At 34.4% G+C, this 129,936-nt stretch overlaps 3 protein-coding genes and 3 non-coding genes across 6 annotated transcripts; all 6 read right to left on the reverse strand.

The window, feature by feature from the left end:
- Positions 1–4,292: 4,292 nt before the first annotated feature.
- Positions 4,293–9,117, reverse strand: LOC137396487 (heat shock protein HSP 90-alpha-like). Its single transcript, XM_068082782.1, has 15 exons — positions 8,990–9,117; positions 8,641–8,855; positions 8,408–8,559; positions 8,143–8,302; positions 7,922–8,055; positions 7,641–7,727; positions 7,242–7,460; positions 6,867–7,116; positions 6,569–6,675; positions 6,310–6,457; positions 5,838–5,963; positions 5,510–5,652; positions 5,132–5,323; positions 4,896–5,037; positions 4,293–4,667 (listed from the first exon to the last, which is right to left on the reverse strand). Exons 2-15 carry the CDS (start codon positions 8,825–8,827, stop codon positions 4,564–4,566), a joined length of 2,151 nt encoding a protein of 716 aa, XP_067938883.1. The 5' UTR covers positions 8,828–8,855; positions 8,990–9,117; the 3' UTR covers positions 4,293–4,563.
- A 5,680-nt stretch (positions 9,118–14,797) lies between these two features.
- On the reverse strand, positions 14,798–35,819 carry LOC137397631 (nuclear RNA export factor 1-like). Its single transcript, XM_068083927.1, has 15 exons — positions 35,692–35,819; positions 32,937–33,083; positions 32,536–32,711; positions 30,700–30,891; positions 26,963–27,107; positions 26,206–26,396; positions 25,331–25,440; positions 20,810–20,846; positions 20,023–20,159; positions 19,509–19,613; positions 18,307–18,481; positions 17,816–17,930; positions 17,026–17,236; positions 15,495–15,555; positions 14,798–15,060 (listed from the first exon to the last, which is right to left on the reverse strand). The coding sequence occupies exons 1-15, from the start codon at positions 35,777–35,779 to the stop codon at positions 15,022–15,024; spliced, it is 1,929 nt and encodes a 642-aa protein (XP_067940028.1). The 5' UTR covers positions 35,780–35,819; the 3' UTR covers positions 14,798–15,021.
- A 7,062-nt stretch (positions 35,820–42,881) lies between these two features.
- On the reverse strand, positions 42,882–91,155 carry LOC137397430 (ubiquitin carboxyl-terminal hydrolase 7-like). Its single transcript, XM_068083719.1, has 22 exons — positions 90,989–91,155; positions 89,512–89,665; positions 86,614–86,712; positions 79,113–79,216; positions 78,157–78,289; positions 72,481–72,571; positions 67,931–68,001; positions 67,006–67,115; positions 61,681–61,807; positions 60,534–60,666; positions 59,830–59,893; positions 58,278–58,512; positions 56,745–56,872; positions 55,084–55,256; positions 53,830–53,900; positions 52,656–52,981; positions 51,657–51,839; positions 50,353–50,488; positions 48,925–49,127; positions 47,696–47,987; positions 45,890–45,992; positions 42,882–43,301 (listed from the first exon to the last, which is right to left on the reverse strand). Exons 1-22 carry the CDS (start codon positions 91,153–91,155, stop codon positions 43,246–43,248), a joined length of 3,159 nt encoding a protein of 1,052 aa, XP_067939820.1. The 3' UTR covers positions 42,882–43,245.
- LOC137397692 (U1 spliceosomal RNA) lies at positions 63,283–63,446 on the reverse strand. Its single transcript, XR_010978745.1, has one exon. It is a non-coding gene; the product is annotated as a U1 spliceosomal RNA (small nuclear RNA).
- LOC137397693 (U1 spliceosomal RNA) lies at positions 80,885–81,048 on the reverse strand. The gene has a single exon (XR_010978746.1). It is a non-coding gene; the product is annotated as a U1 spliceosomal RNA (small nuclear RNA).
- Positions 88,716–88,879, reverse strand: LOC137397694 (U1 spliceosomal RNA). Its single transcript, XR_010978747.1, has one exon. It is a non-coding gene; the product is annotated as a U1 spliceosomal RNA (small nuclear RNA).
- Positions 91,156–129,936: the final 38,781 nt, after the last annotated feature.

The raw sequence follows: 129,936 nt of genomic DNA on the forward strand, positions 1-129,936 counted from the left end.
ACAAGTCGATCACTGTTGCCATTGTGACAAGGAATTTCACAGACTGTGATTGGATAATTGAAATAAAACGTCATAGTCCGCCAGAATGCTTAGTAATCGCGGCCCAAACTAGTAGCATGAGCTGCGTGCCTGAGCTACTAACCTCAGTTATTTAGTAGTTTTATCACCTCAACAAATAAAAACGGTAACTGAACGTGTTGACCATTATAAGTTCACTATTTGGAATCATTTACAACCATTGCTAGATAAGCAGAACTAATTATTTTCATGATCAAACCGAAGACCTCGTTCATTCACCGTGATCGCCATTATTTCATTGTAATTGAATATCAAGAACGATGTCCATATTAACATGATGATTCAATCACTCTTGACTGATAATAAATTCTAAGCAACTAACAGATGTCATCACGGACCAGATTTCACATGTGATGTGGTTAAATATTCCATTGTATCTTGTTGTTTTGTTCGTGTGAATTTGATGATCCGGTCTCCTACTAATCATGCCGTCTGATCCCACAAATCATGGCTGGAGTAAAAACGATGATGAGATTTATGTGCAGTGATTTCTTGATGGACACAGAGCTATTCCCAGGCAGTTTGTCCATTGGACTAGTTGCTCATGCAAAAAGAGTAGATGTGAAAGCCGATGATGATGCTAAACTGCATCTTCAGGTTGCGCAAGTGTCTGTGTAGACTGCAGCAATGAAATGAACGATGAGGTTGAAGATGGTAATCATATAGACAATGATGATGAGCTTTAAGATTCTATTTAATAGTTTTATTAAATACTTTACAATATGCTTTCTAAAATCAATTGAGTGTTTTCGATGTATAATGATAAACAGACTGTGTACCTTGGTAAACATGCTATATAATATAATAGTCATACGATGTATCAAAATACACATACAACGTCCTATGATATTAATTATTCATCCATAAAGTTAGTTGTCATCGAACATACTGCACCAATATTGTTTTAGCACGCTACCTGTACAATAAATCTAAAAGTAAGCAAGAAATTTCGCATATAAATGTCAGTTAAATAAAAAAATATAACATGTACCGACGGAAAGTACTAAGAGAAGCATAATAAATACTTTATGCTTGTCATCAGTCGCCCAGCAATATAATAATTTAATTTAAAATATTAAACATTAAATTCGTTAGTTAGTCTTCATCACAACCAGTGTACCCAATGAGGTATACAGCATAGCTTGTCAATCAGTAGTTGTACAGGTCCTATTGTCAAGAGTATGAAGAGCGTTTCTGGGAGACCAGTGGGTAAAATGATGACGAGAAATGTCTGTCATACTGAGTCCCTGGCGGCTGACTACAAAGTAAAGAATCACATCCATTACATACAATGAGTTCAAAATACAAAATTATCATAAAGACATATAAGAGCTTACGTTAATGGTGCACTATTTATCCATCATAACCTATCAGAAAGAACGATCTAGCAAATCATGTAGGTATAAATTTAAAACTTAAAATTAGGAAGAAATACAGGACTGATTTTGATGTGTAGGCAATGTGCATAGCCCTACATGAAAAGAATAGAAGTACACCCTTCAGCTCTTGCCACAACAATATTTAGTTAACTCATACATCGCACACTTCTGTAAGGTAATAATTGATATGTGAGCACTATAATAATAATACAATATAACTCGATAGATTAAAATTCAATGAAATATGTATTACTATATAATATCGCACAACATAATGCCACACAAATCCTATAAAACAATTTAATGCAACGCAGTTCAATACAATATATAAAATAAGTATACAATAAACCGGATCATCAAATGGACACGAACAAAACAACAAGATACAATGGAATATTTAACCACATCACATGTAAAATCTGGTCCGTGATGACATCTGTTAGTTGCTTGATGGTTGACTAGCTAAAAATGATTGCATTGTATAAAGCTTACTAACTCTGGTTGATCACAATTGGCAATGGTACCATCATATGTAATTAAACATATTAGTTTAGCCTTGTTTCAGTTATTTGTTTTCTCAAATCTTACACGTGCATGTTTAATGTTTTTACAATGCTTTAACAACAGACTTTTTACCTAAATTCTTATTAATATTGTTCTTGATGCATTTTAAATGTTGGACCGTGTCTTGTCTATTAGCTTTTATCACTGAAAATCATGCTTGCATAGTGGTTTTTAACAAATCTAATCGGAGTATATGTAAGGGATTGTTGTGTACTGTCGAACTTGAAACTTTTGACATTGGAGTTCTAGGTGTGTGATTCTTTTCTTAGTATTTTTGTTAACTGTTAACAGTCATATAGGCTTGCTTCCCTTGCAATGTTGTCATTATACAGATAACATATGATCAACGTAAGCTAAGGAGCCATCTGTATCAATGTCTAACCTATGGAGAGTTTTCTCCATTTCCACGAAGTGTTGAAGGGAAAAGAAGAATTAAATCTAGGTATATTACTTTGAAGGTAAGCAAATTTCATTATTAATAATATCAAATTGGTCATTTTATGTATTCGTAGCAGGAGCATCTCTAGCAATACATGTCATACATAGAGTATACATAGAGTTATACATAGAGCGTATTGCTTAGGTATTTTATTTTTGCACCATATTGTCTATTTCGAATACACACTCATTTTTGCGGAATATATGGATAGCTTCATAAAACTAATTATGTGTAAATGTTCATCTAGGTGTACTGTCACTGTCGACTTAATTGGAGGAATGAAGGAGAAGAAGGCATAGAATGTGATGCGTGTAAGGAATACTATCATTTGGCTTGCATTGGCTTGCCAAAGGGACATTATGCAGGCAAGAAAACAGCCAAGTATTTGTGTGATGATTGTAATCATTGAGTTAAATTTCTTCATCTTATCAAAGTTTTGGTTTGTCCAATTGTTTGCATTTTTAACTTTTATATGGTCTATTTTATTTGAAAATATATTTAGTTGTATAAACTGTGCATAAATCTGTACATATACCTGTATATAAATATATAATCAATTTCTTGTAATAATTAAAGTGGTTCCTTCCTTGTCAAATTATTTAGCTTGTTATCATATATACATAACAAAGTGACTCCTTCAGCTGTTGAGCCTTTAGAGATAGTTATACCAAAGAGAAGGACTCTTTTCTTGGTTGAACTTCCTCTAAATTTGAATATAAAAGCTACTAAACATCTCTGCTATAAAAAAATTGACATGCATCTCTGTGCATTCCAAGGAGTTATATTTACTAAATAGTAGAGCCTTGGGTTAAATACAACAGAACTTATTAGTGGTGAATACTAAAACATATATATCTTTGGTTGAGGGACAGTGCATCAAGGTATTCACTCCTTGAGTGCTTGTTATGTCATGCTGCTTTCATTACAAGCAAAGTTACTGCGTGAGTTAGTTACTTGAAGAGGTAGTAGTGAGCAGTTGTATTGTTGCTTAGCAACCGCCGAAGCCATATAGGCTTTGGTCACGCACGTGAACTTCAATGATTATAAACAAAGCAATTAACCAATCCAAAAACTATATTTAGTTGACCAATGAAGAGCTCAGCGAACTTGCCTTTCGATAGAAAAATCCTAGTAGCTCAGGCACGCAGCTCATGCTACTAGTTGGAGCCGCTATTACTAAGCTTTCTGGCGGACAATGGCGTTTTATTTCAATTACCCAATCACAGTCTGTGAAATTCCTTGTCACGATGGCAACAGTTATCGACTTGTTCATTACGCCTCCGCCATTTTATGAGTATGTAACTAACGACATTACATAGTGCAACGTTCAAACAGGCAATACATAAATATTGAAGAATCTTTTGCACAAATCATATTGCATAAGTTGAGAAAAGTATTAGAAATTATTTTTATGACAGATAGGGTTGTCCTGCTCTGACTATGAGGTGAAGTCTTGTTGCATAGTTGAAAATTCAGAATATGAAGTTTTTTATCTGCAGCTGATCATGTAATGACCTGTCGAGTCAGCTTGGTGTATTTGGCAGTGCTTTTTTATCAAGTCGTTTTTCCAACTGGTATTAGTGAAAGACGTGTAACACCATGCAACTTGGCTCATGTCAAATTGCTGCAGAACTATTTATATCAAATACCTATTAACTAATACTCTAACAATAGTGTTGTAGTACAAGGCTCATTGCCAACTGCTGGGCACACCATAGATGATTCTGTAGTTGTGTAGGGCCTTTGGTTGCACCAAAAAACTATTGGACACTAGCTATAGAGAGCACTTAGTATTTTGTTTACGATTAAATCTCATAAGAATGAAATGTAAATGAGATGTAAATAGGACTTTATTGCTTTATGTACAAAGATTTTACAACTGCGGCACAACGACACAGGACAAAAACAGCAATATTTCACATATTACTTGCAACAAATTTCATAACGAACTTTTTCGTGTTTACAATTTTTTTGGGTTTGTTCGGCTTCGCAATAATTAACAGAATTCTCAAGACACAGAACACTGCACTAGCAGTGTTTCAAAATAGCAATCAAGGGAAAAAATGGACAGAATAGATACAGGTTGGAATAACAAAGAAAAAGTTAGTCAACTTCCTCCATCTTGGCAGCATCATCATCTTCTTCAAGAGCAGGCATATCTTCATCAGCACCAGCCTCTTCAGCTGCAGCCTCATCTTCGTCGATGCCTATTAAGGAAACATTTGTATATCAATACAACCTATGCGACAACAAGTAGAAACAAGTCAATACTGTAACACAAATGTAGTGAGCTTTTGAAACCAAGCCACTAAACAGTAACCCGGGGATTAAGAAGTCACATTTTTCTCTAGCCGGATTGATTAGAGTTACCCATAATAAAATGGAACTCATGCCCAAATCCTGCAAGGCAACAAACTTGAGTTACCAAATCTTACCTAGGCCCAGGCAAACCATCCTATGAATTCTGCTGGCATGCAACTGAGGATCCTCCAAAGTGAATCCTGAGGCCATCATTGAAGTCTCAAACAGCAACATTACCAGGTCTTTAACAGATTTGTCATTTTTGTCAGCTTCAACCTAAAAGATAAGATTATTTTCATTACCTTATAAAAATGCCAGATGTTTAGATGAACCATAAAATAATAATATATAGCAACATGTGTTCACATACCTTTTCACGCAATGTCTTTATTATTGCGTGGTCAGGATTGATTTCCATATGCTTTTTTGCTGCCATATACCCCATGGTAGAGGTGTCACGGAGAGCCTGCGCCTTCATTATCCTCTCCATGTTTGCTGACCAACCATACTGGCTGGTAACGACACAGCACGGAGAACTCACTAGTCGAGTAGAAACCACCACCTAAAAATATTTCAAGTGTTATAATACTAGTCTAACAGCTAGGAAAATCAACTAACAATGGGAACTGCTTTCAGATTTGGTTTAGCTTGAATAGTCTAGACTTTCTTCTTATATCGATCTGTTGGGGAAAGAGCTCATCACTAAGCCATTTTTATCCTTCCAATACTAGACAAACTTGACACGTACCTTTTCAACCTTCTTGTCCAAAATGTCACCCATTGCTTTGCAGAGACCCTCATACTTCGCCTTGTCTTCTTCAAATTTCTTTTTCTCATCCTCATCTTCTGGAAGCTCAAGGCCTTCTTTGGTGACACACACTAAAGTTTTGCCTACAACAACATATGTACATTTGCACACCACAAATAACAACATGAATCAAATATTTCGTAATTGTGGACATCAGCCATGTGTACAGTATCTGCATAGTCGATAAGACGGCATTTCCTATCTTTGTAGCAATCATCATATGTCCACTAAGGCATTATTATATGAATAACTGCTATCATTAACCTACCTTCATACTCTTTGAGCTGCTGGGTAGCATATTCATCAATCGGGTCAGTCATGTACAGAACCTCCATCCCCCTTTTCTTTACTCGCTCAACAAACGAGGAATTGCTCACCACATCCTTGCTTTCACCTAAAAATTAACTTTCGTTTTATTGAAAACCACAACGGCTTCCATTATTGAATTTGTTGACAGGGAGCAGCTGTACTTGATGTCTAACCATACACTCAGATCAAAATCTAGTAGGCAATTGCTGTGGCCGAGATATAGGTACAATAATTTCATAAGTTTGCGAGATTGAATTGAATGCTCACAATAATCAAGTCACAACAGTGACTAAATGTATCAAGAATTTCTGTGCTAGCAAAATTGTACAGAAATGCTTGAGTGTAATCTTAGCAAACCAACGAATCGGGATGGAATAAACCACCACAATAGATACTGGATGCTTAGGCAACACTTGAAAATTGCAGCATACCAGTGATGTAGTATATGTCTTTCTGGTTATCTTTCATTCGTGAGACATAGTCTTTGAGAGATGTCATCTCATCTCCAGATTGGCTTGAGTGGTATCTCAGTAAGTTGGCCAGTTTCTTCCTGTTTGTTGTATCTTCATGGATACCCAGCTACAAACAGTTGGTCGTATAGCCACTTTGAAAACGCGCTACTACAATTGGTGATACAAACCAATAACCAACGTATCAATTGACAGTGGCTTGCAAGACAGACAAACAAACCTTCATGTTCTTTGAAAACTGTTCATAAAACTTCTTGTAATCATCAGCATTGTCAGCAAGCTCCTCAAACAGCTCCATACACTTCTTCACCAGATTTTTTCGGATAACTACAAATAAACAGAACGACAAATTAAAAGACTGGAGAATTATAACACCTAATTGAAAAAAATTAATAATCAAGCCTTCAGTTTTGGTTTAGCTTTGTGTTTAGTTATATTCTTCCTATGCGATCTGTTGGGGAAAGAATGTCATCATCAGCCAATTTAATCGATGAAAATGAAGTCATCATTTGACTGACCTTTCAAGATCTTGCTTTGCTGAAGCATTTCTCTGGAAATGTTGAGAGGCAAGTCCTCACTGTCAACAACACCTTTGACAAAGTTTAGATACTCTGGGATAAGATCTTCGCAATTATCCATAATGAAGACTCTTCTGACATACAACTTGATGTTGTTTTTCTTTTTTTTGTTTTCAAACATGTCAAATGGAGCTCGTTTTGGCAAAAACAGCAGTGCTCTAAATTCAAGCTGTCCTTCAACCGAGAAATGCTGAAAAAAATTTATCAACTTGTCAGTAGAAGTTGAGAAATGTCACTATGCAATGGACAACAGGTTGGCATCCTTGGCGATATCAATATTAACTATAATGAACAGACAAATACATCTTAAATAACCTTGACAGCAAGATGATCCTCCCAATCATTGGTCAGAGATTTGTAGAACTCTCCATATTCTTCATTTGTGATGTCATCTGGATTCCGAGTCCATAGTGGCTTGGTCTTGTTTAGCTCCTCATCTTCTGTATACTTCTCTTTGATAGTTTTTTTCTTTTTCTTGTCACCTTTACTGTCTTCCTCATCGTCTTCATCAACATCTTCTACTTTTGGCTTATCCTAATAGGTACAAGATCTCTACTTCATCATTGGGTTTATATGAGTCAAAATAAAACAGCAGATTTCTCATTTTCCCCAATTAAAAATTATGATATCAATTGTCCGCCTACTCAACTTCACTTCGAAATCACTTTTAGAGCTATTTTGTGTCAAATGCATAAACAATGCCAAGTGGCTTACCTCAGTATCGCCACTCTCCTCTTTTTTATCCTCAGTCTCCGCTTCAGCTTCATCATCACTCACTTCCTTGTCTCTTTCTTTCTGACACTACAAATGCATTATTAACACAACTGTTATCAACAACACTAATAGTGACCTGAATATGATTATCAACATCAACTGCATCAATACAGACAACAAATATGATTTAAACCAATTCAACATCTTTCGACAAGACAAAAGGAGTAAGAGGAGAGAACACCTCTGAATTAGAAACATGATTTGAACAGTTTACAACTTACTAGAAGATGGATTGGATAGCCGATGAACTGTGAATGTTTCTTTACAACCTCCTTTATTCTCTTCTCCTCACAATACTCTGTCTGGTCTTCCTTCAGGTACATCACAATCTTGGTGCCTCGCGTTACTTCTCCATCTAACAAAACCAAACGCATTTTAATATCGGCAGGCAATGTTAACCAGTTAACACTTACTTGATACATTTCTAACTACTTTTACTCACCAGTATCTGGTCTTATTGTGAAGGAGCCTCCAGCAGAACTTTCCCATACATATGCTTCATCATCATTATGCTTGGAAGTAACGGTGACTCTATCTGCCACCAGGTAGACCGAGTAGAAACCCACACCAAATTGTCCAATCATAGATATGTCTGCACCTGCCTATTCACATGAATATTTATCAGTGTTTTACAATGCATATCATAAGAGACTGAAAGAGAGCTTGGGACTACTTTTAACAAATTCGCTATATTTGCAGATTTATACCTGAAGTGCCTCCATGAAAGCTTTAGTTCCTGATCGAGCAATCGTGCCAAGGTTGTTCACTAAATCAGCTTTGGTCATACCAACTCCCGTGTCCAAGATTGTCAGAGTCTTGTTCTCAGCATCAGGGATTAGGCGGATGTGCATTTCCTTCCCTACAAAAGAACCCATGAATATTGTCCAATTTTCTAATGCACAGTGAAAAAAATTCATAAGAATTAGTTTGACAAACTTACCAGAATCCAATTTTGAGGGATCTGTGAGCGATTCGTAACGGATTTTGTCCAGGGCATCGCTGGCATTAGATATGAGCTCACGAAGAAAGATTTCCTTGTTTGAATAAAATGTGTTGATGATCAGACTCATCAACTGTGCTATTTCCGCTTGAAATGCAAAAGTCTCGACACCTTCGCTATCTGCCATTTTCCAGTTGAATTGTCCTGCTTGTTATCTAAAGAAATTCGATATAGTTAAGTGGTATTTCAAAGATCCTACATATGTGCTACTACAATATAGGTTAACGCAGTGTGTAAACGTAAATGGTTTCGTATAACTTTAGTGAGCATAGGCTTGAGCGATACTCACATTCTGTACGTTATTCGCCGAGCTGTTAGCAACAATATGATTTGTGCTACTCCCTCGTGCCGTTTTTGAATGGGAAAGAAAGAACTAGAAACCACGCCGACCTTATATCTATCTTAAAATTAATGCGCAGTAAGAATACTACGCAGAATATTATAGACTAAACTTAATAATTAATTTTTTTTACTAATAACTGTTTAAAATTCAATTTGATATTACTTTTAAAAGACGTTAAGTTTTAAAACATGCAGGGTTTCCTGAATTATGACTTTTGCAAACGCGTTAGCACTTCTGCCATTAGTTAGTCTAGAATCTTCCAAGATATCTTATTGGCTTGCAATTGTTGCCGCTAAAAAGTAGTTCAGAGCGGAACTTGACATGCCCTTGAAGGTTCTAGAATACACTGGGTGTATTTCGAAAACATCGATTTGCTTCATTGCACGGAGTTATCTTACCTATTATAACTCGGCTTTTCTCGAACATGCTAGAATTCAGTCGGCAAACTGCAGTGGTTAGAGTGGGGTTAGAGTGAGTTACTAATATTTTATTTTGCTGATAACAAAATACAAAAATACCCTATTTGCAGGCATATTATCAAATAAAAAAGAAACTGTGAAAGTATCCTGACTGCAATATAGTAGTTTTACAACAATACTAATGCTAAGATCAGCTATTTAAGTACCACCAGCAAAATTCTAACCACCGATTCAAGTAAAGCAGAACTCTTCTATGACAACATCTTCAAAGGCAAACACCTTAACATCAACTCTACATCAGACTCAGTCATCCAGGACTCGTTAGGGGCGCATGTGAACAAAAGAGTTGCAGAAGAATTACAAAACGAACCTAGATTTCCACACTTGACCACACCAGTCACAATAGAAGAAATAATCAAGTCTACACAACAAATTAAAACCAGAGGAAAAGGATCCAACTACGACGGCATACACTCTTCAAGGATAAAAATTGGAAGTTTCCAGTTTCAAATTACACTCAAAATACTGTTTGACAGTATCCTTACCTCAAGCAAGTGGCCATTTTCCAACAATGTAGTAATTTTCTTGAGAAAGCCTGGGAAAAAAGATTACACCACAGCAAACAACTATCGCCCAATCACAATAACATCTATATGTGGCGAAATTCTAGAAAGGATAATTGAGCACAGACTTTGAATTCTAACAGAGTCAGAAGGCTGGATACCAGAATACCAACACGGATTTCGTATAAACAGATCTACCTCTACTTACCTACGTGCAATGATGATAGAAATTCAACACAATCAATCATCTAAACAAAAAGTCGCAGGCCTTTTTATCGGCGTACAAAAAGCTTTTGACAGTGTGTGGCACCAAGGAATGCTGTTCAGACTCGCTGAATTAGTGATAAATAGATCTTTCCTTCAATTAATATCTAATTTTCTCACACGACAAACAATCAGAATTAAAGTTAACAACCATCTATCACAGCCAAAACAATGCAAAATAGGACTGCCACAAGGAAGCATCTTATTCCCTATACTTTTTCTACTATACACAAGAGACATGCTAAACTCATGGAATGGAACCCCGCTTCAATGTGCAGATGATTGTTCAGTTATCTGCTCAAGACCAAATGAAAAACTACTATATGAGACAATGGAAAGCAACTGCATGAAGCTCACACACTGGCTAGAACAATGGCGCATGAAAGCAAACTGTTTCAAGAGAGATACTATTTTGTTCAACTGCAACCCAAAACAACTTCAAGTCATCGGAGAAAACATAAACATTACCAATTCTACTAAAGTTTTAGGTTTAACCCTAGACTCTAAGTTATCATTCAACACACAAAGAGAAGAATCAAAAGCGATATTGGCCAAAAAATGGAGACTACTTCTATCGTTTATCAATGCAGGGTTATAGCCATACTATTCTAAAAAGATACTAGAATCAGCCATAATACCGAAAGTGTTTTACAATAGTTTTATATGGGATCAAAAAGCTGACATCTCTCTTCATAGTTGTTTGAAAGACATACTAGGAGCAAAGACTAATCTCTCAACGGAAGCACTCCACCATATCACAAACATACCTACAGCTGAGTCTTTAAGCTCCAGAGACATATACACATACTGTAGAATGGCAATAGGACAAAGTTATTTCACAAAAACGTTGTTATCTACAAAAAGCAAACTTCAGAAAAAAATACATTCTCACATTGTAAGTCGAAATGGAAGAAACACAACTATAGCAGATATGTCAGCAAGTCATTTTAGAAGATCTACTATTCGAAAGCAACTAATTAATGATCGACAACGCCGATGGAAAACTCATCTCATAACAGGACACTGTTCCAGTAGTTTATTAAAGGACCTAGAAACAGATCATCTGGAGAAAAACCCTATTCCACTTATATTACCAAGGAGACAAATATCCATTTTAACTGGGCTCTTCACAGGTCCGCGCAACCTTACAGTATCACTTATACAAACTCAATTTACTATTTACACCAACATGCACATGCCTAGATGAAGACGAAACAGTAGACCATTACCTATACAGATGCAGCAATTACACCAATCTAAGAAAGAAAATATTCCCTAACCCTCGCAACTATCAACACCTGCTAGAATTTGTACATGAAAATGGTGATTCAATTGAAAACATAATTAATCCACTGCAGATAAACCATAGAAGTAAACATCAACGATACTTACACAGACAGATGGTACAGACCATATTATAGTCATCCAATTAATAATAACAATCAATCTTGCCACAATCAATACTCAGAGAGGATCTATTCTTCAGACCTGAACCCTTGTATATAGTATCAATCAATTTATTTTGTATAAGTTATCCTGCACTACTTATTTGAAGTCATCCTCTCATGTAAATTTTCTTTTAATTTTCACACAAATAATCTTAAACTAAACATGAATTGTTCACTACTATCTTGCATTCAGGATACTTTTACAGTTTCCATTTTATTGGATAATATGCCTGCAAATAGAGGCTTTTTGCTATTTCATCAGCAAAATAAAAGATTACTAACTAACTGAGATAGTAGTGAACAATTTATGTTTAGTTTGAGATTATTTGTGTAAAAATTGAAAGACAAATTACATGAGAAGATGACTTCAAATGAGTAATGCAGGCTAACTTATACAAATATAAATTGATTGATACTATATACAAGGGTTCAGGTCTGAAGACTAGATTCTCTATGAATATTGATTGTGGCAAGATCGGTCGTTAAAGTTAAAGAATTTGATGCCATCTTTTTAAAACTGTGAATCATTACGAAGTGTCATTTTCTTTTAAAAATTTAAGTTCAGCACAAAAATAATAATTAGAGGTTAGGCTAAAATGACTTGTTAAACTCACAAGGCCCAAAATTACATTCTCTACCATTTGTTTCCTCCACAAAGAACTTCATAATGCTAACTTTACAACATATGAAAGCCATAGTTACATTGCGTCATATATTGCTTCCTTTTCATTTGGCTTTTTCTAAACTGCCCATGTGCATTGGACTTTCAAATTTAATCCAGCAGACCTTGCTTCATTATATCTATGTTGCGTTTTTTTTTCAATGTTCGAATAAACCATGTGTAATGCTAAAGTTTGTCAACAAAAAGTGAATTTATAACTATGCCGAACAATTAGTGGAACGCTAGTGTGCCTGATGCATTAGCGGCTGAAATCGCTTAGCAGTATTCTTGCATTTGTTTATTTTTTACTAGTTGTTGATCTCTAAATGATATTGAACAGTTGATTTGTTTTTGCACAGACTGAATCAAGCAAGCGTTTTTCCAATACAAATCTGTGGGCTCAACACTATGTTTATGTTCATTATTAGAACTTTACTGGTATCTTCATCGAAAAGATATTTGTGAGGTTTGCACGTTAAAATTACAACATTAGTCTAAAAATAATATTCTGAATCGATAGTTTGAATTAGTGACCAAGAGTTTGTCAGATTTCTCATCAGATGTTGAAATTTTTCTATTAATATTATATTATTTTTAAATATTTAGATACCGCAATATCAAGCTCATTTCACTGCTTGGTACAGTTTGAGTTTTGTGAAAACCTGTAACAAATTGGTGGGCACATGTCCAATCTGTTTTATTGTTAAAAGTCATGTACGGTACAAATCATGCTCAGTGTAAGTTATTATCAGGCCATTGGCTGCAGTGCATAAATAGTGGAGGGAAAGAAACCTTAGTGTACATAGCTGCATTCAAGGTTCATGTGGAACTCATTTCGAGTTTCTGGTTTATTCTGGTTGACGTTCACTTATCAAAGATGCCTGGTACAGACAGAAAAGTTTAGGTTTGACCACATTCAAAAAACCTTAGAGATTTAGATCTAGTAGGATAAGTCGATGTGTGTGCTTGTATTTTTGCGAAAAAGCAAACAAAATATTTTTCCGATTCTCCAACTTTATCGACTTATATTTGATTTAATTTTTGCAAAAATCAAACAAGCTAAAGAAACTCAAAAATGAATGTACTTTTTATCACATACTAATAGATGAAGTTGCATTTTGCAAGTCTTGTAAATAGAAGAGGTCAAGGTTAATTAATGTGAGAACTGAAATGATTTTATGTTTTGCGATCTTTTCTTAAAGCTTCCGTGGCTCTTTCAACCTTTCTCCTTGAACACCGGCTATTCTTACTACCTAAAGCCTAAAAGTTGTCACTTCCAATACGAGTCTTTTGAAGCAGAAGGATGAAGGGCTATATTTTTTCTACATGTATGCATTTGGTAGTTTCATGAATGTCTTACTCACAACTGGTAGAGCCATTGCTGAGGGAAGGGTGTGCCACAACTTCTACTCAAAGGGAAAACATAATTCATCCATAGCTTGTGATGACAAAGAAAAAAGCTTTTTACTCTGCTTTTATCCAGCTTAAAGCAGCTAGTTAGCTTTTTCAATAATATTACCACTTGCTAGCTTGTGTCTTAGCATTTTCATCGATATGAAAGTGTTGTCTGGTTATTATGAAACCACGAAGCAAAACGCTAAGTTGATGAGTAAGTAAGCTCGAAGTTGATGAAAAAAGGAATAAAAAATGTTCTGTACATCCTAAAATCATTGGTCAGTCAACACAAAATAATCGCGGATAATGTTAACATACAGGGCAGGTGCTTTGAGGATATCACAATAGCTTAAAGTTTGAGCTTGTTGCCTGTCAAAATATAAGTAATAAAATTGATATAGATTTTTGAGTATGTTGCAATGCATAACATACGATGTTAGATCTGTCTAGCATTACTTCTCACCTCTTCAATCAAATAGTGCCATAAGACAATTGATAACAACACAACATTAGTCTTTCATCCAGTGTCTAACCACATATTTTTTGCCTATCGCTCTTAGCTTGGCGACAGACAGAACTCTTTTATTATAGTAAATATTATTAACGGCATCAAAAAATGACAACACCACCGGCAATATTTATCACGTTGTATCGTGCTATCGTAACGCATAGCATTTATGGGTCACGGATAATCTTTTTTCTATCACTTAGCGTGGCAACAGATGGACACTACTTTTATTATAGAAGTATAATATTATTATCATAGAATGACTACATCACTGGCAATATCTAGCACGTTGTATCGTGTTATTGTAATGCATATCATTTATGGATCATCTCAGAACACAATTACATCATATTGAGGTTCTGTCAATGTATTTCCTGTAATCTAAAATTACTAGCTACTGGACATTTCAGTTGAAAATCTCAAACCGTAATCCAATTCAAGCACATCTCCTGAGCTTATAACCTAAAAGCATCTAATGCAACAAAGCATTAGAAGTTTGGTATATTGAAACTGATATGTATTTATATAAATGGTTGCCATTTGAACAACTCCAACATCATTATCATGTAAAATATTGCATCATGCAATGAAACCTTTAATTCTAGAAGGCAGCTTGGAATACTGTGTAAACAATGGTGAATATATACAGTGTCAGCGTAGGTGTCAGGGATAGCATGAGTTCATTCATTCTAGTATATACATATTAACACTCGGCACAGGTCAGGTTTGAAAGGCCTCCGGTGGTATTTTCCCCTCAGCCTGCAATAATCATGGATGTCTATTAGTGATAGGAGAGGGTTTCCTGATGGCAGAGCTTACAATCTATTAAAAATATATTTACAGATATATATCCTATACAACAGAATACCGCTGAGCATATTGATACTGACATTTCTAAGCGACTAGTTTCCATATCAATAATAATAATAGCCTCCTCAAACTGATCTTCCTAGAGCTAATTTTACGAAATGAACAAGCATCACGAATCGGCCCAGCATCACAAAATGGACAAGCGTCATGAAATGGTGCATTGTAGGCTGTAAATATTCAAAGAGATGTAATTCTAATGTAAAAGATGCAAAGTAAATTCCGAATTTACAACTTTAAAAGAAAAGCAATTTCAAATTGAGCAACTCCTAGTTGTCTTTTCTTTCTTGTAGAATGCACAACTTTTAGATGTTCATGATACTCACTTTTAGCCTGGCATACATGGCAGCTCCGGCCTCATAACTCCAAGAGTTTGCAACAAGACATCTGTTAAACATAACACGCAGGGTATTAAGTAATCTCATAATATTTGTATGTATATAATACTATTATCATTACTATTACACACATGCGCATTCTTACTACTTATGTGCCTTTTAAGTGTAGTGATCATGTATCAAGTGTCAGAAAGGTGTACCATACCCTGAAATAGTATTTATGTAATAGTTTACAATAATAACAATTAAAATGTCTTAAATAAGATTAATAAAGAGTAATCACGCACTAAAGGCCCATGTATACTATTGCTCAAATCAGCGTTTAGCTGTTTGAGTGTACGATTAGCTATTTGAGGTCAACAGCAACAATAAGGTGTACACACTACGAGCTGTCGGTGGCCGCCAACCTAGCCTGTCTTGACAAACTGTTGTTTTTATTAAAGTTTTAATAAAAGCTTTCATAAAAAACTTTGTTTTTTTGTTAAAGTTTACAACAGAGACTGGTCGCTGGTTAACAGTTGTAATCTTGTTTTTCTACATACATTTTTGCGCGAAATTCGTTATGATTACCAATGGAGCGACCGCCATAACATTGCAACCAAGCCGCATAGACGGAAGAGAACAACTCCCTATAAGTGCAGCTGATGCATCAGGTGCAGTACGTCTTGTGACAAGCTGTTGTGTTGCTCGCCCGCTCAACGGGGACAACTCCGCAAAACAGCAGTTTGTCAAGACAGGCTACCGCCAACCAACAACCAATAGAATTTACGAAATAGCATTCTTGATATCGCGAGTTTTTGTTACCTTTTAATTATCTGATATGTATTTCATTTAGTTCTTCGCCGTACTTGCCGAATGATATTAACATAGATCTTCACAACTGTTGAAACTGGATCCAATGTTGTCAACGAACAACCAATAATAAAAAGCTAACAGTTGCGATCATCAGAGCCAAAGTTCAACATGTTAAAAGGCCACCGCATCATCGCTAGCAACGATTACGTTGGTCGCTCATCGCAAAATGATGTCATTGCAGTTCATCGTAGCGGTCCATCGCACAGCTAATCATTGATTTGAACACGATTAGATAGTGTATATGGGCCTCAACAACGATTAGATAGTGTATACGGGCCTCAACAACGATTAGATAGTGTGACAGGCCTTAACAACGATTAGATAGTGTATACGGGCCTCAACAACGATTAGATAGTGTGACAGGCCTTAACAACGATTAGATAGTGTATACGGGCCTCAACAACGATTATTTTTTCCATTTTCAATTTTTTCCTATTCAATTTTCCTTTTTCCTTCCAACGTTCTTTTTTTAAATAAACTGGTTAGCTTTGCTAAGACGAGTAAAGGAAGGGTCATACGTTGGCCTTTTCCTTAACCATTATAAACAACTATAAGGCATATGAAAATATGAATAACTGATGAAGCCTCCAGGCAGTAAGGTGAGAAGGTTGCTGCTTATACTTGGTGAAGATGCACTCTTTGGGCATAAGGGAAAGCCACTTACTCAGAGCTCCAGTGTTCATTCATGCCTGACTCCTTCATGAACTGTTGTAGCATTGCCTTCTGAGAAGAATCAATTGTTGTGGATGAAGAACTGGTTGAAGTACTCGGAGCAGCAGCAGCCTGTTCTCTTTGTTTGGCAGCAGCCAGCATCTGACCCCGCCGGTCGGACGAAGCATTTGTGAATGACAGCTGCTCACTGACTATCACTATACCTGTCACGAAGTCACAATAAATTTTTAAAAATGTGTAAATTCTCAAAGAATTTGCTTATAATTCACACCAAGTGAAATTTTAACAACAGTAAATCGCGCTCATCATTCTCGACAAGTCTGCACTACAATATCCTAATTTCACCAGTAATCACACTTCATGTTCAGTGTCATAATACCACCGCGTTAATCACAACTACCCAAAATACAAGCAGATCAACAGCTGGTTAGCATCTTCACAAAAGCACAAATTAACTGGAGCCTCGCGGCCAATCATAGCAGTTGTACACTTATCATGGGTTTTTGTTGACAGCTTAGTTTGGCATCTTGCAATGGTAAAGGGGTATGCTATGGTAGGATTAATGCTATTAGTGCAACAGAATGAATTAATAGAGCTTGCAAACGTTCTAATTTCATTGCAATAGAAACTTGCTGATCAGTATAACTATTAGCAAAGGTAGTTGGAACCAATGCATTATTATAATATTAACAACATTTTGGTTTTACTTTGGCACAGATGGGCTCCAATTGAATAGCATTAAAAAAACACCAAAACGTTGAAGATCTGTCAAGTCAACATACCCTCTCCCCGAGGCACAGTCGTGAAGTTCCTTGAAAACATTCGAGTTATTTTGTGAGCCTTCGTGCTGTTAGGTTCCTCAAACAATCCGCTCAAAGTAAAGCTCAGCATGGCTGTCTAAAGTAATAAATAGGTAACGATTATTATTTCTCGATATGAATAATGAATAGGACTTAACACAGATAAGAATACCCGTTATTTTATGACTTTGCTGCCAATTTAAGAGCAAACACTAAGTCATTTATCTATTACATGTTTTTTCGCAATATGACAAAATATAACATAGGCTCACAAACAAACGGGAGAATGCCTTTAATAAAAAGACCCCAAAAAGCTTTAGCCCTAAAATTGTTTTCGTGCTCTACGCTACCCGGAAGAGAGCTAAGATGGCCAAGCTGAGACAAAGAGGGGTAACAACAGATGGCAATAATAATACATTAAGATCTTGTAGTAAACTAATTTAATTGCATATGACAAGATAACTAAAACATACATTTTGAAAAACGACATCGACATTAAGCGTTTCCAGCAAATGCTTAGTCCTGGGAAACTCCCCTGTGAAAAAGTCTATGACTGACTGTTTCCCATAGTGAATTCGTTTGCCGTTTCTCTCATTTGACGGTATCTTCAGAAGATTCCGACTGCTCGAGATATCAAATCTGTGTTGTCTACAAAGGGAACGACAAATTCAAAATATCATACAGACATGGCACTGGCTGATTCGTGACGCTAGCCGACGCATGACGCGGCGAGGCCTAGAATAAACAGTAATAGATTTATTTGCAAGATGTATCCTGCATATTATGACCACATGCTCATTTGCAAAGGCATACAAGAGGAGGTCTTAGCAACCGACAGACCAATACACAGAGCTGAAATAGTGGGTTAATGTGAAGGGGACAAGAATGCCAAATGGTAAACCCCAATGAGGAAATTATACCAGAGAACAGGGCAGGCCTGACTGGCTCTACGCTGATTAAACACACACATCAAGGCTACTGAATAATGCATCAGCATAGAAAATAGATTGACCAGTGAGAATAGAGATCAGTCATGTGAAGGCTGATGACCTAGCTGGAGTTTCCGTCACTGTTAATGTCTTATCACCTTCTTATTTATTCTCTAATATTGATCATCAATGACTTATGGCAGCAATATTGTTTGTGCAGCTAGTTACAACACTATAGTTTTGCTCAAGGAAAATATGCTACAACGTTTGGGGTTCATAACATTAACCAAACTAGAAAAAAATTAGGTTTCAACGAGTTTAATTATCTGAAGAATAATTTGAAGTTTCATAAAAAGCTTTAATCCACACCAGAGACCTTTTCATGTATCTATTACAAGTGAGAACATCTTTGTTCATATATAAATAGTTGTTCGTGTGAAGCCCTCTTGTAGTCATCATTGGAAAGGAAATCTTACAATGAAACCAGCTAGCGCAGGAAATGATTATGATTGAATCAAAATGATGATGGGCGAAACAGACATTTCAGACAATCCTAGATGCAGAAGTTTTGTCTCTGCCAACATGCTCATTTGGACACGGTGCTTCGACAACACACTGCTGGCATGCTGGCTCCGCAAACTAAACATTTTGACAGTACGTGTAGTCAAATTTTTAGAATGGCAGAAACAAGTTTTAGCCACAACTTTCAACTAAACATAAATGTGATAAATTCATTGCCAACTTACTTTCCCTCCATTGGGTAAAACCAGAAGCTCGTGGAGAAGGTTGCATCATCATCATATGCAGCAATCAGATGATCTCGGTTGTCCGAGTCAAACAGCTCTATATATCTACAATTAAAAGCGAGACTAGATCAGCTTGCATTGCTTGTTACGAGCAACCCGGCGATATGTTGCTATATGGCAGAGTATTACTACTAAAAGAATACAATATCAAGTTCCTCGACCACCACCAGCTAGCACTACATTTTGACATATCCATTCGCATGCAAAGATTTTAGGCATAGACATGTATATATCATATATTACTTTATTGGCAATATATTAAATTATGAACTTGGTTGGCAGAAAATAGGGCTAACAGATGTCACAGCCGCCTGCTGCACATACTACTTTGAATGCAACATAAAAAACATTAACATTCACACCGGTTAATAACAGGTGAAAAAGCATGTAAAATGCATATGTAAATTAAAGCCATCAAGTACTTGAGACCCAAAAATTTCATGTTTGATCTTACTGGTTTATAAACTGGGTAACCAGCTGAGAGCAGGCGGGATCACATTCTTCCATGAAGTTGCCTTTTCTTAGTGGCAGACCCTGAGCGGTAACCGCATCTATCTCAAACACTATTGGGGCTGGCGCCTCCTTACCATCCTGCAAAAGAAATGGCTTCTTAGAAAAATGATAAGCCAAAGGGTTTCTACAACAAGAAGGTTTCTACAACAACCGTTCAGAAAGCTAAAATGGTGGCCTGCTGCTGAGTACATGAGACCGAACAACTTAGAAGTTGATTCACAATTACATTATCACTGAAAAATTTAAGAATTATTGAATTTAGCATTTATCTCACAGATGAGTTATAAACTTACAAGCATTAAGACCACACCTGAATGACCACAGTATAATTACTTCCCAGACAATGCGCTACTTTCATGGAACAATTCAACGATGCAAAACATAAAACAAAGAGTTGCTTCATTGTTACAAGATCGTTGCTACAGCTTATCCGAGTAAATATATGCGTATGCACAAGACATAATGACCACTGATGAAATCAGGTAGTTGGATGTGATGACGCTAAAGAAGTGGTAAAGGAAGCAGGGGTTGGTGAAGTCATCAGCCATCGGCCAAACTAGACTACAACTTCCTCATAAGAACTTCATACCAATAATAGAAATCCGCCGCATGTAGACTCTGGCAATCATAAAATGATGGCAACAAATAAGGATAGACACACCGGTCTGACACTTCCCTCGCAAACAAAACATCCAGGTTAGGAAAATGACGAGTCCAACTAGACTTACCAAGGTTAACAACTTTGGAAATCGTTTTCTGACAAATCTACAAAATATCAAGCATGAAAGAAGCGATAATAGGAAAAAAGTAATATCATATAATAACAAAAGTTGACACAAAGATTAATCTATTCGTCTGCTTACCTCTCGGGTGTCCTAAAAGATACTTAACCTAGTCTTAATCTCATAGGTGACAAGATATCGCAGGTGTCACAACTCGAATGGTCTACCTAACAGTTAATTAGAGCTCCTACTTACCCAGGTCAATGACAGTCGTCCCTGATAACCCTACAATCACATCTCTACTCGGCAGTAGTGACGCTTAAGTTGTTGCATAGTGGCCCAGCACATCTTTCACACAAAAATTAAAAAACGTTTTCATGGTATTTTTGTAGTCATGTTTTTGCAGTTTTTTCCAATATGTTCAGGATATTATGTAAAATTAAATATAACACACACATAAGGGATCAACTTTGGTTGAGCCGCAAAATTTGTTAATAATGTAAACTGAGCCTTCGACAAAAATTTGAGTGCATAAGCTTGAAAATTTTCCAATGTAAACATAATTTTAGTACACCATTTCCAGACTTGTTAAGATCGAATAATAGATGCACAATAATTTTTTAGCTTCATGCTATAATATAAAAATAGAATAAAAATATAAATATAACATGAGAGCAATGCATATACGAAGAACCCTACAAAAACATTAAACAACAAATGACTAAAACTGTCACAAAAATGATAGTAACACAATCACAACTATAACATTTCTTGTTAAGGTATTGATTAAAATCGATGAGCATATTTATGTCTAGCAAATACATAGTAATGAATATGGCTTTTTATGGACGACATGTGGCTAAAAAAAACTTATATAAGCCAAATGTTATTCAAGAAATAAAAAAATCTTGCAATCTATAAAAGTGAATTGCATGCCAAGTCAAAAAAATACTCAATTCACTACAATATATAATTTCTTCTGAAGATATTATGATAAACTGCTTTTAAACAATATAAAAATATATATATGTAAAACTGTATACGTGAAAACCTTGTAATATAAAAACTTTTTAAAAAATGCTTTAAAGTTTAGACAGCTGAACAAATACAACGAAAAAACCCATAATCCATATTTTGAAAAAGAAAAAGCTGTCTGAATAAGAACAGCCATGCATGAGCACAGAAAAACTCAAACTTATCGTATCAAGAGGTGACCAAGCTATCTAGGCTGGTTGATACCACAGCTGTCAGAATGTAAGAGATTCTAACAGGTTTTTGACATGATAAACATCACTAAAATTATAGCAATGAGCGAAGCACCAAGCTGAAGGGGGCAAACTTTAATGTTTCATTGGCTGAGTCGGTACAATCACCCACAGAGGTTCAGAGCGCAGCGAAAATTGCTGCAGATAAATCCAGTCAACACTATACTAGTGGTAGAGACATAAGTCATAAGCAGGGTCACCTTAAAAGACTTCAAACCTAGGAACATGAATAAGTACTGCCCAACAGAATAGTTCAAGCAGGAATGACAAGGTAGGCCACCAGTTGATGTCAACGAAGTGACAATCCAGATAGGCTACCTTGAAACTCCAGCATGCACCTCTGTGGTCCAGTGACTCTTCAATATCTCATCAGCAAAAGAGGTGATCAATGAACAAAGGATATAACAAAATATTAAATTCCAAAATCATGTGAACTAAAAAATTGTCCTTTTAAGGAACATGTTGTAGCCTCAATACTTCAATAGACCAACTTCGAGGCAACAACAAAAAGAGGCTATGGAACTCTTCAGTTAATAATTAAAAAAACGCTGAACAATCTTCCTCCATCATAAAAACAAAAGAGACAATATCTAACCACTAAGTTATAAAACAGGACTTGAATAATAATCCTGCTAAAACACAGTTAAACGATTATTTCAGCACAGCAAAAAGAAATGTGCAATATTCCTCCATAATTAAAAAAACAAACTGTAAAATACTAACTATTCACGAATTTAAAAATGCAGATCAACATTTCTCGGCCACCAAAACCCTGACAGTACCATATATTTTGGTTATAAAATAAGACTATAGCAATAACTCTGCTACAAAAAGTTAAAAAGCACCTCCTATATTACAAAAGAAGGAAGTACACGAGATATATATCTCAATTAGCAAAAAGACAGACTGGAACAAACTACAAAAAACTCTGGAACAATTCCCTACCATTACAAAAAAAAGTGACTGTAGAACAATAATTTTTGGTTAAAATAAAAAAAGGCTAGCCCAATATATTTTGATTACAAAAGTTGTGCAAAAGAGTATATCTACGTTACAAAGTAGCGACTGAGTAAAACTTAATATTAACTATTATAATACAAGTGATAGGTTATCACTCAGGGAAACACATTGCAAATCATATACATATGGAGAAAAATTCAACCAGCGAAATACTGCAAACCCTTACCAAAATATGCCACACCTAAAAATATTTAATTAGGGAAAAGTCAAAAATCCAACAAAAAAAACGAAAAAAGACTTCATGCTTAGATGTGTCAATGACACTGGTTGGAGAAAAACTTATTGGCGGAATCAAAAATATAAAACTGTGTATGCTCAGAGGGTGGCAAATGTTTCGAGTGGCTTCACCATAAAAACACCACAAAAAATTTTTTTAAAAACTTTTTTCATTAATGCTAATAAAAAATCACAAACTTATATATAAATGCATATATTGCTAAGACAGGATATTTAGAACATTATCTAAACAATCATTGGCACGAAAGAGTAACCAGCGGCTATAACACAGTATAACAGTATAACACAACATAATTTACTCGCGGATGGACAAAGTGCATGTTAGCATTGGTTGCTATAGAGACGATATAATTTGAGAAGCTTCGCACAAGCCTACACTTATACGTAACTAACATATTTATTAAAAATCCAAGACTCGATGCAGCTTCACCATCAAAACTAAACTTCTGTAAGTCACATGTTACTGCTTTAAAAATAGTAGTTTTGATAGCATTATCCATTATATAAAAAAGAAATATTGCAATGATTAAAAAAATCAAATAATAGAAAAACATGAAAAATGCAGTCATTTTTGGAAAAACCTAACCAATCTTAAAAAGTGCCAGCACCGACAAATAATGGCTTGGAAGAGCTGTTGTGGTTAGCAATCGTGACATAAAATTAGTTTTGTCAACATCTTCAGGTGCTTCCGGCTTGGCAATAATTTTGAGCCATAAAAATAAATCTTATTAGCTGTATCTAGAAATTTGCTAACTAAAAACTATATATACATATAAAAAATGTTGAAAAGAAAGAGGAGTTTGAGGAACAACACAAAAATAAGTAAATATCTCCTAAACATACCAAGTAAAAATATAATATTTATAAAAATAAAATATTTATATGAAATATAAATGTATGGTAAAGATGAAGGCAAGACAAGCCTATCTACCTACCTATATGTCTAATTCAAGAAGGAATGGGCATACATACAAAGAATAATAGAAAAATTATTTATCTCTAAAACATTATTAAACAGAATGAGAACACAGAAAATGCATAATGTGCCACGTACCCTAAAAACATTCATCTAGATATGAAGCAATTGAAACATCAATACTGGTATAAGATTAAAGTGAAAACCTAAGATAAACCAGTAAAACAAATTTCCATAATTAAAAAACTAAAGTAAAAGACAATAATCTTGTAACGACATGTAACTTGGTTTGATATGAAAAAAGTAAAACATAATTATTAAAGAAACAAATTAGTAGAATAAAAAAAGAGCTTTAAAAATGTCCTAATATTATAAAAATGTCCTAATATTAAAACACACTATTATAGCCAGCAATAGTACTGATATACGCGTGGCTACTTAAACCAAAAATGATTTTTATAGATTTTGGATAAGCAATGAGTTGTGAATAAGATCACATTGACAACAAACACTCTTTCCTTACAAAATAACTTTAAGAACTGTAACTGCACATTATGTTTTCATAGATTTGTACAAATACTTGAGATATCTGGAAATGGCTACTAATTGCGAAGATAGCTATTAAAAAATTATGCAAACATGTTACTCGTCACAAAATTTTTGATCAATAAAAAACTGATAAAAACTTTCATAAAATGCTTTTTAGTACTCATTTTGAAGGGATGAAGAAACCCGTGAAGCGTATATTAACAACTCGTTTATAATACGTTGATGTACATGTAAGTCAATGGTACGGGCTTCAGATACTCACCCAGTTAGTCTAAAATGAATTTGCTGCAACAATAAACAGGAAATAGCGTGAAACATATAAGTAGTCACCAATAAATTACACCAGATATTCCTAAGACATCACAATACAACTCATCACATCTCAACAAGTAATCTCAAACAGTCCTGTAAATTAATTTCAAGAGGTTATACCAAATAATTTCAATCACTCATGGTCTATACACAAACATTCCCAAAAAGTGGCATGAATTTCTGTGGAGAGATAACGCTAGGTATGAAAGGATTATGGAAGGAACTTACGAGAGATAGCTGTTGAAGTTGTCTGCGTATCTTTTGGCTACAGGCGTTGAAGCCATGTTCAGCTCTTGCAGTTGCCATCCTTTAAGCCTGTCCAACTCGGTATCTCTAACCTGTAAAGTAACGAAGGCTGTTGGCTGATTACATCCTAGAAATATGTACAATTACCCAAATGTGTATGGAGTTCAACAACCGACTATCTCTGACATTCTCTGTATTGTTAATCAACTTGTAATACATACAGTCGCATGGCTTGGTGATATCCAAATCAATAGACGATTCAATAGTCAATATTGATTGATAACTCATTCCGAATGTTTTTATCAATTTAAATCAAGCCTCAATTTTTAAATGCCAATTTTTAATACTGACTGGCTTTTACAAGCTCATACTAAAAGATAACACATATATCGCAAGGTAATCATGTAGTTAAGCAGAACTATAGATGTACATGAAATAATAAGTAATATAAAAGCAGTCATGACATAGTTCTTCAATTTTCTAATGTAGTTCTAGAATTAAATTTCAAGGCTGCGCAGTATTTGCAAATGAGTAGCAGTCTTTGACTGATATCACTGATAGGCAATGATGAAAACGATCTAGTTATTGACGTTTGACAGCTGTTATTATACTTTTTTTCACTCCGCTGCTTATAACAGTAACATACTGCATTTGGAAAGATCAGGATTGGGCTGCCAGAAAAGGTAGAAATTACAGAAAAATGAAAATGCCTAATTTTCAATCTAAATGCACTATGCCATGAGGGCTTGTGAATGTCTGCAGGCCACTCAATTGATGTTACTCATGATACTTGTTCCAAGCAAACAACTCTCTTATCAAGATCATCTAGTACTTGACAGAATTGTTGCCATACATACCTCATTGTGAGAGAGATCGAGGCCGAGCAGAGATGGTGTGTTTGGCACGAGTTTCTCCAGTATCTCAAGGGATGTGAGGCGGTTATGGCTGAGGTTGAGGGCAACGAGCTCTGGTATGTGTTCGGCTATGATGCTGACAACTGCAGTCATCACAGATCTCCTATTCAGCGGGAGACATTCTGGCTTCAGACCTGAACATCAGGAACAGTGACAAACTGATTGGTATTATTTCCAAAGAGCTCCTATTTCAACCAGCGTAACCATAGGTTGCTATATTAATACCACTAAGCACCACATTCACTGAAACTTGAGACTATTCCGTGACTCACTCTCTATCGGACAAGCCTGACAGTTAATCAATCAACAAACCAGGATATCAATGTTTGTAGATTCATTTTCTGATTTGACTGAATGAAGTGATGCATAAAAGTCTTACGAAATTGAAAATCTTTCTTTAGTCACCTGTTGAGACTCGCATTTTTTCAGTCCGCCAATAACAACTTTCTCGCAGTCATCAAGTCTTCACTGCCAGCAAAGTAGAGATGTCGAGTTTTGAAAAAGCTTATTTTCTTTTCAAAACTATTAGATCAATTTCTCGAACAACCTTCAAGCATTGAGCCATTTCGTTCTACTAAATTATATTGATAGGTGATACGAAAGTAAGAAGATGCAAAGTAGAAATTTGACTATTTTCCACGGACAGTCAGTCACAGTCTAGAATCTTCAAGTAAATCCAGTCGCATCGGATTCAATTTACCTTCATTCTTGTGAAGAGAAGAGAGGTCAAGGACCTTACTCTCAGTGTCATATAGATTGCTCATCGTCGTCAAGAGCTTCTCAAGAAGTTCCCCTTCCAATACTTTAGGCACAGGCGGATCTTGCTGTTTGACCAATAGGGTCATCTAGAATTATAGCAAAGTTCCTAAGGAGCCCTCCAACATGACCAACGTTCCTAAGAAGCCCCCAACACGACCAAAGTTCCTAAGGAGCCCCCAACATGACCAAAGTTCCTAAGGAGTCCCCAACATGACCAAAGTTCTTAAAGGTTGACTTGCAACAAAATTCACATTACAGTCATTTGGTATCAAAAGATTCACCATGTCTTACTCTGTTGTAGGTGTCAATTTTGTGGAAATGTGATTACCAGCTCTTAAAAGCTCAAAAACGAAAAGCCGCCGTAGATTGGAATCTCTTTATTTATCTGACGTAGTCATTACAGTTTGATTATCGTCTTGTCACGTATGTTCTCACGTGAATTGAAAGGCCAATAAAAAGCTTAATGTAAAACTTATCGTAGCACTAGTTTATGACAAACACTTCGGGTTTTACCGAAGACCCCTTATCAAATATAGATGCTCGCTACTTTACAGTTTTCTTTCGGCATTATTCAATCGTCAAGTCGTAATCTGATCACGTGACCCAATACTTCGCAAATAATTTTTGCAGCTCTTTTCCATTATCACAGGTAACCAACAGGCTCGTCATGATTATCAGACAATGATGTATACTTCTTCGAGGTAAGGTTAAAAAGTTTAACGATTTTTTTACGGTAAGTTATAAGATATCACTGCTAAAAGTGACAGCATTACAATGACGATAAAACAGACGCGTAAAAACAATAGACATGGTTATATCGAATGCGTGAAGTATATTTGTGAAAATATTTCGACGAATGAGGTTGCATAAAAGTGTAAACGGAAACCATCCTGTAACAACTACGTCCCATTTGAGCCGTTTTGGAAACCGAATCCAAACTACGGCTGTCTCGTGTGGCTGCGATTAACTGTTCTCTTTTGAGCTTTTAAGAGCTGGTAATCACATTTCCACGTATTTGACACCTACAACACAACAGAGTAAGACATGGTGAATCTTTTGATACCAAATAACTGTAATGTGAATTTTGTTGCAAGTCAACCTTTAAAGATGTAGTTGCGTCAAAATTTAAGTTGATCTTAAAAGAAAGCATTTTTTTTCTCTATCAGTTGATATGTTGTTTGTTGTGTTACGCGATCGCATTGCCAAGATATTTGAAGATTAAAACCGAAAAAATCTGATCACCGTAAAACCGCTCAGGCCACAAAAACGTGCCCAGCCTCGCCAAAAATGATGTCACGAGTTTGGCAAAAAGTCTTTATCTCTCGTATTCACATCGGCTATTTGCGATAAAAGTCTAATCTTACGCGGCTCTATTGGCATATATCTTATTTTGTATTTGCTCATGTTGGCTAGAATAAAATTTTAAATCCTGCTACAGATGCATTATTATGAATGTTTAAAAGGCCTCAAATAACGAAAATTGAAAATTTGTTCTACTCACTTTCTCCAAATCTTGTGTAAACATTTGGGTACCGACTACCAATTCTACCGGTCTACGGTAATTCTGTCAAGTCACTTTTGTAGAACACGGTCTTTGTATCAGCACAGTTCTGCATCTACCCATACAAACGATATACAGCCTCCCATAAGCCCCGCCCACATTATGTCGCCTATTACCTACGTACTCGTTTCTTGCTAGTAATATTCTTACCGAATACTAGATAAGTGAAATAAGCAAGCCACCTCTTTGAAAAGAATATAGACAGGGATAGAGTTTTAAGAATGAGAAGTATGCTGCAAACTGGATTTGAACTCACATTCTCCAGTTCTGCGGACACCCATATACCATATCCGATACACTACAATATTCTGCAAATCATGTTTTGCATTATCTTCAACAATATTATTTTATTATATAATTTTTACAAGCAAAAATATTTTCATCTCGGCATAAAACTTTTATTAAAAATATTCATCAAGTCGTGGCCACTCAGATAGTATTAGCTGATACAATAAGACAAATTCATCTACTGCAACAAACTCAAACAAAACATCATGGCTTATGCAGCACGCATTCAAGTCTCTCTTTCCACTTTATGGCAGTTTCCACACTGACAAAGCTTCTTCGGCTGGTGGGACGACATAAACATTCTGTAATCAGTAAAGAAAATGCAATAAATATATGTCATTCTAAAGCGTATCTATTGACAGCTTCCAAATTGGGAGTTAAATAGATTGCGAGTGTAATTTTAAAAACGAATAAACATTTAATAAAGACACAAGTACGCCAAGCCAACGATTCGAAGCTTTGGTTCTGGAAATTAAAGATTTGCAATGATCAATCGATTTTACCCACTTCCTACGAGTGAAAATAATTTGTAATCATGACTCTAATTTACCAAAGAAAATTCGAAAAAAATATTACAGCTAGGTAAAACGGCAGATAAGCTATGAAACGATGATTGGAGATAGCAAAGAATTATCATTTTATTAATTGGTATATGTATTTATGACTATAAAAAATATTACATTTACTAAAGTATAGAAGACTCTAAGTTAATTTACCTCCATTCTGTCTTCTTCTGCAGCAAAACGCTGCTGACGCCTGTCAGCTTTGGCCATAGGCTGTCTACTCTAATCTTTTACTAAAAGTTGCTGAGATAACTCTGAGTAGCGGTCGCTCGAACTTGAAGCCATTTTAAAACTATGTATAACTTAGTAATTGTTGAAACGCGTTGAATCAGTAACGAGTAATGAGATCTATTTAGGAGAATCTTCGAGATCACAGACAACGCGTTTTACGAGTGATAACATTTATTACGGCCTATATAAAAATTTCGCACGCATGATTGGCTAACGAATCGACCTCATATTTATCGCTTGTGGTTTCGTTTCAGATAACAAGCTTGTGACGTCACGAAATTGCCACCCGCTGGAACGTGAGCTTTTTAAAAGAGGGCCTCATTCAAACGCATATATCTCTGGACAGGGTTGGTCTACAAAGACAAAAATGGCATCAAATTGTAGCTGATGTTTTAGCCTTTTATGGGTCCTAATTTCATTTTTGACGCAACTACACCTTTAAGGAGCCTTCAACATGACCAATGTCATTATGAACTTCATATCATATAGTAGTGACAGCCGAAAACTGAGATGCAGAAAGTTTTGTCATGTTGTCATGATCTACTCGCTAAAAAGCTAAAATTTCGACCAAAAATTGAATCGACCAAATCACACAAATGAGATACTGAAATACTGAATGCTGAGAATACTTAAGCTACAAACCGTTGACCAGACTTTGGTCATTACTCTATACAGATTATAATGTGATAAATGAGCAACAAGTTGAAAATAAAGTCTGGTATGTATATATGCATACATATATATAAAACGACAGCCCAACAAAGCAACATCAATACAGTAAAATATTTTGCAATCTTTTAAAGTTGAAGGATTTTTTATGGGATGACTAAAATTCTTGCAATAAGTTCTATTCAGTTGAGCATCTGGAAGCACTGTCATGGTGGTTGACCTGGAGATCAATGTCTTAATACAGACGATATGCATTTCTAGACCTTAAATATCCATCTGTCATAACGGGAGCCCTCCCACCATATGCATAAAATAATAAGGGAGACCATAACAGCCTCAATGCTTGCAGTAAGATCTACAGCTGACCTTGAAACCATTCGGCAAAGTAATTCTTTTGTTTATGGCCTTCAAAGCCTCGACTGAGGAGAAAGAGAGTTCAATGAAGAAAATGGCAGCTTTCCCATCTTCACGATACGAAGTAGGTGAGAATTTTATGTCAAGGAGATCATTAATTTCTCTGTAAATGAAGTCTTTTCCAGCCTCGGCGCCATATGGAATCTGTAACATGACAATATCCACGCAGTCGCTCTCATTCGTATCACAGGATTGCTGTGCTCATCCACTTGAGACATTTTTTTTATCCGAAATCAAGTCATTTTACATGAGTTATAATACTTTTTTCTAGAACTGAGTCGCAGTCAGTTCAAACATCAGCGATAAACCAGTCTAACAATTTTAACAATTTAGCAGACTAGGTGACACAGTTGAATTGAAGTTAAAGTTTACAAAACATAAAAAGCAATATTTTATGCAAATTGAAAAGCAGAAAACCTTTAAAAAAATCATTTTAAGACTACATGCATTCTTAGCTGTTCGTGGGCCGGACCATCCTGTTATCAGGACTAAAATCCAAGGGACTACGAATGAATGAAAATATTTACGAATAAACATTTGATAACATAACTATAGCAAGCAACTGGTCATGCATGTCAATTGTTTGAGACCCATGACATGTGTCTAAATCTAAATGTCATGTAAAATCTAAATCGATGACAAATAATTTTACCAATGATGATGACAAAAATTCAGTTGAGTTTCAAATTGTTAATGCAGTGATAATCCAGTAATAAAACATAACTATCATTCTTACAAAAAAATTATTATTCCCGACATTGAATTTTACTATTTTAATTGGAAGTAGTCTTCGAATCAAATCATTCGTCCATCTAGTTATTCATGGTGATTTTTCAGCAAACTTCTGTGTAAAACATGGGGAACAATTAAAAGAATCTTCTAATGACCTCACTCTGAGAATCTAGCTCACAGTAATGATGCAGTAGCTGCATAGATAGCTCGACACTAAACAGCATACAGTGGCTTAATTCGAGTCACGATTTTTGCAAATAACTCAAGCTAGTAACAAGAAGATTTAGCAAGAAAAGACTTGTACTTGATGATGTTTGTAAAACAGTAACTTCCATTCTTAATGCTAATAACTAAAAACAACAGTGCTTTCAGCTGTTTGGAAGATAAATTGTTCTTCTACGACTTGTGTTTGTACGACGAGGTTTGCAAATAACCCTCGGCATATATTCTAACAATTCATAAGAATTGAACCGCCAACTATAATTGAGTCGAGTTCCAACCATAAACATGCTATGAACCACTGAAGTTAGTGGTGCTATCTTTGAAAGCTGGGTCACACTATATCGCTGTATGTCGGTGGTAATCCTGTGATAACATCATCGCAGCATAAGGTTCTCGTTATACAAGGCGACGCAGAAATGATGAAATACTTACTAGTCCCGCAGCAAAAGAAAATATAGATCAGCCAATCACCATCACCAAAGTGGTGCACATTGCACGTACTGTCGCGGATGCACAGTAAATTATCAAGAAAGTTTGACGGCTGCAATTTTTCCCCGACATATCCACGCTGCCTCGATGATGTGATCGCTTTACGGTGCACATAGTCGACGAATGATCACTGATAGGACAACCCCGAACATACTTTGACATGTGTGAATCCGTCTTTAGCAACTGGTCCTTACATTAGTAAACGAATTAAAGCTCGAAACAAAGCTTCAATGGCCTGCTGACATGATGACTGATACAAACTTATATAAAATAGGAGAACAAATGAACTACAGGCATCCAGATCTACATGTAGAAAGCAGATAAATATGATGAATGTAATCTCACAGTGACTTGGTACCACTGAGGTGCATTAGTTGGTGCGTGATGGTCTCTGGACGGTCTTGAATCATAGCCATGGCCCCTACTCCGAGAGTTAGCTGCACCTCGACGACCTCTACTGTCACGACCTCGACCTCTGTATCCCAATCTATCTGCCATCCGCTCTGTCACTGAATGTGAGCCTATGAAGACAACATGATAACAAGTAACAGATAGTGGAAGGAGAAGTGGTCTAAAATGAGATTAAATACATGAGTTTTACATTTATTATAACACACAAAAAATTGTGTTTAAAAAATGGTCGACAACCACCAAAATTTGATAAAATAAATGTATGCAGGGCCTGCAAAACTACAAGATGTTATAAAAAACAAGTGTAACACCGATAGTACAATACCAGCACAAACCTCTTGACCTATCATCATGCTGATTATAGGATTGATATTTGTTCCCACGGTTTTTCCCACGTCCTCGACTTTGACCTCTATAACTACCAGTTCTGGGGCCTTGTCCTCCAAACGACCGCCTTTCATATTCATCATCCATCGAACCATCTGATAATATGGACATCAATACCGTTGTAATATTTCAATCAAAGAATTTCAAGGACACAAGCAGACTTTTAGTACAACTAGCTATCTTTTTCATTTTCAGCTTGCTAGGTTATTGGCACAGCTTAAAAAATATTATTTTGGTGTTATTAGCCTTATGAATGAATTACAGTATAGTGGCAAATATTTTTGACAAGGCTCAACCCCAAACAGCAGCTTGGAGCTGATATAGGAATTGCTTCATCTTGTTGATGAGTGGATAATTCCTTTAATATTTTATCACCTTGGTGTTTTGGTTACTCACAGCATTGAGCTACAGTGCCCTAGATGCTATGCATATGTACTACACTGACTAGGGACTATTGTTTAGGCATGACTACACATGTGTGCACGCGCTTACATACAAAAATAGCGTCGAGATACCTAGCGGAGAAAACAATCATTGACAAAGATGAGCATTGGCCTGAATGTGTAAGCCATGATGAGTTTATGGGATTTTCTATTACTGTCATTGAACTATCGTCAGCATATTTACTACGACTACTTCTGCTACATCAACTATTTGTGGTAGCAATGTTTATAAATGCAGATATTTGATTCGCTAAATCTTTGTTCAAGGAAAAATGTTACAAACCAAAAGTGAAAACAGTCTAGTACAGCAATGTATATGGTTTGCAACAAGAATAAACCTATAGAAAAACCTGGGCTTCTACAAAGTTATGTAAAATGTCTCATGAGCAGATTTAATTTGCAACAGTGGAATTTATATATTTATTACAAGTGAGAATATCTTTGTCTATATGAACATAGCTGTTTGTTTGAAAACTTGTTGTCCTTGTCTGTTAAAATAGAATATTAAATGAGTCACTTGTGTTAGAAATTAATACCGTACAAACTCTATTCGAACACCATGGCGCTTTCGCTTTCAACCCTTCCCTTATAATTGATGTTTTATTAGAGGTAACGTTTAAATAAAGGGTGGCAGGCATTGTATTTTTCGAATAGCTTGTCAGAATTTCTGGAAGATAAATTTAACCGTTTTATAGGTGAAGTTAATGTCGCCTATACAGTAGACGGTCCTATAACGTATACCTAATATTACGCGAATTCCGGATAATGTAAAAGATTTATGCAAGTTTTTGTTTCCTACTACATAAAAATTTCCATATAATATAAAGCGCCAAGTCGGACGAGTTCAGAAATTCGACTTGAATGTTAATATATCTCACAGCACGTGCGAAAGAAAAACAACATGTGTTAGCGTTATAGCCTACCTATTGTACCTACTTTTGCAACAATTTAGTTCGTCGTGATAGATCGCCAGGTGTGTCGACAAAACAGAGAATAAGGCAGCTGTATAGTTTTCATAAATACAAAGGTGATCGATTGGTGTAGGTGTTACAATGTCGGTCCACCAATCCGAATGTCATGAAATGAAGTATGGTCGAAAGCTCTCTTTTATCCTACCCTTGACCGCTGGATACTGATAGACGACGAACAGGTAGTACCGCTTTTTGTGAAATATTTTGTTGTTTTCTTTCGTGTAGACAAATAAAATAATTGTTATCAGTTTTACTTCGCAGAGTACACTTTGCTATTTAGAAAAATAAGCAAATCGTTGTAAATTAACGTTAATGATGTGAGCTTCTCATCAAGTTATTGTAGAATTACCACAATAATGGTCTATAAAATCAGTGAGATTAATCATAAAAAGGGGAAAGTTGTCTATGCGAACTAATATTGCTGCAGTTATGGTAGAGGCCTCGATGTAAAAAGTTAAGTCAAGTTTTTCCTGCTTGTATGCCCCAAAGGGTGAGTTTGAAAAGACCTTGAAGGATTAGGGAATTTACATGTATTTTACAGTTTCTATAACGTAAATGGAACAGATTATTTACGTTGTAGGAGCGCATACTGTATTTTGAACTCTCTTGTAGGCGGAGCGACATTAACCCTTCTAGATGTAAGAAGTATGATATAACTTACACCCACCTTGTCATAGATCTCTAAAAGAATACGCATTGGGAAACTGAGAAATCGCTCTACCAGTTAATATATATTGCTTGCAGCTAACCTACAATGATCTTAAAGATTGCGTTGCAATTTGTTGGTACTTTCAATTTTTCATTTCACTATTTTAAATTTAAGGCGTATTTTTATTATATAACTGTATTTAACAATGCTACATAAAAGCTCATTGCACTGGCTTTTTATATGTAATAGTAGAGGAGTTACGAGCGTCGATCAATCGTAAGATGAGATTACCGCACTGATGCTATCTAATAATATGCTATAAATCAGCAAATTTGTAAATTATATAATAATCTATCAAATGTTACAAATATACATGCATATTCAAGAACAAATGACCCAAACAAGTTTTAACAAGCTAAGCAAAAGTGCACAAACTGAACATAATCAAAATAGAATAAAATGACAAAGCAAATTCAACACTGATGTTGTGTGTCAATTCGGATTAGTTATGCATAACATAATTTCTCTATATCTATCCGGGATCCATTCATGACAGGCTCCCAAGAAAAAAAACAACGAAAACTAGCAACAGCACTATTCACAATTTATAGTAGCCCAGTTTATGTGATGTCGGTCTTACTTTCGTCAAAGACGGATCTACCGCCGCTGTGTGTTGAAATCCTGATGTTTGATGAAGCTAGAGATTTCTTAAAAAAGCTGGAGCTCATAATTCATGAGTAAACACCACGTTTAGCGAGACAAATACATAAATCATTCAGCGATAAGGCGCGCAGGCGCATCAATGACGACGATAACCATAGAGTTATCTCCCTCCTAAAGTGATAACAACACGAGCGTTTCCGGTGCAAATAAGGAGCGTTTAGGCCGCGCCCTTTTTTTGTGCTAATCAATCGTAGTGATTAACATCAGCCATGAGAATGGTTAAACAAGGATCACGAATTTCCACAATTAAGATAGTAATTAATGCTCATATTAAAAATGATGATTATAGTTTATTACTCTAATATATGCTTATTATTTAAAGGTTGACTTTCAACAAAATTCACATTACAGTTATTTGATATCAAAAGATTCACCATGTCTTACTCTGTTGTGTTGTAGGTGTCAAATACAGTATGTGGGAATGTGAATACAAGCTCTTAAAGGCTAAAAACGAAAAGCCGCCGTAGATTGCAATCTATTTATTTTTTGACGTAGCCATGATAGCAATTCCATACCTACATGACTTGCAAAGGCAGTCAATTAGCTTCCCATCACACCAATGTAATACAACCCCAGAATGACTATCTATCTTATCTATGAGTAACTGATTGCATTAACTCGCTTAACACTAGATATTCAGTACCTTTGCAAGTCATGTAGGTACAGTTTTGAATTGCTTTAAATAATAAGCATATATTAGAGTAATAAACTATAATCATCACTTCTTTAATATGAGCAATAATTACTATCTTAACTGTGGAAATTCATGATCATTGTTTAACCATTCTCATGGCTGATGTTATTGATCTAGTCAATCACTACGATTGACTAGCACAAAAAAGGGGCGTGACCTGAACGCTCCTCGTAGGCACCGGAAACGCTCGTGTTGTTGAAGGCACTGTTATCACTCTAGGGGGAAATAACTCTATGAAAATTACTTATTCAGCGTTCAACGTTGATTATGTGAACCGTGAATTAATGACAGCGACGAAGCATCGCGCGAGAAAGTTTGCGGCTGTCAAACTTTCCCGATACTTCGCCGAGCATCGATGACCGCCTTTCAAATGTGAACCATTTTGGCGATGGTGATTCGCGCTCCGCATGATTTACTGTATTCAAATACTATCTGTGCCTTCCGGCGTTGCCCGGGTATTAAAAATCAGCTTATAAACAATGAAAAGTGATGAGACTTGCCTACCACTTGCTCACTTGCTCACCTACCGCTATTAACCTGGCACATTGCCAATGGAAAATTCCAGTAAGCTAGTGAATAAGCGCTAGGCTTCTAATGACCTACGCCATGACTTTGCTTACGCAATGCCCAGCTACGCTATTCTAATACATGTAATAGCTATAGCTGGAGGGACACACTGTCACACACACATACATATACACACATCCACATACTTTGAGAAATAGTGTATGTATATAGGCATTCAGGATAGTCGCTGCGGGACTAGTTTTTGATTCCTGCATGCAAAAACAAAGAATGTTTCTTTGCAAAATTTAAAAAAGATAAATGTCACGGGAGTATTTCCTGATGCCAACGCGGATGGGTTTGTGATAGTGTGAAAATGGTTATCATCGATGATCACCGAAGTATAGTGGCATCAGCGCCGAAATACGGCGATATAGGTAGTGCTAACCAGCCTTGAAGCAACTTCTCACAAATTATCGTATATGCTAACATACAAAGTTTTGTCCCAAATCAGCTGGTCTTTGGTGATCGAAGCTGATCTAAAGGATCACCGAGGTGTTTGTCTGTAAACTTAGGTTTTCGCCTTTTAGGTCAAACAATGGCATTAATCATTGTTTTAACAAATTGTCTCATTAATTAAACGATGTAGGTCTCTAATTAAAGATTGGTCATATGCATACCGCCAATACTCACTTTTGGTACAAGGTAATTTTCAAATGTAAGGAATACCATAACGAGCTTCAAATTGATGTCAGCTTTGACATCTGTTATCATTTCTTAATGCACATAATCATCTTTGTAAGACTGTTTCAGTAACAGGTTTCATCAAAAACAAATTTCATAACACTCGCCTTGGCATCTTTTACTAATTTTTTAGACTGTTATATATAAAATGACAAACTGCCTTCAAAGCAGTTTCAATGCTGCCATAGTGCATAGTAAGAATAAAATATAAAACCTGTTCTTGAGCTAGATTCAGATACAGGCAAACCTGTCAGTAGATAAAGCTAATGAATATACTTTGAGAGTAAGATCAATTCCCAAAGTGAACAAAGCGCAGTACGTGATCAGGACATATCAGCAATTAGAACTTTTTGATTCACAAACGTGTCCCATTATTATAGACAAACTGTAAGGTTGCAATTGGCATTAAAAAACTGAAATTAAACAAATAATTTTGACATGATCTATATACAATCATGTATGGTTAGTTAAAGGTAATAATTTTTGTTATTAAAGCATTTTTGTAACCTATTAGATTCCATGGTAATTATACTATACTTATATGATTTAATATATTTTAGTATATATTATACATTTGTATACTTTTTTCTTCTTTTTCTTCTTTGTTTATCCTCTAAACACTTTTGATAGAAAAAGGGAGAATTTCTTTGATGGCCTTTAGTAAGATATCTCACAATAAAGCATAGTAAATTAGTTCAGTCTAGTAGGAACATAAAAGCCATGAAAAAGCTGTATGCAGAATTTCAAAATATGGTCTTAATTTAGTCTAAGTTCTTTAGTTGTTTGTGGTAAGTAACTGAAAAAGTAATGACCAGTGGCTCAAAGGCTTTTGTGCCAGATCTTGTTTGTGTATTGGTAACGGTCTCAATAACTTGGTCATATGAATTACTTAGACTTGGGGAACTTATCATGATCTTTAAGAATTTGGAAAAGCGTGTCTCTGCGGGCACTAGCTCTCCTGTCTTTTAGCAAATTTAGGTTTAAACCTTCTTTTGCTACTGTTGCTGAGTAATCTCTCCCATTTGCATTTTTAATAAACCTGATAGCCTGTGACTGAATTCTGTCAAGCACATCTATCCCTGTATGGTTTCAAACTTCCGTTGAATATTCCAGAAACGGTCTACATAAGGAGAGGTTTGCTACATACTTTGCCTTGGGAGAACACAGGGTACACAAGTTTTACACAATGTTTCAATATGTACATCCCAGATAATATCCCTAATGATATTGTGGTGGATGGCGTCCCCTTACATGTAGCCAAGCCAATCCGATGTACAGCCGAATCAAGCATAGCCAAGCCAGAGCCGTACCGACTGAAGACCGAGCGGAGCTGGACCGAGCCGAGCCGTGCTGGGTCTAACCAAGCAAAACAGAGGCGGAGTTTAGCAGCTATATAAGCCCAAACATTTGTCTAGTAGAGCAGAACTGTTCTGGGCCTGTTCATTGCTTGTCACTTGATTCATTTCTTGTACACCTTGATGAACTAAGCAGAAATATATGTATTGTACTCATGCACGAGTCTTGTACTAATGGAAGAAAGTGAAGGTCGCACAAAACCTTTACAATATTCACATCAAAATATTTTATAGTATTCACATAGCTCAAAGGTTGACTGCACAGGTGGGAATTTTTAAGCATACTTTGTCGAAACACTGTAAAATTTGATTATACCGGAATGAACTGCGTTTTCCATTTATCTGCCCATTTATCTTTAAGTCTATTAATTTCATCCTGAAATTCTATGCAGTCTTGTTTTGATTCAGTATTATGGTAAAGCAAGACATCATCGGTGAAAAGCCTGTTTTTTGAATGTTTAATCATAGTAACTATGTCATTTATGAATAGAATAAACAATGCTGGACCTAGAACAGAGCTTTGATTAACTCCCGACGTAACTGGCAACATTTCTGAAAGTTTACCATTCACCACAACCAGTTGATACCTTTTTGACAAAAAATCGTGGATTCACACCAAAAGCTTAGGATTTCTGTTGTATTGAGATTGTAACTTAAGTATTAATTTGTTATGATCTATTTTATGAAACGTATTTGAAAATTTTAAAAAGGCAGTATGTACAGTTGTTTGTTGTCTCGGAACTTTTGCTGGTCATTTAGGATAGTCAAAAGTTGAGTGCTACAAGAAAGATTTTGTAGTCGTGTTTCTAAAGCTGTGTTGGTTTTCGACTATTATGCTATCAACTTCTTAAAACACCTGAGGTAAAACAATATGTTCAAATAACTTGCAGGGTATGCTTGTAAATTAAAATGAATTTATAATTTTTTAGATCATGTTTATCCCCCACCTTTTAGTATGAGACAAACATTCGCTATTTTAGCTATTTGGCAGCTTATATTTTTGTATGGAATAATTGACAATTTGTTGTAGAATTGTTGTCTAAGTCTTCCTTCTTAAACCATCAGGTTCAAGAGCGTTTCTATTTTTTAATTCTTTAATTAATTTTACTACTCCATCTTTACGTATTCACATTTGGTGATTGAATGTATCAGTTTTAATATCGGTGTCGTTTTCTGTTTCAGCTCTTTTTGAGTACATTTGACATCTCACGAAGATCATTTGTCAAGTTGTTGCGTTTCTATCTTATTAATTGTAGATTCACAGCCTTTACCTTTTTTATTTAGCTAAATAATGGTTTGCATATTCTTTCTGACATTCTTATTCGTTCTGATTGGTATAATTTTCTGAGCATATACTCTTTAACCGTAATTTAAAATCCTTTTTCATTACTTCTGCATATACTTTTATACTTGAAAAGCTTGTTTTCATTTTTACTACACTAATAGCCATTAAATAATTTTCACCGTTTCTTGACAAATCTTTCTGCTTGTTTGTTAAACCATGTGTTTGTTGTTTCCTTGTGGTATTCTAGGTTTTATTTATTAATCTATATTTAATGTGTAAGTTTATGAAATGGTATTATATTATCTAAAGCTGATGAAAAATATTATAGTCAATGGTCTCATCTCGTCTTGTGTACTTTGTACCGTTGTTTGCACTCGCAGATATTTCTGATTTTAATCAACTCATTACATGGAGATCTGAATAAAACTCTTTTGTTGATCGATCTGGGGCTTTTACAAACCTTAGCACGCTAACTCTGTCAACACCCACCAAGTTCCTGCTTAATGTTAAGTTACTATTCGTAGAGTTAAATGATCCTTGTCATTCTGCTGCGGTGACTGTGATTGGCTGATTTGCTAGCTATATCTTTCGTAGCTCTGAACCAAAAATTTATCTCAAATTCTTACTTAAAATCTTTTTGTTACAACTAGAAACAGATCAAATTCAAGGAGGCACATTTGGACTCTACTACAGCCTGCCAAACTTGAGATACCTGAACTTGAATATCATTTAGCAGATCTGTATATCCTTTTAATCATATCTTTTGCGCTTGCTACCTAAAGACTTTTCAGCATCGGCTGTCTGTAAGTGGCCCACATACTTTATGGAAATGTTCAACATGAATAACCGTGACTAATGCTGTCCCAAACAGAATTGATTTGAGAAACCATGTTTCTACACTTTCAAGCAAGATCTGACTGAGCAAACTTTTTATACCCAAAGCTGGTCTTTTTGATACCGCATAAAATAAATATATCTTTGTTTTAATGAGTGAGGGCTACAATGTTTTTGTATTGCGGAACAGCAGTGAACTCAGCAAGGGAGACGAAGCATCAGTTCTAAGGCTAAGATTTGCTATCAAGTTGATTATGTGCCTATATCTAAGGCTTCCTCTCTTGATTTTCTGAGGTTTTAGTGAAGCAAGCTACATCTGCAGGTAAAACTGCATCTCCTGTTCTCAACGAGAATGAAGCTCACCGGGTATCCATAATCTACCCTAGTGTGAATAGTCGCTTATCTGTGCACATACCTTTAGCTCAATGTCTATTGACGGGAGCACAATGGAGCAAGGCAGAACCAATACATACATGCTCAAGTTGTTTGTCTGCATACACAACCAGTTGTTAGCTTTAGAACTTTAGGAAAGTGTAAGGGAGGAGATAGGTCGACTCGTAAACTAGAAGCTACTAAACTAACGAGACGCTGCTAAGGATGATGATTAGTGAGCCTACAGTGAACTTGATTCTTATTTCTGGAAATAAGTCTAAGAAACACTGCATACTTATTATGGTGTAAACAGTTACTTGTAGTTTTTATATTATGTAAAATTTACTAGGTGTATGTTCATTCATGAGTGCAAGTAATATAGGCAAGCAACTTATATGAACTGAAGTCAGTGATTGAAGTTTATTAGCAAGCCTCATAGCTGACACATATGTAATAAGTCCATTTGGGTTTTATGAAAAGTGGAAAATCTGTGAAAGAGTACTTGACATATTGGCGCATATACTCCAACTGAAACCTTTACATACAGTACGAGTACACATGGCACGATTACAACCCTGGGCGTAGTATGAATACAGGAACATATGCCTCCCCAATTGACTCCCTTGGATGCAGTGTATGTAGACATATGACAGCCTTATCAACACCCTTCAATGCAGTATGAATGCGCAGACACATAGCACCTCCTCATGACACCCCCTAGATGTAGTATGCATGTGTGCACACATAGCACGCCCCTGATGCCCCTAGATGTAGTATGCATGGTGCACACATAGCACGCCCCTGATACCCCTAGATGTAGTATGCATGTGCGCACACATAGCACTCCCCTGATACCCCTAGATGTAGTACGCCTGTGTGCACACATAGCACCCCTGATGCCCCTAAATGTAGTACGCATGTGTGTACACATAGTGCCCACTGACACCCCTAGATGTAGTACGCATGTGTGCACACATAGCACTCCCCTGATGCCCCTAGATGTAGTACGCATGTGTGTACACATAGTGCCCACTGACACCCCTAAATGTAGTACGCATGTGTGGACACAGCACCCACTGGCAGCCCCAGATTCAGTTAGAACGTGTGCCCACCTAGCGCCCTTCCACCGACACTCCTGGATTAGTTAAAATGTGTGCACACATAGCACCCCTCCATTGACACCCCTGGATTCACTATGAATGCGTGGACATATGGCCCACGGTGAAGCATAAGATTAGGTAACATTAGGCACTGAACATTTATTGCAGTTGTAATATAACATTCGATAAAAACTAAAAATTGAGATATTAGAATATACATGATATGGCCTGCTACAAAGAATGCCCCAAGGACACCTGACATGATGTGTTCAGTATATACATACATATGTACTCGGAAAAAAATGACATGAGAATAAATAACTAGGACAAGCTGGTGATGAAAAACAGGTGACTAGGAGAGGATCTTTATAAGGAGTGATACAGTGGACTGCTTGTTTCACCCCATCAAGTGTTGACAATATGGCAGCTCACAGACAACAAGAATATGCAGCCATATTCAGTGAGAGTGAAGAAATTGTAAAGTTTGTATTTATTCTGACATCCAAACGTTCTCTGTTGACTGGTTAGTACACAGCCATAACCCTTAGCAAGGCTTGAATGCATCCATACACAGCCATAACCCTTAGCAAGGCTTGAATGCATCCATCAATTTAATGTAATTGCACCCTTCGAAAGAGCCTGAAATAAAAATGTTATATTTGTACATAGATATCTACATGTATATATAAATCTCAGTTTGTTTGTTGGTCTTTTGCTTTCTGTCGTCACTGTGTCCAGTTACAGAGATTAAAATCTAGCGATGAAAGACCTGTACCGGTATTTGAACTCGGCAACCCTGTTCGTTTAGAACACGAAACACACGTTCAACTCAACACTCTACGCGGTTATCTTGCTACACTACAGCATAACACTCATAATTATTGCACCTCCCAATCAAAGTGTGCTTGACTTCAAATGCAACTGGTTCGATTGGTCGGATGTGCAATATTTTGCCAAACGTTTTATCGATGCGATAGTCTAAGATGAGTTTTTCTGTGAGCTGCATCCGGTTTAAAAAAGGCTGTTTTAAAACGTATGTGGCTAATAACTGGCTTACATGCTGAACAGCTTAGCTGCCATATCAATGAAAATAAACAAACACAAAAAATACTTGCAGGGTTGGCCGATTAAAATCAAATGATTTAAATCATCCTAAAAAAATAATGTTTGATGATTTTTTTAATTCTTTGATTATTTACGGGTAAAAAGGCTGTGATTTAAATCATCCTAAAATATCATGTTTGATTTATTTTCTTCAGAACTTTCCCAGCTCAAAGGCTGACCACCAAAAAATGGGACTTATAGAGGGTCTACTGTGAATATGAACTGCACAACTTGGACAAAGTTAAAATAAAAACAAATTTTAATAAATTAAAGTGATGCAAAGCTGTTTTGTTATGTTGCTCATGTTTTCATGTGGCACACTTCAACAAAATAAAATAATATTATGTTAGCGGTTATGAAAAAAAGAGCTGGTAATTGATGTTTTCAAAAAATCCGAATTAAATAAAAAAATCTGATTTAAATAAAAAAAAATTAGATTTTTTGAGTTAAAAAAAATCATGATCCTTTCCAACCCTGAATACATATGAGTTTGTGAAAATAGTTTAATTAGCAAGAATTCCAAGCAAACAAATAAATTTGAGGTGGCCGCCATACATGTATATAGTAAGTATATAGAGTAGTATATAGTAAGTACCAAGGTACTTCTCGGTATATCTACAGTGTATATAGTATGTACTCAAGTCCTTAGCAAACATAATGCGAAGCTACTCAAAAATGAGGGTTCATACCCTACTAATAAGCTGAGAGTTATCTTACCAATGAATGTGTTTTCAGTTAGCATCACCACCCTCTATTGTTGACACAGTTACTTGAGTGATATCACTTACAAACTAGTATTGAAGGAGACATGTCAGAGCCTAATTGAGCTGGAGTTAGTCTAAGCGCTAATCACCAAATACAATGCACAGATACTTGAGACTATGTGCTAGACATTGCTACACTGTATAAACAATATAACAATTTCACAATCTATTTTATAATGCCAGGTTAAAACCTGTATAAAAATACTACTACAGCTTACCACTTTTTAAAATGTAAGTGCTATGGAAGTCCTAAATTATAACATCTTCTTCACATGTAATCAGCATGTACACACATACACTATATACACACATACACTATATATACACATACACTATATATACACATACACTATATACACACATACACTATATACACACATACACTATATATACACATACACTATATACACACATACACACATACACTATATATACACATACACTATATATACACATACACTATATACACACATACACTATATACACACATACACTATATACACACATACACTATATATACACATACACTATATACACACATACACTATATACACACATACACTATATATACACATACACTATATACACACATACACTATATACACACATACACTATATATACACATACACTATATACACACATACACTATATATACACATACACTATATATACACATACACTATATACACTATATACACACATACACTATATATACACATACACTATATACACACATACACTATATACACACATACACTATATACACACATACACTATATATACACATACACTATATACACACATACACTATATACACATACACTATATATACACATACACTATATACACACATACACTATATATACACATACACTATATATACACATACACTATATATACACATACACTATATACACACATACACTATATACACACATACACTATACACACACATACACTATATATACACACATACACACGTACACTATACATGTATATCCACACATACACTATGTACACACATACACTATATATACACACATACACTATATATACACACATACACTATATATACACATACACTATATACACACATACACTATATACACACATACACTATATATACACTATATACACAGATGGGATAAGTGTAAATTTATGCAGAGTCAGAAGGGAAGCTATCAATGGTCCAAAATCTTGTGTTCGCATTTCTAAATCTCTCTAGTATGAAACCCAGGTTCGATCGCTTCCACCTCTACTACTGTCAGTGATTAACTTCTGGCTTACAGACAGACAGATATAGCGACAAATGAACAGTGAGAAGAATGAAAGGAATAAAAAATAGTTATTGCACCGACCTGTGTCATCATCACAAGCTAGATTCCCCCAGTCCTTGACTGAAAGTCTGCAGTCAGGCAAGGCATAACCAATCTCACCAGGAATGACCAATCTGTAATCCAACTGCAGAAAGACATTCAGCTATGAGTAATACTACGTTTAGGATTTGTTTGATAACAGCGACAGCTAGACATATGACTGGTAGGGATATTTGAAGCGGCGTTGTCTGTTTTTAATTAAATTATCTAAAATTAAACAAATAAAAAAAAAATTCTTGTGTTTTAATAAATTATTTAAAATTGAACAAATTAAAAAATATTCTTCTTCTGTTTTTAATTAAATTATTTCAAACTAAACTAATAAAAATTTTTATTAATTTGTTTAAAACTAGGCAAATTTAAAGAAAATTTTATTGTTTCCTTATTAAACTGTTTTAAATTAAACAAATTGAAATCATTTTGATTGGTTGAAACAGATGTTAGGTTAGTCACTAGCAGACGACTAGCCAGCTGCCCAATAATCAAGACTGTCAGTTCACATAATTAGAAACAAAGAGTCACTCATGTTGATTGGGCTATTTCAGGATTCCTGATTAGGGGTGTGAGCCGTTGTTCGCGCAAGTGCAGGAATCAATTTTCATCTCTTCTATACATAAAAAATAAATATTATGATATCATCAATCCTGATAATGAATTACTCATCGAAAAGGAAAAACGTTTCAATAACATGAGAGCAGAGATGAGGCAAGAAAACAGTCAAAGAACATACAGTGAGACGTTTTATTCATGTTGCTGTTGTGTGAAAACGTTAAACTCTTCTTAGAATGACCTTCCAATAACATATTGTTTACATATATTCTGAATATGTCTGATTTTCAATGTTTTGAAAATTTTACATTTCATTCAAAACAATGATTGTTCTCATGAGTCACAGAGGGGGTTCAGCAATGAAAACGAATAGGAAAGTACTGAGCTATTTGAATAAAACTAAAAATCAAATTGTAAAGACGAAGTTTTGCCAAAAATAAATTCATATAACAAAATAAATTTTTTGGAATAAAACCTTCCAAGTAGGACATAAGCAGAGAGTAGACTATTATGGAATCTTTTGCGCGTTCTGATAGAATTAATCCATACGGAAAAATTTTGCTGATGTACACTCGGTATTTTTGCTATAAAAGCTAGAGTTTCCGTCATCAGATTTCAACCTAAAGTTTTTGGGATCAGCAAAAAAATCTGCACAAAAATCAAAACTATATATTTAAAAACCTTTTTTATAGTTTAGTGAAACTAACTACAAAAGAAAAACATTCTCACTTTTTGTAGTTTCTCAAAATGTAGAGTCCACTCTCTGATATAGTTATCATAATAATATAATTAATATAGTTATCAGAAATATTAGAAGCCAAAAGTTGAAGAATTCAATTAGCCCAAATACGTTCAGGTCATTTGTGTACAATTTTTCTTTTCATCCACCCTAAACCAAAAATATAAACATTTGTTAACTGCGATACTACGCTGTGAATTTTGAGGAAAAAATAATGAGCTGGTTCATTTTTTGGACGAAATGATAACCCGATATCCTAAAATTATTGCGGGAAAATTTTGGGTTGGTATATTAACTCCGATATCCGCCATCAATGTTTTTGTGTAGGTACTAAGGCATTATGTAGGTACTAAGATAAGGCATTATAAAAGCTTTCCATCGCGAAAGAGTTAAGCAACTAGGAACTGGAATGATTGAGAAGAAGTCAAGCTGAATGTCATGCTCACGGTTAAATATAAACTACAATTTCACTCCAGCTAGAGAAACCCTTATAATGGTACCTTGTCTGTCCATTCCTTCTGGATCTTCAACCGAGTATTTATATTCTCAGCAATTTGTATACCGGTATCACTCCTGTCTATAACAATCAAGAAGGGCTCTGTATGCACCCCCCTTCTTGACAGATATGCACTGTCAATAGACACTGAGGCTAGTATCTCTGAAAACTCAGTCTCCGATTCTTCTTCTTCTTCAGTTATATACTCGAGTCTGAGTTCATCGAGGAGCAAAGAGGATATATGATGGTCTGGTGGTAGGACAGCCGCTATCCTTTTGTTATATAGAATGAGCACCCTGAAATGACACACGTTCATACCATGACAAGAAATAATTTATTTATAGAGAAACGGGCTTCCATAATCAGTGCCTACAGGTCATTAGTTACGTGTGAACCATCACGTCTTTTTCTAGTGCATTAAATCATAAGTGTTAACACTAATATAATTATATTGTATATACAAAAGAAGACAACTTCCCAGTGAATGATTGTTCTATCAAAAGATAGACAGCAAACGATTTCAGATGAGTAACTTTGACCAACCAGAAAATACAATAATGCAAATCTGTCTGAAAATTGGTAAAGTTTACTGTCAAACTATTGCTTAATGCAGCAGATAAAACAATATAAATATGGGCTGACAGGCAACGGAACTTTTATTTTACAATTCTACTTTTTATGATTTATTTTTACTTTGGAGTGATTCTATAAGTTAACTGACACCGTTTTAAATTGACTTCTATTAATAACATACAATCCACCTGCATTAAAACGGGCTAATAGGGGTGGTAAATAATCTGGTTTAACTGATTGTCCGGCTTAACAAATGTGCCTATATATAGGTTAGGTCTACATATACAGGAAAAATTACATAATAGGCTTAGATACATTGCACAATATAATGTGAACTAAGCTATACTGTATATAATTTAAACATGCCTAAACATAAAAATATTCACTCAAAACACAGAGCACTAACATGTGAATTTGCAGTTGTAATACGTAACCTGGACAGAAACTTTCACAAAATTACTAAGCTGCTGAATTTTCTAAACAAGCAACAAAAGTTAGACAACTCCAGTAATTTTTGCTACTGAACTAAATGATGCTTTATAAAGCTGCATGAACCAAAATTTTAATGAAACGGAAGCAAAACGTGCAACTGATTCTCAAGTAACAGAACGAATAAGGAAACTTGACCAATCTCTCCAATTTAGCTGTGATCTTCGCTACCTGAGAGGACGGGTTGACCTTCCTGGAAGAGCATCCATCTCCTTCCTAGCCAGCTCAAGTAGCTCTTTCACAGTTGCTGGCTCTTCGCAGTCTTCCTTGAACTTATGTGGATATAGGGTCAGCACATGAGTCACCATGTCAGCGGATACGTAGCTGCAGGTAAGTGTATGTCTGACTGACATCTCTTCTATGCTCATCGCTAGCTAAAATGCACAGAAGGCCACAAGATACCGCAAATGGTACCTAGAGCAATTAGTCGTCAAAGTTTATAAAGGAGAAATAGTGGCAATGGGTGAATGTCGCAAATTATAATCGAAACATAATATAAAATTAAGATGACAAATGTAGAGTCAAGTTCAATAAAGAATTCAAACTTAGCTTTAATTATTTCACTACCGCATTAAATTCTGAACGAACGATTATTCTGCCCGAATTAATTCAAATGGATAATCGAAAAACTGATAGTATTTCAGCAATATCTCGAGAATCTAAACAGATATTGTTTTATGGTGAAATGCATCTTATTCAGAACAAAACTCTCTACAAGATAGGAATAAAATTGTTTAGTGAATCCTACTTTCGCAAAATTTCTGACGCTTTCTTTGAGTTGAACTAACACGGAGTGTTTTTTATTACCATGACTGACGATAACGATCTGGTTTACCCATTTCGAAAAATATTTAGAAATGGAATTGTTGAGCCAAAGGATTTTTATTAATTGCATGTGATTGGCAACAAAGTTGTTTCGTTGGAGACCAAATTTGATTGGTCTAGCCAATGTGGGCTTCGTAATGAAAAGAAAAGTGAAACCCTATTGATAAGCTGATACAACGGCTTACGGTAGCGAAAGAGTTGAGTGTGTGTTTAGTAAGCTAAATTAATTTAAGTTTCATAGTTTATGTTGTTATGTTCACCAGTCTAGTCTACCAAATGCGTTGATGTCAAGTCTCTCTGAAGCTGCCGCTAGCCACTAGGTCTGCCTTGAAGGTCAAAACTTACAGTAGTGTACATAGTAATGTTACATTTGATTGCAGATTTATCAACTAAATAAGTACTTGTTACTTTGTTAGCGTAGGTACTGAATTTCAACAATTAAAAACACATTTTTCACTGTAATATCTTGTTTTATGTGTTTTTTTTCATATTTTGGTAACAGATTAATTTGTATTTAGTTATTTTATATAGGAAATAGTGCCTTGAGACTAGAATAAATTGACATACGAACTCACTCCCAAAATGCATTAAGATTCTGCTTGTATTCTGGTATGGCAGTACCAAGTGGAGGTATTACTACTAAAGATATGCTAGGGCTTACTTGCGCTGGTATTTTAGAATTGGAGTTGACTTCTCTTTCACACCTATACAAAACATTGTCTACAAGCACAAGTCAATTGTTCACTCAAGCTTTTTGACTATCACAGAAGTTACCTTCTCATAGAATAGCACAGCTGAGTGCCTCCATAGTATAGAGTGCTGCACCTGCCTGTACACCAGCTTCATCAATGATACATCACTCTCACTGTCATATGCAGGTTTATCCTGTAACTGAGGGTAGCCCTGATCTCTATACAGAAAGTACAGGATTGTGACAAGATAAAACCAGAAAGCTTGTAGGCGCATGTAAAAGATCTATCAAAGATAATCTAGAACACATACTCATTCATTGAAGGACAACTTTAAAGCCATCTTGCAGATATCAGTCAAATATATACAGCGAAACCTCTACTTACAAATTAATTCGTTTCAGAAGCCGTTTTGTAAGTAGAAAATTTTGTAAGTAGAAACCTATTTTACTATATAAATGCCTTAATTCATTCCAAGCCCCAACAAAACATGAACATATTATTTGTATAAATAAAAAAAGTTGTATTTCCTAAACCCACGGAAAGCAAACAGACAAATATACGAAACTAACAACAGTCCAAATACAAAAGGACTTTAAACTTCTTATTTAGAAACATTTTTTGCACAGTCAGAGCAAAATTTCTACCAGAAGACATCTCATTCCTTGAGAATTTTGTATGTCTAGTCTTTTGTAAGTAGAGGTTCTACTGTATTTGTATTTCAACAAATATGTACAGTACGAGTATATCCAACTGCCTTCCAGTAAGTTGACATTATTAATGACCTTATGCAAATTTGCATGAATCTTTTAAACAGATACGAGTGAAAGCAACACTTGTACGTGTTATTTTTAACAGCATAAAAATGATTACTACATTTCTACAATGTTTTTTGAGACTAAAGAATTTGGTCTGTTCACTGCCCCATAACCAATTTTTTAGGGTTCACATCACTAACAATTTTATATAAATGCTTAAGAACTTTCTGAAAGCTCTACAATGACACTTCAGCGCTTACAATTAAATCTATAAAAAAATCATGCAAATGATAGCTTGGCAATCAAGATTAACTCTATGGAGAAAAGCAAGCTAGTGATACCTTAGCAATTACGGCTAACTCTATGGAGAAAAGCATTTTAGGGATACCTTGGCAATTACGGCTAACTCTATGGAGAAAAGCATGTTAGCGATACCTTGGCAATCAGAGTATCGCAACATTGGCAATCAAGCAACATTGTCTACTTCATAACTCTATGAAGTAGACAATGTTGAAGCAGATGAATTTTACATTTGATTAATGAAATTTTTGCTCTCCGCACTTAAGTCATGTGTTCTTCTTGTAAAGAACTAAGAGCGGCCTTAGCTCTTGTCACATAACGAACCACTCACCTTTTAGCCTCATACAGAAGGAGATTCCTTAGCCCACAGTCTAAATGTTTTGATAACCGCTCAGCGACATCACGCATGCTCATGTCTGAGTAGAGCTCCAATGAAAAGTCTCCATCAGTGTGTGAGGGAAGATAACTCTGAGACTTGTTGTACCAGGTCACCTGCACTCTAGTGCCCAGCTTTCTAAACAGCAAATAAAAAAATAAACTGATTATTTCCATTGTAACAATCTGGTTTGTTGTGTTAAATGCAGATGCATTTGATTTTCTAGCGTGTCTATCTCAACAACCAGCCTTGTCATTACAACGTAGTAGTAACTAGGAAATTATTTTCCTTGTCATTACAACGTAGTAGTAATTAGGCAATTATTTTAATGTGGCACTAACCTTAACAACATCACACCACCATTCAACACTCATATCACTCTCCAACAATTTTACACATTCGTTCCTCACATTTGCTAGTAAAATACCTTTTCAAAATAAGACATTAAAATAACTTACAAGCATCTCAATTTTCAGCAGGGTATTGAGTACTAGTTACTGACATGTTTCAGACTTTTGATCAATGGGACATCACTACACAATTCAACACATTTTCAAATATGGTCGCTAATTACTGGACAGGAATATATAGGATAATTTAAATAGGATTTCCAAACAAATGATTGTCATGGACCCCTTCAAGGATCCAAAGTCAAAAAACTATAAAAAGAAACTGCTAAATTTTTTACAATTATAAACATGTTTTTTCATGTTTTTTATAATTTGCTGCTAAGACTAATTGATTTAATTGCCAATAAATTGTGATTCATAATATTTCATCTCTGAAGAACTTTGTTAAGAAAAGTTTCGATGCAAATGATTTTACTTGGCGGAGAAGGCAGCGTCAATGATCGCTTCCTCTATTAGTTTCATTACCATCCCGCACTGCTAATGTCCATCTATCGATGTGAGAATCGTTTACACATGTTACATGGATGATTCATCATTCACTCACCTCATATGATCAATAAGAACACTGCCGACAGCTGCACTTCCTTCTATAGACTCTTCATCTTTTTTGCTTAAATTTGAAACTAAATCATTTCCTATAGGATTGCTAACTGAAATGTTTTGACTATTTGGAGTTGTCTGCCCTGTAGAATCACAGCCGTCAGTGACTGATATACGAGAGCTGGTTGGTGCCGTAGCGCCTGTGGCAGAAAGATTAAAAATTTCTAATATGAGTATGCAGGCGTGTCTGATGACCTGTGCGCTCAGAGCATCGCATAGAGGGCTATCACCATCGCAGTCGAGCTTCTCAGTCATCATAGATGAGTGCTCCTACAATAAGTAGAATTAATCGACTTTATTAGGTCTGACAAACAAGGGTAAATCAGAAACCTTCTTGTGTCATACCCGCTCTCTCCGAGTTATAACAATGAATAGAACATCTACATCTTAAATAAACACATTTCAGGCCTGATTCTATCATTCAGAACATATGTACTTCCAAATTGGAAGGGTATATCGAGGAATTTTGCACGCCCAAACAGGATCAATAAAAAATCTAAACAAACAACAATTCTATAATTAGCATTTTCGATTTTCGCTAATTACAACTTCTAATATTTGGACAGTTCAGCCTGAGGCAATTCAAAAGTCACTTTTATCAAAAAGAACTAGTTCATGAATCTCATAGCCCAATGTGAATGCTGCCATTCATATAAAACAATCAAAACACACTGAATGTATATCACTTGTTAATGGAGACAGTGTAATGGTTCCGTGAATTCATGACATGATAGATTTCACTCAATTCTTTCTCATTTACAAAGTTTGCAATAAAAGTGCCTTATTCTCTAACTACCTACATTTAGATCGGAGAGACCCATATGGTTAAGGCTCGCCGCCGTGCCGTGTACATAGCAAATCTAGAGACATGCTTGTGATAACAAAATGGAAGCACAAACTGAAACACGAGATCTCATTTAACCAAGCAATTGACAGCAAAACAAGCTGTGTCACATGGCGACAATCCAAAATGTGAATTTGTGCTCAAAACCACAAGAAACTAAAATACTATTTTAAAAGCAATAAGACTATTTTTATTTATGACATAAATGATAAGAACACAGAAGAGAACAGCTCATACATACTAAAATATGTAAAAAGTATAATAATCAAGTCACCTGGTATATGTTTGCGCTGTATTTATCTGGGTCTATATTAGACAACTGAAATACTGTAGATCGTATTGAATCTACAAAAAAAACAGAACAAGAGTGTTAATAATGAGTGCCACCAGTAGATGTCACTCGTAAATGACTAACACCAGCAAGTGTCTATAATGAGTGCCATCAGCAGAAGTCACCCGTAACTACCTGTCACTAGCAAGTGCCAATAATGTATCATTAACACTTGTCAATAATGAGTACCACCAGCAGATGTTACCCGAACGACTATCATTAGCAAGTGTCTATAATCAGTGTCTCCAGTTGATGCTTCTCTTATATTATACATTCATAAAACCAAAAACAGTTCACAAGTTGTTAGCCAGTTTATGTGAAAATGTTTGATCTATAGGTAGATAATTAAAATATTTGGTTCACCGAGTTGTTTTACTCGAAAACAATAGTCTAAACTGGCTTGTCTGCTCCCTTTTCCATGAAAAGGAATGTGCTGCAGCGACATCGGGCAACAAGAAACCATTCTTGTGAATACATGTAGAACATTTGAGAAACAACACGCTTGTCCGACAAAGCTTGTTCGCTAAAATTAGTTGATAACTGAAGAGACTGGTTCACATTGTATTGACATAATTATGTTGGAGTTGCCCTCTCATCGATTATTCGTTGACTGCACCGTAAACCCGGATACGTCGAGAAATATTGCAGCTGTCAAACTTTCCCAATACTTCACTATACATCCACGACAGTCTGTGCAAAAGGTGATTGGCTGATTGTGATCGTGATTGGCTGATAGCTCAATCTATATTCCCCTCCATGACTAATGTTTCTCCATTTCAGCGATTGCATTGTGTAATGAGAACACTGTCTCGAAATATTCGCTGATGTAAACGCAGATGGGTTTGTGATAGTCTGAACATTGTTATCACAAAAACGATCACCGAAATGTTAGGAATTAATACCGACACACTGCGATACAGTGTGCACCTCCTGCCTTAGAGGCTTATAGACTGATATCTCACCTTTACACTTTACAGAATTTATGTTGACCCTCCTGACCTTGGGTTAACCGAGAGAGGATGGAGGAGAAAAAAGGAAACATATGTGATGCAATATGAAAAGAAAAGACGAGGCACGAAGTAGGGAAAGATGACTGCATACGGACCCTCGAGTGTGCACTCATACAACGGCACACATACTGAAGCCCACAGCATATCATATTATATCATACAGAACCAGAGCAGTCCGTAAACGCACCTATGGTTGCATCAATGGATACTATTATATGATGCTCCAGACGAAGACTCTTGTCCTTAGCTCCTAAGGTATTGTGGAAGACTTTGATAAACACACTGAGCATACCATCATAGAGCGTACAAGGGTGCAGTTCTGAGTCTAACCACTCTACGTAGATATAGAATGGGCACCTTCTACAAAATAATTACAACATTAAGCAAGCCTTTTGACATTTCAATTAAAAAGAGCCTCAAACTAAACGTTAAGAGCAAGATAACTAAACTTTTGTTGATGCTTGTCAGGATTTGTCTTATTTTTCAGAATAAATATGAATTTAGTAGATCTCAATGAAGCAGTTTGTATCAATTTAGGCATTAATTACACTGAGAAGACAACTTCACACCAGTTTCCCACTTCCTTAGCGGTATGGAATGCAACAGCTAGAGCAATACCTGATGTTATGACCAGACAATGATTAGAAGCTGACGGACGCCTAGATCACATGATCAAAGACACTTCTAGCACTGACAGCATTAACTCAGCCTCTCAGGATTGAATGCAATGTAAAAAAAGCATCTATTAATGAGCTGCAGACATCAAATAGTAATCATGTTCTATGTGAAGTAATGGATGAATAATCAATGGCTTAGGTGATATTAGGTATATAGATCAATGACTCAAGTAGTAATCATGTTCAATGTGAAGTAATGGATGAATAATCAATGGCTTAGGTGATATTAGATATATAGATCAATGACTCAAGTAGGTAATCATGTTCTGTGTGAAGTAATAGATGAATAATCAATGGCTTAGGTGATATTAGGTATATAGATCAATGACTCAAGTAGTAATCATGTTCTGTGTGAAGTAATGGATGAATAATCAATAGCTTAGGTGATATTAGGTATATAGATCAATGGCTCAAGTAGGCAATACTTCTGTTGAAAGACAACCTATCAGAAAGACAAGAATTTAATCTATATTAATAAATCCCGCGTTTTCATTGTGTGCATGTCTGTCTGTTAGTCCGCGTAAATGTTGCCTTTCAATATTTTTGGCTGATTTCATCTAAACTTACAAGTGTATGCTTCCGCTTATAAAAATAGTCAGTTTAAAAATTCTTATCTGGTTCATGAAAACTAGCCTCTTAAACACCTTATTGAAAATGGAAAACACCCTTTACAGCACTGGGCTTACAGCAACGGGCTTACAACACCGGGCTTACAGCACCGGGCTTACAGCACCGGGCTTACAGCACCGGGCTTACAGCACCGGGCTTACAGCACCGGGCTTACCGCACCGGGCTTACAGCAACGGGATTACCGTTGGTTTTAACAAATGGTAAACATGATGAGACTGTGATTGCAAACTCATCACACACTAATAATAATAATAACAATATAGAAAAGATGACTGACAACAATGTTTACTTTTGGTTTGAGTATGGCTATTTCAGTTAACTAGAGTAACAAGGAAAACCTCCACAATTATTTTGCAAAATACATCTTTTTTAAAAGTTGATCTGTTGCAAGGGGTTGCTTTGAGCAAATATTTTGAAATTTTATTTAAAAAAATACAATTTAAAAATATTTTAAATTTTACTTTTAAGCGGATACACCTATCTGAACAAACTTATTTTATTAAAAGTTGGACATATTCCAGCACTGACAATGTCAACTTACAGCTTAGAAACCATGGCTACAGTTAAATTCCAGTCCTTAATGAGTTTGCTGGGTCGATGGGTACCCCACCCATCATTCGTCTCTTTGTCGGTGAATGCCCACAATCTCACATTGTCTTGCGTTATGCCCTGATAAAGTAAACATATCTTTTTCTAAGAAGCCATGAAGTACCATATATAGCGTATAGAAACTGAGTACTGAAATTGTCTCCCCATCACAGCCCTTTTATCGGCCTATTGGTCGAAGAACAAATTTATAAAAAATTCCATTGCATCGTAATTTGGTATTTCCTGTAACAAAAGACTTGGCCAGCTGTTAGCTGAACTAGTTTCTAAGAACAGTCAATACAATAGATGCTACCACAATGTAAACCTCCTTTTACTTAAATTCTACATAACATAAATAATTTATGTTATGTAGAATAATAAACATTTTTTTCTAACAAGTCATGAAGTACCATATATAGTGTATAAAAACTGAGTACTGAAATTGTCTCCCCATCACAACCCTTTTATAAACCTTGTATACAGGACTATATAAGTACAGTGTACATATTATACTCCATACCATTATCAATATGAGCTTTTTCTTACGGATGATCTCTCTACAGATGATTGTCTCCCCATCACAACCCTTTTATAAACCTTGTATACAGGACTATATAAGTACAGTGTACATATTATACTCCATACCATTATCAATATGAGCTTTTTCTTACGGATGATCTCTCTACAGATGATTGTCTCCCCATCACAACCCTTTTATAAACCTTGTATACAGGACTATATAAGTACAGTGTACATATTATACTCCATACCATTATCAATATAAGCTTTTTCTTACAGATGATTTTATAGAAAATTTTAGTAGATTCTATCAGAAAGCACCAACATTTTTTTTGTTATTTGCGATTGTTTTTAGTGTTTAAGGTGATCTGACTACCAGAATGGTTTATGATTAAAATTGACAAAACTTGATCGAAGTTAAAACACTGTTAGTTAAAACGCTCTAGTTGATGTCAGCTATTGCGTTGAAGTTGCAGCATTACGAGTCTTTGTTCTGCCGGTCTCTTTGAAACTATAGAAGTTATAATCGCACTTTTGTGTGATTGGAGCATTTAAACCGTGATCAAGTCTTGTTGATTTTAATCTTGAAACATCCCGGCAGTCAGATCACCTCAAACATCAAAAACAATCATAAATAACAGAAAAATGTCGGTGCTTTCTGATAAATAAAGTCTACTAAAATTTTGTGTAAGTTTATCTTTAAGTGCAAAGAGGTCATCAGTGCTGTCTGTATAGGTTAGAGTACAAGAAAAGTCAGTAGTTCTGTTTGAAAATTACTTATACTGAAAAGCGTGTTAAAAATGAACTATAGCAGTTGTGGCAACACTACTGTAAATCCATGATGGTCTAATCAATTGCAATACCAATAGAACTTCAGCCTTTAGCATAGCTAAAGGCTGAAGTTCTATTGGAACAATCAGTTCTATTGGTCTAACTAATCAAATCTTGATATCAAACTTCCACATACCGGGTGATGGAGCACAGCTAGCTCTCTCACAGCGCTACTCTTGAGCACCTTGTGTGTGGTCACACCATGGGTGGTCACCTCAGAACTCTCCCCTTCCTTGTGAATCTGGTCAAGCTTGTATCTATCGCACAGATCGTAGCCCATGTGTTCTTTCATCATAGCCCAAGGTACCAGCGATACAGTCGTGTATAGATGGGCTGTCTGTATTCGCTCCAATCTTGCTCTCTCCATCTGACTACAATGTTTATCTTGAGTCTACATGAAGTATCAAGTTGCACACCACAAGATGTTTAAATAAAGGTTTTCATAGATTTATCTTCCCTTTAAAAAGTCATTCGATGGAGTTTATATTGATTTTGTGGTAAAGAAAACTTTGAATCCTTTTAGATCAGTGTGAAGTAACAGAGCACAAAACATAAAGGTTGACTTGCAACAAAATTCACATTACCGTTATTTGATATGAAAAGATTTACCATGTCTCACTCTGTTGTGTTGTAAGTGCAAAATATGTGGAAAGGTGATTACAAGCTCTTAAAAGCTCAAAAACGAACAGAAAATTACAGCCACACGAGACCGCCGTAGTTTGGATTCCCTTTCCAAAACGGCTCAAATGTGATGTAGTTGTGAGATATGGTTTTTGTTTACACTTTCATGCAATCTTATTCGTCAAAATATTTTCACAAATATACTTCACGCATTCAATAAAACTATGTCTATTGTTCTTACGCGTCTGTTTTATCGTCATCGTAATGCTGTCACTTTTAGCAGTGATATTTTAAGTTATAACTTACCGTAAAAATTCGTTTAATTTTTTAGCCTTAGCTTGAAGGAGTACATATCATTGTCTGATAATCATGACGAGCCTAATAGTAATAACCATAACAACCATAATAATCGACAAGTGCTGCAGAAATTATTTGCGAAGTATTGGGCCACATGATCAGATTACGACTTGCCGATTAGACCAGGCCGAAGCAAAACTGTAAAGTAGCGAACATCTATATTTGATACAGGGTCTTTGGTAAAACCCGTAGTGTTTGTCATAAACTTTTGCTACGATAAGTTTTATATTGAGCTTTTTATTGGCCTTTCAATTCATGTGAGAGCATACGTGACAAGACGATAACCAAATTCGTGGTTACGTCATCAAAATAAAGAGATTTCGATCTACGGCGGCTTTTCGTTTTTGAGCTTTTAAGAGCTTGTAATCACATTTCCACATATTTTGCACCTACAACACAACAGAGTACGACATGGTGAATCTTTTGATACCAAATAACTGTAATGTGAATTTTGTTGCAAGTCAACCTTTAAGGATTTTAACAAAGATAGTTGAGAATTTGTCTTAGCTAATACAATATCAATGAACGACCAACAATAAAATAAACAGCTAGAAACTCTACATAGTTCCCCGAAGAATAATATAGAAAGAGCACTCAGTAAACTAAATGTTGAATAAACTTTACAATAATATAAAAGATACTTAAGCTGTTAGTCAATTCACTACAAAGATCGAACACAAAGAATAGAATGTTTACATCGAATCGCTTACCGTATATCAGCTATGCGAGCTCTCAATGAATCTGGAATTCTGGGTACATTCGGCTTAAAGAACTCTAAAAACATACATTTCTACAGTAGAATATATGACCAATCAGTGAGCTGAATGCATGCTCAACAGTGATGGAAGGGTTTTTCTTAAAATATGAAATACAGATGATGGAAACCATGGAGCTACCGTTCTGAAGTACCAATGCTCAAAAGTATTTCATAAGAGTAATGTTTATAAATACGCGTCCACCATTCATTTACAGTACAAGCTTAGTTAGTACTAGTGGTTAAAATGATACTTTTAAATAATCATGATTGAAGATTTTTGTCTGAACTTTGAATGAATTGAAACAATTAAATTTATCTTAAATTGAATTAATCTTAAAAAAATCTAAAATCTTATCTTAAACGCATTTTTTCCTTTTGCAACTTTTAAAAGGCTACTCTTACAATTTTTACAATAATAAGAGCCGTGTCTGTCTGAAGCCACGCTTGGAAATTAGGAAAAATATTGCTTTGAACAAGATTTGAACTCGTGACTTTCGTCTTGGTAAACCAACACTACCACCTTTGCCATATTTCAGAATAATTGTAGTCTTTACACCCGACGATCTCGAACAGCTCAATGCCAGGGTACTAATATTCATAAAAATGCATGCCAGTCTTCTACAAAAATGACAAGTGTCAACAGGTTACTGCACTCACCAGTGCAGTCCTCTCGGATGTATGTGAGCAGGTACGCTGTAGGGCCAGCAGGGTCAGATTTTTTACCGTAATTCTCTCGTATGGCAGCGCTAATACTGGAGCGACATACCTTGTCATCATTGAACATGTACCACTGAAACAACAGCAAAGGCAGGTTGTTAGTAATATCTGAAACTTCGGCAGCATGTGTCTAGTGTTAAGAAGACCTTAAACCGAATTTTAATAAATTTTTTCAGAAAGTACATATATCAGTATTGTTTTATCATTTGCAATTGTTTTTGATATTTGAGGTGATTTGAGCCAGGATGTTTCAAGATTAAAATCGACACAACTTGATCGCAATTAGAACCCTTAGATTGAAGCGATACTGCGATTATGACATCTGTAGCTGCAAAAAGACCAACAGAATATAAACACAATGCTTTACTTTGAAGGCAATAGCCGATATCATTGAAGCCGGTATCAATAATGAAAGAAACAGGCAGCCGAACAACTAGTGACGTCATTTTGGCAAGTATTTTTCCTCTGAAGGTTTTAACCCGACCAAGTTTTATCAATTTTAATCTTGAAACATCCTGGCAGTCAAATCACTTCAAACATAAAAAACGATCACAAATAATAGAAAAATATTGATACTTTCTGATAAAATCAACTCAAACATTGTGGAAGTTCACTTTTAAGATAAACTTACAGCCTTCAATCCAATATGAAGCCCTACATGTCTAATCAGAACAAAACAAAATTTGCTCTCAAGCTGTATGATAAAAGGTTAATCACAAAATAAATACAAATTTAATTTGTTGAGATTCAAAATATTTTTATAAGTTTAAGCACAGACTTAGCAGGAAGAAAGTTGTATAAAACCAAATGAGCCATATATATGATAGTATTTACATAAAAAAATATATAAATATATCCGAAACCCTTGCCTTTGGTAGGTACCAATTACATGTACAACTACAGTAAAAGTAATATTTAACCTAAATGCAATTATTGGAAGTTGAAAGAAAAAACTGTTTTTAACTAAAAAAGACCAATAAATGACATCATCTATTATTAAGGAAAGATGTAACATTCTCATCACTCTTTGTTAAATAACTTCAGACAACTCAACACAGACTGCATGCAAGGTTGTCATGGCAACTACCTTGTTGTCACACGTAGGACTAATATAGCAGTAATAGTGGCCGGAATCTGCTGTGCCCTCGTGTATAACTGCAGAGTGCAGCCTGTATGTGTGTCCAGACAACTCGAGTCTCCTCTTGTATTCAAAGCTGTAACAAGTTAGCATGCTGTCACACTTATGCTATAATTTTGGGAGTCATGCGCACCTTAAAATGCATCATCTGTCCAAATATGTCTAAACAGCTGAGCTGTCACAACTGCTCCTACTTGCTCTTACATGTCAGAGAAACAGACTGGAGGATGACCTTTTTAACAACTAAGAAGCTAAAGATGGTATTATTTTAAATAGCAAACAATAGGATTATTGTAGATATTCTCGCAGATAACAGATATTTTGTAACTAACAAATATTCTCCCAGATAACAAATATACTTGCAGATAACAGATAATGTCGCAGATAATAGGATAGCAGTCACTCAGAGATTGGAGACATGTGGCAGAAAGCAGACAATTTAGCAGATGGCAACCATTCGTATAGATCACAAGCATTTTTGCAGATAACAGACATTCTCACAAATGAGGACATTTTGACAAATAGCAGACAATCTGGCAGATAGTATAAAAGAAATTCTTGCAGACTTCAGGCAATTTGGCAGATAGCAAACATTCCAACAGATAGCAGTTTTTGGGCAAATTATTCTTACGCAATCATAAAGCTCCAGTTTCTGGTACATTCTGGTACAGTAAATGTTTCTATAATGTATACCTCCTATAACGTAAAATCCAGATAACGCAAAAGATTTTTGCTTCGTACTAGGAGAAAAATTCCATGTAACGTACAGTGTCAAGTCAGGGCAAGTTCCCAAATTCGATTTGAAAGGTAACCCGTCTCGCCGCACTTGTGAGAGAAAAACGGCGTTAGTACAGCGTTACATCTATTATATATACTACTTCCATGACATTTTAGTTCGTCGTGATAGATCGTCAGATGTGTTGACAAAACAGACAATAGGTAGCTGTGCAATTGTTGATAAATACATAAAGGCGATCATTTGGTGCAGGTGTTACAATGTCAGTCTACCAATCTGAGTGTCACGAATTGTAGTATCGTTGAAAGTTCTTTTAACCTAACCTTGACACCTGGATACAGATAGACGAACAGGTAGACACTGCCCTTTTTGTAGTAAAAATATATTTTTGTTCTGCTCTATTGTAGACGCATAAACTATTTGTTACTAGTTTGACTTTACAGAATAAACTTAACTGTCTCAAAAAATAAACAAATTGTTGTAAATGGATGTCAAAGATGGGCGCGCTGCATCAACTTGTTGTAAAAATACTGCAATCATAGTCCATAAAACCAGCAAACTTGATAAGAGAAATGTGACCTATCAATACCTCAGCCTGACAATGTGAGCCATTGATAGCTCACATTGTCAGGCTGTATGCTGGCAGCCAGGAGAAAACTTAGAATGTCAAGTTGCAAGCGAAAGTTTTATATTGAGAAATACGAGCACCTCTCAGTAAGCCGTCTCACCTCATTGAGCAATTACTATTAGGAATATCATAGATAGTTGATTCACGCTACAGAGATTTATGGGATAACAGTATTTCTTTGAAATTTCGGGGGATAGCGCGAACGCAGTCCCCCACTACCAAAAATTACGCACCCGAGTTATCCACATTTGGGATAATCGCAGGCGTCAACCAAACCGAAGTGCAATGGTAAGGCCTCTTCCTGGGGAATCCACCTTCTTGATCATGGATGTCCCTGTGCCAGGTAAGTATGAGTTGCCCGCCGATCGGCTATCGACTACACCTAACCGTGCAAAAGTATATTCAAGTGCCGTTTTTGAATATTTTAGTCAAACGATAATTATTTTATGTAGTTAATGCTTGCTATTAAATAGAAATGACGTAAGTTTATTTAAAAGCCCAAAAATAATAAAATAATCGTAACAATTCCTTAAAAACCTTCTAAAATATAACAAATAATTAACGTTTAGTAGACAGGTGGAGACAATTACCAAAATGTTCAACAGCGTCTATATAGACTGCGTGAAGATACCGTGAGAGAAATTGTTAATGCAATTCATAATACTGCAGTTACGGTACAGCCAACAAATTAAAAAGTTAAGTCTAGTTTTCCTTTTTGTACAGCCAAAGGAATGACTTTGGAAAGATCTTGGAACGAATTAGACAATTTACATGTATTTTACTGTTCGTATACTGTAATATCTTTATAACCAGGCCTGTATTCACTGGTTGCAAGTTGGGGCGGCTAATGTTAGGCGACTAGTTATGAACACCTGGGGGTATGGAGGGGGGCGGTGTAAGCCCCCAACAGGTTTCTCTTATGTAGGGTCTCAGCCGGGCCTCTCATGTGAAGTATTAAAAAATTTTATTGGAAAGTATCAACATTTTTATATTTTTTGAGATTTGTTTTGTTTTAGGTGATGTGACTGACAAGACGTTTTTTAATTAAAATAGAAAAAACTTAACCGCAGTTAAAATGCTCAGAAAAAAGACATCTTTTTCTTTTTGAGCGTTTTAACAAAGATCAATTTTGCCGATTTTATTTTAAGTTCATACGGAGGTTTCCACGCTTTCGATGGGACATGGCCAAGCGGATGTTTGGTAAAACTTGATATTTTGCAAACCTTTATAAAAGTCGTTAATAAGAATATTTTGCCGCTGATGATGATAATAATGACGCCTAAAAACTACTAAAAGTTTGATGTTTGTCTCTATGGCTTGGAATAAAGTGATATTCTACAGCGATAAAAACTGTCTCCATAGCCGTTGGGCAAATAACCTTTCGAATAAATGATGTTGAGGTCGAGTTATCTGAAGCAATTTATCATTGCGTGGGAACGGACCAAACAAATCCGTTCGAGTTAACCTTGTGTTTGAGATGAAATGTTACCTACATTTTATCCGAGGGTGAGTTATCCGAGTTTGACTGTACTTAGCCGCGAAAAGTTCCTAAAAAGTTGGGGTGGCTCAGCCGGCTCAAGCCCGTATTTCCTGGGGCGGCTGGCCGGCTGAGCCGCCCCAACTTTTTAGGAATTTTCCACGGCTAAGTAGTCAAACTTGGATAACTCGCCCTCGGATAAAATGTAACATTACATGTTACATTTTATCCGAGGGCGAGTTATACGAGTTAGCCTCATGTTCGAGATGAAATTCTCATCTCGAACACGAGGTTAACTCTAACGGATTTGTTTGGTCCGTTCACACGCAATGATAAATTGCTTCAGATAACTCGACCTCAACATCATTTACTCGAACAGTTATTTTGCCCAACGGCTATGAAGACGGTTTTTATCGCTGTAGAATATCCCTTTATTCCAAGCCATAGAGACAAACATCAACTTTTAGCAGTTCTTAGGCGTCATTATTATCATCAGCGGCAAAATATTCTTGTTAAAGAATAGAGAAAGCATAATATTATTATGCTTTATTATTCATCTTGAGGTGTTGACTGATGTTCTAAAAAAAGAATCAAGGAGATTGACCAACCAGAAGCTGAGATATAGCCAGCCAAACACAGGTCTACCAAAAAACAAAAGTGTTTTGGTAATCATCAATATATGACGTATGAAATCGACTTGTGTGCCATTGGTCAATTAAGCCAACTAATGCGCTCTCCTATAACAATCACGGCGTTTTAATTGGTTTAATCCCTGGAAGTATAGAACAATCAAATTGGGCCTAACAATCATCGCTCCTAGAATTCCGAACCAGTCCCTCTGACGTGTAGATTAGTTTTAGCATAAAATAATTACTCGCATCTATTATTTCGCAACATTTTGCTATCTTGCTAGTTCAGCTCAGTTTTGTTGTTCTCCTACTTAGCTTCCATATTCAGACTCATCTTTAGCGTTGTTCAGATTTTTTAACTATAGCTATAGCTAATAAATAGAATCAATCATCAATCTCGGTTATCATTTGGAATTTTCTACAAATTATATTAGTTACATCATTTATTCTATACGCAGTTATTTTATTATTTTGTATAATATGCATTATGAATATTATATAAATCATAAAAAATAATCATAGATAAGATAATAGATCAATAGAAAAATCAAAGCAAAAGTTATCGTTTTCTTTTCTTATAGCAAGAGCAGCACGGTCAAGTTAGTCTTTTTAAGATTATGGCTGTAGTGAACTTCCAGTCTGTTAATAGTGACGATAATCATGAAAATCAACTGAATGCTGCAGTAGATACACAGTAGAAAAATGATGAAGGAACAAAAAGTCCCATTCCTATTTCTTATTCTAAACAAACTGCAATCGCGGATATCGCATATAGACTATACACGCGCCGTTCGTTGAACAGATGATCTTCGGAGCATATCCGTGGAGATCGAGTTAAAATTTGAAGCACAATAGTCAAAATCTGCTCTTCTGCTTTAAAAAATCATGGCGAGGGGTTGTGGGCAAATGCCTTTACCACACAATGTTTGGATGATTTTCCTGAGAAACCAGAGCTAGTATGTAAATTATTTACTATCGCGAGAAGCGTTTCACATCTCGTAGCCAAAACAATCATTATACATAACGGCGGTAAGGGTGCGCAACTCCGGCACATGACCATTAAGTCGATTTTATACGTCACAGTTTTCGGGATTTTCGAAGGGTTTTCCTCTGATTCTTTATTAGGTAGACCTGTGTTTGGCTGTCTATATCTCAGCTTCTAGGGGGTCAATCTCCTTGATTCTTTTTTTAGAACATCAGTCAACACCTCAAGATAACTAATAAAGCATAATAATATTATGCTTTCTCTATTCTTTAACATCTTTTATAAAGGTTTGCAAAAGGTCAAGTTTTACCAAACATCCACTTGGCCATGTCCCATTGAAAGCGTAGAAACCTCCGGATGAACTTAAAATAAAATCGGCAAAATTGATCTTTGTTGAAACGCTCAAAAGAAAAAGATGTTTTTTTCAGAGCGTTTTAACTGCGGTCAAGTTTTGCCTATTTTAATTTAAAAACGTTTCGTCAGTCACATCACCTAAAACAAAACAAATATCAATAAAATAGAAAAATGTTGATACTTTCCGATAAAAATTTTTAAAACCTCAAATGAGCGGCCCGGCCAAGGCCCTACATGAGAGAAACCTGTTGGGGGCTTACACCGCCCCCTCCACACCCCCAGGTGTTCATAACTAGTCGTCTAACATTAGCCGCCCCAACTTGCAACCAGTGAATACAGGCCTGCGTAAACTTACCCGGAATTATTTACGTTGTCGGAGTGCCTACTGTATACAAAATGACACTTGACATCTCAGGGCATGATGCTATGTAGGTTCGTGGCCAAAAATAGAATTAGTTTACTCACAAGTCTGTGACTTTAACAACTGCTTGCTCCACAGGATCATACTTCAGTCTGTTGAGGTTGAGAAGGAGAATTTTAGGGGTGTCCACCAGCTCCACCTGCATTTCTGCTGTCTAAACAGAGAGACCACAGAGAGACTTACATGTAGTTCATACTACGTATACCAATAAAGATAGTGAGGGCCGTAAGTTAGTTGCCCGAGTTTCAGTTGTTATAAATCTCTGCTTCTGAAAAAATGGTGGAAGAGAGCGAGAATGATAGAACCAAAGTGCAAGTAGAACTAGTAATTATTTCATGGGATTAATTATTATTTGGAGTTGTCTGTCCTATAGCAGGATCAAATTATAAATGCTTTTATCTACATTGTACGATTCACTCCGGGTAAGTTAGACATTAGGATTGCAAATTATATAATTCCTTCAGTTGAATAAAGTTCAAAAGGTGGTACAACCTAGCCCGCTCTCCCCCTATTTGCAGTGCATATATTGTATACATCTCAATTAATGTAAACGGTACGTGACTGATCAAAGAAGTGCTCTATATTTTCAGTACTTTTAATATATATTACTGTCAGCACTTTTTGAATTTTAAATCTTACACATGCTTTCATTATTGAAACACTTAAAAAGCAGGAAGTCGTCTACTTAATTGTAAACAACTAAACAAACTTTCAATCGTTTCCTTACTGTACTTGCTGAAGTAACCTTTGATACTAAGACATTACGTATAATACTAAATAGAAAATATTAATAATTTTGTATATACCGTAAAACGTCTTATTGAACATCACCTCTAATAAAACGCCACTATAGGGGAAGGATTGAAAAATACAGCGACATGGCGCTCAAATAGAGGTTTTACGGTATGTCCCAAATCAGTGACACCCACAACCAGATGTTGCCAGCATCACACACACAACACTTCGTACCTGTTTGCCATGACCTTCTATGGTCATCTGGAGTTGCTCACTCTTGAACATATCTTCAAGTGATCTCTCAACTGCCACGGAGAGAGAATTCATATATTTACTGTGTCAATTCAAGCAAACACTACAACTATTACAATGTTTGTAAATACAGTCAAACATGGATAACTCGAACTCACGGGACCGAGCGAAAGTGTTCGAATTATCATAGCGTTCAAGTTATCAGAGCAGTGCCACAAGTCCATGTATTTATTTATTTATTAGTAGATAGATGTAGGCCTTACATATACAAACTATAATATAATCCAAAAGCATAAATGGCTTGTTTCAAATTAATTGCTTTTAATGTAAAGTTTAAAACTTTTTTATCAAAAAGTATAGAGACTTTTCTATCACTTGAGATTGGTTTGTTGTTTGAGGTGATGTTATTGCCATGACGTTTTTATATTAAAATTGGCAAAACTCGATCGTTGTTGAAATGCTCAGAAGAAAATACATCCTTTTCTTTTGAGCGTTTTAACCAAGATCAATTTTGCCGATTTTTCTTGAAGTTTATGTGAAAGTTACCTCACTTTTCCTTGCTTCCGAAGGGCCATCGCTAAGCGGATGTTTGGTCAAATCAAATTTCAACAAACCTTTAGAAAAGTCGTTGATGAAAATATTTTGCCGATGGTAGTAATAACGACGCCTATGAATCACGAAAAGTTGAGGTTTACCTCTATGGGTTGGGATAAAGTGATTTTTTAAAGCGATAACACCCGTCTCGGTAGGTGTTGGGCAAAAAACTGTTCGAGTTAACAGAGTTGAGGTAGAGTTATCTAAAGCAATTTATCATTACGTGGAAACGGACCGAAGAAACCGTTCGAGTTAACCATGTGTTCGAGCTATCCGTGGGCGAGTTATCCATGTTTGACTGTATTTATAAAAATTCTTTAGCGAAAAATGACAAATGAATACGATTGGACGAAGAGCAAACAAACATATGATCAACCCATGACAATGGCAGATTGCTTCAGCAAAGATACAAGTATCTGTCAACTCTACGAACACGATTGGGTTTTTAACAGCATTGCAAGACTATTATGGATTACCTCCACCGAGAATTGCAAAATGCTAAATATCTTCATGTAAATTTACCCAAGTTCGGAGTAAAAAAAGCATATAATACTCGAACAAAAACAGCTATTCAATGAACCCTATTTCTACAGTACCCCAGTGACATATATGTAATGACACTTTTGAGGTGTTGCCCTAAACTAAATAGCATTTAAGTGGAAAACTTGTACTTAGACCATAAAAGTAACACTTCAGTTACACAATAATAACATATTTGATTGGTTTAAAGCAAGTCATGTGATGCGGGGGACATTTTTATTCATTTCCCTCTAAACTTGAAGCAACTTGTTAAGCTATCATGCTGGAAACATAATAGTTAGTGTAATAATCTAATAGTGTATAAACTAGTGTAGTGATATAAAAACACAATTTTTGGTTTTATATCATAAAACATATCTGCAAATGGACGTAAATTGAAGCGAAACATTGAATATCTCACTTAATTTTAAGTCTGTGTAGTTAAAGGTGTAATCAGCAGCTCTAGTAGTTTAACTTGGGCATGCTCAGATTGACACAGCAGCTTTACAATGAATATCTTATGGGAAAGTTTAGTATGTTTGTCTGTATAAATAGCCAATATTGATCCAGCTGTAGTATCTTACACATGATACATTACACTCTGGTGCTTGACCCCTTAAAGCACATCAATTATGTCAGTACTTTTATCATATATTTCAGTACTTCAGAGAATTGGCTTTCGAATGCGCCTATATTCAATACACAAAGAATAATATAACTATGAAAAACAGAGTATCAAAAGTATGTCCTGCAATAAAAAAACACTTGGTTGTGGTTCCCACAATGTGATGTCATAATTAGCATTTAGCCTTAGGTCGTCGATCCCTTTCGCTGCCATCGAAGCTGCACTTTTCTGTGACAATCGGTGCTCTTAAACCCAGAGACCTTGGAGAGAACTTGGAATACACGATGGTACGTGGTAACTATATCAGATGGGTTCATTGACGATAGATAAGCGCATGTACGGTGATCTATCGTTAAAATTTGTGACCTGAGGTCTTTGTGAACAATTTAAAAGGTTTAGGATATGAGGTGATCGAATACTTGACTTATAACAAGCGTGTTTGGTGTAAATTAACATGTTTCTTTTGGGGTTCATTTGGAGGGCATCAATACTACTGTGTCAATCACATATCGCAGAGCGGTAGGGAGGGGATAACTCTTATTTTATGGATACACATAGGACTAACAAACGCTTAAGCCGTGGTCACACGGGCACCGAACCGAACTAAATGACGCAACACGACGTCGTTTTCAGCTCTAAAAAGTTCGGCTGAGGACATTTCTGGCCGATGCGAACTATTTCGGTACTGCTCGAAATTTCGTGCCGAACCCTTGCTCTTATTGGCTGGTTAAAATTCTAGAATTCTAGCGAGCACGCGTCACATTTTTTCTTACGTGCGTGTGAGTAAAGTTAAAAAAGAAATGGGACGATACTTTTATTTCGTTAAATAAACAACATGAAGCAATTTACGACAAGGTTCACCCGGACTTGTGATTGGGTTGCATAAATGTAAGATGTTGCACTTAGGTTTTGCATAAATGTAGGGGAATGGTTGTGATTTTCCTTCGTGTAGAATATAAGTAATGTGTCATATTCATCCTGATGAACTATCGTTGACTGATTTATTTATGTAAAACCACAGTACTATGATAAAGACTGTTTTTGTTTGTTATGCACTCAGCATAGAAAAACATTCATATGTTAATAAAAAAAATATAATTATGTTGATGGGAAGGGTTAGCAAAATATTTGTATCGAGTGATTTATTTTGAGCAGCCGAACGATCTTCTGATAAATCTGCTGTGTAATTATAATTTATAATTGTTCCTCAAAGTTTTTTTTTGTTTACAATAGAAATATTTAACTCAAATACATAACAACTACTAATGAAACCGTGTCCTGTCTCTATACGTATGGTATCTAGGAATCGAAGTTACTTCGGTGGCCGTGTGACATGTGCCACGAACCGAACCAGCCTCCGAACCGAACCTACGTCGGTTCGGTGCTCGTGTGACCACGCCTTTATTGTGCCCCTCAATCCACAATAGATATTTTGTCATGTGATCCATCTAGGCAACTCGAAGTGACCTGAAAGCACCCTTAACGTTTTCATCGAAAGAGCATGTTAATACCTAAAAGTAAACTGTAACATGTGTGCTCTAGTCTCCAGGGTTCATGTCCAGAGACGTTGTCATAGTTGTCTGCCCAAATTTATTACCATGCCAAGCGAAGGCCACACCTAATCATAAGGATTTCCACTTGAACTACCGTAAAACCTTTAATTGAACGCCACCTTTATTTGAACGCCACCTCTATTTGACTGCCACCTCTATTTGACCGCCACTATAGGGGAAGGGTTAAAAAATTGAGCGACATGGCATTTCAATGGAAGTTTTACGGTAGGCCTAAACCTTGTTAGGAGTGTTATTTTTTAGACTACAAAAAGTTGCCATTTTTAACACAGACAGTGTATGGTTGCTTTAAAGGTTGACTTGCAACAAAATTCACATTACAGTTATTTGGTATCAAAAGACTCACCATGTCTTACTCTGTTGTGTTGTAGGTGCCAAATGTGTGGAAAAGTGATTACAAGCTCTTAAAAGCTCAAAAACGAAAAGCCGCCGTAGATTGGAATCTATTTCTCTGACGTAGTCATGACAGTTTGGTTATTGTCTTGTGACGTGATGTTCTCACGTGAATTGAAAGGCCAATAAAAAGCTCAATATAAACTTATCGTAGCACTAGTTTATGACAAACACTTCGGGTTTACCGAAGACCCCGTATCAAATATAGATGCTCGCTACTTTACAGTTTTGTTTCGGCCTGGTCTAATTGGCAAGTCGTAATCTGATCATGTGACCCAATACTTCGCAAATAATTTTTGCAGCACTTTTCGATTATCACAGGTGACCAACTAGCTCGTCATGATTATCAGACAATGATATGTAGTCCTTCGAGGTAAGGTTAAAAAATTAAATGAATTTTTACAGTAAGTTATAAGATATCACTGCTAAAAGTGACAGCATTACAATGACGATAAAACAGACGCGTAAGAACAATAGACATGGTTTTATTGAATGCGTGAAGTATATTTGTGAAAATATTTTAACGAATAAGGTTGCATGAAAGTGTAAACAGAAACCATCTACCACAGCTACGCCACATTTGAGCCGTTTTGGAAAGAGAATCCAAACTACGGCGGTCTTGTGTGGCTGCGATTAACTGTTCGTTTTTTTTAGCTTTTAAGAGCTTGTAATCACATTCCCACGCACCTAAAACACAGCAGAGTAAGACACGGTGAATCTTTTGATATCAAATAACTGTAATGTGAATTTTGTTGCAAGTCAACCTTTAAGAAAAATTATATACCACCTGATGCTAGTAGGCCACCACTATGAGAACATAGAATACTTACTGCTAATAAATGAGATGGTCGGTAAAGACAGTCCTCTCACCTCCTCAAACTTAATACTTTCGTATCCCACTACTTCACATTTTATACTTCTCTACAACAGGTGAGACTACAATGCATTACGAATATAGAAATACTTATCTACCTACCTATAATAAGAAAAACAACAATGTTACACAAATATATCAATATTTCTTCATGTCAAGAGAAAATAGCAATATTATACAACTATATAAATACTTCTTTATAACAGGGAATGTAACAATAGTATACAAATATTACAGGAGAGACAATCTTATACGAATATAAAAATATTTCTCTAAAAAAGGGGAGGCAGCAATACAACACAAATATATAAATAATCCTTGATAATAGGAGAGACAACAAGCGCATACAAATACTTCCCTATAGCGGGAGAAATAACACTTATGCAAATATAACTTGTAATCCTTTCTACAATAGAGAAGACAACACTGCTAGATTAAAAATATTGTGAAAATATAAGAACATTTCTGTGTAACAGAAGCAAAAATGCAGATATACTGGCAAAGCAGCTTACAGATTGTTTCACTTTAACTAAATACTCGCCATGAAGACTTATGAAGAGGTTTAATATTGTAAATGTTTTTTATAAAAAAAGCTGCATACAAACTTATCTGCCATAGTCCTGTAAGAGTTGCACAGACTTATAGTTTTGCAGACCATATCTGCATAGCTAGACCATATTATATAGCTATGATAAATTATCTTGACTAGAGACATACATGCAGTAAAACACGCTGGTCTCTCATTTCAATCAAGTAAAGATGACTCCCAAGGAAGCTGATGTCGGCAGCCTGGGTTTTTAGAGGTTGCTATTATATAACATACTGACGTGAAGCAGTCCCTTACAATGACTATGATCACTGCATGGGACAACAGAATTCCACCAATATTCAACAAACTGCTCAGCCAATCAGCAAGCTTCAAGGGGAATCATGATGCAATAAATCAATTATCGGTAAATAAAAGGCAGCGACTTTGCAAGTTTTCATGAAGTAGGCCCATAAATAGTGACAAGCCAAAATCATAGAATTATTCGCATACCTTTAAGGCTATGCGCATACCTGTGAATTACATTACACAAAACAAAAATTACATTACACCAAACAAAGTGATGAGTATAATATAGAAAACAATGGATGGAAAACCAGTTGTCCATTTAGAAAACCGATTTAAGAATCAATAACACGAATTGGCCAGTGATCTGATGAGGTATCCGAGAAAGGCTCCCAGAAAATCAACTAAACAAAATATCAAACATCTCCATAAACAGTTATCAAAATATGAAGGAACACATTCAGCACTCAAAAAATACCAGTCGAAAATAGCCAAGTTAAAAAAAATTGTATTCAAGGTTTCTATGGCAACATTGTTTAGCCATCCAGTCGAAATCATAGCAGGAACTCAACTAAGGTATTAAGAGTATCTCTAACCCTAGTTGGCCTGAATAGATACTAAATACCATGCACACGCAGTACTGACGAGGAAACTGAGATGGTATGTGTGTGACCATAGATGCACCAGACCATCTACTACAGGCCTACTAGACATACACCTATTGTTTGATGCCTAGTGACTCGTCAAACTTCACACCTGATCAATGCCAACATTGACAGCAACGCAAATACTGTGCTTGCTAACAAAATGAAGAATTTTGAACAACAAATAATTTCCGAATATATGTAAAAGTTTTTCTGTATTATTACAAAAATTAAATTTTTCTACCTTTCATCATTTAGCAGAACTCATTAGATCATAAAAAACAGTTTTAAATCAGAGTTCCAGATGGAGTGGACTTGGCTGATTAATCTTCATACAGTTGTCACAAGTTTACGTATCTAACAGATATCCTCATGTTAGTAAAAATCATAGCTGGGTATATTGAACAATATATATATATATAATATATTGAGCAATATATAATATACTGTTCAATATATATACAATGTATTGAACAATATATATAATATATTGAAAAATATATATAATATATTGAACAATATATAATATACTGTTCAATATATACAATGTATTGAACAATATACATAATATACTGTTCAATATATATATATATATACAATGTATTGAACAATATATATAATATATTGTTCAATATATATATAATATATTGTTCCATATATATATAATATATTGTTCAATATATATATAATATATTGAACAATATATATAATATATTGTTCAATATATATATAATATATTGAACAATATATATATTAATAGCTGTGCCATCCGGCATTGCCCGGGTAAAAAAAGTCTTTGGTAAAAATTTTTATTTGTATTTAACATATAACAACATTTGCCATTCTAACTTTCAAACTACATATCATGAGAGAAATGTGTTGTGTAGTTGAAATAAATTAAGAGAGAAATTAAAAACAACTGCAAAAGTTTTCAAACTTTGTCAAACAAATGAAGACCTCAAGAAAGAACGATCAATGTCACATTTTCTCAAAATACTAGATTTATATTCTCTTGAATAGTTCTGGCCACAAAGTTTAGTCTCTGTGACAAAGTTTCAGCAAAAATGATCAAGGTCCAGAGATATTCCTGCTTAAAATAAACTAGCTCTTTGCGAAAATGATCAATGTCCAAGGGCTACACAGCAACAACGATAATTTCCCAGTCATGTGATTACTTTCAGCCAATAGCAACGCGTATTTGTTTGGGAATTTCCAACTTACAACGGTCGTTTTTTCTTTTGGGCGCTCAAACTATGTATTTAGTGTTATTATGGCTTTCTTAAGTACCTCTCAAGTTAGAAAACAGAGAATTGCTCATGATGATTATGTCAGATTTCTTTATAAAATAAAACAATGAACCATAAACAATAATAAACCTAAAACAATAAAGCAATTTAAAATTTTTGTTTGAGAATTTCCAACCTGAAAACGAACATTTTTTGGGTAAGCTTTTGTAAGTGCCGGCCGTGTTAGCAAACATGATTACGTATGTTGATGACATTTTTGCTAATTCAGATTCAGATTTCTGTGATTACACAGACCATTCAAGTAGCAGCACTGACTTTAATAATCGTGAAATTAATAGTTGTGTAAGAATAAAGAACATTGTTGAGTATCGCTTTAACTTCGTGACGATCGTAGCTTCGCATAGCTTTAAAAATGCACAAAGTGCGGATTCACTGAACTTTTTTCATTGCACTATTTGTTAACAAGCGTGCAAAAATAAAATATATAACAAAAATGTTCTAGATAAAGGTTCAAGTTGAAAAAAATTGTATACATATCATGAAGCAACATCTGCAATTTTCAGCACAATGACTGGAAGTAGGGCGATAGCTAAATTTGTACATGGATGAAAGGGTTAATAACTTGATACAATAGACAGAGGCAGTGGGAGTGAAGGGAAATATCCGAAGAGTACCAATAAGCAAAAAAGAAGTGTGTGCAAAAGCGTGTAGTGTAATGCAAAACAAAGTATAGCAGTTTTTCTAGGACACAATAAAAAAGTTGTTATAGTATTGTGACATGTTTATTTTTGTTTGAATAAAATTTGAATGGTAGAAACGCCATATTTTACTGCAATAGAGCATTTAAAATTAAAATATTATAACATTATCACCTAATAAAACATAATGCATAGAGAGTTGTCAATGATTTCCAAAGTAAATCGATCAATGTCTGAGTAATTGTGTTAACTTAGGCCATGTTGTGCCACCCCAAATTATGTCTACCGCTTCTTTGTTGATCACATTCCCAGGTAACATCCTTATTGACCACCAGCTAAAAGGTTCATATGATACAAGTTGTGATTCCTTCCAAAAATAGTTTGTAAACTTTAAAATGGCTATATCTCAATTTTGAACAATTGTGACATTGATCGTTCTTCCTTTGAGGTCCTCAACTGTAACTTTCAAACATATCACGAGGAAAATGTTTTGTGCAGGACAACTAAATTAAAAATAAATAAAACAGCTGTCAAGGTTTATGAACAACTGTAAATTTAAAATTTCAACTTAAAAGAAGTGTTTCGTTGAAATAAATTAGAAGGAAAATAAAAATGTAAAGGTGTTCAAGCGTGAATGTGAAATCCTTAGAGAGAAATGGCTAAATATAGTCTTTTTCGCTATGATTAAAATAAAAATTTTTTTGGTATACAATAATATGATTTCAGTTCGTTTCAGTGTTGGCATGCGGAAATTCGCATGCAAAAATATCATAGGCTGTAGATGTACATAGAGTGGTATAGAAACTCATAGTCATTATCTGATGATATCAACTTCTTGTAAAAATCATCATCATTATTAAAAATAGTACCAAAATAATATATTAACCTTGGTAACTATAGGTACCTACAATGATTTTAGTGCATTTTGTGGTTATGATTTGCAAGATAGAACATTACAATGTACTACTAGTAGAGTACTTACATTCGAGACAGACGTGCAACCTAAACACTGAATTTAACTTAAATGAATTTAATTTACTAAACACATACTTGAAGGAAGTGTATTTTAGTAAACTTAAAACCTTTAACAGAAATTTTATCATTTACGTTAGCGAATTGTGTTTATTATAGCGGATACCAGATACATCGGATAACATATACGGTACAATATACATTATCCGTTAATTAGTGTACCGATTGTATACGAATAACGTATTTAATCGGTACACTAATAACCAAATTTCAAGTTCGAGATAAATTATTGTTGATTTCGTGGGCCGAACAAATTTGCCTTAACGAAAAATGGACAAAAAGTCTTCGTGTTACATATACTTAAGTCCAAAAATATTTCAATATAATTGTCCACGTGAGAAAAATTGGCCTTGACCTTAGATATAGTAATTGAAACTTAGGAAAAATATTTAGGCACCGTAAGCACCGGAAAAATACTTAGGCATCGTAACGCGTGGCCGCATTGGTAAAATAATCAGCGTGCGCTATAGCTATATCTATAGCTGGACGCACCTACACACCAACACTGAGAAATATATATATAGATACATAAAATAATATATATATATATATTATATATATATAATATATAGAATAATACAATACATGCAGCTATCCGTTCCATCATCACGAGCTGTCGCCTTATCTAACTGTCAGTTATAGTATAGTGGTTAGGAAATTATTATTTAAAAACCGAGTTCCTCTAATGACCTTCACCTGTTGTCAAACATGAACTTACAGTAAGTTTTAGTAGACTTTATCAGAAAGTATCAGTGCTTTCCTAGGATTTGTGATTATTGTAGATGTTTGAGGTCATCTGACTGGCAAAATGTTCCAAGATTAAAATTAACAAAACTTGATCATGGTTGAAACACTCAGATCGAGTGAAAGTGTGATTATGATGTCTCTATTTGCAAAGAGACAGACAGAATAAAGACTCGTAACACTGCAACTTGAACACGATAGCTGATATGCTAGAAAAATACTTTCTAATAAAATCTACTAAAATTTTGTGAAAGTTCATCTTCGAATGCTTAGTCTAAGTCAGTGATAAGACTAAACAGTTGGACAAAAACCCTATACCTGCGTGTGAACATTATACCTGCGTGTGAACATTATTATAGCAACATAAGTTGATGGATTTTCGAGCAGTATTCATTGCCAAGTAGGCTTTCATGTGAACACAACTCTAAGTATTACCTTGAGCTTGCCCACAAGTAGAGAAGCCAAGCCAACAAAATCGTCTGGAAGGAGTTCTTTTTCTAAAGAGTTGAAGAGAGTTTGCATAAACTCATGTATGTCTTGCTGAAGACCCCTGTTCACAGATGTCCACCTGAAACAAACATATAACAATATGTGTTATTGCTCAACTATGCATATGCGTGAAAGGTCAAGGTTAGGATGAAACAGTTTCAGGTCCTCTCTATAGATCTAGAACAAGAACGAACAGCTAAATTAATAACGAATAAAAACAAACAGCTCAAATAATATCTTTTAATATAATATACCATATTAATAACACATATAATAACACTGATAAATGAGCATTGGTATGACTTCGCCGCTGACTTGCTTTTCTCGGGTTCACAGGCTATCATTATGTCCTGATTTAGCATGTTATACCGGTATATTGTAATTGAGATCAACCTTGAACTTACAATATATCAGAAGTTAATCTGTCACAGCAAGACTAACAAATAGAAATACCATACTTTTCGGACTATTAGCCGCTAATTTTTTCTGATGATTTGAGCCATGCGGCTTATATAAGGGTGCGGCTATTCTGTGGTGTTTTCTTTCACCGCTAGGGCACATTAACCAGAATCTCCGGTTAGTGCGCCTCTAGCGGTGAAAGAGAAAACGAAACAATACCTAACGGTACTGTTCTGTTAGACACTAGGTTAAAAAGCGTCAGTTAATACGAAACAGTAGGCACTGTTCCATTTTAAACTGGAAAGTTGCCGCCGTGTTAAAAAGCAGCGTCCTGAGTTCTGCGGCCTATACAAAGGTGCGGCTTACGTATTGTTTTATTATCATTTTTTGGAAAATAAAGCAGATGCGGCTTATATAGGGGTGCGGTTTATAGTCCGAAAAGTATGATAATTAAAAAGAAATGGACAAACAGATAATGGATATAGATTTAGCTGTAAATTAACCCGAATGCTTTCGTCAATCTGTTGGTAGTAACAATTTCATTTCCATCTGTTCCTTCCTCCAGGTCAATAAACAGCCACTGAAGTGCCTCTAATACTTTCAGTTTCTACAAGATCACTAACAAGCATAATGCTGTGTACATGTACCTAGAGTAAGATCAGAAACATAAGGTATGTTCAGAAACTGAAAGTAATATTGAAAAGCATACTGAATTCAGAGACACAGAGTTATGTTCGGAAATATAGAGTTATGTTTATAAATATAGAGTTATGTTTATAAATATAGAGTTATGTCCAGAAACAGAGTTATGTTCAGAAATATAGAGTTATGTTTATAAATATAGAGTTGTGTTCAGAAACACAGAGTTATGTTTAGAAATATAGAGTTGTGTTCAGAAACACAGAGTTATGTTCGGAAATATAGAGTTATGTTTATAAATATAGAGTTGTGTTCAGAAACACAGAGCTATGTTTATAAATATAAAGTTATGTTTAGAAACACAGAGTTATGTTCAGAAATATAGAGTTATGTTTATAAATATAGAGTTGTGTTCAGAAACACAGAGTTGTGTTTAGAAATATAGAGTTGTGTTCAGAAACACAGAGTTATGTTCAGAAATATAGAGTTATGTTTATAAATATAGAGTTGTGTTCAGAAACACAGAGTTATGTTTAGAAATATAGAGATGTGTTCAGAAACACAGAGTTATGTTCAGAAATATAGAGTTATGTTTATAAATATAGAGTTATGTTCAGAAATATAGAGTTATGTTCAGAAACATAGAGTTATGTTCAGAAACACAGAGTTATGTTTAGAAATATAGAGTTATGTTTATAAATATAGAGTTATGTTCAGAAATATAGAGTTATGTTCAGAAACATAGAGTTATGTTCAGAAACAGAGTGAACCCTAAATTACAAATATTTGTCAATGTTGGTAACGAGTTGAAACACAATATCAGCAAGTTAGCACGGGAATAATGAAACACTCATAAAGCTGGTGCTGAACGGCCTTTCCAGACAAAATATTCAATGTGCAGTCTGCCTACTAGTCCGTCATTTGTCAAAAATTCTTAATCTAATCATCACCATCCAAGTATAGTCAGCATTGATATGACACAAACCAAACAGGAAAATGAATACTCCAGTCAGACTAATCAGTAAGTCTCACATATATGTGAAGACATTACAATATCTCTCAAAAAAGCTTGCTAATAATAATTCAATTGGGAGAAAGTTCCCAATAGCGTGTTACTATTAGCTTCGAATAATTGACCAGTAAATCTTCACATCGGTCATATAGCTGAAGTATGGTCTTCATTTACTTTGTTAGACCTCCTCAGAAGTCAAAAATTTTTGTTACTGAGGAACAACATATGAATGTAAAATAAGCTTACATGTTGCATTTTTCACTGGCAAGTTTTATATTTTAATAAAATGTATATGCTGAAAAACAATAACCAGTTGAAAACATCTAAATGATTGAAGTTATGACGAGAGCCTTTTTTCTCTCTGAAAGCCACTACTACCAGATTGTCTTTAGGACGCAACTCTGGCTACTAAAGTAGTGTCATCGATAGCTCAAATTGCCTTACAACGCTGTAATGATGATAGACTGGATAAAACTTTGTATGTCAAGTAAGATTTCTACGTTGAGAAATACGAGCGCCTCTAAGCAACCAGCGCACCCTAATTATTGAGCTCAAGGGCACTATTACGGGTATCAGCGACTATCGTAGTGTGTAAAGGGTAAGATAAGTTGCTTTGTTTTATTTCGGGGGATAGCGCGAACGCAGTCCCCCACTACCAAAAATTACGCACCCGAGTTATCCACATTTGGGATAATCGCAGGCGTCAACCAAACCGAAGTGCAATGGTAAGGCCTCTTCCTGGGGAATCCACCTTCTTGATCATGGATGTCCCTGTGCCAGGTAAGTATGAATTGCTCGCCGATCGGCTATCCACTAGACCTAACCGTGCAAAAGTATATTCAAGTGCCGTTTTTGAATATTTTAGTTAAACGGCCGTTTTTTCTATAAAGTTAATGCATGCCACTAGATAAAAACGACATTAATTTATTTAAAAACCCAAAAAGTTAAAAGAATATTAAAATGCATTTAAAAGCCTTTTGAAATATAACAAATAATTAATGTTTAGTAGGCAGGTGGAGACAATTACCAAAATGTTCAACAGCGTCTATATAGACTGCGTTACGATGTTGTCCGACTAAAGGTGCAAACACACTAGGCAATTTTAACTCAAGCGTCATGAGGAGCACAGAGATACCGCTGGCGTGTGCCTAAACACACTTGAGCGGTGCACCAGCAACCGATAACGTGAGCACGCTCACAAACTGCCAATAAAATTCCGTATCATTAGTTTCTTGGAGTTGTTATGTTGACTGGAAACTAAGATTCACATTGCAGTTATTTGGTATCAAAAGATTCACCATGTCTTACTTTGCTGCGTTGCAGGTTCAAAATATGTGGAAATGTGATAACAAGCTGTTAAACGCTCAAACATGAACAGTTAATTACATTAATCACGAAAATAGCTGTTACGATAGGATCTCTTATTTTAATGGAATGTTCAACTCGAAGTGGTTATTGTTTTGATTAAAAGGCTCAATATAAAATGTCTCGAAGCACTAGTTTTATGACAAACACTTCGGGTTCTACCGAAAAACCCTTACCTAACCCAAATGAAAACAATAACTGCTTTGAGTTGAATATGTTATAAAAATAAGGGATTCCAACCTACGACCGTTTTCGTGATGGCTGTAATTGACTGTTCGTTTTTGAGCTTTTAAGAGCGTGTAATCACAATTCCACATATTTTGAACCTATAACAAAGCAGAGTAAGGCATCGTAAACCTTTTGATACCAAATAACTGTAATGTAAAGTTTGTTTCAAGTCAACCTTTAATAAATTTTAGTCAATATGGCGCCTTTTAGGCGAGCATGTAAACAACTTTCGCTTTTGTTATTAGGCATATCTCACTTTCACATTGTACACTACAAGAAAAGAAAAAAAGTGATTCTTATATTTTTAACAGTAATATTTTACTATTTTATATATAGTTTACTTTATAGTAGTTTATTTTGAAAATAATAATTATTTATCATTCTCAAGATAGTCAACCTGCGCAATGTTTGACTCTCAAATGTTGGTTTTCAACTGGGTTTCTTTGACGATATTGTCTTCGGAGTTGTTAATAAATTTAACTCAATATGGGGCCTTCTAGACAATGACGTAAACAACTTCTGCTTTTGTTATTACCCTAGGACACTTATGTATTCGTGTCATCTAACTTTCGCCTTTTCGCGGAGTGATCATCTCGCGAAAATTTTATGAGCGAAACTAAACAATCATAACAAATGAGCGAAAACGCAAAATTAAATAGTGATTTTTTGAAATTTGTTTAATATGGTATTTAATAAATTTTTTTTAATAATTAATAATAAATTTAATTATTATACTTTTGTTCATTGATTAAATCAAATCACCATTCGTTTCCTTAACAAAAAAAGGCAATGAGTAATTGCCTTCCTCTGCTCTCCTCCTGCCAGTCAACATTGCCAAACATGAACAATCAAAATAAACCCATCCATTTTAATTGTATATAATGTTATCTACTTTTTGCTATATAATATATTACAATCTATTCAGGTCAATATCTACTATATAAACGGCAATCGTTGTCTATCTATCCGCCTTATAGAGTACTGTATTTTTCGGATTATTAGCCGCTACTAGGTATCTAGGGCGCGTTAGTACACGCCTCTATTATACATTTATAACCTAATAATCGTTCGCCGTTGTCACACAAAAATGATGTAATAATTACAACTCTATGGCTTTCTTTTAGCTTCATAGCCTTTGTCCTCGACGTATTAGGGCCAATTTATTTTCGGCAAAACGTTATCGACAGTAGACTCTTTCGATATTAGAAGTTGGCGATTAAATTTAATTAATTCTATGAAACGCGATGCCGTTTTTGTGAACCTCTATTTCTGACTTTTCTTAAGGTTCAATTGCTAAATCGCTGTTAAGGTCACTACTTTTCACGCGGACAATTGTAGTACCTCGAATAGGAATAACGTTTAGATTCTCTCACCTTAGATCAGACAAAGACACTACAATATTTTATTTTTACATAACATATCGTCGTACCAGTATCGTCGTAGTCAGAGTTTTGATGGATAGCTATTGGTGGAACAGTAACAATTTTATACACACACTTCTATGCAAGAATTGTTATTATTAATTCAACATATTCACGAATTTTATTTTGTTTTCTCAGTTCGTATTAATTGTATCATTACCGAATCATATCATATTGTAATCGTAGCAAAACAGACTTAATTTAGCTATTACTTGCTAATTATTTCACTGTTACATCTAAACCCTTTATAGTCGTTTTATATTTAAAATTGATTTGACCTGCACGAAACATTTTTCTCATGATATGAAATTTAAAAGTTGTTTGACAAAGTAAGTTTGAAAACCTTTACAGTTGTTTTAGGTAGAATGGCAAATGTTGTTATATGCTAAATACAATTCAATTTTATGTTCAGTTTTTTTATTGCAACTTGCATAGAATTGATGAATAGTTTCTGGTGGGACAGTAACCTTCTTATGCCCACACACTTATATGCAAGAATTGTTATTATTGATTCAACATATTCACAAATTTTATTTTTTCTCAGTTTGTATTAATTGTATCATTACCGTATCATCTTTTATTGTAATTGTTGCAAAACCGACTTAATTTAGCTATTACTTGCTAATTATTTGAAATTTACATCTAATCTCTTTTACAATTGTTTTATTCTTTTCAATTTATTAGACTGGCAGAAAACCTTTTCCTAATGATATATAGTTTGAAAGTTACAGTTGTTTGACAAAGTTCGATAAACTTTACAGTTGTTTGTATTTTCTCTTAAATTATTTCAACTACACAAAACACTTTTCTCATGATAGGTTACCTATCATGTTTTCTCATGTTACCTATGTAGTTTGAATGTTAGAATGGCAAATGTTGTTATATATGTTAAATACAAATAGATTTTCTGTGCAAAGACTTTTTTATTACCCGAGTTCAAGTACAGCTTATGGTGTAAAATGTTGAAAAAATACTTTACCGGAGTTGTTTTCTCGCCTTGAAGCGGATTAAAATTTACATTCTTTTATTTTAATGAGAAAAATTGTTTTGGATCTCGAACTTTTGGAACTGATTATGTTCGAGAACTGAGGTTCCACTATACGTTATCAAAAGATATAGGTCGCTAAAAGTTATGCAGTTTTAAATTTACATTGGTTTGAAAACCTTTACAGTTGTTTTATCTATTTTTAAATCAGTTGTCCTGCACAAAACCTTTTCCTCATGATAAGAAGTTTGAAAGTTGTAGTTGTTTGAAAAAGTTTGAAAACCTTTACAGTTGTTGTATTTTCTCTCTTAATTTATTTCAACTACACAAAACACTTTCATAATATGTAGTTTGAAAGTTAGAATGGCAAATGTTGTTATATGTTAAATACAAATCAATTTAGTGTGCAAAGACTTTTTACTACCCGGGCAACGCCGGGAAGCACAGCTAGGCTTGGTGCCGTGGCGCCACTCAGGGATGCGCGGTAGACCTTTTGCGCCCGAGTACAGCGAGAGTTTCCAGGCGCGGCTTTCCAGATGAATGAGTTGACGAGTGCGAGGCTATTGATTGCAAAGCGATTGAGTACTAGGCGATTGATTGCGAGTGCGAGGCAATTGGTTGCGAGTGCGAGGCAATTGGTTGCGAGTGCGAGGCAATTGGTTGCGAGTGCGAGGCAATTGGTTGCGAGTGCAAGGTGATTGGGAGGTGATTGCAAGGCGAGTGCGAGGCGATTAATTGCAAGGAGAGTGCAAGGTGATTGATTGCGAGGCGCGCAGGCCGATTGAGTGAGAGGCGGGTGCGGGCCGATTGATTGCGAGGCGACTGCAAGAGCGCGATTGTCAACTGCGAGGCGGGTAAAGACTGGTCAGCTGAGGCGGGGGCTCAGCGGCAAAAGTGCGCGATCGTCAACTGCAAATATAGATGAGGGTGAACGGATGCATGAATCTAGACACACGAGTCTAGAATATTTACTAGATTTTACACGCATCTAGCTGTAAGACTTTCCATTGTTCTCCCCAACATTGACATGCATATGTGCATACATACTCTGATCAGAACAAATTCAGTAGACTTCATATGTGGAGTTGTTTTACCGTATGAAAGACAACTCTCAATAAACCTTATGTTGTCCGTGAATCTGCTCCTGTAGGCGGGTAATGCAGCTAGTGTACTATAATTGGACCAAACAATTTCATTTCCTCTTAGCTTGCAAAAAGAGGCTTTTGTTTCATTGTCCCACGACCAAACGAGCTGATGCGAAGTTTGGGAGTTTTTATGATAAATGCATGTGCACACAACTTACGAAAATTATTCATCAACAATGAGACGAACCTTTGTAATAAAATTTCATCAACAAATTTAACCATCGTTTTGTAGATTAGTTAAAGTATAATAACGATACAAAACACATATAGGCCTATTTAAATGTTACCAAGTATTTGTATATTCTCGAAATTCTCTTAAAACTTACCCATCTGATCGGATTATACACAAATAGACAGATTAATTTGGCCGAAAATCGTTATTAAAACTTGCTAAGCCTCACTTTTATAAAAGTTAAGACCGGAAATTGAAACGCCGAGCGACAGAGAATAGAATGATTAAGTCTTGCGCATTTCACGAAAAAATAACGTGCACTTTCCACCAGTTTATAGCATTGTCGAATTGCCGAAGGTTTCGGCAATTAACATAGGAGTACAGAAAGCATTTCATTTTTGCTGATTACAATTTTTTCATTTTCATTTGCCGACACATTTGAGTACTTTCGTATTCTAACTGATGTCCAACGCAGTGTCAGTAAAGGAAATGGTAGTATGGAAAGTAATGGAAAGTAACGGTTCTTATGAGATTATTACAATAATTAATTATAAGTTTGGATGACTACAAAACAATGACTACGTAGTGTAGATTTTCTAAAAATCTATATAAATATCACAACTTCGTGATATTGTTAGCTATGATGTTTTGAAATGTAAACAAAATTGTACATTGGTTTTATATTATTACTATATTAATAATATTGGTTATTATAATAATATCAGTGCATTTTACTTCTAATATTGGCCAATATTGCATTTCTCTTTTTGCAGGAGGAGAAATATAAACATATAATCTTTTCCTTTCATTATTGCTATTTGTTGTATATAATAACACCCACACCCAGTACATTACAGCTACCATTGCAGTTATCCTATTTGACTGCTAATATTGCATTTCTCAACCATCAGTACCCTTTCTTTTTTTCCAATATCACTTTGGTCGTGGGCTGTATGACAGTGGAATTTCTAGTTGTATATCATATTTTATTTTATCAATAAAGAGTTCATCATCATCTGCTATTGTTGATAACATACTGTCAAGACATCTTCCATGTCAGGAGTCCAGAATTCTCGATAAACATGAAATCCTCTCAACCCACAAGTGAAATCAATCTGAGCCATGGCCACCGCGTGCTATAAATACTTGAGATCTAATATTGGTATCACATCAGTTACGGCGGCAGGGGCCTAGACGTCATTGATAGTCCAAGAAACATATGGTAGCAAGCGATCAAATTGCATTATCGACCTCGCCTACACATTTCTACCTGCGGTTCACAAATACAAACTAGTCCCAAATTGAAAATTTTTTCCTTACCAGTGAACTGGACCTGAGGAATCTAATTATGCTTGTTCCACTGCATTTATTTTTACATCAACATATTTTCGCACTCATCAGAACTGCGAAATTAGGTAACAGCAAAATTTTACTCTGTATGCTACTCACGAAACTAAATATTAGCGAAATATACGTGTCCTAGGGTAGGCCTAACTCACTTTCACGGATTCTACACTACAAGAATGCATACTAAAAATGATTCTTTTATTCTTAACAGTAATATTTTACAATTTTTATATATAGTTTACTTTTTAGTGCTTTTTATTTTTGATAAACAGTGCACCCTCAAGATATGATTACCCCGATATATGATTTTTTCACCTTACGAAGTGGAACATGATGATTTTTCCACCTCATCATACAAATCTTATTTCACCATACGAAATCAACAAAATTTTCGTCCCAGTTTAAATTTAGCAATAGGTGCGCTTATTACGTGAAAATAACAAATACCCCAAAATGCTGTTTGCTGAAAACAATTTCACAACACCTGAAAGAGGCACGACGACCGATTTCTCTCAGTTCAGCACTTTTTGTGTGTAAAATGATAATATTTTCCCTTTAAAACCAATAGCAAAGTTGAAGTTGCGATCTCTCATACGGAAGATCAGTGGTCAGACAGCTTCCCTTACTATGCTAACAAAATCCACTTCATCACGAAAAACAACATCTTTCGGGCTTTCTTGCCAAATTAGGTTGAAAAAGGATTTAATGGGATCCTCTAAAATTATATTGATAATGAACTCAGAAACTAAAAGGGGATAAAATTTCAGTGATAAAAGTTGAAATTCAGTAAATCCGTTAAAAATACAGACAAAAACTTAGCTTCAAATGTGTGCTTAGTAAGGTAAACTTATTTAAAGTGAATTCAAAATTTATGCTAATCGAATATATACCTACATTGAAGGTAAGAATTTCAATGCAGATTATAACCAATAAATACACTAAATATATTAAAGTTCTATATTTAGTGTATTTATTGCTATAGTTACCGAAGTTAACATACTATTTTATTACTAATTTTTAATATCTACAGTAATATCATTATACTTGTTTATATTGTTTGTATCATTATACGTGTCTTGGACTATACTAATTGCAAAAGCTGCTAGAATCGTGCTCGATAGCATGATTTTAGCAGCTATCGTTTTTTGTTACGTGTAAATTTGAAAAAATTTGTTACGTGTTACGTTACCTTTACTAACTTATTATTTGACCATAAATCAACACGATCAAACGAAATTTCACTAGTTTTGGTTTGAAGCATCTGACCCAGCATTTATAGACTGCCAGGTAATTTAAGTAAACAGCAGTGAAATGCCACGACACACTGACAGTAAATCCGTTTCCAAGTCTGTGATAATTAAAGACAATCTCGGTCTACTTTCAGTACAAGAAGTGTAGCCCTAAAAACCTAACACGGCTGTCAATCTTCGCGGAGTAATCAGCAACGCTCCCAATCATCACTAATAAGTTTGTGAAGGTCGCTGGTTGAGCCATGCTTTTGATTAGCAGAAGTTCATGCTGAGCATGTTTCAGGTTTTTAACACAACCAAGTGCCACCAGAATGGATATTTGTATTAAAATAACGAATGTGAAGTACGAGGTTGTTTAGGTTACTAACTTGAAAAAAGGTGACGACAGTGATTTTAAAAGTGACTACATGTTACGTAACTATTCTGACGGCAACTTTGTGTGATAGTACTACCCTCTACTTATGTTCCGGATATCAGCAATTATCAAACGCATCGAGGCTTTAATTCTGAATTATTTAATTAGTTTACTTTGTTTGAATTATCGGGGGATAGCGCGAACGCAGTCCCCCACTACCAAAAATTACGCACCCGAGTTATCCACATTTGGGATAATCGCAGGCGTCAACCAAACCGAAGTGCAATGGTAAGGCCTCTTCCTGGGGAATCCACCTTCTTGATCATGGATGTCCCTGTGCCAGGTAAGTATGAGTTGCTCGCCGATCGGCTATCCACTAGACCTAACCGTGCAAAAGTATATTCAAGTGCCGTTTTTGAATATTTTAGTTAAACGGCCGTTTTTTCTATAAAGTTAATGCATGCCACTAGATAAAAACGACATTAATTTATTTAAAAACCCAAAAAGTTAAAAGAATATTAAAATGCATTTAAAAGCCTTTTGAAATATAACAAATAATTAATGTTTAGTAGGCAGGTGGAGACAATTACCAAAATGTTCAACAGTGTCTATATAGACTGCGGGAAGATGCCGTCAGCTTAAATGAAATTGGAGAGGCGTTGAATACATACGATACCAACTATAATTATAATTGATACGACGATGCCAAAACTATTACTGTAAATTATGAAAATATGTCGTGTTCTTAAAATAAAAAGACAATTATCAACTACAACAGCTGTAATGGATTGCCAAGGTCTCATTTCGTATTTTTCAGCCATCGATTCCTCAACTTCGAAGTTGAGCTCACCCAGATTCAAGTGTTTCCTTTTAGACACTAATCCAAAAACAGAGATATACAGTCCTTGTACACCACGCTAGCATGAAAATAGCCATCCTATATTTTTAAATATCTCGATAGAAAGTAGATACTTTTTACGAACCTGAGCAGGTGATCGAGGAGTCAGTCTGAATATTACCTCTCTGAGTGGAATAAGGTGAAACAGCACCTGAATAAGACTGTTGAGATAGCACGTGTTGCTCTCATTATACAAGCCTCGAGGCAGAGTATCCGTCTCCCCTATGTTCTCCTTGTCACTGAAGAAGCAAAACTCTACGTATAATCAAATCTTGACATACAAAGGTCATTGTACAAGCCTTGAGGCAGAGTATCCGTCTCCCCTATGTTCTCCTTGTCACTGAAGAAGCAAAACTCTACGTATAATCAAATCTTGACATACAAAGGTCATCCGTTCTGCGAAGTTGTAGGTAAGTTGCAAATTTCAACTTACAAAGCTTTCAACTTCGTAAATTGAAATCGTTGTATGTTGAAGCAACTCGTCTTAGAAGAATACATTGTGCCTCGCTTAATTTGTTCTTAAGCCAAAAACAATGAAAAATAGTTGAATCAATTACATAAAACAATATTATATTGTATATAATATTATATATAAGCTATGCAAAAAACTAAATAAATAAAGTAACAATCAGTTAAAAAAGGTATAATTGTCACTCTTAGATGTACATGAACACAAGCGCAGGCTCAGGTATGCTTCGCAGTTGAATGGTGATAAAAGCTTAGATTCAACTTTAAAATGTTCGGAATATAAATTCATTTTCAATTATAAATTGTTTCAACTTACACTAGATGAAATTGAAATTTACTTCAAGTAATGTTTATTGTTTGTAATCAAAGTTTATTCTTATTTCTACTTTTCTTACTTTTGCTGAACTGCCATGTTTAAAAATGTTTTCTGCTGGAAATAAAGTTGTTATGTTCAGACATATATTTCCTGAATTTTTATATTCAGTTGCCAAACAACATCACATATGGGTGCTGGTATGTAGAGATGATACACCGCAAAAAGCTTCATCTATAAGCCTTTCACCTTAGTATTATCAAAGTAACTAGAAGGGAAGGAACAGAACGACTGAACCCCTGATTGATTTATTAACATCATGGTTAAAAGTGAGAGCAGAGAAAAGAGAGATAAATACAGTCATGATGGTAATTGTTAACACCCCTAGATATTTTGAGGTATTTTCTGAATTGGTAGCACTGGTTTGAGCAAATTCCAACAAACCATACATCAAATGAAAGCTTATGATACAGGGAATCTATTTTCACAGTTGATACATTAATTAACAATCACTGGATGAATACAGTACATGTTTAATAATAAAAAAAAATGACATTTCGATATTATTTGGCCATCTATTTTAAAATCACCAAATTCAGACAGAGTAGAACTTCAGCTTTCTAATGGTGTATAGTCTAATAAACTTCATTAAAACGGTATAGGGATTGGATTAATCTTAATTAATACCACTTGGAGCCAATACGACAAAGGAAAAATATCATTATAGGGGTGCTAACAATTACCATCATGACTGTAGGCTCTAGAAATGTCATTAACAAACCAAACAGAGTCCTCTTCGACTGCTTTGTGTTTTTTGAGAGGAGCCAAGGCTAAGGGTCCATCCTTAGGTTCAGTCAAGGCATTTTCCTCAGTTAGAGCTCGTTTCTTCAGCGCTTCTATCATTTTCTGTCCAAAAGTCTGTAAAGAAACTCTGCTCTTGTAGTGCATTTCGAACATTTATACTTTTGACTGTTAATCTGTACAAATTACTTGAGAAAATTGTAAATGCATTGCTCTTGCGGGTGAAGGGGTTAACATCTTCTTAAAACCAGTTTATGCAAATGATTCTTGCTACAAGCTAGTGCGGTAGTTTAACTCTTGATGACGACTGTAATGAATCGCCTAACAGATTTCAATCACTAGCCCGAAAAAACTGTTCCCAAGTACACACCCGAGTACACACCCGAGTACACACCCGAGTACACACCCGAGTACACACCCGAGTACACACCCGAGTACACACCCGAGTACACATGCAATCTGTTTAATCATCCAGCTATTCCCATCATCATTCTACCAAAACATATTATAGTGCAAGAGTGATAAAAACCGTCATCATTCCCAGCACTAATGATAAAACATAATTTTTTATATAGTAATAATAATTTTATATAGCTTTGATAAAACCCATTATGGATTTGTCTCCCTTGGTCCACCATTTGCATGATGAATGATGAAAGGCTGATGCACGCCAATGTTAGATGAATTTGTACCCAATAATTTATATGTCATATATAAAAAATTAATACAGCAACAACCAGAAAACAGTTATCCATTCTTACATTATTTTAGAAGTGCATGAATGGAGGCGTAGACCCTGCAATGCGAAGGTTCGGAGGTGAAGTGAGGAAAAAAACCTGCGGAATAATTTAACCTAAATACAGTTGGAATAAATTTAAATTTTTTGTTATCTTCATTGTAACTTTTCTTTTATTTGCAAAACTGCAATGTTTAGAGAAGTTTTGGACGTTTAATGAAGGAAATCCGTTCATGTGTCGGAACAACTATTTGCTCAAAAGACAGCAAAAATAAAATTTTGAGTCTGCCATTGACTTAGACGTCCACTTGTGCGCAAGTATGTTGGTCAAATAAAATTTATTTCATGAGAAAATAACTCCAGATTAAAATAAAGTTGTCTGAACTGAAACAACAGACTGCCTCTGTCAAACTCCATTTTAGGCTAAAATTAGCATGTCAGAATAATCAGTATGCTATTATTAGACTTGAAAATAGTGTTTGTTGGATGCGCTAAAACACGAGGCCCTTAGCAAACATTTTACATTGAACTACCTAGCTAAACAATCTTGAAGTTAATTAATGTATCTACTACCTGTAAATCAAACTCGAGCATTTGCAGCTGTAAAATATGCTACTGAAGTTTGCAAAGAGCCAACTAAAATTTTATTTAATTACAAATCCAATACATGCTACTAAAGGTATTACAAATGCGTAATGATTTGTCCTCATTAAAGATCTTGTCAGCTGCCAATTCTTGGTAATATCGATGCTTCTTTGCGATTTATAATTTACTCTAGAGCAATTGAAAAAGTAGTATTCTCTTAGTCTAATAAATAGTGAAAAGGTGTTTAAAGGTTGACTTGCAACAAAATTCACATTACAGTTATTTGGTATCAAAAGATTCGCCATGTTTTACTCTGTTGTGTGGTAGGTGCCAAATATGTGGAAATGTGATTAAAAGCTCTTAAAAGCTCAAAAACAAAAAGCCGCCGTAGATTGGAATCTCTTGATTTCGATGACGTATCCGCGCTGTATGGTTATTGTCTTGTCACGTGATGTTCTCGCGTGAATTGAAAGGCCAATGAAAAGCTCAATATCAAACTTATCGTAGCAATAGTTTATGATAATCACTTCGGGTTTTACCTAAGATCCCGTATCAAATATAGATGCTCGCTACTTTACAGTTTCGGCTTGGCCATTCCGTTCGACTATTCATGTCTGAGTTGCGATCATAAAAATGTCAAATACTGAAGAGTTAAGACCCTGGCGTTTCGAGCCTGATGCTCTATCTGAAGAAAATCCTCAACAGAATCAAACATCCCAGCAAGTAAGCACCGCCACTAGCCAGCTCTTATGTGCCAAGCTAGCTAGTAGTAATAGTTTTAACTTGAGAGTGATAGAACGAATATTATTATATATGATTTTAATGATGATAATTATCGCTTCAATATTGCGAAAAAATAATTACAGATTTTTCTCGAATGAGAACATAAACAATTTTAATATTTAAATCTAGTGCTGCACTGATATACTGTTGGATAACATCGACCTGATGTATTAGCTATGGTTGCATAGACATATCTGTTCATTTCTTTAGGAGCTAATACCACCGGCTACAGAGTGGTGTGTCTGCAAGCGTTGTCAAGACATGCCATCTCTTCCTGAATGTTTGTGCTGCCATTATGCTGAGTTTGCGCATTGTCTCCTTGACCGAGGGGAGCATGAATGCCTGCGTATGCATCCTGGTGTAAACGAATTTGTGGCGTCTGCACCCCTTGAGTTGAGGTGGAATAATTACCTGCGATATCATAGTGAGTTGGATATTCATTTAATGCCAACAACACCAAGGCTATGCTAATGTGTCAAGCATTATCTACAATTCTTGTGTTACACATTTAATGCATCAGTTGAACACACATATTCTGAACTCGTGGAACACAAGGAGAACTGGTATATTTGGCTTGTACACTTACTACAGTAGAGAGTGTATTAGTTTTATGATTTTATATAAAGATCGAGATTATTTTGATGATCAGCAATTATTGTTTTTCAATAGTTGTTTTGGTAGATAATCTATTCCCATTTGGAGAGCCATCGCCAAATGCTCGGAAAAGGTTGTGTGCATACCGCAATCTTGTGTTTTGGTTTATGCCGCAAATCTTGTTTGCAAGTCTGCAAACTCTTCTTCATCATCCGTTGGTGGGAAAAGAGCCCGAATCTTAGACACCAAGCATGCAGGTAGAGGCCGTCGCTCACGGCGACAAATTTGCGGCATAAGCCAAAACACAAGCTTGCAGTATGCACACAACCTTTGTAACAACATCCGTTGTAATGGACCTCACTCTCAGGCCGTGGGAAATTAGATCGGACTGGCATCGCTTGAAGCCTTTCAGCTCCATGGTGTTAGAGCTGATGGTCTCTGTTGACTGCAAAGTAAAGAAAGTTACGACCAACAATTACTTTCACGTTATTTGAATGAACTATTTAGCTAGATGAGCAACTTCATGTTTATGTATTGATAACTACTAAAAAATTTGGGTTTTTGTCAGGCTGTGAAGTAAAAACTGTCAAAGTTTTACCTTGACAAGATGGCTGCTGACTATTAAACCGCAGCTCTGATCCATCATAGTGTAGGCTCTGTATAGTGCGCAATGCCCCGGACTATCGCATCTACCGTCACCTGCCAAATCAAGCTCCCAATCGATTGCTGCCATCAATCCCTCGTTATGCAGGGTGTACTGCTCAGCAATACACTGTAAAATATTGTAAAACTTCATTATACAAGATTAATTTGTATCATTATCATTAGTCTAAGAATGTAGAATCCTCTTCCCCCTTTTTGTGCTATATTATGATGAAGAATCAGAATTTTGAATTATAATATATTTTGCTTGAAGGATGACATATTTTCATTTAAAAAAAAAAATTGTTTCTAAATGTTGTTATTCAATTAGTGTGCCAAGCTTTTACTCACATTTTCCAAGTTTATGAGTAAATATTAACACTCATACCATGTAAGTATTCTCTTTGTTGGTAGAGGCAAACGCTGTGGCTTGGTATTGCGATGTTCAGGAGCGACAGAAAACGGGAGGTTCTGCGTAAGGCATCCGCCAGAAAAGAGTGATGCAGCTGCCAGCAGGGGATTGATGGCGTGAGCTCTGTTCACTCTGGCAGTTGTTTCCCAAGTGTACGATCGGTGACAGGAGGCACATGTAACCTTGAACTCTACCCATCCGCCTTCTCGCACCATCGTGAATGAGCAGGGGAGGGCGCAGGTGTGACAGTGAAATAGTCGCTGGAGTCACACTTACTATTATTTTCTCCTCTTTGAAGGAGGATTCGGTTCTGAAATCACAACACAATAGTTGACTTGCAATAAGATTTGTACAACATCATTTCCTGTTATTATATCATATTTGCTTGATCAGAAAAAGAATAAATATATAGCCATGCAATCATGACACAGATTTTACAAAACCCTATCAGAATCCATGATATTGTAAAGATAAAATGTGAGTAATAACTCTATGGATATTTTTTATATTTTGTCAAGTTTGGTTTAGTTCAGCTCTATCTTACATGTAATTGGAGAGCGTTTGACGCTGGCCAACATAGCGCTCAAACTCTTCCCAGTCTTCAGTGATTGGCACAAACTCTTCATCTAATACTAATAATAATCAACCAATAATATTAATATGCTATTAACGATGATACCAGAAAATGACAATAACTATTTTATATAACATATCTATAAGTGAGTGGGGTTAAGAAATTTGACGAAATTAATCGTGAAACAACATTATTTTATCAATTATATATTAATATATTACGTTTTACAGATAGATATGCAGTATGAATTAGTTTTGTTATTATAATAAGAATAATACACGTAATTAAAAAGATAAAATACTAATAATATAATATTACAATTAAATGACATTAATATTGTTATATTAAATATAGATTAATACAGTACTATTAGGAGAATACTAGATAATGACCCGAGTTACAACTACTAATACAAGTAGTTCATAAAATAAATTACTCACGTGCTTTGGTGATATGTGGAGTATGCAAACAGGTTAGAAAACATGTCGTCTTTGAACTGGCGAAAACAAAGATAAGAGTAAGCAGGCGAATAAATAAAGTTTGTCACATCCAGCTTCACCCAGTTGCTCCACGCCCGGTGAAGGTCTGGTCTTTTCTCAGCTCTTGGCCAAAAAAAGGTGCTTCTCAGCTTGGCAGCTGCACAAACACTATGTGGCGCGTTAGACATTATGACGAATTGAAATAAACAAGTTTAATATGAGAAAGCGTGTTTGCTATTTGCGATAGATCAAACTTGAACTGAAACTAACATTATCTGATCATGTGACTTACACTTCCCGCTATATGGCGCGAAAAATTTCTACAGCATTTTTCAACCATCATAGCGGACCAAAAGGCTCATCATTTTTATCAGAGAATGATATGCAATCGTTCAAGCTAAGCTTAAAAAATTAAACATATTTTTATGCTATGTTTTGAGATATCAGTGCTCAAAGTTGCAGCATTACGATGCCGATAAAATAGACGCGTAAGAACAATATTTGTGAAAATAGTTCGACGAATAAGGATGCATGAAAGTGTAAACATAAACTATCTCGCACACATTTTAGCCGTTTTAGCACACATACGTCACATTTTAGCCGTTTTGGAAAACGAATCCAAACTAGGGCGGTCTCGTGTGGCTGCGATTTTCTGTTCGTTTTTTAGCTTTTACGAGCTTTTAATCACATTCCCACATATTTTGCACTTACAACACAATAGAGTAAGACATGGCGAATCTTTTGATACCAAATAACTGTAATGTGAATTTTGTTGCAAGTCAACCTTTAAAGATATAAGTATACCTGACTAGCTTGCATATTTTGATGCATGATTGTGGGTGTTCAAAAAAGCCTTTGAAGTCTTATGTAGAGAGATCACTGTTCTCACAGAGATTAGAATGTTGGCCCGCTATTCGCTAACTAAATCAGTATGTTAACAATCTGCATTGCTCAAGGTATCATACCTGATATATATATATATATATATACTTTGGTCGTTGAAAAATGTCCGCAAGAATTTCTTGGAAAAAATTTTCTTTGCAGGATATGTTAAACTAAGTTGGAGAATTAGATAAGTTTTTTAGGTTTCGGTGAGCATAACATATCAGATAGCATGGACCTACCTGAAGAATATAAAAAAAACGCCTAGTAGAAATTACATTGATATAATGAAAGCATTTCACAAATGTGTTTCTTTGTGTTAAACTTCCAACAATAGGCCCTGGCAGGTGTAATAAGCAAAGAATTTAAATTATTTCCATTCATATTGTTGTATTTTTGCCGAACTTTCCAATGTATACACTGGTGTAGTTGACGTTTTTCATTATTTTTATAGTTAGTGATCTTAAATGATCATTAGCTTTATCATTTTAATTTACGAAATTTTGGTATTTCAACAAACTCTGGATGTGATACACTAGAAATAAATTTGGATCTAGAGCTAAAACATTTGCTCAAATTTGACATCATACATTGAAGTGATCATACTGTTTGACTGGACTCATAAAAGTAGCAAGCTCCTCGGTGTAGTGAACGAGATGAGCAAATGCACAACAGAAAATACGCTACAAAAATTTAGTCTAGATAAGGAAGTAGCTAAAATATGACATACTATGACAAGAATGTGATTTATTAAAACAATTTTAAAAAGAATGGCAATAAATAACATGGCAAGCGAGTGGATTGACTTGCAAACCCTTAACCATTGCCAAACCGCTACATTTACCGAGGCTGGGCGGGACCTAGAAGGAAGAGAACGATGTAAACTTGATCTACACTCCGAAGGTACTTCAGAGTCATCTACCCTCTACCTGGTGATCGAGCCTCCAAGCAATGTGAATGTCAACACGGTTAACGGTGAAAAGATATTTGAGCTGGTAGGAGCTACAAATCGTTTTAAACATATAGAAATTGTTTGCAATGGCAAAATAGTAGGAAATCTAACAACCACTAAAATACATGACGAAAGCCAGCAAGTAGTAATGACATTGGAAGAGCTCAGGGATACGCCCACCCTGGTGGAATTGGCAGTTCAAAATTCTATAACCAATACAAATTTGGCAAAGCTTGAATTTTATCCGCAAGAGATGAAGTCAATAGCGACATTCACTGAGCCAAATACGACTGGAAGCGTAAAAGCTTTAATCTTGAGTATGGCCTTCAAAAGAGCCATGCAAGCCTTGAGAATAATAGAACAGAAAAAACAAAAAAACCGCTCTAGTTGAATGGAGTGATTTTGGATTTTGCTAGACCCCTATTTCAAAAATCAAATTTTGAGTTGATTGGATGTGCCTCATCTTACAAAAAATTAGAAAATATAAAAGTTTTGATGATGATGAATAGGTTTATACTCAACTGTTTGGCATGAACCATATTAGTATATGAGCCAAAAGTCACCATGTTCGGGAATCATGTTTTTTTGTTAACAAGTACTTCATAAATGTGTACTCTTCCACTATTACTTTCAAATGCAGTAAATCTTTAAATACATCAAGAATAAATAGTCACATAATCATTGCACATTGTTTCATATAATACTGTAGAAAAGTGTTTTTTAATTGGGCTGTGAACAGCTATAACAAACATTTGGGTATGAAGCGTTTGTACGATCCATAAGGCTACCTGGGCATGTTCACATATTCATAGATATAACCAACTCATTAGATGCATCTGAAATCTAGTAAGCAAATGGCAACATAGCCTAAAATTTAAGCAATAAAACAATAAAAGCAAATACCGAATACAGCATGAAGTAGGTGCAAGCATTCACATTTCTGTTTAATATTAGTTCAATGCCTATTAATGCAACGTTTAAAAAAGCTAAATTTCTAATCAGTTATTGCATAATAGGTTTATTGAAATGATAAATCACAGAATTGTTAATAGGTAAACTACATATACCTTATAATTGCAAGCTTAGTATATATAAAATTTATGATTGATGCTACTGGCTTACTATGACCGATAGTTCAACCAACGTTTTTTTTAAAATCATATCAATACTATTATAGTCAACCAGTGAATCTAGGATTGTTGGCGCATTTTGTTTAGTGTTTTTTAAATCGTCGTAAACAGATTTTCACGTAATAAACACCTGCACAAAATGCAGTAACGCGAATGAATATCCTACAGACATTATTGATCGCTTTAACGACAGATGCATCTAGCAAAATGCAAATATAACGTTATAAAAAATATCGCGCTACTTCATTCGTAAACTTTACAGTTGCCATTGAAAATCAGAATGGAGTTTTTTCACTAACATCCTCAATATGAGGCAAAAAGCGTGAGAACTCATTTATTAATATGTCATAACTTTTTTTTATACATATGCATGTATATTTACCTATTAATCTATAACAAAAATACAAAAATATACATATTTCAGTGCAACATACGACCTTCCCTCGGATATCCCTTATAGTACGAGGCTAAAAAAATGACTGTCTGTAGAAACCTTTTCAAACACACCTATGAGCGTTGGTGGCGAATTCCATATGTTTTTACTGTTGGCCCGTTGCGTTGTATCTTTAAATTCAAATAAGTCAGCCGATTTCAGAGCCAGTTAATTGGAAGCCTTAGTACTGGAAACAGTGTTTACTACAGATCAATGTTATTAAACAAAGGTTGTTAAAAGGAGACAAAGGTCAGTAAATTTAGTGTATGTATTTTCGATGTAATACCTTTTATTTGCTGTAAAGATACATGTTTCAACAAAGTTAATTTTGGCAATTGGAAGACTTTTAATGGAAAGGTTAGGCAGCCACCAGCATTTGTTCAATGACTTTTATATTATATACTGAGTGCTATTTTACGCTATTGTGTTGTTCAGTTTATGTTTTATTAATTAATTAGTATTATGTAATATTTTCGCCTAGTTTATGTGAAGTTATGTTTTGCAGACTTCACGGTAGTCTAAATATAACAAAGACTAGCAGTGAAACTTATTCCTTCTTTAAGCAACCCCAAGTAATTATAAGTGGGACGTAAAAGTCTCCACACTGTCCTTTTCCACAATGATGCTTCTCTCAGTATTTCTTGGTACAATGAAAATGTACGTTCAGCCCCTTCGAAAAATCTGGTAAACAGGTCACATTTTCTTTTTCCAGTCAAATATTTATTTAAAGGAATTTTTTATTTTTAAAGCTATCTTGTAAGCTGTCAGGTGGATGTAGCAAACCCAACAAAATAATCCTGCAAAGAATGTTTTAATGAATCAGCCAATGAGCTAGCGCTTCAATACAAACACATGGCTCGTGCTCGTGCAGATAAACCTTTACAGTGAAGGGCTATTTCGTAGAAAGTACATTCCCGCTAAACATTGCCTCTAGATCTAAAGCGATGAAAGAGATTCCAATCTAGCTCCCCAACTTGATTTAGTTTGCAAACCTTTTAGTTCTCACGATAATTAATATAGAGCGAGTCCGATATTTTATGATATAAAATATATTTAGTAGTGCATATACATGGTGGTCGCAACTCCTAACAAATTATAATTAAAGATACCGAACGGAAAACTCCTAATTAAACTAGGATTGAGAATGCGCCAAACCCAATACAGTACATTAGAGGGCTACTAGATAGCCTACAAGAGTTCAATGTTCTAAACAACGATGAACAGCTTGATTATCTCTTTTAGAATGACCTAATTGTTTTATTTTGTGCTGTGATAAATGCACGTTTTTATATTGAGCAGGCAGTCTTTGCAAGCCAACTTTGTGATAAAACAGTACATACCGTAGTTAATTAAAAAGTTACAACAGATTAGACAATTTGTTTTCTTCTGCCTTACTTAAGAATTATAAAAAAATAAAAACAAGTCAGCAAAGTTGAAAAGGTTGAAGGTCTATAGATATTGTAAGTAGTTAGTAGGACAAATGATCTTGATAGTGCATCTTAATGGACCACTAAAACTTATAACAATTATTAGCTTTCGATTACCTCTTTAGGCCTACTACCTCTCTCTTACCAAATCTAGCAGGATTATTACATGAACAAGAAAAAGTAGAGTCTCTCAATTTTATCTATAGATCCAAACGGGATTTGACAGCTTTTAAATATTGGCTCATTAGTTATGAAAGCATCAAACTAATACTTGCGATTTTTTGTTACTAATCTGTCATTTTGATCTGCTAACTCTAGTTGCAACCGCTGTAATTAATTTTCCATCTGCAGTGTTCTCCTACTCTTGTGAAAAGCTTCTCTCATGTATGTTTCTGTAGAATGTAATTATGCGTGCCCAATTTATCATACCTGTCTGATGACTTCGGCGGGGAAAGATATATATGTTTGAAACACAGCCCAGCTGTCACCTCTTGAATATGCCTACCTTTCCATCACCTCGCTTCTGCACTTTTGGTCGGATGAGTTTTTGTTTAAATTTCATCATAAATTATACTTTGCACTTGGGCCAAACATTGCTAACCGCCTTAACCTTTGATTTTGGTAAATGAATTTGGGTTTTTCAGCAATTTGATTATTAATTAGGTGAATATTTGAGATGCTGCAGGTGTAGCTGTCAGCCGTAAGCATAAGATGAACAGAGCCACCTGCTATGGTTAATCAAAATTGACCTCCGATAAAACCAAAGCGTTACTGTCTGCTTCAACTTTACTGCTTGCCACTCAACCCCTTTTTCGGTTTCTTAAAAACAAATTAAATACAAATTGGTGAGTTTGACAGGTCAAGCTATGTAAGAGTTTAAATGCAATCAACGACTCTTCCAGTAAAGATGATAACTCAACTTTTACTTCTGATGTTGACTAAATGCTGATGAAATGTTCCGCATAATTGAGGAAATGCTAGCAGACATTTCACAGCTACTCCCCGACCTTTTCACCTCTTAGTATTGCATGATAAGCTTCATTTACCAATAATTTTGTGAAGGTTAGGAAGTTGTAACAACATCTTTATGTCTGAATCATAGAGTTAATGTAGCTTGTTATAATAATAATATGATGATAATAATAGCATCGATAATAATAACAATAATAATAATTTGGCATGTTTATATTTTTATTAGCAATTAGTAATCATCAACAAAATGGTGGTTTGTCCTTGGATGCCAAAAACCAAAACTAGAAGACAGAAATCATGAATTATTGAATTAATTGAGCAAAAGTGTTTTAAAAGTTGGTTATCTAATAGTATTGTGAAAAAGTCAGGATTATGAATTGCTAGTAGTAGCAGAAAGCTCATAAACTTAAGATAGCTGTTGGTATTTTCATAATCAATTTTCTTAACTATAATATTTTGGAAAGCGGTAGGTTAATTTCTTGTTATAAATGAACAATGTCAAATCGCTTTTAGTTTATCAATGTTTGACATTTTTATTACTGTGAATGACTAGATCAAATATCAGAATGCAAATTGAAATTGATCAGTGTGAAGTTAACCATTTTAAAGACCCAGTCTGTGATAAGAAATAAGGTACTAGACAATGGTTGAAGTAGTAACAGCCATGAACTGTAGAACCGGTATAACTAAAGATGTGCTTTAGTAAGATAGAAGTTTGAGAAATTTAGATCAAAGCTTGATCGGAGTTTCAATCAAAGCTTAGATTGAAGTCAGAAGCAGGAAATATGGTAGAGCCATCAAGGAATTAAATAAATGATTGTGGTAAGAGTATACCTTGCTAGGCAATGCAAAAACTTTTGATTGGATGTTGGAGTTGTGCAACTCTTTTTAGAACTGCCTCTATGGCTGACGAGATTGACTTATGTCATGTCTAACAGCGTTGTGCACAGAGTGACTCATATTCTTTACTTAATTACATTTGTGCTGACTTGGAAGTTTTTATAAAATTTGACCAGTTGGTCTGCAAACAGCAGGCAACTATTAATATGGTTTCCCTGACAACTAAGAGTCTAGATTACGCTGCCAAAAAGGACACTAGCAATAATTTGACTAAGTATAGCAAATATGATGTTACATTCTGGGTTTACACCTCGTAGTAATATAACAAAAACCTGTGGTATAAACAGAACGAGATCACATAGTTTATTGTTCCTCGGGAAGAGTGTAATGTTAGTATGTGTTCAGCACTGCTTGAAATTTTCTGTGTTGGTCTCCTATTATGAGCGGGTGAAGACAAACTTGTGCAGCAGAGATTCTCAAAATCAAATTGAAACCATCGAGAGGAAAGTAGAGACAGCTAGTCAGGAATCTTCTAAAGCTGATACATAATTATTAATTATATAAATTGAAAAATAGCCAAAAAGTGATACGCAGTACGTGTCGAACTAAAGAGGTGACAAATCATCTGTTATCACACATCAGTGAGTGCTCAAAAATTGCATAGAAGTATAAGCACCTGCTGGCACGGTAGAGTTGCTCAGACAATGCATTGGCAACTGTACAACGTATCACTTTTTGCAAGTTATAAGAATGCAAGCGCGAGCAAAAGGCTACTACTGCAAGGTTAAATTTGAAATGAGATTTTTTATTGACAAAAATAAATTTCATAAAAACCTACTGATATGGGTCGTATTAATTGTGATAAACACTGATTTGACTTTAGAAAATAAATACCTCAAAGAAAGAAGGCAAAAGGTAGATGCAAAAACTGATAGATAGGAAAACTACATGTAGGTGCTGACACTATAGTACACATTATACCAACTAGTACGCTGGCAGCCTAGTGCGTCCTGAGAGATCACCAGGTGTAATAACTATGTGTACAAATATCTTTCAATTTGGATGGTGGTTGAGTGTTGCAGTTGGTAGCCAGGGAACAACAGAGAAATCAAATGTGTGGATATAGTACATATGGTTAAATGACTAGCAAAGCAAGGTAAACACATAGTGATAGTGATGAGAAACTAATAATGATGACATAGAAAAGGATACTGAAAACTGTATTAGCAGAGAGCGAAAGAATAGTGACAAAGGTAAATATCAGACATCATAATATCATACTAAAAAAAGTGTCAACAAATATTGGGGGCGCATTATTAACTTAGTAGACCTTAGCAGACTATATCACTTCATAATAATAATAATAATAATGACAACTTTATAACAATAATAATAAGCAGTAACAACAATAATATATATATTATGCTCAAAGACAAAGAGCTGAACCAAACATAGCAGATCAGTGTAGCTGTGTCACAGAAGATGCAAAGCTGAAAAATAAAAACAGAAAAAAGGGAAAAACACGGAAAGTTGTAAAAGGAATAGAGGAAGATTTAGCACAATTCAGTTACAGTTATTTCTAGCTGCAGTGTTTGATACTTTAGAGATAATTCAGAATCTCAGAAAGAGCTAGTCAGATATCGCCTAAATATCACCAGCAAGTTTCCTTAAAGTAATTTGCTGCATTTCTGACGTTTATTAAGATGCTCAGGACAATTTTTGAATAACTCAAGACAATTTTTTTAATCCGAGACTGACATGCATTTATGGCAAACCAGCTTAACAACTTATCTTTGTCAACAGTGAATATATTTGTAGTAAGAATAGCTAGAATAATAACAATAATGATCATCATCTGACTGTACTCTCAGTTATGAAGGAATAATAGAGTGATGCGATTAGCCAGCCTTGCATGTATAAACTTTTTTTCATAATAATGATCAATAAAAAAATGATGTTATTTATTACATGCTAAAAAGAAAAAAAACGAACGAAACAAAATCATGAATTATTGAGCGAGATGAACAAGTGTTTAAAAGTTGGTAATCTAATAGTATTGTGGAGGAGTCGAGATAGTGAATTGTAGGTCGTAGTAGCAGAAAGTTCATAAAATGAAACACATGATAGTGGATGTAGTATGACGAACCACATAAAATAAAACATACGACGGTGGATGTGGTATAACATGAGAACGAACTAATGGTAGCTTGTTTTCGACAGCAAAGGACAATTCTGCTGAGCGCAGTGTTAAAATCATCTCTAAATGAGAAGGCGACTACATCAGGTTACGATGAAGGAACAACTACTTGCTTCAATAGATGATACTCTAAAAGGATGTACAAAATACAACCGGCTTTTTAGGACACTAAGAAGCATTGAAGAATGTGTTTATAAATGACATGTTAAAGGTAGACCAGACTTATGGAATGCATTAGCGAGTTCACAGACAAATGCAAGACCACAGATGAATCATAGAACATGAATACCATAGGATGTCCCATGATTAACAATTGGACTTCATTGCCAAATATGTAGATTTACAATGTATTCTGGCAGGCCAATGGCAAGCAACCACTATTCATATTCGCCAGAAAATGCATACCTCAAACCCGACATAATCCTTGGTCATTTACACGTGGTGTCATGCCTACGGTAATCCTATAAACCACCAGTTACACTACCATCCTCTTTGAGTCACGAGAGAAGCGTGTGCTAAAGTTTGGTCTAATGATATTTCCAACCTCTCTCTTTAACGGAAAGTAATTTAAATATTTTATGGCAAAACAAGTTTTAAACAGTAGATAATGAGGGCTAACCATACATCGAAGGGACGTGTCAAGGTCATGGATTAGGTTATTAATAGTTGTTAAGTTTTTGTGGTAGGTCTATGGTTGTTTCTGTCAATAACAGCATCTAGGAAGAGTAATGATCAATTAGCGCCTTAAACTTATGCCTCCATGAGGTTATGTCAACCTACTAGTAGCTAAGTTACTCTCAATTTACTACTAGTTTGGGCTGCAAGTCAGCGAGTAAATGATCTCCACTGTTCAAACTCACTCAAAATGGTCCTCGCTTCCAGTTGGTGCCTAAAAGAATGCTCTACCAATCAAGCCTAACAGGAAACGAAAGTAACCCTCACTGACGGCTGGACTAGAGGACCTACTAAGGAACTGATATATAGCATTTTTGTGCTTCATACAAGTAGTCTCCGTGACATTTTGATAATATGCATTCGCTATGCTCTGTATTCATCGGAGACGTCGTCATATGTACAGATATGAATTCTGATTGTGCATGTTTGAGCTTTCTGATTGACTTTAAGTCTGTGTTCCTATGAAGGTCGAACTTCCTTGCCAATGAGAATTGATAATAGTATCCGGCATGGAGCCACTTTGAGTCTTGCCAACTCTACTGTTAGATGCCAGTCCGGCATATTAACATTAGGTTGACTGGGTTGGCAAAGTCTAGCCATCGGTCTAAATCTATAGACTTATTTCTAGAGGTCTAACTATATTGGTATATAGACTTATTACTAGAGGTCTAAATATATTGGTATATAGACATATTACTAGAGGTCTAAATATATTGGTATACAGACTTATTACTAGAGGTCTAAATATATTGGTATATAGACTTATTACTAGAGGTCTAAATATATAGGTATATAGACTTATTACTAGAGGTCTAAATATAATGGTATACAGACTTATTACTAGAGGTCTAAATATATTGGTATATAGACATATTACTAGAGGTCTAAATATATTGGTATACAGACTTATTACTAGAGGTCTAAATATATTGGTATACAGACTTATTACTAAAGGTCTAAATATATTGGTATATAAACTTATTACTAAAGGTCTAAATATATTGGTATGCAGACTTATTACTGAAGGTCTAAATATATTGGTATATAGATTTATTACTAGAGGTTTAAACATATTGGTATACAGACTTATTACTAGAAGTCTAAATATATTGGTATATAGACTTATTACTAGAGATCTAAATATATTGGTATATAAACTTATTACTACAGGTCTAAATATATTGGTATATAGACTTATTACTAGAGGTCTAAACATATTGGTATACAGACTTATTACTAGAGGTCTAAATATATTGGTATATAGACTTATTACTAGAAGTCTAAATATATTGGTATACAGACTTATTACTAGAGGTCTAAATATATTGGTATATAGACATATTACTAAAGGTCTAAATATATTGGTATATAGACATATTACTATAGGTCTAAATATATTGGTATATAGACATATTACTAAAGGTCCAAATATATTGGTATATAGACATATTACTAGAGGTCTAAATATATTAGTATACAGACTTATTACTAGAGGTCTAAATACATTGGTATACAGACTTATTACTAGAAGCCTAAATATATTGGTATATAGACTTATTACTAGAGATCTAAATATATTGGTATATAAACTTATTACTAGAGGTCTAAATATATTGGTATATAGACTTATTACTAGAGGTCTAAATATATTGGTATACAGACTTATTACTAGAGGTCTAAATATATTGGTATACAGACTTATTACTAGAAGTCTAAATATATTGGTATACAGACTTATTACTAGAGATCTAAATATATTGGTATATAGACATATTACTAAAGGTCTAAATATATTGGTATATAGACATATTACTATAGGTCTAAATATATTGGTATATAGACATATTACTAAAGGTCCAAATATATTGGTATATAGACATATTACTAGAGGTCTAAATATATTAGTATATAGACTTATTACTAGAGGTCTAAATATATTTTGCTATATAGACATATTAGTATAGGTCTAAATATATTGGTATGTAGACATATTACTAAAGGTCTAAATATATTGGTATATAGACATATTACTAGAGGTCTAAATATATTGGTATATAGACTTATTACTAGATGTCAAAATATATTGGTATATAGACTTATTACTAGAGGTCTAAATATATTGGTATATAGACATATTACTAGAGGTTTAAATATATTGGTATACAGACTTATTACTAGAGGTCTAAATATATTGGTATATAGACTTATTACTAAAGGTCTAAATATATTGGTATACAGACTTATTACTAGAGGTCTAAATACATTGGTATACAGACGTATTACTAGAAGCCTGAATATATTGGTATATAGACTTATTACTAGAGATCTAAATATATTGGTATATAAACTTATTACTAGAGGTCTAAATATATTGGTATATAGACTTATTACTATAGGTCTAAATATATTGGTATATAGACATATTACTAGAGGCCTAAACATATTGGTATATAGATTTATTACTAGAAGTTTAAACATATTGGTATATAGACTTATTACTAGAAGTCTAAATATATTGGTATATAGACTTATTACTAGAGATCTAAATATATTGGTATATAAACTTATTACTAGAGGTCTAAATATATTGGTATATAGACTTATTACTAGAGGTCTAAATATATTGGTATACAGACTTATTACTAGAGGTCTAAATATATTGGTATATAGATTTATTACTAGAAGTCTAAATATATTGGTATACAGACTTATTACTAGAGGTCTAAATATATTGGTATATAGACATATTACTAGAAGTCTAAATATATTGGTATATAGACATATTACTATAGGTCTAAATATATTGGTATATAGACATATTACTAAAGGTCCAAATATATTGGTATATAGACATATTACTAGAGGTCTAAATATATTAGTATATAGAATTATTACTAGAGGTCTAAATATATTTTGCTATATAGACATATTACTATAGGTCTAAATATATTGGTATGTAGACATATTACTAAAGGTCTAAATATATTGGTATATAGACATATTACTAGAGGTCTAAATATATTGGTATACAGACTTATTAGTAGAGGTCTAAATATATTGGTATATAGACTTATTACTAAAGGTCTAAATATATTGGTATACAGACTTATTACTAGAGGTCTAAATACATTGGTATACAGACTTATTACTAGAAGCCTAAATATATTGGTATATAGACTTATTACTAGAGATCTAAATATATTGGTATATAAACTTATTACTAGAGGTCTAAATATATTGGTATATAGACTTATTACTATAGGTCTAAATATATTGGTATATAGACATATTACTAGAGGCCTAAATATATTGGTATATAAACTTATTACTAGAGGTCTAAATATATTGGTATATAGACTTATTACTAGAGGTCTAAATATATTGGTATATAGACATATTACTAGAGGTCTAAATATATTGGTATAAAGACTTATTACTAGAGGTCTAAATATATTGGTATATAGACATATTACTAGAGGTCTAAATATATTGGCATACAGACTTATTACAAGAGGTCTAAATACATTGGTATACAGACTTATTACTAGAAGCCTAAATATATTGGTATATAGACTTATTACTAAAGGTCGAAATATATTGGTATACAGACTTATTACTAGAGGTCTAAATACATTGGTATACAGACTTATTACTAGAAGTCTAAATATATTGGTATATAGACTTATTACTAGAGATCTAAATATATTGGTATATAAACTTATTATTAGAGGTCTAAATATATTGGTATATAGACTTATTACTAAAGGTCTAAATATATTGGTATACAGACTTATTACTAGAGGTCTAAATATATTGGTATATAGATTTATTTCTAGAAGTCTAAATATATTGGTATACAGACTTATTACTAGAGGTCTAAATATATTGGTATATAGACATACTACTAGAGGTCTAAATATATTGGTATATAGACATATTACTATAGGTCTAAATATATTGGTATATAGACATATTACTAAAGGTCCAAATATATTGGTATATAGACATATTACTAGAGGTCTAAATATATTAGTATATAGACTTATTACTAGAGGTCTAAATATATTTTGCTATATAGACATATTACTATAGGTCTAAATATATTGGTATGTAGACATATTACTAAAGGTCTAAATATATTGGTATATAGACATATTACTAAAGGTCCAAATATATTGGTATATAGACATATTACTAGAGGTCTAAATATATTAGTATATAGACTTATTACTAGAGGTCTAAATATATTTTGCTATATAGACATATTACTATAGGTCTAAATATATTGGTATGTAGACATATTACTAAAGGTCTAAATATATTGGTATACAGACTTATTACTAGAGGTCTAAATATATTGGTATACAGACTTATTACTAAAGGTCTAAATATATTGGTATATAAACTTATTACTAAAGGTCTAAATATATTGGTATGCAGACTTATTACTAGAGGTCTAAATATATTGGTATATAGATTTATTACTAGAGGTTTAAACATATTGGTATACAGACTTATTACTAGAAATCTAAATATATTGGTATATAGACTTATTACTAGAGATCTAAATATATTGGTATATAAACTTATTACTAGAGGTCTAAATATATTGGTATATAGACTTATTACTAGAGGTCTAAATATATTGGTATATAGACTTATTACTAGAGGTCTAAATATATTGGTATATAGACTTATTACTAGAAGTCTAAATATATTGGTATACAGACTTATTACTAGAGGTCTAAATATATTGGTATATAGACATATTACTAAAGGTCTAAATATATTGGTATATAGACATATTACTATAGGTCTAAAAATATTGGTATATAGACATATTACTAAAGGTCCAAATATATTGGTATATAGACATATTACTAGAGGTCTAAATATATTGGTATATAGACATATTACTAAAGGTCCAAATATATTTGTATATAGACATATTACTAGAGGTCTAAATATATTAGTATATAGACTTATTACTAGAGGTCTAAATATATTTTGCTATATAGACATATTAGTATAGGTCTAAATATATTGGTATGTAGACATATTACTAAAGGTCTAAATATATTGGTATATAGACATATTACTAGAGGTCTAAATATATTGGTATATAGACTTATTACTAGATGTCAAAATATATTGGTATATAGACTTATTACTAGAGGTCTAAATATATTGGTATATAGACATATTACTAGAGGTTTAAATATATTGGTATACAGACTTATTACTAGAGGTCTAAATATATTGGTATATAGACTTATTACTAAAGGTCTAAATATATTGGTATACAGACTTATTACTAGAGGTCTAAATACATTGGTATACAGACTTATTACTAGAAGCCTAAATATATTGGTATATAGACTTATTACTAGAGATCTAAATATATTGGTATATAAACTTATTACTAGAGGTCTAAATATATTGGTATATAGACTTATTACTATAGGTCTAAATATATTGGTATATAGACATATTACTAGAGGCCTAAACATATTGGTATATAGATTTATTACTAGAAGTTTAAACATATTGGTATGCAGACTTATTACTAGAAGTCTAAATATATCGGTATATAGACTTATTGCTAGAGATCTAAATATATTGGTATATAAACTTATTACTAGAGGTCTAAATATATTGGTATATAGACTTATTACTAGAGGTCTAAATATATTGGTATACAGACTTATTACTAGAGGTCTAAATATATTGGTATATAGATTTATTACTAGAAGTCTAAATATATTGGTATACAGACTTATTACTAGAGGTCTAAATATATTGGTATATAGACATATTACTAGAAGTCTAAATATATTGGTATATAGACATATTACTATAGGTCTAAATATATTGGTATATAGACATATTACTAAAGGTCCAAATATATTGCTATATAGACATATTACTAGAGGTCTAAATATATTAGTATATAGAATTATTACTAGAGGTCTAAATATATTTTGCTATATAGACATATTACTATAGGTCTAAATATATTGGTATGTAGACATATTACTAAAGGTCTGAATATATTGGTATATAGACATATTACTAGAGGTCTAAATATATTGGTATACAGACTTATTAGTAGAGGTCCAAATATATTGGTATATAGACTTATTACTAAAGGTCTAAATATATTGGTATACAGACTTATTACTAGAGGTCTAAATACATTGGTATACAGACTTATTACTAGAAGCCTAAATATATTGGTATATAGACTTATTACTAGAGATCTAAATATATTGGTATATAAACTTATTACTAGAGGTCTAAATATATTGGTATATAGACTTATTACTATAGGTCTAAATATATTGGTATATAGACATATTACTAGAGGCCTAAATATATTGGTATATAAACTTATTACTAGAGGTCTAAATATATTGGTATATAGACTTATTACTATAGGTCTAAATATATTGGTATATAGACATATTACTAGAGGCCTAAATATATTGGTATATAAACTTATTACTAGAGGTCAAAATATATTGGTATATAGACATATTACTAGAGGTCTAAATATATTGGTATATAGACATATTACTAGAGGTCTAAATATATTGGTATAAAGAATTATTACTAGAGGTCTAAATATATTGGTATATAGACATTTTACTAGAGGTCTAAATATATTGGCATACAGACTTATTACAAGAGGTCTAAATATATTGGTATATAGACTTATTACTAAAGGTCTAAATATATCGGTATACAGACTTATTACTAGATGTCTAAATACATTGGTATACAGACTTATTACTAGAAGTCTAAATATATTGGTATATAGACTTATTACTAGAGATCTAAATATATTGGTATATAGACATATTACTAAAGGTCCAAATATATTGGTATATAGACATATTACTAGAGGTCTAAATATATTAGTATATAGACTTATTACTAGAGGTCTAAATATATTTTGCTATATAGACATATTAGTATAGGTCTAAATATATTGGTATGTAGACATATTACTAAAGGTCTAAATATATTGGTATATAGACATATTACTAGAAGTCTAAATATATTGGTATATAGACTTATTACTAGATGTCAAAATATATTGGTATATAGACTTATTACTAGAGGTCTAAATATATTGGTATATAGACATATTACTAGAGGTTTAAATATATTGGTATACAGACTTATTACTAGAGGTCTAAATATATTGGTATATAGACTTATTACTAAAGGTCTAAATATATTGGTATACAGACTTATTACTAGAGGTCTAAATACATTGGTATACAGACTTATTACTAGAAGCCTAAATATATTGGTATATAGATTTATTACTAGAGATCTAAATATATTGGCATATAAACTTATTACTAGAGGTCTAAATATATTGGTATATAGACTTATTACTATAGGTCTAATTATATTGGTATATAGACATATTACTAGAGGCCTAAACATATTGGTATATAGATTTATTACTAGAAGTTTAAACATATTGGTATACAGACTTATTATTAGAAGTCTAAATATATCGGTATATAGACTTATTACTAGAGATCTAAATATATTGGTATATAAACTTATTACTAGAGGTCTAAATATATTGGTATATAGACTTATTACTAGAGGTCTAAATATATTGGTATACAGACTTATTACTAGAGGTCTAAATATATTGGTATATAGATTTATTACTAGAAGTCTAAATATATTGGTATACAGACTTATTACTAGAGGTCTAAATATATTGGTATATAGACATATTACTAGAAGTCTAAATATATTGGTATATAGACATATTACTATAGGTCTAAATATATTGGTATATAGACATATTACTAAAGGTCCAAATATATTGGTATATAGACATATTACTAGAGGTCTAAATATATTAGTATATAGAATTATTACTAGAGGTCTAAATATATTTTGCTATATAGACATATTACTATAGGTCTAAATATATTGGTATGTAGACATATTACTAAAGGTCTAAATATATTGGTATATAGACATATTACTAGAGGTCTAAATATATTGGTATACAGACTTATTAGTAGAGGTCTAAATATATTGGTATATAGACTTATTACTAAAGGTCTAAATATATTGGTATACAGACTTATTACTAGAGGTCTAAATACATTGGTATACAGACTTATTACTAGAAGCCTAAATATATTGGTATATAGACTTATTACTAGAGATCTAAATATATTGGTATATAAACTTATTACTAGAGGTCTAAATATATTGGTATATAGACTTATTACTATAGGTCTAAATATATTGGTATATAGACATATTACTAGAGGCCTAAATATATTGGTATATAAACTTATTACTAGAGGTCTAAATATATTGGTATATAGACATATTACTAGAGGTCTAAATATATTGGTATATAGACATATTACTAGAGGTCTAAATATATTGGTATAAAGAATTATTACTAGAGGTCTAAATATATTGGTATATAGACATTTTACTAGAGGTCTAAATATATTGGCATACAGACTTATTACAAGAGGTCTAAATATATTGGTATATAGACTTATTACTAAAGGTCTAAATATATCGGTATACAGACTTATTACTAGATGTCTAAATACATTGGTATACAGACTTATTACTAGAAGTCTAAATATATTGGTATATAGACTTATTACTAGAGATCTAAATATATTGGTATATAAACTTATTACTAGAGGTCTAAATATATTGGTATATAGACATATTACTAGAAGTCTAAATATATTGGTATATAGACATATTACTAGATGTCTAAATATATTGGTATACAGACTTATTACTAGAGGTCTAAATACGTTGGTATACAGACTTATTACTCGAAGTCTAAATATATTGGTATATAGACTTATTACTAGAGATCTAAATATATTGGTATATAAACTTATTACTAAAGGTCTAAATATATTGGTATATAGACTTATTACTAGAGGTCTAAATATATTGGTATATAGACATATTGCCAGAGGTCTAAATATATTGGTATATAGACATATTACTAGAGGTCTAAATATATTGGTATATAGACATATTACTAGAGGTCTAAATATATTGGTATATAGACATATTACTAGAGGTCTAAATATATTGGTATATAGACATATTACTAGAGGCCTAAACATATTGGTATATAGACTTATTACTAAAGGTCTAAATATATTGGTATATAGACTTATTACTAGAGGTCTAAATATATTGGTATATAGACTTATTACTAGAGATCTAAATATATTGGTATATAAACTTATTACTAGAGGTCTAAATATATTGGTATATAGATTTATTATCAGAGGTCTAAATATATTGGTATATAGACATATTACTAAAGGTCTAAATATATTGGTATATAGACATATTACTAGAGGTCTAAATATATTGGTATATAGACTTATTACTAGAGGTCTAAATATATTGGTATAAAGACTTATTACTAGAGGTCTAAATATATTGGTATATAGATTTCTTGATAAAGGTCTAAACATATCAATTCATTTCAAGGCTTGTTACTACAGGTAAAAAGGTAAGTAAAAAGATATTTACTTACCTTTTTTGAGTTATTGCATATAATTTAAAAAAAGGACTTACACAAAATTTCATAAGATTTTATCAGAAAATATCAGTATTTTCTATCATTTGTGATTGTTTTTGATGTTTGAGGTGATCTGACTGCCAGGATGTTTCAAGATTAAAATCAACAAAACTTGGTCGCGGTTAAAAGGCTCAGATCAAGCAAAACTGCGATTATGACGTCTATAGTTGTAAGAAGATAAATAGAATGAAGATGCGTAACATATCTAATACCAATAATGACAGACAGCCAAGCAATTAGTGATATCATTTCGGCATGTATTTTTTCTGAGCGTTTTAACCTCAATAGAATTTTATGGATTTCAATCTTGAAACATCTTGGCGGTAAGATCTCATCGAACGTCCATCAAAGGCATCCAAGTCAGATCACCTCGATCATCAAAACAATCGCAAATGACAGAAAAATACCGACACTTTCTAATAAAATTTATGAAAATTTAGTGTGAATTCATCTTTGAGCAACGATTTATTTTGGCTATTCCCAGCAATGCTTTGTTTTATTATCTTATATCTTGAGACGGAGTACACCATGTAATAGTACATTCCAGTTACTACAAATTAGTATTACTTACAGGTCTACTTCTCGAATGGCTTAAAGTAACTTCTTCGGTAGCAGCTTCTGCTGCAAGGACAACCACTTGTTGAGCTTGTCATACCGTTTACTTGTACATTAACTGCAAGGACAAGCACCTGTTGAGCTTATTATACCATTCACCTGTACATTAATTACAAAGTTTTCTTAATAGTCCAACTTCAAGCATTTACACTTAATTAAGATTGTTTTGAAAAACTATATTAAACATTTCCACCTTTGCTCTGCGTTTCAGCTAACATGGACCATTTTTTTCATGGCCTGTTGTTATGCCTTGTACAGAATTCAGAATGCTCTCTTGGATCTATAACAAGACTGCATTTTTACACTGTTTCAGCTAATGTGAACCTACAACACTTTAACATCATGGTGACTGTTGAATTACTGTGACTTAACCAACACTAATTTTTGTATCGATATGACAATTGTGTCACCTTAACTTTTACATCATAGTAACTTTAACATTACTGTGTGTAGCAGCACTGTGACTATAGCATCACTGTGACCCAAAGAGCATCGCTCTATTTGTGGAATAAAACTGGATCTCAGACTAGTTTGATAATATTGGCCAGCCTAGGCTAATCCAAAGATCAGCAGTAACTGTATGCAAGGTCCTGCCCGTCACCTTGCTACCATAGAGTTGATGCACACCATTACAGAAATACACTGAAACTTTGGTTCTATATTCTCGAGATATATTGAACAAACATTGAATAAATAATAAATATTGATGATTGTTCAATGCACAATAAAATTACATAATTTAAATTAATTTTCAAATAAAACAGTAAACAGAGAAAAAGGCAATTAGGCATGCTTAATTGCGAAAAAAAGTTAGTAACTTTATATTTAAAAATAATTAATATATTATATATTAATAATTAAGATAAATATCTGATTAGAGGTAGATGCCGGAAAACTTTTATCACACAATTTGAGGTAAAACTAAGAATGACAACTTCTCAAGGAGTTACACTTTTAGAAGTTGTCCTCTCAATGTTCTATTGTTTACAAATTTGCTACATTCTTCAGCTGCCTGTCCAGATTTAGAGAAACAGCATGGTGTGTCACCATAGCACTCCCAAGGTGATACCTCGTAGACTAATGATAAATAGTTATGTCGTCTTTTGCATGGATCGTCTAACCGATCATCGATATCATATTCGCAGACGTTTCCTTCCCGATAATAAAAGTTTTCTGAAACTTTTTTGCCTGCTGGGCAGTGATGCAATGTCTTAACACACTTTCCTTTGATGTTGGTGATTGAATAATAGACACAGGTGTTGGTCATATCAGCCACTAGTCTGTCTTTGAGAAGCCCGCTGCATAGGACATCTGTAATCATTCCATGGACATCTATATTAGCGGAAGTTGGTAGAATGCATGGCAAGGATAGTTTTCATGTTTTAGGAAATCAATTGCCTGGTCAGCAGTAACAATTACATTAAACATTTATGTGTTGTTACGAGTAAAAATATTACAAAAATATGGATATGACGTGTAACATGCAGTAATAACATATGTATCTGGCATAAGTTTAATTAAAATAATATATGTATGACTTGTTGGTTTACTAATGCCAATAACTTTTTATTGGCATTAGTAAATCAATAAAATGATGTTTTTCATTACAAAGAAAAACAAAATCGAAAAGACAGAAATCATGAATTATTGAATGAATTGAGCAAAAGTGTTTTAAAAATTTATAATCTAATAGTATTGCGGAGGTTCAGGATGGTGACTTGTAGGTTGTAGTAACTGAAAGTTCAGAAACTGAAACATATGATAGTGGATGTAACATGTTGGTGTCATAAAATACAAAGTGATGTTTGTCATATGTGTAAAAAGGTAAATACAAATATTCTGGAATAAACTGGAATATTCTGGAATATGTAAGGAACTACAGTGTTACGAATAATCATGTTCTGAAGCTAGTATTCATTTTGCCATCACTAACTTGATGCTAGCAACAAGTGTTAACTTTCGATGGTTATAATTGTTCTAAATAGACAATGAAACAAAGGCTGTACTAGGAGATGTAGATTACAACGATGAGTAGCTATACAAAATTAGAGAGAACTTTGAATTTTACAAATATAACAACTCTGTTTACAGTACAGCAATGCTGGAGTCGTGCGAGGAATCCCTCGAGGATCGATTGTGATGTATGTTTAGCTTACTGCTAGCAAACTGTGTTTTTAAGAGCATTATTGTACACACCATGGCTCTGTAATCTTCTCTGGACATGTCTGAGTCTAGTGGCAAGGAAACCTGGATGACGAGAGACATGCCCAGTCGCAGTGAGCAATTTAGGGTTGGATGTCATTTCTGTCACTACTAGTGGACTTTACTGGGAATTGAATCCCAACCTGTTGCTTGAAGGTCAGGTGTTCTAGACCACTAGGCCACGCCTGAAGTGGTCTAGAAGTTGCCAAAGCCTTGTTAATGTCTAATGTCCTCTAGCAGAAGCTTTGGGAATAGTTTTAAGAAAAATGGGCAACAACTCAATACCTCAATCTAAGTCAAGACTTAATCATCATTAGCTAAGCAGATGTAAGCAGACTTTTTTATTTGTTTTGACTGTTTTGCTTGTCTGTTGTTATCGCTTCTACACCTATCATTTATATGGATTGGCTGGTGTTCACACTTTTTCAATTGGCTTGCTGTCGCTTAAATACTTTCACTCCCTGTCAACTTTATCATATATTTAATATGAAATTAGTCAATTAATGTCAAGAAAGATTTGTTTAAAACAAGGTTTTAGGTCTCATAGCTTGAAACAAGGGCGTTGGCGACATACTTTGTCATTTTATATGAACAGAAGCAGGCGCTACTTTCATACCTAGTGTCTAACTGACACCCCACAACAGGTTATCCTAGGCAACTGTCAGGCAGTATAATGAGACCATTCACAGGTTGCACAAGCCATCACAAAAAGGTGCGGAATTGAATGAGTTATGTGATTAAAAATGAGCATCGATTGTGAGAGAGGTCGGTTAAATGCAAATGAGCGTTGAGCTCTGCACCTGAGAATCTAAATGCTATGTTAGCCTCAGCCATTTGTACTCAGGTTGCTTGAAGTCTACCGGTGTACGTTTGAATGCGACCATAGGGTTACTCCATATATGTGATTGAATCCAACCATAGAGTTACTCTATATATGTGATTGAATGCGACTAATAATAGAGCTACTCCATATATGTAATTGAACGCGATTAAATGTTAACATAGAGTTATTCTATATATGTGATTGAACATGACTATAGACTTACTTCATTTATGTGATTAAATGTGACCATAGATTTACTCCATAAAAGCACTTGAATGAGATTAAATATGATCAATGGCACCGTCTATAATTTATGTGCGATTGACTGCGACCGAAGAGTTACTCTATATGCACAATCGAATACGACCATAGAGTTATTCCAATTGTGAGTGTCATAGGAACCATAAAGACCAATACCCTACCATAGACCAATACGGTAGCAGTCTTAGCTACACCTACAATACTATAGCGCTGATACAGTAGTGTTTGCGTATTGCCACTCAGCTAAGGTATAAATGTACAGTATATCTAGACCATAAGCTCACAGCTTCAGACTTACTCTGTGATGCTAGACTCACCTAGAGTTACATAAAATACAAAATTAGGATTTCTATGAATTAATAGTATGTACGTATGTAGGTATGCACGTATGTATAACTGTACGTATGTATGTATGTATGCATGTATGTATAAATGTACATATGTACATATGTATGTATAAATGTATGTATGTACGTAAGTACATATGTATGTACGTACGTATGTACATACATATGTATGTATGTATGTACGTACGTATGTATGTACGTACGTACGTACGTATGTATGTATGTATGTATGCATGTATGTATGCATGTATGTATATATAGTTTTTTATTAGCATTAGTAATTGTCAACAAAATGATGTTTTTCATTACATGCCAAAAAATAAATGAAACATGAAAATTTTTGATATACTGTCACTATTTGTGATAACAATATAATTATTTTAATTCTCTTTCCAGTTGGTAGCAGGTAACACAATGAGAGTTTAGATGGTAATATGGTCTCCAGATTCAACTAAGTGGAAGGTTTCAATATTGAATGTTAGAATTTAGGATTGTACCGAATATTTAACAATACTTTGAAAGAACTATGCCCGCCATACAGTTTTTCCACTTCCACCCCTACTTAAATATGTAACAAACCTACCAGCAATGGGTCCTTTGACTATGGTGCCTGAGATTTTAGCTCCTTCCGTTGAAACGAATTGACTAAGAATAATAAACCAGTGTAGAAGTGTGAAAGAAAGAGCAAAGAAGATATCCATGCTCTCATAAGCTCGACTTCAAAATGAGGGGAATTATGCAGAGTTGGTATTTATGGATAATACATAGTGTCATTAATCTTTGTTCTGTCGTGGTGAGCTCTACCTGACCTGTTCTACTGAAAGAAAGTTCTTTATAAATTCACTCAGATCTTAAAAATGTTTTGCTAGACGCTATAGAAAACCTGTGAGAGGTAAAAAGTTCTTCCACACATCACACACGCAAATTTACTTTAATAGTAAACTGGTAAAAGATTCTATTGGTCATATCTGCACATTTTAAATTTAGCCCTCTTCTCTTCCATTGAGATAAATGGCTAACGATATTTACCGACTTCTCTGTTTTATGAACCGTTGAAAACTAGGATAAGCGCAAAATTTTAAGTCTGCAAATATAAATAAACAGAAACCAAGACTGGGATCCTAACAATCAAGCTCAAACCGATATAGCTTATATAGCCTAGTAGCCTGACTCGGTCAGAAGCCAAGCTTGGTAAAGGCTGATTCACACTGTATCCCTGTATATTGAGGTTGTCTTCTTGGCAAGTATTTCTCGATTATGCGCACTGTAAACCTATAGCATCGCCGAGGCAACGAGGACACGCCGGGAAGCTATGTAGCTGTCAAATTTTTCGATATTTCGCCGAGCACTCACGACATTGTATGCAATCTGGACTACTTCTGCGATAGGGATTGGCGGTCACAGATGACTCGGTTTATATTTCAATGATAAATATATATGATATTAATATGAATATAATCATGATATTGATAAATGACATGATATTTGCTGCGGGACTAATATTTCGTTGGTTTGGTGACAACATTGTAAATTGAGAATGCTATGCTGCAGACTATTAGCTGATGTAAACATGGACGGGTTTGTGAGCATTAACAATGTTATCACAGTCAATCACTGATGTATTACTGATGTATTGTGGCATTAATGCTGATATACTGCGATATAGTGTGTACCAGCCAAAAAGATCAAAGTTCAGTGAGGTCCTTAGCTTGCTGTTCATTCTAGAAGGTTCTAAAGAAGTGTAATGATGTAGTAGCAAAAGCCTACTTGTGTGTTACTCCAGTGAAGTATTGATAGTGTTTTTCAGAGGTCAGGTCACGCTTTTCATTACTCCAGGCCTAAAATACATAGTTTTTTTGAGTAACAAATTTTAACACTATTAAGGAGACACTATAGCCTTAAGACATTTAAGGAACACATGCTTCAATGTAATCATAAAACTAGAAGCAAGACTAACACTAACTAGTTAGAATGAGTTTTCTCTCCTGAAGAAAACTAGAGCTCACAAAAATCAAAGCAAAACACTAAGAAAGTCTGAAAATTTCAACCTAGTAGTAATAAATAGATCTCAAGTCAAAATATAATAAATGCTAAATCAATACAGCCTCTACAACTATTGATGATGTCACTGCAAACAACACACCATTATTTTATTTCAAGTGATACTAATACATTTTATTATAAAGTTTACAAGGCTATATGGTCAAGTTTATAACTGAAAATAATTCACATCAGCTTCATAGAGTTATCCTCGATTCATTGAGTTATCAGTTATAAAACACCATAAATTATTCTACAAGTAAAATATATTCAATTCTCAGCCGCTTCAACTAGACCAGCTGAACTCTGCTGTTTGAGCTGTTAGAGTTTATAAAGTATAGATAGATGAAAAGTATAGCTGACATCTAAAAGTAAAAACTCTATTATGTATGTACTAAGTACTTACTGGAAGTCTAGATTTTTGTTATAGAAGTAGACTTGGAAACAATTTTAAAAAGCATTTTGTTGTCTGCACCCATAATATTGCTTGGAAAAAGGGAGAGCAATTCATGTTTTCACTTATAAATTCACTTATCTCACGTAGCTTAATGCTGACAGCTGATAAAATTAGAAATTTAGGGTTACTTTTTTGATCAGGTCTTATCTGAGAACGCTGAACAATCAAGTAAAACATCATATATGAAAACATTTATGTCATCTTGAGATAGCTTTCAAACTGTTGCTAGACAGCTTAAACCTTAATGTGTCATGTACTACAATACAAAGCTATAATATATTATAAGCTATAATACAAAGCTATAATATAGCATAAACTATAAATATATCAATACGATAATATACCTGATACTATAATAAAAAGTTATAGTGTATTATGAGCTATAATACAATGCTATAATATATCATAAATTATAACACAAAAGATATTGGGATATAAAATTAACCAATATTCACCAGGTGGTTGTTGAACTCTCTGTTTGGTTACAAAAAACTCGCTCATCAACGATCTAATGAACTAGCTTACCGTACTTCTAAAAACTATTATGAACCTTTCCGGATCTTGCAAGTATATCTATATACTCTTGCATGGCGACTGACATGAGGCACTGAGCATTCAGCAGACACTCTTTCTCATATCCACACATGCCATGTAGTTGAGTGATGTCATCATTTACAGACTAAGTAGTCTGGCCAGCTGCTGACACTACACATGAAGCAATGCCACTTGCCTATTTTCTAGAGCTTTTGAAGCTGTGAACCAAAGGTCATGTTTTTGTAGATTTTAACTTGAATTTAATTAAAAATGTTTATTTGCTATGTTGAAAGATATACTTTTAAGCTAAATAATAATAGCCATTAAGTTGTTGAAAGCTTTCATTTTCGGTCTACTAAACATGGTGAAAACAAAGGCTAATCTGCAGCTTGAATTTGCTCAATTTGTTAATGGCTGCTCGGCCAAGCAATCAGAGCAGGTTTAGTACATATTCAAGTAGAGGTGAAGGTGGAAAGACTATTGTGGTCATAGTTCTCTCAAAGTATTATTAAATATTTTATACTCTCATAAATGCTAACATTCAATATTCAGACCTTTCACTTAGTTGAATTCGGAGACCATATTAGCATCGAAACCCATAGTTTGACCAATAAAAATGTAAAATGTACTTACAAGCCTGATATCAATCGAAACTGTACATTGGCTGAGGTGCTCGCTTGTGAAACAAACTTATTAATTAGCAAACTTATTATTAATAGGTCAAAACCTATTAATAGATTATTGACTACTGACAGTATTTAAAGCTTTGCTAACATTTCAGTGTTTCTACTAGTCAGAGATTAAAGCTATGGTGAACATTGGACTAAACACGCTTGTATCTCTGATTTTCTAGGATGACTAGAAGAACCAAATTAGTTTGCTAAACATTAATGTGCTATACTACACATGAGTCTGCTACTCTTTGCAATATGCAACTTTTTGATATTTAATATTATTACCAACCTGTAGTATTTACTTATCTCTGACATTTGGCCTATATAGAATTTAGATGATTGAATTTTCATATCAATGTGTCAGCTTTTCCTAACCTAACATATAAATGAACACAATAGCGTGAATAATTGGCAAAGCTCAGCTCTGATTGGCCGATAAGACAATGCGCTGATAGTCTTACAAGACTTAAGCTAGAGTTAATCTCAACAAATCACCGCTAATCAATAGTATTAATAGTTTTGCTATTGTTTGAGGGCACTAATTCCTGCATAGCTCGTCCAATCAAATTCGTGCTAATTCAACATACATCTATGGAAGGGTCAAACACTGGACATGCCAGCTTACTAATGCTTGCGCTAAGTGTTTGGGGGTAGAGGTTGACTACAGATGCATATATAAACACGGTGTAAGGTAAAGTATTATTAATAGGTGGAAGGTTTTGGTAATACAAACACTGATTATCCTTCCGCTGGGTCTTTGTTAAGGATTAAGTTTATCCATGTTATTCCTAACATCAATAGACTTCATATTCCGCCACAATCCATCAAACCTTGACTATGACTAAACCAGACGCATTTAAGTTATTTTAATTATAACTTCCTGAAAAAGGCTCTGCTCTATTTTTAATTATACTAACTCTTTATTCTGGTTTCTGTTTCTTCTATGAAGAATGCATTTTATGTTAGCTTCTGGTTTTGGTCTACTATAGTTACTATAGTTAGGGCATTAGTGTCGAACTTCCGTTATCGGTTTTTGCTATTACGCATAGTATTGATGTTATGCTTTTAATATTATTCTCTCTTTGCTGCAGGTATTTTATTCTAGCTTCTGGTTTCACGTCATTCTAGACAAATCTTTACTATAATAAGAGCTGTGTCCATCCGTTTGTTCGTCCATCCGAAGTCACGATAAAAGTGTTGGGAAAAAAGATTGCATCACACGGGAATCAAACCCACATATTCAAATTCTAAGCCAAGCATGCTACCATCTGCACCGCTCAACCAACTTCCCACATCGGAGAATAATTATGCACATAGTTATTACACATGATGATCTCTCACGAGACAGCCGTCATACTCATACAATATAATATTTTATTGGTCTTATAGTTTTTTTGAAGAAGTATATGGGGCAAGGGGAGGCGGAGAGGTTGCTGAACTTTCATCTCATGCAAGATATTGACATACTCAGTCAACCGGGGCTGTTTATTGTATATGGTGGTATATGGCTTCATGGGTGCTATTCTAGTGTGATGAAATATCTCTATTTATTACTAATTTCTATATTTTATTAATGGGGCTACATAATGGCTAGACACTTTCATTGTTAATCCAATAAGTCAATATATTGTGTTATTCAGCCTTTGCCATAAAGTTGGGACTATTTCAGCTATCAGGTCTCAGAATATTAAGTTGAAGAGTGGCTCCAGATTTATACACCATAATATCAGCGATAATAGGAGATTAACATGTGACACCATACATAATAGCCAAGCAACGAGTTGCGCAAGCTATTGCCATTGCAACGTTGGCGACAAACTGCGCCTGTTCCCACTGACCTGTGTAGCGGAAAGATTAGCTACTGAGAGGCAGTTTTATTGGTTCTTGAACTTGCTAAAAAAGGAAGAGAAGAAGAGTTTAATGATAAATGAATGCAAAATGAGAGGAAAGATGTAGAAGGGAAGGTCGAGAAAAGAGGGGCGAGACGGTTGGGGTGGGTGGGAGAGGAGCGCTGGTGCGGGTAAGACAGGTAGATATGAACTGTATTATCACTGGTCACTGTCATTCAAAGCAAATCAGACCATGAGATAAAAAACAAAAAATAGTAAAATGGATTATGTGTGTTGAAAGCAAAAGCACTTTTTGCATAACTCTGTTCTGTAATATGTATCAGCAAGGTGTTGGTGTATGGCGTAAGGTGTAGTGGTTTTATTGTCTAAGTATGAATGTAATGGGTGGTCAGGCAGATTGAAGATGCAATATGAAACAGGTAATGCGTGTGGTCTCAAAGCATTTTATTGGGAAAAACCATTAAATATCAAAACATTACCTGAACCAGATATTTTGTTAAAAATTTCGAAATTTAACTTTTCACATACAATTTTAAATATTTTTTTACATTGAATGCTAAAAGCTTTTTAGATTTTACCTATAATCTATTGTTCGAAACGTCAACACCGTAAATGGTAGTTATACACCTTCAGTATTGCTTACAATGATCTCTTATAAACTAAAGTATATCTTCAAAACACCTACAATAATATCTATGCAATAACATGTATGATAGTCTATAGATGCTCAGTTTCATAACGGAAGCTGGCAGGGCTATAAGTTTGAAGTTCTGTTTAGAAAAATACATACTAAAACTTAGACTTAAGTATGCGTTTAGTAAGCTAAATTCATTTAAGTTAAAAAGTTGAAAAATAGTACATTCCAAAGTTACATTTTATTGCAAATCATAACCAATAAATACACTAAATACATTATACATTACAATAAGGTATTGTAGGCAACTATAGTTGCTAAGGTTAACATATTATTTTGTTACTAATTTTTCATATGTACTATGCACATAAAATTTTGATAATTTTTACCCCGGTGTGTTTGTATCAGATAACTACTATGGGTTTCTATACCCCTCTATACGACATTTTGGCCTTATGATGCCAACACTGAAACGAATTGAAAGCATATGACGGAGTCCACTGTATTACGGGGTTCATTGTATAGGGGTCCACTGTATCAGGGAGTCCACTGTATAAGACATTCTAGAGATGTGTTTCCATTCAAGGTACTAACTATTTTTAATGATATGTTAAAAGTGACAAAACCTGAGCTAAATGATCTGAAATGATTTTGAAGACTTCTAACAATTCACTTTAAAATTTCTCTTTTAATTCAGCATTTGTTCTGCAATGTGCAAGCGATGTAACATGAGGTAGAAGAGGAAAACATTCTTACCTCCATTCAGAAAGGCTTGTGGATGTCTCCAAACCACACTTTGAATATACTCAGACTAGCTAAATGCTCAGCATTGCAAGTGTAATAAAAAAGTTATGTACAGAAATATTATTTGTAATCAACATATACAACATTTACCATTCTAACATTTAAATGACAGTGCTTGTTTATTTCTGTGTGTGTTATAAGTTTAATTAAGTTTATGCTATATCGGTATATATATTTATAGAATTTTGGGAAGTCTAGGCACGTATTTTATTTAGTAGTGTAGAATTTCATTTTGATGGAACAATATTGGAACAATTGACAGCCTTTTGGCAAGTCGTATGTTGGTATGTCGTATGTTCGTATGTCGTATGTTCGTATGTCGTATGTTCATAATCTGTATCTTTTATTCTCACCAGTTCCAATATGATATCAAAGACTAGACGATTATCTACCACTAGTAACAAAGCTATTCCTGAGTCTCCTCTTTCAAGGTCAACTTTTAAACCAAACCAGATACGGTATGCTTTAGCTGTGATAATCTTGGGTTTATAAAAAAGCTAAAATTCCGGAAAGATTCTCTGTATCCTAACAATTAATAAAGATTGCTTCTCCGTCTCCATGTGGTCAGATGTGGCGTGTGAACACACTAGCCCGTGCTAATAAACCAAAGTGCCGATACCAAACCTACCTACATACTTGGATTATGGTTAGGGACAATTGCATCTGTTCCACTAAACCACAGTGGTATTGGTAAATGACAGGCAAACAGATCTCACCAACCATAATGTACCCAAAAACAACCATTAACTAATGTTGTAATCTACTAACTGAGTTGTCTCCTCTTACATAGAGTTTTGAGTACCTCTTTTTAACTGTAAGTAATCTTTACAATAGTAAAAGCCGTGTCCGTTTGTTCAAAGCCACAGTTGAAGGTAAGGAAAAAAGATTGTATGATATGGGATTCGAACTCTCAACCTTCAGCTTGCTATACCAGCATTTTGGAACTATCTATCGTTTTTTTGACGTCATCAAGTCGTTTGCACATGCGCTTGTTCACGATTCATATTTGTAGAAAACAATCATTTTTCTTTTATTTAATAGTACTTTTTGGTGTTATTTTGATACTGCAATAAAAAAATTGCAAACAAAAGCATTGTTTTCAAACATTTATTGCGAAAGCTTCATGTTTTTAACGATAAAATTGTCTATAAAGATGGCCGACAATGATAAAATTACGTCGCGAAAAAACGAAGGATTGTCTGTATAGTTATTATACCTGAGAGTCTCTCACAAAACACTAGGCTGCCAAGTTACTAGTGCAAATAACTTGAACAATGAGACAACGATGGTTTTTAATCAAGGTTGCAACATTCTACCAAAAGTCTCGCAACTTGAGATTGTTTAGTACTTATAAAGAACTCTTCCCCGGACTGGCTCTGACATCTCACAACGCTGTATAACACTGTTCATATTATATTATTACATTGTAGTAGTTTATGATATACTACTGAATGCCGGCGCTGCATGGGTAATAAAAGTCTTTGCACAGCAAATTTATTTTTATTTAACATATAACAACAGTTACCATTCTAAATTTCAAACTTCATATCATGAAAGAAGTGTTTTGTGTAGTTGAAATAGTTTGAGAGAAAATAAAGACAACTGTAAAGGTTTTCCAACTTTGTCAAACAACTGTAACTTTCAAACTCCACGCCATGAGGAAAATGTTTTGTGCAGGTCGAATAAATTGAGGAACAAAATAAAGCAACTATAAAAGTATTTAAATGTAATTGTGAAATAATTAGCAAGTAATAGCTAAATTAAGTCTGTTTTACTATGATTACAATAAAAGATGATTTGGTAATGATACAATTAATACGAACTGAGAAAACAAAATAAAAAACCTAAATATGTTGAATTAATAATAACAAATTGTGCATAGAAGTGTGTGTGTATAAAAAGGTTACTGTTCCACCAGAAGCTATCCATCAAAACATTGAATACGATGATACTAGTACCTCTCGATACTGGTACAAATGTAAAAATGATATAGCAGACTGTCTTGGTCTGGTACTTAGGCTGACCGAACAAAGAGAGAATGTAGAGGCTATTCCTACGTGAGATAATACAATTGTTCACGTGAAAATTATTAGCCTTTACCGATTTTCAATTGAACTTTGCGAAAAACCAGAAATAAAAATTCATGGAAACATGAAAAAGCACTGGGTTTCATAGAGTTAATAGAGTTTCAATTAATATGTCATTTAGCATGTGAAATCGAGAAAAGGGTGTATACATTATATTGTAGGAGATATGAATCGTAAAAGCTTTCGTAGACTTGTGGTTAGACAATTGAATTACAAACTTGCTGTTGCGATTAATTTTAGGATTTTAATAGCTATAGCCAGACATACCGAAGGACATACACACAGACACACACCAACTTTGAGATTTTTTATGATATATTTTGGCATTATATTATAGTTCATGATATATTAGAGCGCAGTGTTAGAGTCTATATTATAACACTGTATTAGAGTCTATATTATAACACTGTATTATAGTTTATATTATAACACTGTATTATAGTCTATATTATAACACTGTATTATACTTTATATTATAACACTGTATTATAGTCTATATTATAACACTGTATTATATCACACCTCATAGAATTTTAAACAGTAAAAGTGTGTGTTAAAACCATAATAATATTAAACTCTTCGACTTTTGATGTTTGAGGTGTTGCTACTGCCAGGATGTTTTCCAATTAAAATGGACAAAACTGGGTCACGGTTAAAAAGCTCATAAAAAATAAGTGCCGAAATGACGCTACTAGCTGCTATAGTTGCTATTCAAGTTGCAGCATTACGGGTCTCGATTCTGTCGGTCTTTTTGCCACTATTGATGTCATAACCACACTTTTGATTGATCTTAGCATTTTAACTTCGATCCAGTTTTGCATCAATTACAGATGATAAAAAATAATGATACTTTATGATAAAATCTACTAAAACTCCGTGTAAGTTCATCTATGTATTTTTACAAAGCCTGTTTAGCTTGTCTGCTTAAAACACTGACTAGAAAATGAAGGCTGTAAAGGAATATAAACCTGATTATAATTTTTAAAGCAGAAATATTTTACTCTAGAAATTCTGAAGGGTTTACCTCAAGTATCAAGAGAAGTTCAGCTATATTTGTGTGTTGAATTATTACTGCTGTCATCAGGGAGATTTTACAATATTCTCAATTTCATTTTTATTTTTGTCAGCAGCTTTTGTTTGTTACGTAGTTTTATCAAAAAAATTGGAAACATAGTTGTCTAAGCATAAAATTACATGAAGTTGATTGAATCAATAAACAAATACATCAGTAAGCTAGATAAATCACAGTGTTAAATTTGTTTTGGTCAAACTAGCTTGTCAAATCACAGACTTGATATGTTCATTTCCCAGTTTTTGCTAACACAAGTCACCTAATTAACTGTCATCCTGTTTAATAGTGTTCTCATGCATCTTCTTTAGATTCTCAATACTAAAAATAATTGAACCATTCCCTGCCATCTATTGATTTCAGGGCATAGCTTTCCAATTAAGGGCGGCTGTGAGCTGTTATTCGAGGCACAAATCAATCGTGAAGTCTGGTTATCCAACTCTTTTGAAAAAAACCATTAAAAATTCTTCTTTCATTTCTAACAAATTGCCTATGCAAATCTGAATTTTTATCTTCTTTATACATCAAAAACATTGTAATGGCCCAAAAACGATTTGCGCATTTCAGTTATCCAAAGAAGCCATGTTTTTATCAAATAA

The sequence above is a fragment of the Watersipora subatra genome, chromosome 5 (assembly GCF_963576615.1).
Source record: "Watersipora subatra chromosome 5, tzWatSuba1.1, whole genome shotgun sequence".
NCBI lineage: Eukaryota > Metazoa > Bryozoa > Gymnolaemata > Cheilostomatida > Watersiporidae > Watersipora > Watersipora subatra.

Bases quoted from the DNA above. Each gene is read 5' to 3' on its own strand.
- LOC137396487 (XM_068082782.1), bottom strand. From the start codon at position 8,827: ATGGCAGATAGCGAAGGTGTCGAGACTTTTGCATTTCAAGCGGAAATA. The intron at 8,303-8,407 runs GTATAAATCTGC...TCATGTGAATAG, and splicing joins CTTTCATGGAGGCACTTCAG to GCAGGTGCAGACATATCTAT. The intron at 5,653-5,837 runs GTAGGTTAATGA...ATGTTGTTGTAG, and splicing joins GCAGCTCAAAGAGTATGAAG to GCAAAACTTTAGTGTGTGTC.
- LOC137397631 (XM_068083927.1), bottom strand. From the start codon at position 35,779: ATGAGCTCCAGCTTTTTTAAGAAATCTCTAGCTTCATCAAACATCAGG. The intron at 26,397-26,962 runs GTAAATTGAATC...CCTGATGTTCAG, and splicing joins TTCTCTTCACAAGAATGAAG to GTCTGAAGCCAGAATGTCTC. The intron at 15,556-17,025 runs GTAAGTGGCTTT...TATGTTTAACAG, and splicing joins AATGAACACTGGAGCTCTGA to ATGTCTTGTTGCAAACTCTT.
- LOC137397430 (XM_068083719.1), bottom strand. From the start codon at position 91,155: ATGCACTACAAGAGCAGAGTTTCTTTACAGACTTTTGGACAGAAAATG. The intron at 53,901-55,083 runs GTGCGTTTACGG...TTTTTTTTGTAG, and splicing joins ATCCATTGATGCAACCATAG to ATTCAATACGATCTACAGTA. The intron at 51,840-52,655 runs GTGAGTGAATGA...TTTGCTGTTTAG, and splicing joins GTTCTTATTGATCATATGAG to AAAGCTGGGCACTAGAGTGC.